Source organism: Colossoma macropomum, unplaced genomic scaffold, assembly GCF_904425465.1.
Source record: "Colossoma macropomum unplaced genomic scaffold, Colossoma_macropomum, whole genome shotgun sequence".
Classification (NCBI taxonomy): domain Eukaryota; kingdom Metazoa; phylum Chordata; class Actinopteri; order Characiformes; family Serrasalmidae; genus Colossoma; species Colossoma macropomum.
Window position 1 is genome coordinate 17,293,514 of NW_023494792.1, and position 144,179 is coordinate 17,437,692.

A 144,179-nucleotide genomic window follows, 5' to 3' on the forward strand; every position below is an offset into this window, starting at 1 on the left:
GCTGACCTTCTATTCTTCAGTTTTACTCAGGCAGGGCAAATCTGTCACCTGCAGTAGAAACTGAATCATGTAACCTGACAGTACAATTCTCTTTATTTACAGTTTGGAATTCCTCAAATGAAAAGTTGTTTGTTGAATCTGATAGTATTTGTTCCTACTTGGTGGCTATAAATAGGAGGGATTTTGTCTTCCACCACTGCCACTGGACACACTACAGCCTGTGGCATGTAGATACTGTATTACTATTATAATTCTATTATTACACAGAGCAACATGTTCAGGGCTATGTTGGCATAGTTTTTCAGAATTACTCTGAAGAGTCCTGAGGAACCAAACAGATTTAAAAAAAAATCTATTAAGGACCCCAAACCCCATTAGAACAAGGCAAAAGATGAATTTCAGAACCATACTGTCATTTAATCTTCATTTTAATTTACTTCATCATGATAATTTATTTTAGAAAGACAAAAAAAGACTAAAATCTTAGAGCTAATATAGTAGATAGATTTTGATTCAGCTATTTACAAATGACAATGTAAACAGTGTGCTTGAAGGGGAATTCTACTGCTTTTCCAAAATAGGGTCACAATGTCTGACAAAAACATATCATTTTATTCACTATCCAAAACCACCAGTGAACCTACACGTTTCCCGAGTTGTTATAAGCAATGTTGATCAGGGTCAAATAGTGCTAAATCTGAAAATAACGTTTTGTTTTTGGACTATTTTGCTTTACAATGTCATTTATATACCTCTCTGCTCTGAATGTATTGTAAACAACTTGTTTTAAAGAAAAACCTTTTCAAAACTATTGTAATGCAATGTCTCAGTGCATCAGGCAGCATATTCATAACCATTTTATGTAATAATTTTCTGCAAAGGTTTGGAGACATTAAACGTGTCAGAATGGAGCATTTCACATTAAACCCTGAATGATTGTTTATATCTTAACTATTTACTTATGCATAAATTCTGAAAGACTGGACTGAATATTTCTTTATGTCTGTATGTTGTTGCATTTATGCTCCCATCTATTCATTTTGAGGGCAAACCTTCCTTCAGATTTACACCAATCTTTTAGAGTCTGTGTTTTATTGTTGTAAAATCTGTACCTTTAAATTACATGAAACTGTAAAAGCATAGTCTTCTACAAATATATATCTCTATCTATATATCTAAAGTTTGTAAGTTATAAGATTCAATATGATCTGCACCTAAATTGCATTTCAATTAAATTTAGTCCCACATTTGCTTTGTCCTCCTGAAACTGACTGACAGGTGAGCTAATTAAGCTGAAATCTCTTCACAGTGACACCCCCCTCCTACAGCTGCTACCTCCATCCAAAAAGCAAAAAGTCATTTGCCTGCTTTGGCAGAGTGGTGCATTTCAGTGCTCTCTTCACAAAAGCAGCATGAGGTAAACATCTCCCGTTCTGCCAGAGGCATTTGACCCTTTTTAATCTCACACCTTGTGAACAAATTCAAATCTCACAGCCCCCTCTGCTGAAGAAATCTCCTCAAGCTGTCACTAAGTAGCACACTAACATGTTTGTTTTTGCGCTCCCAGGGGGCTAGCCCTGTGTGACACACATACAGGAGGTCTAGCTCTTGGTGTTGAAGAACACAGTGCTGTGCAAAAAATCAAAGACCACCCTTCATTTACTTCATTCCCTGTCAAAACAGACATTAAAGGTGAATTCCACTGATTTTCCAATATTTCTGCATCATTAAATGGTTAAGATGTGAACGAAGTCATTCAGAATGGTTTGATGTGAAATGGTGCATTATAGAGAAACTTACTGGCTCAGGGTTTTTTTTTTCAGTGGTAGTGATAGGAAACCTGGGGTTGCCATGTCTACAACACAAATACAGCCATTTTATTTACTATCCAAAACCACCAGTGAACATGCATGTGTCTTCTGAGTTTTTACATGTGATGTTTGTAATGGTATAATAGTAGTATATCTGGAAAAATATGTTTTGTTATGGGGACTATTTTGCCTTATAATGCCTTGCAAGTACCTTTCCACCATGAGTGGATTTTAAAAGATACATTTCAAGCCAAAACCTTTGCTCAAAATGTTGTAGTACAATGTCTCAAGCATCAGGCAGTGTATTCTTAGCAATTTCCTGTCATAACTTTGTGAGGGAGCTTTTAGAGGCATTAAATATGTCAGATGTGATGTTTCTGTCACCATTATGCAGAATGTTTGAAAAATCAGTGCAGTTCCCTTTTGTAAGTGCAAGTGATTTGTGCATTTGACTTTTTCAGAGTCAAAAAACAAAGTTCGGTCTTTGATGTTGGTTGAATTTTCTGCTTCTTACAATCCAAATAATCCCAAACACACTCCGTCATGTTGAGGTCTGGACTCTCGGGTGGTCAGTCCATTTTTCCGAGAACACCAGCAGCTTCTTTGTTGAATTTGCAGATTTTCTTCATTTTTGCCTGTTTCTTTTTTTCAGTAACAGCTTCTTGACAGCTACACATCCTTTCAGACTCACAGTGTTGTGTTGTCTTACCACAGTGGATGGATGGACAGAAACACCTGTGGATGTTTTTTAGATCTGAAGTAAGAGCGGAGCTTGATTTTCACCTCTCTCTCAAAGATAAACGCTTTAAGTTCTGTTTATCTGATGGTGACAGTTTTGGTGGTGAACCAGGTCCTGCACAGTTGTTAGAAGTCTCATTTTCTCTGTATGTTTTATTCATTTTTAAAACATTTTAGAACAGTTTTTTTCACTCATATTTTTCTTTGATTTCTCCTTTCTTACACAAGTGGATTATCTAATATCTAATGGTCAGAAATATCTCTCGTAAAATGAATAACTTGTACTTAATGAGTCTTTTGACAGAAAACAAAATAAATGAAGGGTGGTCAGGGTGTACTGTTTATACATAACACACACACACACACACACACACACACACACACACACAGTGAGAGCTGAGGTAATTCTCTGTGACAGTATTTTGAAATGTAACTCTCACAGGGCTGAACAGCACCAATGCTCTATGCTAGTTGCTGCATGTAAATGCTACTGACCCAAAGGTCACACATTGGAGGTGTCAACCACCACGGTTGCTTTTCAGAGGTTAAACTCTCAGCTCTGGGTGACAATTTGTTTCTCTCCCCTGTTCATCTCACTACACAGAGCAACAGGATTAATTCTGTGCACATAGCTGGACCGTATTGCAGCATGACAATACAGCTAGTTTGGAATAAGCCAAGCAGAAAGTGGGTGGTTAGCAATTTCAAACACAGCATTACTATCAGCTAAGCTTGTTTTAATATCGCATGAACTTATTAATAGTACATCATATGAATTCATTAGGTGATGCTCATGCTGTTGTTCAGGAAAGATATCTATCCTCTGCTAAATCTCAATTACATTGTTCCCATGGTATGTCAAAAACTCACTGAGTATAGAATGCAATTTGAACAGAAACATAGTTGCCATGGCAATACTGCAAAATGATAATTTCAGTTCAAAGGAAGATGAAGATGTTGAAGATCAAGATTTTCTCGGGAATAAAGAAAATCAATCACTGGAGGCAGTTGACTTCACAGCAAGAGGTCAAGTGGATGATCTGAGACGTGTTCACATCAACCGAAGAGAGATGAAAAAACGACTGATCTATGTGTAGATTTCATTATTTTTAGTCTTTGATGTTATAGTTTTCCCTCTCATAAAGGTCATAGGCACATTTTTTGTATCCTAATGTAAGAGCTTATATCGGTTGGGCTCTCAGGATTGAGAAAAATGGCTTTGAAAAAGTTAGCAGCTGTGTGTTTATGGAATATGTATTCAGTTTAAAATGATTAAAATGACAAACTGAACAGCTGAGAGAAAAAAAAATACACAAACACTGTTCAGCAAAGGACATTATTAGGATACTCACTGGAGTCATCAAACACTTTCCCAAAGCTATAGAAGTCATTTATCTGCATGATGCAGCCATCATAGATCATACATCTATGAACTCAGTTCTTACAGACACCACTGTTCCATTCTCATTCAGCAGGGGTGGAAAAGGAATTGCACTTCATTAATATACTGATATTTCATTTTGGAACTTTCATTCTGTACTTTACTCAAATATGACTGAAATTAAACATCTACTTAATTACATTTCCAAGAGAAAATAAAACATACGTTTTACTCTTTACATTTTCATTTAGACCTTCAAACTACTCATTACAAATCGCAAAAGCCAATGAGACTTTTCTCCTTTTTTGACACTCAAGTTCCTGATACATTTTGCTGTTATGATGATGATGATGAAGAAGAATTAATTATTATTATTATTATTATTATTACTAATAATTAATATCAGTGTAAAATGAAACTACCATGTGATGGACTGGTGACCTGTCCAGGGTGTTTCCTGCCTTCCGCCCAATGACCACTGGGATAAGCTCCAGATAGTGTGTGTAAATGAAACTGCTCATAATTATATTAAAGCTGCAGTAAGTAAGACGTCTAAGCGTTGGCCCTATCATCAGGAGATTACGTGTTCGTTCCCTGGTGATGTTACAGCTAGCTGTGGCCGGGAGTCCAAGAGAGCACAATTGGCCTCGCTCTCTCTGGGTGGGCAGGATGGCCCCCCTTCTCCCCCCATCACCCAATGCGATACTAGTCAGCGCGGGCGTCTGTCAGCTGACGTAACTGATCTGGCGGTTGGCGCTTTCCTCCGAGCGTGTTCAACTGTTCAAGTGAGCGTAGTCAGAAATTGAATAATAACCTTACAGTTTAAAGGGCCCATATAATGGAAAACTGAATTTTCCTCACTGCTTTAAAGTAAGAGAGTGTGATGAAGTATGTAAACACTGTAAAAGTTTCAAACATCCTGTTCATGCTACAGTCCATAAGGTCCACATATGAAACCTAAAACTGCAAAAACAGCCTGTTTTGAATTCATTGTTTCTGTGATGTCATGAAAACCATGACATGAAGGAGTGTTTCAGTGTTTAATACAAGGCAGGCAACCAGAACAGAGGTCCTTTACCTATATCAGTCTTAAAGGCACAGTAACAGAAACAAGCTGTTTATTTCTAAGTGATAAAACAGGGATGGTGAACGGTCAAGTAAAAATGGGTTATGTCTGTTTTTGAGAGATAAGGCCACATAAATGTTATATGTAGACTTCAAGGGAAATAAAAGACAAGAAGAATGTACATGTAGGCCTTTTAAGAGGTTAATGTCCACCCAATCAAGTAGAGTAGGGTCAGCACATATGGACTTTTTTATTTCAACATAAAATGCAATTCATGTTGATCTCAGATGGTTAATTTTGTTGCATGTTCTATGCAACTACACAGATTTTTGTGAGGAACAGTAAATGCCCAAACAACCAATGTAGAAAATGTTCAAAACAATCCATTGATTTGTTGTGTAAAATTACTGCAAAAGGCTGAAGCTGTGGAGAGCTTTTTAGCAGTCGGACAGAATAGAAAACTATGAAGCGAAGCCACATTTCTCATTAAGAGGAAAGTATTGATCTGCTGTTCAGTATCAGTGAGCAGAGTTTAATGTTGATCAGTGGAGTCAGGACTATATGTGTGTGTATGTGTTTGTGAGGAAATGAGAGAGAGAGAGAGAGAGACTGAAACACTGAGAGAAGGGGGGGGGTGCTATTACAATACTCCAAGCAGCGTGCTTATTCTCAAAGAAAATGGAAACGCTACCGGCGGAAATGAAGGAGCTGAACATTGCCAAGCTGAGTCATAAGGTCTGCAATAATAACGCAGCCTGTGCTGTATCAGTCAACAAAAAAGCTTTTAGAATAGCATTCACAGTGTTTGTATTGGTCTTGCCTAGGTTCTGTGGTTTCTCCTGCAAGGGTTAAAATGGGGCATTTGCTTGAAATTCAAATAAGAAATAAAAAAGCAGCAAGAATGCAGAAAGGTAACTTCTACCTAGAACAATATTCCTCTAGAGGAACGTCTAGAATACAGAGCAAATGAAGGCAGTAAATATATTCATCCACAGTAATATCCTTACTGTCAGCTCCTACTGAGTCTGAATCAAATTCAACTATGTAAAAATTGACCACTGGTGATTTTACTGTGCAAAGATGTGAAAATAATACACACACTGTCCTTCTGAGTTTCTCTGTTCTCATGCATTTTATATCTACAGCTTCCAACAAACTGATAATGTCTTTATCTGGTTTTTAAGATATTTTGAGGTAATAAAAATGCAAGGATAGTTCTTTGCATTTTCATGATATGTCCATTCATAGTGTAGTAGAGATTTCAGTGACTGCATGCATAGGAAGTGCCCTCTTCTCTGTCAGCTCCTCTGACAAAATCAGTAATAATGCTGCAATGATGCCTGCTAGACAGGGCATGCAAAATATCAAAGGAAAGCAAAATAATCTTGATCATGCATTGTATTAGGACGTCTATCAAATATTGCATCACGCTTCAGCATTGCACAAAATATTGTGTGGATACATCATCATCATCATAAAAGCAAATCATATCTATTTACTTACTACAGTTTTTACTGATGTGCATTTATTGGTAACACTTTCTTTTACAGTCCTTGAGGTTTTTCATGCACAAACTCCAAAGTACTGTGTAATTATTTGTTAGATGTAAGAAGATATAAGATTTTTTATAGTAAATATAAAGCAATGATACTTACTGTGCTTTTACTGGATGCATAACACTTCATTTAAACTATATTTGTAGAATGTGCTGTCATTTGACTGCATACATCTGTCTGGTACTTTGTAGTGTTTCCAATTTACCTTATTGCTTCAACTTGTGATGTTATAGTGATTTTTTGTGAGTATGTTTGTATTTACCATATTGTTACTCCTAATATATAAGAGATATTTTACTACGTACTTTATCAGCTTAATAGCCAGTACCTGGTAGTCATTTCATTGTAACATAGTTAGACTGTCTTTGGTACTTATTATCCTTTTACACAAAATAATGACACAGCACTGTGGAGGTTGTACCCTCACTTTAGTCATTTAACATCTAGAACCTGTTGGGCATTTCAGAGTTTGTATCTCACACTTACCTGGTTAATACCTAGAACGTTGGTGACTGTAAAAGAAAGCGTCACCCATTTATTATGATACCTGTTTTAGTAGTTCACACGTATTTGCCATGTATCTATGTATTTGTATCTAAACCATTAGTGTAGTGTTAGAGGATTATCATCAACATGTGTGTCATGACATCAGTATGTGTAATTTTTATGATCATGGTGGATCTCACCTCTAGGACAGAGGAAGGTGCTCCCTGGATAAACCTTTAAGTCATTGCAATCTGGGGCATCAAAAAAGTCTCAATCAATGGCTCATCATATGTCAAATATCCATTTAAGACAGCAATAACAGAGCCAGTGTCTTACAGCAGTACAACAGAAGTGAGTAAACATCATAACAACATTTATGTGCTAAAAGCAGCTGCACACCAGTAAAAGACTGGCATTATTGTTTGTCAGTGCCTTGAAGATTTATCCACGTGCTTCCATTGTGTTATGTATCATAAGACTGAAAATTGGTCCCTGTGCAACGCTGTGCTTGCATTACTGACGTGTTTTATTCAAAGGGTTCGGATAATGCAGAGTGCAACCACCACGGTAGCAGAAGACAGATGTGAAGGATTCTCAAATATTTTCATTTGATTGTCAAAGGAAACATTTTAAAGGAACAAACTGCACACAGAGTCGTTCACTCCATCAGTCAAACTGACAAAAAAGACATTTCGCTTTCCATACAAAACACTAGCTGTAGGAAGTTAACAAGCAAGGCTCCATGCAGTACACTCTTAAAAAAGACAGTTTTTCAAGGGTTCTTTAGTAGGCAATGGTTCTACGTAGAACCATGAGTTCTACGTAGAACCATTTGTTCTACGTAGAACCATTTGTTCTACGTAGAACCATTTTGTGCTTAAATGGTTCTTTGAATGGTGAAATAGGTCTTTAAACTGATGGAGAATGTGTTCTATATTGCACCCAAAAGGGCTCTGCTATTGTTACAATGTGAAACTTGTAAAAATAGAAGGACCCTTTTTAGTGCTATACAGAAGCATTTTCAAAAAGGTTCTGAAAATAACCATATATAACATTCTCCATCGATCTGAAGAACCATTTTAGCCTGAAATTGTTCTATATAGAACTCATGATTCTAAATAGAACAATTGCCTTTACTAAAAACCCTTGAAGAAGCATCTTTTTTAAGTGTGTATTCGATCCAGTTTTTCTCAGCTCACACATAACTTACTGATTAACATTTACAAGTTTGCTACTTTTATTAGATTTACAGTATGATAATCAGGTCCTATATGAGATCATTCTTCTACTTTAATCCAATCCAGGGTCTTCTTAAGACCACAGGCCTGCTTGAAGCAGTGTTCAAAGTTGCTGGCAAGGCATTCTTTTCTTTCCTCTCTTCAATAAAGGGAAATTCCAAAAGAATTCATTTCTCTGCTACTCCCTTGTAGTTTCAGGCTCATGTCTTTAGGTGTGTGGGGAATGCTGCATGCCCAAGGCGTGCACAATTGTAGAGCGGCATGGGTAATTAGCTATTGTAGTGTAACTGCATTTTAAAACACAAACTGAGGTTCTGCCACTATTGGGAATAGCACTTCTTATTCTTTCCTTTGAACATTAGACATTCACTCAGGAGCATGTTCACCGTTCACCATTTGCATATCACTAGAGGAGATAAACCTCATTTTCCAAAAATGCTTAGCATGGAAAAAAAAGTTTTGCATTGTGGAGTATGACTAATGATCCGAAGCCTGAGCCGTTTTAGGAGGTGAAAGGATGTAAATGAAAGTCACCCTAAAGTAAGCTATCGGTCTCCTTAACCTAGTTTACATGCATGCATATTACTCATTCCCTTAGTCCCTGAAAATCCCAGGACAGGTATGTACTCTGGAGGAAACTACATCCATGAGCACCTGAACAAAGGAACACCTGCATCTCCACTGTTATTAGAGGGGAGCACACGCTTCTGCTCCCTCACATTCAAATGAAAAATGACTCTCGGTGTAGGTAATTGTGTGAGAATAAGGTTAACGAAAATAACACAGTGGGGTCCAAACATCTGAGACCACTGATTAAATGCTTCTATTTTGCATTCCTTTCTCATTTAATACAATGTTTTCATTATAAATGATATCAGATCATCAGTTGGAGTTGAAAAGTAGAATTGTTTAAATATTTACATGAATTTCAGAGTTTCTCAGTATTTGGCATGACCCCCTTTTGCTTTAATGACGGTGTGCAACTGAGCTGGCATGCACTCTTTAAAAAGATGGTTCTTCAAGGATTCTTTAGTAAAGACAGTGGTTCTATACAGAACCATGAACCATAAAAGAATCACTTTCATGCTTAAACGGTTCTTTGCATGGTGAAATTGTTCTGATGGAGAATGTGTTACATGTGGTTCAATATAGAATCTTTTCAGCACCAAAAATGCTGTCATGCTTGTAACAATAGATGAACACTTTTTGGTGCTGTACAGAACCATTTTAAAAAAGATTATATATAGAACCACATACAACACATTCTCCAACAAGAAGAACCATTTCACTATGCAACCCCTTAGGCATGCAAATGGTTCTGTGAGTGTTCATGGTTCTGTATAGACCATTGTAAAGAACTCTGAAGAAGCATTTTTAGGGGGGTGGGCTCAAGTTTGTGCGGAAGCCTCTGATAATTAGATCATGTCCACCTCAGAGTCGTCTGAACGCGTGTTTTAACAGAGAAGAGACTAAAAATAATCTGACCTTTTTGTTCCAAGGCCTTAACAAGGTCAGTGTTACAAATTAGCCGCAGTAGTGACCTAGAAATAGAGCGGGACTTAGAATGTTTCTTCATCATTAAAATGTCATAAGTTTGTTTAACATTTTTAAAGATTTCCAGGTTTAAATGAAAAAAATAGCAGATTTTCAATGTGGTCTCAGACGTTTGGACTCGTATTTTTCATTTCACAACAACTGAACTCTGTACTACCACAGCCGGTCTATGGTTTATCTCTCTACAAGTTCTCTGGTGCTTCTACGCCACTGCACGAAAAAAAAACCCTTGTACTGTTAAAGGAATAATATTTGACTCTCATACTGCTCGCATGGACCACTGAGTGTGCTGATGAAGTAAGAGCCCGTTTTTTGTTTAAACTGAAGGGCTGCAGATTTATATTCTTAACTAGAACTAGGCTGGTCAGCTAGCTAACAGGCTAAAAGACAGCCAACAGCCTAATCAGCACTATTATTAATATCACATGCTTGAATTAAAGTACTTACGGTGTGATTAACTGTAAAACGGCAGTGTAAAATTATAAAAATTGTCAGTTGAATGGATCACGTGCTTCAAATGTTCGTGTTTCAGTCAGTAATACCGTCAAACCCAGGCTGAATCTCAAACGGCTCCGTATCCTCTACATAGTGTGCTAGCTATGAAAGTTTAAATATTCTAGCCTCTGCAACCAAACATTGCGCCATTTATCGAGTATGGATGTGGCTGAGTCCCAAATGACAATTTCTTAGCTGTATTTTACACCGGTGGGGAGCAGGATCCAGTTTTTAAATTCCTACATGGTGCACTATGTAGGGAGCAAGGAGCCATTTGAGATTCAGCCCCAGCACGAGAAGATTGGAGCCGCTGGACTGGTGCAAAATAACCCTACGTTCCCACCGGCAGCGACTTTTCGCCTCTCGTCGCCCAGATCCGCTAATCGCTCATCTGAACTCCAGCGACCATTGGTTGCCATGGTTTCACTTAGCCAAGCACAAATCAGATGCATCCCCGATAGAAATAAAAATTCTGGTGAGAAATCGCTTGTGTGCTTATTTTTATTTAATCCCCGTGTCTGTGCAGTCAGTTTGTGAGGAAAACGCTATTTGGTCTGTGATTACTGTCTATTTGCGACGAACGCACCGCCGCCATTATTCCACCTGTAGTAGGAACAATCGTCTGGGAACCAAAAAGGAGCGTACTGTTTACAGTGGAGATGAAGCGCGTACTACGCTGCTCAATTCTCAATTCCTATTGGTTATCGCCTCATCGCTTCGCTCCTTATTTGCATAAAGTTAAAGGCTGCGTCCCGATTGTGTATTACACACTAATACTATACAGTATATACTGCATACTAATCTTAATAGTATGAGCTCGACAGGTTAGTACACAAAATATTAACATACTGCACCATTCTTACTAACAGGAAGTGACGAACCGTTGCTACGACAACGCACATCATGGCAAGCTAGACTCTGAAGGCTACCTAACAAATTAACGTGCGATCACCAACAAATTTCTTACAGAAACGCTCACAAATGAAAACATTAGTAAGTATAACACATACAGAATATTTTACAAATTTGGGATGAACTCACATTTATACACCATTTTCTGGTCCCGCTACCACCGCAGCTGCTGTCGCGTCGCCGTTCGCCATTTTTTCAGAATGTCCAGACGCGAGAAGCTGCTCCGTTTCCGTTTCTCTTTGGACAGTGTCCGTCATTACTATACTCAAAAACCGACTGGTTCTGAGTATGCATTGTGGATTTTTGAGTAAACTTTGACACTTGTACTACATATATGTAGTATACATTGTATACTACATACTACATACTACATACTCAAACACTAGTTAGTATTAAGTGCGCAATTGGGACGCAGCGAAACTGCTCAACTTTGTCGCGTCAATGACTCCGCCCACTTGGCGTCGCCAACGTTCGCGCCGCCTCCTGTCGCCGGAAATCGCCAGCTCTCATCGAAAATGAACGGCATCGCGTCGCTGCCGGTGTGAATGCACGGTACGATTTTCGGTGGTAATCTGGTGACCAAAGAGTACTTATAAAGCAAAAGTATTTGCATTAAACAGTGCGGAGTTATCTTATGTTCATTCTTATAGAATGACAAACACTTAAGCGGTCCATCGTTGCTTGGCAACAGTACCGTTGTCCGCCGTTTTATAAAAGTAATAAGCCACTTGAGGCTGTGTTACTGTGATTTTATCAAGGGAAGGGTGTCGTTAGGCACGACGCACGACCGTGATGAAATCGCAGTAACCCACGGCCTCTCGTGGCTTATTGACCGAAGCACAGACAACAATTAAATTTAATGCCCATTCTTTTCACAGTTATATTCAGGTATGTCCACAGTGATTGGTTAGTCATGCAAAGAACCATTTTTGCAGTCTTGAGCACAGTCAAAATAGCTAACTCGTCTTGCTAGCTAATGTTAACAATTTAGTTAGCTTGATAAGCTGGTTAGCTAGTTAATGTTAGTTTCGTTAGCTAGCTAAAGCTAGTTAGCTATCTAGTGGTTTGATTTCTTAGTATTAAGTCTAAGCCATCAAAATTATAGCAACTGTCAGTAATTAACTTACCCCTTCAATGGTTACACAACATCAGGCATCCATGACTACATCTGAACTCCTTTATACAGAGGTCTAGAAGGTGAATTAAGGTCCTCATCCCTGCTGAAAAGCAACCACACAGTCTAGTGCTGGTCCGGTGCTGGTTTAGCTGGTCACTCAGCATGGTCATGTTGGTTGACCAGCACAGCAGCATTCGAAATACAACATATGCTGGCTGCTGGTTTTTCTTGCAGGAGTCTTTAACTTCTACACAGGATAAAGTCTTTTTAAAGCCATTTTCTCTCAAATAAGAAGTGAGTCTCATTTGACCTTCAGTAATCTGACAAATCAAAAGCTATGAATATTTCGTAAGACGCTTCACAAAGATCAAAACTCAAGCTCAACAGAGAAAGACAGCAGTAGTGGTGACACTCTGTTTAGCATTCTGAGCAGTAGACGGTCAGTTTGAGATGCTATCCACTTTCACATTACCCTCTCCAATGGGCCCTTCAAAGAGAATTGCTGGATTAGGCCAATTACTCATTTAGTCGAGGTCAACTCTCTTGAAGCAAAGAAATATCAGTTCAGAGATCAGTGATCTGAATTTGATATGAGGAAAAGTGTTCAGCAAGGTTAGTGCTTGAAATGAATACTTGACAAACTATTCCTGATTTTAGGTTCAGATTTATCATGAAAAAATTAATGCCGACTGGATCCATGGTGTCAAAGCTAAACTCTTTAGTGGATGAATAAATCACTAAACAGCATCACATTAAAAAGCATTGCATTGAGAGGTGAACTCAACAGTTTAACAGACAGCTAAAATATTTTGCAAACCCTGAGATAAATAACTCGACCACTGCATGTCTAAAATTCATCTAAATGACACTTTTCACACTGAAACAAAAAATAACAGTCTGGTTTGCTAATTATTGCACTCAGGAATTCTATTAAATAATGCATTGACGAGACGAGTTGTTGGCGCTCTAAACTGAGGTTCTGTGAATAATGAGTTTTAATGATCAATTTAGTCAAGCCCTGGATTATGCAGTTTTTATTAACTTTTTCATATTCTGCCCTGCTGTTCTGACACATAAAACACCAGAGAGTTCCACTAAAGCAGAGTGATTTCTACAGAAACAAAGGTCTTTTGCAAATGGTTAGTCAGAGAAAACACTACATAAAATCTCAGTGAATATTACAAATGTGTTACTGTAGACATGAATGCAGAGTATGTAGTGTCAAATATTGATTTGTGTAGTAATAAGCTGAAAACAATTTCTGCAACATATTTGGTTAACATGACTGCTGTTTAGAATAACACTACTGCTCAAAGTTTGGAATTCTATATATTTATATTATATATTTTATATATTTATATATATTCAATAATACAACCAATTTGGTTGGAGACAAGTATAAGTCTATTACAGATTTCACATAATTTGCAACTAGTAATATTTAACAGCTATAAATAAAACTGAAAAATGTTAGATGTGTCTATAATGAAGAGCTGAAGATGATTCTAAAATGACTGAGAATGCAGTTCAACATGAATTATATAACAAGGAAACAATATCCATAATTAATCATATTTCTTGAGGCAAATAACAAAAAAAGACAAAAAATAAATGTAAATAAATAATTACAGTATATTATCACCTTCACTACTTGTTCACAGAATTCTTGAAATATTGAATAAAACATATAAATATAATTTTTGGGGAATAGTGATCTATAGTAACATTTAATCCTATTGTGTAAGTTATTATTGAATATAAAATAATAAAAAATTGTTAATCTGGCAAGTGATTCTAAACCTTTGAATTGACCAGATATATTCATAAAAAAGTCTGGGGACTAATTATGGATCAGTCATGCAGTAATTGTGCCGTATTTTCACTTTCTGAATGTTTTTGGACATCACCACCAAGCTTCTCAAAAGTACAGCAAATGGGTCCTACTACTGATGTGCATTTTTCCTCCTTTTCTTCAGAAAATATAGGCTTTTTCTCCTAGTTTCATGAAGACATCATCTCTGAGTAGCTGGCAAAATAAAATTACCTCCATCTCAGCACTCACCTCCACTATCTGCACAAGGGAAGCTCATTATTATGGCACTTCAATTACCATATCAAAGATCACAAGCACCATAAATACACAAAAACGACATCAATGGCTACATTATCCAGAGCATCTATGGCTTTGTTACTCTTCCTAATGTCCGGATAAGGCTTTTCACAATGTCATGAAAGTGACCGGCTCTCGGTGTATTAAAGCATCCTCTCAGCACTGCTCTAAAGCCTGCTGCCCTTCTATAGCATAATGGGAGGGCATTGGTAGTTTGCGCTGTCCAAGGAATTTTAAAGGTTATCAACAAAGCCGCAGAACGCAGACAGCGGCCATACACTATGGCATGGTGAGGGAAGGGGCTGGGGGGAGAGCGAGTGCTGCTATCAGTTTGACATTTCTGTCAGTCCTGGTATTTGATTCGGTGGATGGCTCTGACAAATGCCAGCGCTGTCACTGGTTCAGTTTTAATTATACCTGACCGAGTCTTGCGGATATCAGCGCCTGAACTTAATTAGCTGATGTAGAGGCTCCTGCTCACAGATCTTGCTGGCTGAAGTAACCCACACGGCTTTGTGGTCCTATGATGGCATTTTATTGGTGTCTGCATACATGTGAATTAAGTAATGAACCAGGGAGGCGGGTGGCATCGAGTTGGTGAACCTGATTTTCATTGTTATGCTAACGGAGTCAAAAGCCAGGACGCAAGTTTGAGAGGACATTTAGGAGATGAGATATGGATGGGACTCATTAACCTCTCCATAAACCGTAAAGAATCCCCTCTTGCCTGGAATTCGTTCTAAAAAAAAAGCTAGAAACCTTCAATGGAATTGGCTATTTTGAAAAGCAATGCATTCAAAATTAAATAGATGCTAAATCAGAATATTTGTACAAAATTCCAAGTACACAAAGTGGAAAATGTGTGGAAAGGCAGGTAGTCCAAGTCTGCTGTGAGACGAGGCCGCTGGAATCACTGAGTGCGTATGTTAATGGAGCAAAAAATGATTGGAGTGTGAAACAATTGCCCACTGTTTTGTTTGATTAAGGATCATTTAACATGCTGATGAGAAAGTGACCTAAAAGGGCGCCGTACTAAAGAGGATTCATAATTATAAATCAGCGTATTTATAATACATTTCCTACTGTGGTACTGGGAAAGATACTGTTCAACCAATGAATCTGGTTCATCAGAATCGCAGATGGAAATAAGAGTCTGCATATTATTGATTTGTTTTTATAGAAAAAAACAACAATTTATTTCAGTGTCAAAGTATCACAATGACCACACATTCACCTGGCCAGGAAAGCCTACTACATATTACTTGAAATAGGACAACTAACATTTAGTCAGTACAATTACAGAAATTTACAGGTGAAATCTACAGTTTCTTACTGCAAAGGAAATTTAAAAAGGCTCATGATCTTTGTAAGGTAGCCAGAAATGAAGGTGGATTAAACGAAACAAAAAGACCTTTTGACAAAATGACAGTAAGAGTGCTGTGCTGCCTGATATTCTGCTTACCCCTGAAAATGTGTAACTATCAAGTTTAACAGCCATGAACCAACAGCGCTAGGTAGCATTTTGAGAAATCATGTTGACATACAGTATTAAGTATGCATACCCAGATTCCAGGATCTTGTCATGTGATTTGGGACCCATCTCATCAAACCACAAATGGAGAAGGCAGGCTTGGGCAGGTACTGATTTAGAATACTTTTAAGCTGAGACTTTGTGGAAAGGCTCATTGTTGATGAGGGTAATACTGAATTTAATATATTTGGCAACATGTCTGAACACAGCATCACATATTTCTCAATGCACTAATGTAAATGTAATTCTGTATTATAACAAATACAGTTATGTGGGGAAACTGATCCTAGATCAGCACTGCTAGTCTGTGGTGACTGGTAGATAAAGGCTCTTGAGTTAGGCAGTGCCATTGCATTCCACCTGCACTCCACTTCATTTTCACCCCATTTATTTCTTATTCACCTGTTCAAATGTCTTATAGCAGGGGATCCCAATCCTGGTCCTGGAGACCCCACGCTATGCACACTTCTGTGTTTTCCCTACTCTACACACCTTACCTAGCCCATGAGGAGCTTGTTAAACAGTTTTTCATTTGAATCAGGTGTTCTAGATAAGACAAAGCACAGAAATGTACATCATGTAGGGTCACAGGCAGATAGGAGAACTGACATTTTCTGTGACTTATAAATAATAGCATTAACATGTTAACAGCTTTAACAATGATAAATGGAGTTATAGCACTGACTGGCCCAATGAAGGCACACTGTAACACACTAATAGTGTTTATATAGTAATTGTAGACATGTAGACATACTGAGACATATTTTGGCATTTTCAATGTTGTCCTCCAGTGACAACATTTCCCAAACCATAATTTTGACCCCCTTCCTAACCTTATAAACTTTACCTTGTGCCTCTCATTCTCAGCCCTTGGGTTAGAACAGTGCTTCCTCTGCTCTAATACATCTGATTCAACTGATCAGCAAATAATCAGGCCCTTGATAAATTCAATCAGCAGCCTTAGAGCAAGGGAAACACTGCAGTTCAAGGGTTCACCTGGACCGAAAATGAGGAACACTGCCCCCACAGAAAATCAACCAAATGCCTAATGGTGCAGCTTCATCACTGAAATGCACAGAGAAAAATATTTGTCCATAAGCTGTTTGCCATAGGCCTGATTGCTGCCCCAGGCCTGTTGCTGGTGATTGTGTTGTAACTAGATTGGTCAGACTTTTTTTTTTTTCCCCTCCTTGGAAAAAATCACACAAAAATCTTACAGTGTCTAAGATTGAGGCGGCAAAGTTTTCCACAGTCATGGCATGAGTTATGAAACTGAATTTCCTTTCAAGAACCAACCAAGTGAAAAATGAAACCAGTAACGAGATTAAAATTAAAAGCAAATAATTACATGGTGATTTACATTCAGATTAACAGAAACTCGAACATGAACAGGATGCGTAACTGAGGCAAGGATGCAGTGAAGAACAGAACTTACAGGGAAAGAAAAGAAAAAAATATAAGCAGCTTTCAACATAAATTAGCGCTTTGGAATTGTTGCACTGAAGAGTTTCTCACTGAGGGTGACATGAAAAACTGTCTTCAAAAACTGTGGACAAAAAATTATTCCCATTAAAAATGTGATGAATCTGTTGATAAACTGCTTACAAAATGTTTATTAATAACAAAGTGAGAAAAATACTCTTCTTTTCCCTTTCATAAAAATCGCCACATTGAACGAGGCAAAAGTAGATCATACCACATGGGGTAGAGTTTGAGTCTGAGTTGAGTGGCTCTCTATACAGTTGTAACAGAAAGGAAGGCGTTGTGAACTTTGGCCCCTTCTGGCGCTTTCGCTCCATGTGTCATCAGCTCCTGGATGGTCATCCAGTTGTCCAGAATCTTTTTGTTGCGCTTCTTCATCATCTTGCGGTGGCTGAGCTCAATGATACTGACCTCTTTGCGGCCCTCCCCGCTGCTCTGCGGGCTCTCCTTCAGGCTGTCCAACCGGCAGCGCTGCATGAGTTCCCGTCGTCGCCGCTGCTCTTTGGCCCTCAGCAGCTGCTGCTTGCGCTCTTCCTTGCTCCAGTATCGGCCCATCTTCATCTCACTCATGGCATCGTCGTCTGTTGTCATCCCACCGCTGCGCTCCTCCTTGATTTTGAGTGCCCGCTCTCTCAGCAGCCTATCCCGTACTGGCCGCTTGGTGATATAGCGCGTCCCGTCACTCCGCACCTTCACCTTCCACTCCATCTTGGGCTCTGAAGGCCGGGAGGCCTGCGGGCCACCCGCTGCCAGCAGGCTGAGCTGGCTCTGGCCGTACTCCACTGCTGAACGCTGCTGGACCAACTGCATGTAGCTCTGGTAATGCCTGGCATGGGCTGGAACATCCGCTTGCTGGTGACGGTGGGAGAGGTAGGGGATCCTTGAGCCTAGTGCCTTGTCTTTCTTTGGGGAGCTTTCGTCCTCTGCTGGGGGGGTCTGCTCTGACTCTGAGGGATTACTATGATCGGGACTTCCACTAGGAGCCCTCCTCACAGCAGGACACGGGGGTGAGCCCCGTCCCGCAATCAGACTGCTCAGACTGCTCTTCAGGTTCTTCTGATTGGTGAGGCTGACCATCCTCTGTAGCGAATGCTCTGGAGAGCGGTCCATAGCCAGTGGTGTACTGCGGGAGCTCTCTGCTGTATTGTAAGCACTTGAACTGTCCTTGTCTGACTTCTCTGGATGCTCATTGATATTAGCCAGCTTGCCTCCCTGCTGCTGTCCACGTCCACGACGAGGACTCCACTGCAGCTGCTCTTTGGCTGGCACCGGCTGCCGCTGGTCTTTCTTCCGTAGCTGGTGTGCCTGCATGATGCTCTGGCACTCCAGCTCGATGCTACGCAGCTCCTCATTGAGGAGGCGCAGCTCCCGCTCCACCCCGCCACTTTGCTCCGTCAGACTACACTCGATGGTGCTGCTGCGGCTGTAGAACAAATCGTACTCGCCACTGTTACGGATCTGGCATTTCAGCTCCAAAAGTTGCTGGTAGCGGTCACCTTCGGATTCCTCCCCCACCAGTCCCTCCCCAGAACATCTAGCCAGCCCCGGGGACTCACTTCTCTGGCCCACTGCCTCCCGCCGCTGCCGCAAACACTGGGACAGCCTCTTCTGGATCTGGGCCAGAACGTTGTGGTCGGAGGTGTCAGAACAGTGGCGCTGGGCTCCAGCAGCACGTGTCCTCTCTTGACTGAAGGAGCAGGAAGCACTACCAGCCATGATATCCTCTGGCTCTGTCTTCCTGGCCTAATGACAGTAAGACATTTTTGAAGTCAGAGATGCAACTTCTTTTTTTTTTTTTTCATAAAATAAGGCATTTTCATTAAAAAAAAGAATCAGTAACACATTATTTTCATGGTACACTGTTGATTTGTTTTAGGTGCTCATTGAAGAAATTTACTTTTCCATAACTCTAAACCTAGCAGTCACTCTAACCCTAGCCTTAACCTCAACTTTACCTAGCTCCAGTCTAATCATAACCCTATATCCATGTAATGATGGAAGTGAAGGGGCTTGATGTGGGAGTCTACTGACAGAGAGAGTAAACCACTCAGTTATCAGGATATTTTCAGAATATTCACAGAATATTTTTGAAATTTGAAAATTTTAAAACAAAGAAAACTTACAAGTAAATGAAGAAGAAATATTTAAGATTGTGCACAATTTCTATTCTACTATTCAAATTTAAGCAAATCTGTGACCATGCTGAAACCTTTGAACTGGTCAGAAGTGTATTTATTTATTTTTTTAGTCTTCTCCTTTCCATTGAAATGTGTTAAAATGACTCTCAGCTGGATCTGATCAACTCATCACAGGCTATAAAAAGCATTAAAAAGAGCACTTCAGCTCGACTCACTTCCATGATTGATATTGACACCAAAACCTGTACATTTCCAAATGAACTGCGTTACATATTTTGGAAGACATTCTGTTTGTTTGTCTGCAAAACTGTTTTTTTCAATTTTTTAAGCTCCTATTTCGTTTGTCATCATGTGTTTTACTATGAATTCTGTGCATCCCCACGTGCAAAGTCTGCTGAATCCTGAAGCTGCCTTTCTGGAAATTCACAGAAAGACTGAACTATCCCCCTTATGGCTTAGATAAATGGCAGAGTTAGACAGCCCTACAGCCTCATGGACCTTCTCCATAACACGTTAGATTTACATATATGCAAGTCTGGAGAATGCTGGATATTTAGATTGGGCAGTAGATGCCATGCCAATTCAGAAATTCCATCCGTTCAGAAAGTTTTAAATTCATGTCAAAGTTTCAAAGATCATACTTTTCACTCACTGTTATGCTGACTATGTAATGTGTAATGAAAAAACTTTATCAAATTAGAAAATAATGCAAAGTAGAAGTTTCACTAGTGGTCTCAGACTTTTCGACTCCACTACTGATAATGGACCCTTCCACTACCATAAAGATTTATAAAACCCTACCACTCTTGATAGTTCCAGCAAGGTCTAACCAGAAAATCAGTCACATTGTGTTTGGACATATTGTGGAGTTTCTACACTTAAGTTAAAGTATAGTCACCTGAGATTTCAGACACTTGTACTTTTTCTAAGTGTGAGTGTTCCATGCTTAGACATTCTAAGGACTAGGGGGACTATATTAAAATCAAACCACATTAACTTCAAACAAAACTCTCATTCTAAAGAAATCAACTATACATGCCATGTAGAGTGATACTGCACAACTGTGTATCAGACACATTCACAAATATCCCAAATAATCCCATCTGCAACAAAACCCTCAAGGGTCTGAACTAGCTACTGTTTATGCTCCCATGCAGCACAGTGTTACTAGGACTCACTGCTCTTCTGTTTTCCACCACCCACCTGCTCTTCCTCTTCTCTGGCTGCTCTCTCTATCTCCTCCTCCTCTCTCCTCTGTTCTTCAAGCATCTCCATTTTGAGTTCCTCCAAAAATTCACTGTGCTCATCATCCAGCCAGGCTGCATCATCCAACTGCAGAGAAATACAGAGGCAGAGGAAAGAGAGGGTGAAAGACTGAGAGAGAGGTTGACTGTATTGCATAAACCAAGCATGAGTAACAAACTCAAATGAGCCTTGACTAAGCATGAGTACAGAACTAACCCTGTTAGCTTTAATCAAGAACTGTGGACACTTCTAGATTATGTACAAAATGCTTTGTGTATAGAGTCATCTATGGTCTATGATCATGGGAATTTAGTGATGTACAAGCCTGAACCTCTTACATTTTGCCGTGCACATTAGACTGCTCTACAGCAGGATAATAAACTTTGTGCGAAGCATTTAATGAACCAAGCTCTCGTATCAAATGATCAATACGAAACCTAGTGTCCTGCTGACCCTCTCCTTTAATTTCTTACATCAGCTCTCTGCCGGGCGCTTGTCCATAAAGCATAATCCATATTTATGGTTTCAAATTTACTATCAGAGATGTATTTAATTACATTGAGAGAGAAGAAGGTCCATTAATGGTTGTTTGAGCTCCGCTGCTCTGGCCTGTCATGACCATTCAGCTTGGTCCGACGCTTGAACTGTGCAGTATTAGTATGCTATTAGTTTTTATGGGTGACGGGTGGAAGTCAATTACCCCGGCAGTGTGTGAAAATAAAACACGACTGGGTGAATGTGTTGGTCATCAGCATGAGGAGAGGGCAGGGCACATCCTCTGCCCCAAGCATGTTTACTGGAGGAAATCAAAATGGTCACCTCTATAAATCAAAGCAAATGCCAGGCCTGTTTCTGCTCTGCTGAGTACGGGAGGACAACACCTTCAAGAGTCCTACAGTGCTTTAAGTGGGGCTATTATAGCATGAGATGCTGTGTGTATTCTTGCATTCATCAGTGTAATTTCTCTGTTGGTCTGCAGGGCTACAAATATGTGTGTGTGCATGCAAGAGTGTGTATATGTATTAGTCTCCTTACCTGCATCTCTGGTCTGGCTACGAGCAGTACAATGTTTCTGCAGTCTTCACTAGAGAGCACTGCCACTGCCTCCTCTCTGTCCTGCACATCCTGACCATTTATCTGAGGGAAAAAACACAGCAAACAATGCTTAGTTTCAGTCTAGCCAGAAGCTAAACAAAGCCTATAATGACCTTATGTGTCCAGTAGGGTTGAGCAATATGATGATATTTATCACTATAATGAAAAATTGTACAATAAGCTTTTCTATGCATATTGTGAATATCTTTGCAAAGGCATATTTCATTACAAAGAGAGCTTAATTTGTCTCCTTAATTAGTTTAGCAGGACTTGGTGCAGCACAGTATGTGAAATTCGAATAAAAATCATTGTGTACAGTTAATATTGCACTTTTATCTGTTCCAACTTGACAAACATTTAGTCTCCAGAGTATTTAACACCAAATTTTTTATTTTTTTTTAAGTGATATTTAGGCAAAAAATTTACAAAGTTTCCCCTTACCCTAATTGTAGTAAATCAACCAAGACATTGTTGATATCTGAAGTTTACTTCTCTGGATAAAAGTATCAACAAAATTCAGGCTTTTAGCTTTATTATTTTAGCGTTATTTTTGCAAATCTTTATATATAACAGTGTTACACAGTGTGTGAAACCATTTAAGCAAGTCTATTTGATATTATGTAACAACACAGTTTGAGGCACGTTTGTGATGATTTAGGCAGGCAGTTTACACAATGCTAATTGGTGTGCTACTTCTAAGCTACATTGGCCTCATAGCACCAGTGCAAAACTAAATAAGAAATCAATTTAACAGCTAAAAAGGGATTTTTTAAAATCAAGTTTTACACTGATCAGAAGAAGAACAAGTAAAAGCTTTGTATTCATCAGATATGATGCCAAGCCTGAACATTTTACTGGCTTAATATACCATAGGAAGCACTGAGAGTGGAATTGGCTGATAGACATGCTGGAGAAAAAGGACATTGGTCAACACACTCATTCCAGGTGAACAGTCACTAGCAGTCACTGATATTGAGGCGATAATGTTCCCTCATTGAAGGGAAACGCTCATGTGACAGAGTGTTGATGTGCTGCCGGCTCACATTCAGCCAGCCACACAATTAAGCGGTCCGTGACAGCCAGCGTCCATCTTTTTTGCGATATGAGTAATGATGCCGTCACTGCAAGGATAACAGTAACTGCCCTGCAAACCCGCACCGCACCAATCAGTGACATGCACACACAACCAGGTATACATTTACAAACACACACACAAACACACACACACACACACACACACATCAATAAGCTTGTGCACCCACCCACACAGACTAGCCTGACATACACTCACATGCTAGCCTCGAGGCAATTAAAGAAGCTTGAGCATTTCTATGAATGCCAAAACAAGCCAGGTTGAGAGTGGACAAAGAGAACAGCTTTTGCAGGTGATGTTTACAGGGCCCATATCTTTATTTACATTACATGACTTTACATTATTATTTTATTGTATTTTGAGCTCTGAAACCCACTTATGAATATGAGGTTTGTCTGGTTCTAATTCATTTTTCCATCAGGTTTTCCATCACTTCTCTTTATCCCTTAGACCTAAACAAACTTTTTTTATTACTGCGCCTTATTCCAAAATCAGACAAGGCTGAAACACTCCTCATTACTTCACCTTGAATGGGAGGAATTAAACTGCTGTAAGCTGAATATATTTATGTGTGACATTGTGAAAACAGTGGACTCAAAATACGCTGTTTTTCCAGTTTTTAATGTAGAGATTGGGAAGTGAATAATAACTATTTTACTTCAAAAAAAAGCAAGGAAAATTTGTACTTCTATGATATGGTCCTTTTACAGTTAAGGTTTTGGTATGGAAAGCTTAGCAAGGAAAGGCAGCAGAAGCCAAAACTTGCATTAATTTGTTTTTGTGTGATGTTATATTTGTGTTCCAGAGACCAACACAGTACTGTGTCTGGATTACTGGTGTTTGTTTCACAGTAATCTTACACTTTATTTGAATGCGCCTTTTCTTTACATTGTAAAGGCAACTGGCAGTAGAGTGGTGGATTTCCTCTTCAGATAGCTGGAAGCAGCCTAAAAACAGTTATAGTTACTACTACAACTTAAATAGCTATAACTGCTTGCAATAGCCTCGGTCAGCAAAAATGAGATTAAGAACTGCTTTAGTAAAGGTGTGATTGTAGCCAAAAATACCTAAGCGTGAAGTAGAGTAGCTCTTGAGAGGCTGTAATAGTGCACTTTAAAATGCTCCACAGGGACACATCTGCTTCTCGATGTGACCAGCGCAGCAACACTGCTCCAGGCTAATGATGCCAAGGAGACCCCCTCCCTGCCCTGGAGGGCCCATCAGTGCACACATACATACACACTACACGTACCCCCACAACATGGGTCCGAAGTAATGGTCCTGTGGAGACCCCCTCCCTACTTCGGAGATCCATCAGAGGCTAAAGCACTCTCTCTCTCTCTCCTCCCACTAAACCAGGATGTAAAAGTGTGCACTCCCCCCTGCGGGCTGCCACTGCTGACTCCTGCACTGTAACAGCCAGGAAACACTGAGGGGGGTTACACTCAGGCTTAATGTGCAGCCATTAAAAATGAAAGAGGCCTCTAACTGTGAGACAATGACTGCTCTGCTGGCATAAAGAGCTCCTCATGGGTGTCTAATAAGGCTGGCATGCTGAAAGTTACCTGCAAAATACGGTCCCCTTCCCGGATACGGCCATCTCGCGCTGCGATGCTGTTTGGTCCAATCTAGGGGAAAGCGTGAGACTGCATAATTAAGAATGAAAAGCACGTACAGAGCAGTTTGTAAGTAACTGGACACATTGAAACAATGACTGTCTTTAATTCAAGTGTATTGTCATCTATAGTGCTGTGCAAATGTATTAGGCCCCAAATGCATTGCTTAAAACCATTTTTCTCAGCAGTGAGTGTATTTTTGCTTGTAAAATCGTATATTATGAAAACAAATACAGTAAAAAGTAACAAAAACGTTTTATTAGGGGAAAAAAGCTTATATTATGAGCTAGTTTGAAGAACAATATTTGGTTCCACATATCTCCTGGACGCCTCCAGCTCTCACATAGAATCATTCAATTCCATCAGCAGGACACTTGATTTAACATACTGAAGTACTGATTAGCGAAACCAGGCACTGGACAATAACTACAAATAATAATGGGCATCCTTGAGGAGAGATTAGGAAATGGTTAAATGAACACACTGACATATGTAAAATCACAACTTATTGTATTAATATTATTTGTATTTATTGCAATGAGTTTCTTTCTGAGAAAACAAATGCTTAGTGTCCACATTAACAGCTTTCTAAATCAGACTTTCTCTGATGCCTAAAACGTTTGCAGTACTGTATATTGAGCAAACCTTATAGGAATCAAAGCCTTTTTACAAAGACCAGTCATTTCAGCACTACATAGAACAATGACCCAAAGCATACTAAAGCAACTACAGAATTATCCAGCAAAAAGAGGAATTATTATTCCTTACTGGGAACTCAGTTGCTCAGTTGGAACTCGGTGCACATGTCTTTCAGTGACTGAATGCAAGAAGGTCCTTGAAACAAACAGAAACTAAAAAATGGCTGCATTATAAACCTGGCATATCTGGAAGATACCAGAGTTACTGTTTAAGTGTCACAGACTTCAGGCAGTAAACAAATTACAAACGATTTGCAAGGCAGTTTTATTTAAGATTATGCAATGATGACCCCTGAAATTAGTGGTCTATGTATAAAAGAACTGTGATTATTATATACATATAGATGTAAATGCCCTCAAATGAAAGCTCTACAGTCATTGTTTCAACGGGTAGAACTTTTTTCAGAACTGTTTTTCATTTAGAAATATAACTTTGATTTACACTCACATTTACATTCCCAAGGCAATATTCACACTTTCTGAAATTTCTTGGAAATATAAAAGCATGACTCGCTTGTGATTCACAGGTTTATCAATCTCACGATCCTCTGTGACTAATGATACTAAGTAAAGGGGCAGCGCCATCTTTCAATGGCCAGTCAATTCTTGTCTCACCTCATTTGTTTTACTCTGTAAAATCATAGCACATCTCTAGAGATGACTGACAATTGTAGTCTTCTATCTTCATAACACACTCCAGACCCAACTCTTTAGAATGATGACCTGCCACAGTGTGTGATCATACTGACAGAGACAGCCGCACCAAGAGATGCCACTGATATGTCCTGTTCATCTGTTAAAGCAGTGCTTCCATTACAGCATTCTGTTTTCTTGTCGATTAGATTATCTAGATAACTATCAAAGTCATGTCTTTCATGGGTTGTGACGAAGATTCATCACACAACAAAATTACAGCAACGTGTTACTGCACCGTCCTTACATCCCTATTTTTATATAGTTATGAATGTTATCACTTCATTATTATTATGTTTATTATCGTAGCAACTGAATCATTTGTGAAAGGGCCAATTTCAATGCGAATACACTTTCCTCATAAAATGGATTACAGTGCATTTACTGTGATCCTCCTTCGCAGTTTTACAACTGACAGCAAAGGCAGTACATCAAGAGCAGCGTATAATATGGCAGATAGCACAGGCCACGCATCTGTAGTCTTCAATTTTATGGAGTGAAGATTTTAATAAGCCTGCAACCACTGACTGGCACTGGCATATCTATATTCAGCAGGAGTCTCTTCTGCAAGTACCTTGCGGCTCTGAGGCGACTTCAAATGAATCTAGGAGCATGTTTGGCAGAAAGGAGGAGAGTGGCTTTGGATATGGTGCCAACAAGTGGGAGAAGAACCCCCTCGACCAAATCTGTCTAACATACACACACCATGATTTTTGGAAGCAGTCGTTTTTTGCAGTGCCAGGAGAGAGGTGCGAGTATGTCAGTATTTTGGCTAATACTTGCTGTTCTGAACAATTTAAAGTTATTTACAGGTGCTCAAGGCATATAGGATAGCAAGTAATATATAGCTCACAGATCAGTTTATTTTTTATTTCCCATCAAAATGGCCATTAGGTACAAATTATTCATTTTTGAGCATCAGAGAAAAAAGCAGAAAATGTAAAGTTAAAAGAAAATTACACAGAAGCCTCAACAAATGTCAGATATTTAAATAAAAAGAATTACTATTTAATGTATCCACTCTTTGCTTTTATTACAGCTTCCATACTTTTCAGGAGACTTGCTTTCAGTTTTTCAAATAAATTTGCAGGAATATTTTTAAACACCTCCAAAGTTCAGTCTTAGAGGTTGGTTACATTTTCTGCTTCTCACAATCCACATAATCCCAATCATTCTGAGACCACCAGCAGCTGCTTTGTTTGATTTGCAAATGTTCTTGTTTTTTTATCTGTTTCCTTTTCTCAGTAAGGGCTTCTTCTCAGCTACACATCCTTTCAGAGTTGAGTTGTTCTTCTCACAGTGGATAGATGGACAGAAACACCTGTGGATTTTTTCAGATCTGTAGTAAGAGTGGAGCTTGATTGTCTCCTCTCTCTCAAAGATGAAAGCTTTAAGTGCTGTTTATCTGATGGTGACAGGTTTGGTGGTCTACCAATCACGTGCGGTTGTTAGGAGTCTAGGTTGTTAGGTTTTCTGTATTTCATTAATCATTTCAAATCAAGTCCTGTTTTTTTCCATTTATTTTCCTTTGACTTTCCATTTCCTTTCTGGAATATCTTGTATCTAATCTCCTCTGAAGTATCTCCTGAAAGATTCATTTTTATTTAATGGCCATTTTGACTGGAAATTAAATAAATGAAAAGTAGCCCCTGACCTCTGTACTATATATGGAAAGAAACAATGGACTTAAATGATAGTGAATTACTGGCTACTAGTTGCATCACTAACAGTAATGGTCTACATTATGTTAACAGTAAATTAATATTCCTAAAATCCCAGGCTCATTACATGCTAAGGCTTATAATTTAGTAACTACAGGGACTTCAGTGCAAACTGGCCAAGCTATTCTGAGGTTATAGAAGTGCATAATAAAACATTGGGCCTGCCAGTGGGCCTTGACTATTCAAGGGGTTAAAGGAGAGCTGCACACTGACAACACAGTAAATTGTTCACAAAACTACAGTGATGTATCTGTATGCTGCTGTAGATTTACAATAATCAATTTCTGCATTATTGTATGTGAAACAGGGCCCAAACGAGATATACTGTATACAGATCATAGGTATTATCAAAAAATCCCTGCTAAAGCACCAATATTGATTTGAAGTTGCATATTTCTATGTAACTCATTTCTAAGGGTTTAAATGGTTGTGTGTAAAGAGCAGTATAAGAGCATCTCTTCATCTCTTCACAGAGGACCATTCAAATCCTCAGTGATGTAGACAAGTAAGTAAACAGCTATGTTTGAGGCTGTTCATTTTAATTACAGCAATTATAGGCTGAACTGGTAAACCTGAAGTCTAACATGTTAATATTCTGAACTACTCAATGTATCTGGCCTATGTTTGCTTGTTGGTATAATTTTAGTTCTCACTTGTTGCTGTCACATCCCACATTCAGTTCAATTACAATTTCCTAGTAATTTGCTGGCAATGCTTGCAGTGTACCTAAAACCAGCTTATACTGTGATCAGCGCCAACATAAACTAAAATGTAAACTGTGTCAAAGAGCTGTTTGTCAGTGTTCCTGTCACAATCAGAACAGCATTACTCAAATAAACCTAATGCAACAGCACTCAGGCCTTAAACAAGTGCCCTTAATCAGTGCGTTACACAACCATGTCATTACGTCTTGTCCATATTATTCTTGTGTGCTCTGACTTTTCACGTTGAGGAAACCTTCAATCAAGCCATAATACCATGACAAATAAAACTATCCAAACATGCCTATTAAGCCCAGCACACAGTGTAGGAGCCAGGAGAGAAGTATCAAATTCAAATGTCACTTTTGATTAAGTCATATTTGCACTGGGGTCTTTCTATCTCATTGACATGCAGCCCAAATGCCTCTCTTTCCTGCAGATCATGCTGTATTCTGAGAATGGGTAATTCTAATCATCATGGGCTTGTTATTCTTTGTCTGCAAACAATTTGGCGAGAAAGTCAACATCTCTGAAAGCCTCAAAGAGCAGGAAAAAAAGGGTGGTCTCTTGCTGGTAGTGATATGCAGCAGATCTCCTACATTTTTAATGAACAGCATTAATACATGCGCTTACCAGGGGTTAAAAATAGCAGAGCTGTGTTCGGGTTTATGTAGATATGATGTCAGTCATATACTTTGTATATTGTATTGCCAATATTATGCCCACATTACAGACCAGTTTGTGTCAGGGGCAGAACATGATTACTTAGACAGGGCCTAGCTAACTAAAGAAACTATTTTTATTATGCTATGGTGATGTAGTAAAACTACTGTTAATCAAGAATCACATAAGCTCAAACTGCTTTTGGCAATGAGAAACTGTAGCACACAACACAGTTTTTGTCAAAATACTTCAATCTAGGGCTAGTATCCTGGATGTGGATTAGGTCTATTCTAAATTGTCAATAGTGAAGTCCAGGCTTAGCCTTAATCATGGTCTGGGAAACTGGCCCTTAGAGTATATGGTTAATTGTGTGCTATTAATTTCAAATAATATTTAAATGATATTTATGTAACCAGGTTTAGAGTACCTTTAAGGGCTTGACCACAAATCTGTAATTCTCAGCAGCTGTGGTTATTCCATGTATCTTTAAAATGGCAGCATTCATTTGTGTGTAACTCCTAATGTTGTTTCAGGTAAGTATTGATTGAAATCTGCTTCCTGGGTTTGGGATAACTGAAGGGGTATGCTCAGCATAAAGTTTTATTTATAACGATTATTTGATACTGAATGTCTTTTTAACTGTTTTGTTTGTGTTTAGGTTTGAAGTTTCCCTTCCCACATATGGCTGCAGCATAAACTCCAATGTGCAGGTAATCTTGTGCCAATGTCATTGCAACTATATTGCATCAACTTACATGTATCGTTTGTTTAAAGTGAGTCATTGCACTGCTGCTGTCTTTGTCCTTCTTTTCGTTTCTTTTTTTTTTTCATTAATTAAAAGTTTCTCTTTATCAAAGTTTTGATTACTGTTATGTTGGATTTTTTTTGTTAATGTGTTGTTTTGTTAAATTGTAAGTCATGTTCTGTATTGGCAGCCCAAACCAACTGTTGCTAACCTTTGTTTTAACTTTAGGTACCATCCTGATTTGTAGGTGGAGGCTGGTATGCCTCGGGTGAAATTTGAAGAACTGGAATTTGTGGATTAGCCTGCTTATGTCCCCCCCCCCACTCCTTGCAGCCAGTTTGCCATCCTGTCTTGGCTGGTGCCTTGAGTTTCAGCTATATGTTCAAAGCCATGATTGCCTACAGTGATTACAGACATCTCTTCTCTTACTTTAGTACTAGATGTACAGCTGTTTCTGGATCTAGCTGGCCCATTGCAGTTGTATTATTTTAATTAGTTTAATATTTTCAGTTAAGTGTATAATAAAACTTCTTGCATTTTAATACCGAGGAAACCACGTCTCTGTTCATCTGTCATGTATAATAAATGAACCTGTGTGATACTTAAGCTGTCATTTTATTTTGAGGGTTGCCAACTGAACTCAGGCTAGTTCCTCTGATTCCCACAGTGTCGCAGTCTGAGTTTATTCATAGTGAATGTTTTGGCACAGTGCTAAAAACCTATCTTGGTCACTTAGTCACATTTATTTAGTATGTGTGTGAAAAGTCACTGTTAAGGCTGATCACGTTTTGTTTTTTGTTGTGTGATTGAGCTGGCATTTCCAAACACAAAACTATACTCACCTCTGACACATAGATTGCAATGTCATCCTCATCATCTGTCCTGTAGCACAGAGTGAGGCCAAGCTTCTCCTGACTGTTCAAACGACACAGCTCCACCTCCTACAACATGAAAAGAGTCATAATGTTAGCTGTTGACATTTTGACTGGTTTCTGATAAATAACCTCTCCAAGTTTTGTCGCACTTTTCTAGGACAAATATTTTGTGCAGGGAGTTCTCACTTACAGTCAACACCAAATCACCAAGTAAACAGCCATCTGAAATGATGTATCCATGCATGAAATATTTAATCTGGATTGGGCAAATTACCCATACATCTTAATAAATAAGAGTTTTAACTTCCACTTCCAAGAATATCGGTGCATTAATATGCAGCTTCCTTTTTAATATTAATATATAGTTTGTAAATAAGCTGTACTTATGCTAATAAGCATTCATTTATTCGGTCAGCGATTGCTGAGCTTTAACCACAGAGAAGCTGCGCAGATGAAAAATTCATCGGCTGCTCCACTGTGGAGTTGGTGAGAGAGGGTTCAGCTACAGTTTGTGCCTTGCTAACTAGGATTCTAACTGCAGTTTCATCTTCCTGAAAACAAAACTTCAACAAACCACCACAGACGACTCTCCGACAGAACTCCTTCCAACACAAATGAAACTTAATAGTACACGCAGCATTCACTCTGTGAGGCTTTATTGACCTTGTCAATTGTCTTCATCATGGCGACTGCTCTTAAATTTTAAACCAGACAAAAATCAGAATGAAACAGTGACAATTATGGAAATAGTGTCAGAATAAGTTGTAATTTGTCTTCAAATATCTGTAAATCAAAACCATTCCTTACAAGCTTCACAATGTAAAAGCCACTCACATACTTTACCGGGGCAGAACGAGGACCGAGGTTAGAAACTCTTATTTATTGCAGAGGAAATCATGCTGTAGCCAAAAGCCTCATTACACACAAATATGAAATCATTTAGAAATCATGGAACACAGCTAGAGGCCTGAATATTAACTGGGAAATGTCAACTGAGATGTACATCAAATGCATAACTTTCTGATCAGGGTGGGCAATATGGCAAAAATATAACATCGCAATACTTCACAACATTTTTATGATGCACAATATCACAATATTTTGCTTTCCTTAAGTTTGATAAGTTGAAACAGACAAAAAAGAACCAGCAGTGCCACTTTTAAAACACTACCAAAAACTATGAAGACGAGTTGAATTGAACATTTCAGATACTGTGCTGCACTTTATCCATTTAAACAGGGACTAATCATGCTCTCTATGTAAAGAAACATGCAGGTGGTCAGTATTTTTTAAGCACTGATGTTACGAAAATATGCTTATTGTAACATAATGCCATGTAGTTTATCATGATAATGATAAATGTAATGATACTGCTCATCCCTACTTTCTGAGATACTTACTTGACAGACATCACAGCAGATTCACAGGGAGCAGAGTGAGTATATGAGAATGTTCTGAGCACAAACTGAAATACACCTTTCACTCAACAAACTGTTTCCGCTCTGTCTGGGTAGGCAAAACTCTCATACAGAAACAAACACCAGATTTTATAATCCTCTACAGATAATCAAGCAATTAATCTACTACAGATTTCCACTGATATGGTTACCTGTTCGCAGCATATCTGTCTACTTCATTGGAATGAAAAACCGACTGCAAGTGTGAATAACTGCATGACTTTAACAAAGTTATTCTACATATTTCACATAATATTATCAGTCTCACCTAAAGAGAAAGATGACAGTGAAGATGCATCATTACTGTGAGATTTGATTCAGAGCAAGGTCCTGACTGTCTAATGGCATAACACAGAACAGTAGATGTTTGGCAACAACAAACAGTGTGTGGTGGAACTTGGGTTTCCAGCTGTCCAGTTTTGGACCAACCGTGCCTTTACTATTTTGAAGACCTTGTCGGTCTGGTTTTGCTACTGGAATCTGGAAATCCTAGGCGGGGCCACAACAGACAAAAATCGATATGTGAGGTAAATGTTTGCTCTTGTGTACTGCTGAAAAAAAAGCTGTTTTTTCTAGCAGATCCCCCTCAACTGCTACCCCACTTAAACATAAAATCAGGTACCCATGATACAGAGTATTGTTAAAGTATTATTACTGAATTCTTCACTCTACTATTTCTTTGACATATTGCCAGTGTACTGTCATGCATATTGTATTAGCGTTCTCTACATTCTACTGGGTATTTTGCATGACTGTTTTCTAGTTGGACCACCACTATACAATAACTATATTTGTACTGGTCTCACACAGAAATGGAATCTTCAAACCTAGATACTCGCAATATAAATAAAGTGTATATTTGGCCTGTTCACTAGAACTCCACTTGGTTACCTGCTGCCTTGCCAGTGGTCAGAGCCAAAGAGCGATCAGAGCCAAAATACAAGAAATGATTTAGCCTTTGACATCTGTAGCCTGACTGGTTCCACATGTGTCAGGCATGTCAGGTCTTTGAGTGGAAAAATTGAGAAACACAAAGGAAGGCAGAGGGGAGAAGAGGGCGACAAATGAAGCTACCACAGAGAGCCATCTGGTGCGTGTAGTGCCAGAGGTCACATACACTTCCTCCTTATTCCCTGCCTGTGTTCATCAAACAGTGGCAGCCCAACATAAGCCCACCGGTGCAGAGGCCTGCACAGCTAATTGCCCCCCAGAGCAACATGTGAGGGGGGGAAAGGAGAGGGACGAAAGTGGGGCAACTATAGTGTCAGGCTTTGCGTCTCATTTTTTTGACACACTTGAGCAGACAAGCTCTCAGATCTTTAATTGAGTGCCTCTGTGAGTAGCAGCCTTGGTGAAGTGAGTGAGGTGCAGTCACTGATGCTATCACATCCAATGAAGGGGTGGCTGGGGCTTAGTGCCACATACTGCTACACACTGAGTGATATAACTGAACTGACATATTTTGAATTTTCTATTTTCTTTGAAGCTTTAAAGCACCAATTAAAGCCTTCATAACCTAAATCTGCAGAAACGTCATTATTATTCACAGAAACGCAAGAAAAACATGGAGAATTCAATAAGATAAGGCCCAACACTGACACGAAATAAGACCTAAATAACATTTTTTCAGACATAACATGCAGAGTAATTAGTTAGGCTGTCGAATAAGGAAGTGATTTTATATTAATAGGTTTGGAGGTAAATCACAAGTCTGTCTGTGAAGATAAAAAACACTGCTGGGCTGCGTATTGCAGGTAATGAGAGGAAGCACTTAAAGCGTAAACAGGCATCAGAAGCATCGCTATCAGCAGAAAACACCTGCTGTTCAGCCCCCAGTGGATATTCCTCCAACAATGTGCTTCCTTTGCACAGGTCGGGATGTCAGAATGTATCATTATTCCCTCAGTGAGTCAAATCTGAAAGCATCATCTGATCTCCTTTACAAAGTGTCTTCCCAGGAACGCTTCCGCTGCCTCCTGCTCTCTTTCCCTCTCATTCCATTTTCCAGATGATCTCCAAGGCTCAGGAGAGCGGAGAGATAGCGCAGATGAGAGGAATGCAGGAATGACAGTAAATTAATGAGTGTGATGCAGTGATTAGAGGAGATGACTGCCCACAGCCAGAATGCCCAGTATGCTGTCATAATAACTGTGCATTTGTGCAGCTGTAATAGCAGAAGGACTGAGTAAAGCAGTAGGAAAAGAGAGAGAGGGGGAAAAAAGCAGACAGAAAAGAAAGTGATCCTTCATCTCCGCATCCGGAGCTCTGAAAACCATGGAGTACAGCTACATAACACTGAAAAACATACCACAGTGTATTTATATTGCTATTTTCTGTGACTGTGACATGTCTTACAATATATTTACCATTACCATGCTCAATGCCAAGCGTTGGCTAGAGGGGTATAAAGCCCCCCAGCATTAGGCTGTGGAGCAGTTGGGCTCTGTTCTCTGGAGTGATGGAGCTCCATCCAACACCTCTGGGATGAGCTGGAGTGGAGTTTGTAATCCAGAACTTAACATCTAACATCAGAACCTGACCTCAGTAATGTTCTTCTGGTTGAATACAACCAAATCCTAACAGCAATGTTCCAACATCTAGTGTAAAGCCTTTCCAGAAAAGTAGAGGCTGTTACTGCAAAAAATGTTGGATGAGCAGGAGTCTACAAACATTTGGACCTAGAGTACTGAAAATAATTTGTAAACCTATTTTACTAGGGCAGTAAACATGTATATGTTCAAAAACACTAACATTAGAATGAATACAAACAAGTAATATATTGTATGTTGTATTTTCATGTGTGTGTTACGCTTAAGCATTTGCAAGTTAATCAATCCTTCATTAAATCAAGATATCCAACAATTTGTTAATCACTATCACAATATTAGCCTCTGCAATACTGACATCACAGAAGGCTGCAATTTGTAAAATGAGCACTTTAATATGTTCATTTAGTCCAAAAAAAGCTAATTATTTTGGTCAAACTAATGCAGTCCAATCATATATTACTCATTATTATTATTATTATTATTATTATTCACCAATGTGTTTCAAATATATTGCAAGGCGTATCACAATCGCAATATGTAGCAATATAATCACAATACTAGTATTTTGTCTATTTTGTCAGACACAACTGAGGCTCACATGCATGTAACCAGATTGTCATACTGCAGTAATGATTACCAAACAATACGTTGCCCTTCCATGGACATAATTTAGCTGATGGTAAATCCAAACAACAAAAACAAATAAATAAAAATCTAATGTCAGTTTTTAATATCAAGATCTACCATAAATCCCATAATTTGAAACTTAACATTGTAAGACCATCCCTTCCACCAGCATCTTTACATGACTGTGTTCCAAATTTTTTTATTTTTTTATTTCCAAACAATGAGGCGACAGACTTTAGAAATGAATAAAACACGCCAGCCCAAACAGTCATTTCACACTATTGAAACAGCAGCTAGAATATTTTCCTTGTCTCATGCCAGATTTTCTTAAGACAAGCCAATCTCTTCTAAGTGGGCTCCTCTCTTTGTGCAAAGATATTCCTATTGACATATGGTAAGTGGAGGTACGTTCTACCCTGGAATCTATCCTTCCAAGCATGAAATAAAAAGAACACACACAATGTAATAGGATTAGTTCCCAGAAATGAGCCGTGTAGATCAGCACTTAATATAATATATTTGCTCTGACTTAATGTGAGCAGCAGGAGACACGAGCGGATGTGTAAATCTCTGAAGAGGAGCTGGAACCCATGCTTGGTGGGGCAAAAGCATTCGAACAAATTCAAATGAAACAAGCAGGCTAAAGGTATCATCATATATCACTCAAAGCTCCTAAACAGACTGTCCTCCCTCAAATGGCCTGGAAATAAAGAAATCTCCAAGCTAGTGATGCAATTTGGTGGATCACAACAAAAACTAGCATGTAGAAAAAGAAATTCATCATCTACGGCGTGCTATTCTGTAAGATGACTGATAACATCATCTATCAAAGCTCAACACAAAGATGGAAGAAAAAATTTAACAAGATGAACAGCTCTTGACATTATGATGGACTAGCATGGCTTAACGAGAGTTCTGAAGGTGCCGTTATATGTTTCCAGTGCAGTGACATATATATAATGAGCAAACTCACTCATGGGGCAGAAACAATCAAAATCAGTGGTACAGAAATGCTGTGGTGTGGATTTGGAGTGGTCTCATTCATATGAACATCATTATGATTTATTCTACAATGTATAACACAATAAGAAACATTGTGGTGCTGAATGACATGGACCATGTTATTGTATTTAACCCTTTCATACCGAACATCTAGTCAGCAACATATTCAGAGATTTTGGTGATATCTGGCAATATATGCCTCTAAAGTAGTTATGGCAATTCTGTTCATGTTGGGCATAGTAAAATGGATCAGAATTTACCAAAAGTGATCATAATCAATGTGTACAAGACCATTTTTGGCACTGTGTCTTGACTGATATAGGTAAATGAGCTCTGTTCTGACTGGTTGCCCTGTATTGTGCCTTATTCAAAAAGCACTCCAAACTGAAACTCCAATGCCAATGAGTGGGGCTAAACTGCTGTAGGCTGAGCAGAAAACCCAGAAGCAGTGGCATATTTTGGGCAGATTTGGTCATTTTGGACAGCTACTGAATACAGAATGTAGCCCCCCCCCCTTGGGACCTCATGCACTGATCTGGAACCAGTTTATCCTACGCAGTAGCCTTGAGCTATCCTGCTTAGTAACAGCTTCTTTGCCATATTCAACCAGTCTGATCTTGCAGGCATTCAAACAATTGGCTGACATCTTTAACGGAGAGAATCTTTTATTGCATCAAACCAATCAGAAAACAGAGCAAAGCAATCTAGCCAATCGTGAAGCTGGCCAAAGTTCTGGCTAAACACAGAAATAAACACATGGTCTGAGTATTTGCAGAACCAAACTGGTTGGAGCAGAAAGACCATAACTAACAGAAACCCCAAATGAGGCCATATTAGTAGAAAATGCAACAATGATCTCAGCTCAGCAACCAAGGGCAACAGCGTGCCCCCACCCCCTCCATTTATTTACCAGCCAGTGATCATGCGTCCTAGGTCATGACTGTGACCCATCATCTGTCAGTGTGGACCCATGGGGACAGCCCTGGGGACTCTATTACCAGCCGGGCTGCTCTTATGATTGGGAAAGGTCTATTATGGGGAGTCACGCTGGCTGGATGTCAATTGTTATTAATAAACTTGACAGGACGAAACAGGATGGAGTCTTACCTCATATTCCAACTCATCCGTCCTCTCAGCATCAGCCGGCATGGTGGAGAGGTACTCGCTCCCTTCATAATACTCTTGACCCATGGTGTGCAGAGAATGGCAGCTATGGGCAAAGAGAGAGAGAGCGCGCAATGAAAAAACTGTGCTTTGAATTTATATAACTCAACTGTATCATTCCGTTGCACATGACTCAAATGTGTTTCAAAATGTGAGTGAAATGTGTTATATCAACACAATTCATGTCAAAAGAAAAAAACTGACAAGGAACAACTGTTTTTGTGTAAAATTTTATTCATTCATTTATTCAACTAACCTGAAATTAGCAGCTTATCAAATTAGTAGTTCACAAAAAAGTAGCAGAGAAATTTTGTTGAAAGCTGATTCTGGCTCCCAAGTGGTGACATCTAACGCTGTATTTACATTAGAACGAAACGAAATGCTTACGCCGCTGCTTGTTTGCCACTTTGTGGGTTTGTCACTAAAATGCAAATACGTGAAGGTGCCCAGGCAGAGCTGTAACCTAGTTATAAGCTCTGATGAAATGCAGGTAAGAAAAGATCTAAATATTCTTTCTAAAATGTGAGCTAATGTAAAAATATCCCACTAATTTCTTCCATCAACACCTATTTCAGAGTGTAGCTTTAATAATGTATAATAATAATAATATTGTGATCCAAGATGTTACACAGAGCAGCACGTTTCAACATTCTGACTGGCTGCCGCCCAGCAAAATTTCTTCTGATTTTGAGAAAAGCTTAACTTTTCATTGCTCTCAGCATGCTTCATGCCACTGCCACTCCCACAATCTCTCATGCACAACTGCCACCTGTTTCCACAGAAATGAATGAGATGCAATCGAAAATCACCCCACTTTGCTGTAACGTAAATGTAACGCAAGCACGCTTACTGTCAACACACTGTGAATTTAGTCACCGGCAATGCCACAGCCATCTGTGGTTGGAGGTCCAAGAGAGCAAAGCTGGTCTCACTAAATTGCCCTTCCTCTCCCCATCACACTGCACAATGCCTGTTAGCTGTCCAACAACACTGTGTTACTGTTTTCTTTAAAGAGATGCTGGCTTCAAGTGCTTCAAGAGGAAGCACACACTAGCCTTCAACCTTTCAGCTAGCCAGTTGGTGGAAATGGATACGACTAAACATCCAGCTCCACCATCCAGTTCAAACCATATCATGTTTGTAAGTAGGAGAAATATTTTATTATGATTTAAAATTTTAAATCATATGTAAAGTTATGTGTATAGTTATGTTCTGCAAAAAGAAAAGCAAAATGAGTGAGATGGAGAGATGAGTTGCGAGTGAATGTTGTGACTGAGCAGCTGGAAAAAGGAAGAGGCACGTCACAGCTTCTAATCACAGCCCTTCAACCCCCCCCCACACATGCATAGTGTCTTTGTCCTTTCCTGTGACGGCAATGACAGGTGAATAAAATGTCTGTCATACATTCTCAATGATGATGTCATGAGAGGAATAGGACATTGTCTCTAATTAATTACTATAAAGCCTTCAGTCCATAATGAAACCCCCTCCTCCTTATGCTGTACCCTTGTCCTTGGGGAGAACACACAAACAAGCCCACTTCTATAACACGGGGGATTATTCCAGACAACCAGGAAAAGAAATATGCTCTTCCATATGCTGCTATATGCGGGAATATGTAAATCATAACACACAACATGTACGCAAACAGGACTGTTTTCTATGGAGGGAGAACAAAAAACAATCTATGCAAGTTTTATACATTATAAATAATTTGTTGCTGTGCTGCATTTTAGATGTATAAAAATACAGCAGTGGTACAGCAATGGCATACAGGGTGGACATTTCACTGTATATCACCCACAAGCCACTTTGTATAACCAGCTATCTATTGTAAATGCAAGAATGGTTTATTTTTTGTATCTGCCATGTGGTGTGCACCACTGAGTATATGAATACAGAAAAATTGCACTGTTTTATGATCTGCTCTGAGATACACTCGGACAAAACACATTTTGTTGGATCTATAAAATCTCTATTCTGTCTGAGGCACCTGATGGCACATGAGGAGCCAACAGCAGTGTTGGTTTTATGGGACAGGTTGATTACATTGGGACCCTGCTACAGGATGTAGGAATAAATTTCAACTTAATGTAGGTGTCTATGCTTTTTATTTTATAGGTCAATTTACTTTTAATTACCTTGTAAAGCTCACACTATTGCAGAGGAACACTGAGAGGCTCTGGTTATTACAAGAACATCTTCAACTAAAAGTTTTGTGATCATTAGCCAGTGAGTTCTGAAATGAGGTGATATGACAAAAAGGTTTACAACACTCTATATAAAAGCACTTCTTGTACTTCTTCAATGGTTTATCTAACCACAAGTCTTTTGGGTACAATGTGACTATTAAGAAATTGCGAAATCCAAATCAAAGTACCTACCATAAATGGAATTTGAAAACGAAACAGGAGGCATGTGTGGGTGACAAATTTTAGACAATTCATTATCCAAAGGCCATTGTGCTGTATTAATTACGTCCCCTACATGCAGTCTCTGTCTGCATGTGTGAGAGCTTGTCTCAATTAACTTGGCATTCTGTAAGAAAAGCCCCACACAGCTTGTTTGCCATTTGTCTCTGGGGAAGAAACCTAGATATTCTTTATGCTAAACTTTATCTTGTTCACAGTTTGTGACTCCTTTGAGAGGAACTTGAGAACAAGCACAAGTAAATTAAAAAGAAAAGAAATGAGCGCTCTGGTTTCCTTTGTTGTTTTCCAGGAAACCCCAAGATGCTCTTAAAGTTCATTAAGAATGCAGAGCCTTTATTTAGGAACACATATAGACTGAAGTGTTTCTGGAGGTAAATTACAAAGCCCAGTGCTCATGTTCTAAACTTAACTTAAGGCAAGACTGAAGCTAAACTTTCTACTCCAGCAGAAAACTCAGCAGGCTTGAACAACATGGTAGAGGTCTTCACTCGCGTGGACTCCCGTGGGACCAGCCCACTGCAGTTGAGAGCAGGCCGAAGCATGCATGAAGAAAAATCCCACAAATTAATGAATAGCCTGAATAAAGTAGAACCAGTTCATCAAATTAATTCACCAAATCATAATATATATATATACAGTGGAGGAAATAAGTATTTGATCCCCCACTGATTTTGAAAGTTTGTACTCTGACAAATAATTAAACAGTCTATGATTTTTATGGTAGCTTCATTTTAACAGTGAGAGATGGAATATCAAAAAGAAAATCTAGAAAATTAAATAATATTTAAATAAAAAATAATTTGCATTTCAGTGAGGGAAATAAGTATTTGATCCCCTAAAAAACCATGACTAATGTTGGCTCCCACAGACCACTGACACACCCTAATCTCAGTGAAGTCGTTACCTGCATGAGAGACACCTGTCCCAAAATGTCACCTGTATAAAAGGCCACCTGCCAACAGACTCAGTGACAGTCCAATCTCCACCATGGGCAAGACTAAAGAGCTGTCTAAAGATGTCAGGGACAAAACTGTTGACCTATACAAGGCTGGAATGGGTTACAAAGCCATAAGTAAGAAGCTGGATGAGAAGGTGACAACTGTTGGGGCAATTATTCGGAAGTGGAAGAAGTACAACATTACTGTCAATCGACCTAGGCCTGGAGCTCCATGCAAGATATCACCTTGTGGAGTCTCATTGATCATGAGAAAGGCTAAAAATCAGCCAAGAACTACACGGGAGGAGCTGGTTAATGATCTCACGGCAGCTGGGACCACAGTCTCCAAAAAAACCATTGGTAATACACTGAGACGTAACGGTTTAAAATCCTGCAGTGCACGCCAGGTTCCTCTGCTCAAGAAGGCTCACGTCCAGGCCCGCCTCAAGTTTGCCAATGAACATATTAATGACTCCGAGAGAGACTGGGAGAAGGTGCTGTGGTCAGATGAGACCAAAATTGAGATCTTTGGCCTCAACTCAACTCAGCTTGACGTGTTTGGAGGAAGAAAAATACAGAATATGACCCTAAAAACACCATCCCCACCGTCAAGCATGGTGGTGGAAGTATTATGTTTTGGGGGTGCTTTTCTTCTAAGGGCACAGGCCAACTTCACTGCATCAACGGGAAGATGAACGGGGCCATGTATCGCAAAATCCTGGGTGACAACCTCCTTGCCTCCGCCAGGGCACTGAAAATGGGTCGTGGATGGGTCTTCCAGCAGGACAACGACCCAAAACATACAGCCAAGGAAACAAAGGAGTGGCTCCATAAGAAGCATATCAAGGTCATGGAATGGCCTAGCCAGTCTCCTGACCTCAATCCCATAGAAAATCTATGGAGAGAGCTGAAGCTTCGCGTTTCCAAATGCATGCCTAAAAACCTTAAGGATTTGGAGATGATCTGCAGAGAGGAGTGGGCCAAAATTACTCCTGAAGTGTGTGCAAACCTTATAAAAAACTACAAGAAACGTCTGACTGCTGTGCTTGCCAACAAGGGTTTTGCCACCAAGTATTAAACGATGTTTTACTAGGGGGTCAAATACTTATTTCCTTCAATGAAATTCAAATTAATTTTTATTTCTCATTTCATGTAATTTTCTCAGTTTTTCTTTTGATATTCTAAGTGTCGCTGTTAAAATAAAGCTGGCATAAAATTATGGGAAGTTTCATTTATTTTTTTGTATTATAACTTTTAAAGTCAGTGGGAGATCAAATACTTATTTCCTCCACTGTATATATATATATATATATATAGATATATATAGATATATATATATATATGCACAGCAGTAGGGCATCCCAGGCGAAGCACTGAAACACTGCAGTGTTTAGAGAATAGATCGATGCTGACTTCTATTCGCACAACATACAGCAGAACAAAAAAGCCATAAAAATTGATCAAAATTACACAGAAAATGTGTAAAAACTTAAAAACGCTATATCTGGGGACGAACATGATACAATTTGGACTAAATGTGGGTGTGAATATAGACTTACATTTTTAGTCTATGCACAGTGTGACATACCATCATTCCTTTGGATTACTTTTTGAAATCACCATTTTATATTCAGTGTTAACTTGTGTTACAAACTGACCCACTGATCTAATGTGTTTGGTGTACCTTTTACTTTAATATGAAATTTAAAAGATTTTATACCATAAAACACTACTTTTGGATTTGCTTTACCATGTGTAAAAGTAGGCTACCCTTTTTCTTGGTTTTGAACATGCTGTTACTGTAAGTATTTATAATTTATTTAAATATGACTTGATTGGCTTGGATTCTAATCTCTCAGATTAGAAACATTTGTATTTTGTGGTTTAGACTGGTCCTCCTCAGGGTCAGCTGGTCTTACCTGTCCGAGAGCAGGAAGGGGCAGATGTCTGGCACGGGTGGGCTGCTCGGGCGGAGTTTGGCAAGAGCCATGATGTGCTCGAAGGTGATGTCTGTCTGTGTACACACATCCACCAGCTGAACATCCTGAGATGACCCTTGACCTCGCGGGAGAGGGTTCCGCCGGAGCACCTGGACCACGATGGGATCTTTGGCACTGCGGAAGGCCTCAACTGCTTCCTCATGACTGGCCCTCGATAAGTCCTTCCCATTCACCTGCAGAGGAGGTTAGACATCACAGTCGGTCATTCTTAACAAATGGACCTTTAAAGCCAATGTGGATCAAAAATCATAACACATTTTCCTTCCATACCATCATGTATGTCCAATTAAAACAGTATCAGGGAGTCTCTCTGTCCTAACTGAGCATCTTTACTCAGTAACAGTTGGGGTGATGGGAGTAGGAAGTAAAGTATGTTTAGTATGACCAGGGATGTGAACTAACATGATAAAAAGGTTTACTTTAAAGAAGATCCCTGATAAGACTGTGGGGCTCTGGATGAAATCTTTGCAACAAACATTTATCTCTCGACCATATAACTAATAGAAATTCTATAGTGCTGTACAATGTGTGCAGTGATAATGTTGCTCATATACATAACTGCTAACTGAAATGATCAGATTCTATTTTAGTGCACCAATGAAATCATATTAAATGTTGCATATCTGCACATTCTCCTCATATCCTTTCCAACGTTCTCAGCCATTGCACCATTTAATAGGGCCTATGCTCAATTTGTAAAGAAAAACACATGCCTTCTAGGGTTAGAAAGAATCTTTAACTGCTAGGGAGAGACAGTCCTTCATGGTTCTTAACAGATCCATTTTAAAAGGCTTAACAGACATAAAAATTACTCTCCTTTAAGGATAAGTGGGGGTCATCAAAATCACTCTATCTGCAGCTTTTTTCTGAAGAGCGTGCTTTATTTTTTTCAATACACTTCATCTCATAACACTTCCTAACTTCAGGTTTTGACTTTCAAAACTTACCCTATGCCTCATCATCTTTCAAATCTTCCTGAGAAAAAACAGGGATTAGGATACTTTCTTCATCTTCATAAGAGCCTAGAGGGCTCTGCTGACATAACAGCAGCACTTCATAAGCTTACTAACGGAGCAGTGCCCCAGTTCAACCGCTGTGCAAGGGCAAAAAACAAGTGATTGGTCTAAAACACAATACAACTTACACAATAAAGGGCCTTGGTTTAGCCACTAAGCCATTTAGTGTTTTCCACTCATATTTAGCCCTTAATCTATAATTAAGTGTTATTGGCTGGATCCAATTGGCAGCAATTAAGGCACACACGGGACCTGTGCGCTATTAATGAAAAGCATTTGCTCACCCATTGAGCAGCAACCAAACAAAACTGCAATGTCATTACCTTTTCAAATAATTAACTTCTTAATTCCACAAACAGACTTAATTCTAAGCATCTATCTACAAAATACTCAGTTCTGTCTCATTTAGTTTGTAAATGGAGAAATAGAGATGAATATCAGAGCCCATGCATGAAATGAATGGTCCTTTCTCTCTTAAGGCCATAAAGGTTAGTATTTATGCATACTAATAGCAGGTTACTTTATGCTGTGTCCCCTTGAGGCCAGTCTGTCTTTGGTTAAAATGGGCAATGGCATTCTGCTCTCACAAGAGAACAGTGTCAAAAGTAATGAATAATATCGCTGTTTCTCTTAGTCGCCATGTGGAGTGCTAAATGTGTGTGATGTCCTACAAATAGGTATGATCTAATAAGAAAGAAAGTCATTAAGCCAGTATATAATATCTGCTCCATTTATTATGCATCATTGTAAGCAGATCAAGATGTATTAAATTTTGAAACTTGTCAAAATAAAATAAACATTCAAGTGAAACTTAGCTTATACAAGCATTAATATTAGAGACGTAAAGTGGCAAATTGTGAATATTAGAGCCAGACCCTCAGTTTGGGCCACAGAGTCAAATAGAGTCAATTAGAAGGGAAAAAAACACCTTTGTGATAATGCTAATTGCTGCTAGTGCCCCAATGGAATTCTATTATTATGCTAGCCACTAATAGTTAATAGTTGTAAATGAGTGCTAAAAAGAGCATTGACACAGAGATGAGGCTATCATTAGTGAGGCTACCATTTCATTCACAGTCAGTGATGTATTTAGGACCTCCAGAAGGCCTAGAGTCAGGATTTTAGTGGTTAATTTAGCAGTCAAGTGTTAGACTTTCAGTTCAGCTTTTGAAGTCCTAATCAATGGGAGAGCTAGATTAGTTGTGTCTATCGAGATACCACAGGGAAAATATAATGATTCTGATCCTGACGATGTCTGAAAACAAAAAAAGGATGCAGTGGTGTTCTTGGCAAAATAAAAGGCCTGGAGCTTAACTTACAGAAAATAATCATGTTTAAATGGCATTCGCAAAATTGGTCAGAAAAATTACAACTGGAGAGTTTCCCTAAACTGTTCAGCCCTATGGGCTGATATCAGAAACTGCTGATGCATATATCGGAAGGGGGAATAAAGGGATAAATCAGATCCAATCCTGTCACAAATCTATCTTGAAATACCACATACTCACACTGTGTGACTGTATATAAAATATCTCAAAATAATCAGCCGATGCTCAAGGCTTTCACACTGCCATCAATACTGGAAAAGACAAAGTGGTATTGTGCCATAAAGTGAACAAGGAAATTTTACATTAAGTGGGGCACATTACTGCCTGTAGTCTCAACATTTTATTTCCTTGAAAGACTTTCTTTTTAATGCTGTGTATAATTCACAACTTGATACTGATTAGCTATTGGAACATTCATCCCCACAGCTAAATGAATACTAAAGTAATTACATGCTTTTTCAGAATGCTATAAATTATAAATTAGTGCAGAATATGTTTCAAAAGAAGAGCAGAGCTCAAACAGCAACTCTGCATCGTTTAAAACATGTATCATGATCTTAAGTGGTCAGTATTCTCAGTGAGAGAGTGCTTGGACCCCTCTATTTGCTGACTGAATTGAATATCTTTGCTCTGCACATGGCATATATATGGAGAAGAGGCCTGGTTCATTTAGTCCAGTAATTGGGAGCCAGAGAGAACAATACGGATGAAATACTCCTGTGAATAGGCTTTGAAATAGAAGATAAGAATCTGCTGCTTGAATATGGTCAAGCCAGCACAATTTTCCCCCTCAGCTTTTGAAATACTACTTTTCCCCTAGCATTTCTTATCCATTAGGATTACTACAAAGAAAGAGTTGAGAGAGACAGAAAAAAAAAAAACAGAGAAGAGAGGAGGTGAGCGAGAGAGAAAAATGCTGCACTGTTGAGTTAGAAAAACAACACTTCATTTAGTTGCTTAAGGCAAGTGTAAACAAATGAATAGAGAGTGTAAATGTATTTCATAACCCAATAATAAAACAAAGCACATTTTGCATAAACTACCAGGGCTCTTTTTAAAAATTTAAGCAAGCTGTGCTGATTTCATTTACAACAGGATGTATTCTAGACAATAGGTTATTATTTTAATAATGACAAGCGCTTTTGTACGTAGCTATAACTACTATACTATTGATAAAACTCTACCTCAAATGGGTGAAATTACAGGAAAAGCAAAGGAAACTTCAATGTACGTTAATACAACAAGACTTTATTCCAAGTAAGTAACCTGTCCATGCTCAGCTCATAAAGGCATTTTTCATAGTACCTGTTAGCAGGTTGGCAAGCTTCATAGAACACTGGCAAAAATTCCACTGAACCTGGAGAGAAAAACCTCAGCTTTTTTAATCAAAATATCTACATTTTTATTATATAAGATAGAGATAACGTTAATATTGTATGTGTGGAAGGTTGTGCAATCAAGCTATCATTAGCATGGTGGCAAATGTGTCATAGTTTTGTGTTGTAAAAGATTGTAAAGTTTGTCCAACCCTGCAACAGATGTGGTAAATTACGCATTTGTGGCCAGAGCACACGCAGGTCAACTGTGGACCTTTGCTATAGATCACTGAAGTTGTGAGTCATTCTGTATTTAGCATCATGCCAATATTAGGAACTTCAGCAGTTTTTCCTCTAAGAGAAAAATGAATGTCAGTTTTGCCTGTATCGTGTCCTGGGGTAATCAAGATCCAAAACATTTGCCAAAAGTAAAGAAATGAATTACGAGTCACAACATTACTACATTCGGTACTACAACTGCTGCGGTATTCTGTCACACATGGCGAAAGAGGAAGCGTTATCTCCTGGCAGAGATGGCCGAGATGCCTCGAGACCCTACAAAAGTTATGTGTCACCTCTCTGCTGCCGATAAGCGCTCTCAATAACACTCCCTCTGAAGATGCTGCTCCTCTCACTGAAGTGACCTTTGTGTGAAGCAATGCTGCATTAATCAGCTAGGCAATAAAGTAGGTCATCTCTCCTGAGGGATGCTTACGACAAACATGTGCCAAGAGAAAAAGTGGAATGATCAGTAGCAGACATGGCAGACATCTTTCTGGACCCACTTTCATCTTCCACTCTGCTTTACTCCATGGACCTAATCTGTGTCCCTTTTCTGCTAGTCAGCATTCAAAACCTATTGTTAACACCAGGTGCAAGGCATCCGCTGGGGTTGAGCTTGGAGTCTGGTGCTGTGTGAAAACGCCTCTGTTATGGCTGGGCAGTCCATTCCTGAAGCGGCAGGATTGGAGACAAAGAAGCCGAACTAGATAAATGAGCGCACCTATGGTTTATGACAGGCTGGGAGAAAAATGAACAAATGGTAAGTGCTAGCAATGTCTCTTGCAGCATCTAGCCTGATGGCGGACGTGGCCTTGCTGAAGGAAAAGAAGCCATTTACAGCAGAAAGACGAAAGGAGGACTACTTCCTCATTGTTTACATGAGTGCCAGATGGACCAATTAATCCCATTTGAGCGACTGAATATTAATTCAGGGCATTCTGGGCACCCGCCTGGCCACGACGTTAGTATTCTGCTACCTGCCAGTGGTTTAGCACTAACGGTGTCAGAGCGTGCTCTAATACCACACAGATGTTCAAGGACAAGCAAGGCCATTCACAAGGCCAGCGCATGCAGAGAGTATAATGCTAATACAGGGAGAATTTATAATTTAAAGAGATTAGCATCTTAACTTGGCGAAGAGTAATATGCTTTAAGAGGAAAATGACAGACTTAGAGTGGGCTATGGGACATGAAATCAGCAAAAGGACCATCATTTGGCCCTACCCTATTCTGATTTATATTTACTCCTAATTACAGAGTTATCATTCAATAATAGCAGCCAATCACCATTAAAAACTTTCTTTGATTTTGAGGGAGAGGATATAAAGGAACAAGCTATGTTTTTTTGAATTTTAAAGATGTAACTCTTTCTGAGCAATTCTGATCAAATTAAGCAGTGGTTTTTCCTCCTCCAGCAAAGTTGTCTTTTTTGGAGCTATTTTCAGCAGGAGGCTGATTATATGGTGTTTACACAGATGCTTGTGGCTCCAGAACACTGGCAAACACACAAAGGCTGTCCTTGAGAAACTTCTTAGCATAATCCTTAAACTGGTGACATAATTAGCACTGCACACATGTTGAATATCCAAAGTTAAAATTGCTTCCTCCCTAATGAATCTGGTTCAGTGCCAGTATACTAATTATTCTCACAATGCTTGGGTTTTTTTTATATATATATATAAAGAACAGTTGACATTAAGATGGCAACGGCTTGAGACAGATGAGTGCAATGGCCAAACCAAGATGCATCTGGTAATGTTTGCACACAGACACTCACACGCAGCTGTGGTGGGGAGAGAGCTGTTTTCTCATGCTAAATCTCACAGGACGTCCTTTTCACACTCAGAAAGCCATTGTAAACAAGCTACTGTCAAACTGTGAGTAAACAAAGATCTCTTGACATGTCTTTCTTTAACGCTTTAGTCCAATTTCTCTACAGCTCTCAAAAATCTCTCTCAATCTCTCATCTCTCAAAAGCTGTTGTACAAAAGGAATGCTGATTATAATGTAATTCATCATGACTTTAGGGGATGCCTTCATAGTGAGGCACTTGTTTAGTTAAAAGGCTACCAGTAGCCTGATGTTACAAATTGGCTCATGTCTCAATAATTTAAATGTGTCAAATCATCATTCTTTCATTCTCTTTCATGTGCCACATGATATTTTCATTGTTTCACCTTTATTTAATCATTACCACTGTACAATCATTCTAATCTACATTCAAAAATAAACACAGTAAAAAAGGCTACACAACAATCAAATAATTAACTACATACATACATGCTTTCAACACCACTTCAAAAGATTATAACAGATTTTTTTGTTTGGGGTGCACGCAAATGAAACAAAGAAGCTCAAGAACTTGGGATCTACTGGAGAGTAAAATGGTTAAGCTTACCCAGAAGAAGTGTGCCAACACACCAGTTTGGCAATAGTTTGGTTTCTAACCAAACAAACAGGGAGAACTAGTGAACTTTAACAGTGTTACATGTCATTAGTGCAGAATATAGTTGTTATTATAAATGATCAAAAAGATTAGTAGCTAAACAAGTCAGTAATTATAGGCTAATTATATTACCAATAGGGAAACGTAAACTATAAAGTAATTCTCTGTAACATACATAGTACTTTGTAATGAATTTGGATCATGATGACAGTGTATTGTGATAATTCTGCAGACGATAATCATTTGGCTTAATTCACATTATGGCCTAAGCTTAGCTGCTGATGACCTGTAGACACAACGCCATCTTAAACACAATGTGTTTACACAACTTTTAATATTACACTTAACATAGAGCTTGAACAAAACGACAATTATGTGACAGATACTGTGATTGAAAATTCAGATTGCAGACAGTTTTTCTTCATAGACAGGTTTCTCTTTCTTGTGTTAAAACATGTAATTAACATGCTATATACTTTTACATGTTAACATGCTACATCTACATGTTTTCTATAAAGTCAATGGTTTTTATCACGTGAATAATTTAACACTAATTATAGGTGCCTCATTTCTGCCAAAACCAATAAAGTTGCAGGACCTGAATATCATTTGATATTATTGGTCAACCAATATATTGTTTGGATCCTTCTCTAAGTGCCTAAGTGCTTTTGAAACAGTGACCTATTCACTCACTGTAATAAACAAAATAATACAGATAAAGCTGTGAATCATATGTGCATAACAGAAACAGGTTTTGTACACCTCTGTTCAAAAGCAGAACAATAAAAATCTGGCAGTCAAGGGCACGCCACAGCAGCAGTGCGCAGGATGTAGGTCAGTAGAACCTCTGAGCAGTTTTACCCTGTTTACTACACAACCCCCGATACCCACACCTCAGCTCAGAGCAGGTGAGAGAGGATAGGCTGTGGGACGTCCTTCAAGTGGACTTGCCTCCAGTACAGTCTGCTTTAAACATCACAGCTGCACAGCAAACTCCCTCATACAGCCAGGGGTTGCAGACAGCTGCAGCTAACGGCTCTGAAGAGAAAAGTACTCTGAGATGAATAAGTAATAGGGGTGTAATGCAACTCCACTACCTGCAGGCTATCTGTATCTGTGCACTGTGTAAAGTATCTGTTTCTGCATTTGGATTTGAAGCACATGACGACATTACACACAATCCACGCCCCCCTTCCACACAAACACAGTAGGCAACAAATCTGTAAATAAAAAGCAGGTTGATAGAAATCAGAATCAGTTTCAGAGGAAAAAGAAACAAAACAGCAGTGCACTGTTTATTCGTATCTGTTTGGAATGCATTATCTGTTCATTTTGAGCAGTCCTGGGCGATGTATATCGCTAATTACCGTATACTGGTACTCTGTGATTTTAATACTGATCAGGGAAGAAAAAGTACTACATACTAAAATACAGGTTTTTAGCCTTAGCCACACTGAGAAATAACATTTAACTACAGTGTAACTCTTTTACCTGACATTTTTGAACGATGAATTTAAAATACACAACATCTTAAATAAATAAATGAATAAATAAATACATAAATAAAAAATAAGTAAATAAATAAATAAAATTTCCTTTCTGTAAATCTAGTTTCTGTCTAGTTGATGTTTAGAAACCTGCGATTACACCAAAGACTCCTTTTGTACTGTGATATGCTTAGAAAGATACTGACACTGTTTAGCGCTGTAAAACAACTAAAACAGTTAATGGTGATTAGTCACATTACTTTGCACTATTGTATTTGAACGAGAGGGCTACAGTCTCGGAGTCAAAGCAACATACAATGCATGAGCAGATGGACTTCCGAGTGGAACTAGGGATGGTTCACAAGGGGTCAAAGTAGGAAAATGCTTCAACAGCGTTAAAAAAACTTGTGGTGTCAATGTTAGCTTGTCATTAACATGTTAAATTAGACACAACTAATTCTATTACATATATAATAAATAAGTAAATACAAACAAAGGCATGAAATTGGTACTGCATTACATCAACCTCTTCAGGCAAAAAGGAGCAAGTAACGGTTATGATGAATTTCCCAAGCTTCATCATTATCTTTGTTCCTGCAGTGAACGCGGGAACAATAGATCCACGCACACACACACACACACACACACACACACACACACACACACTGAGGGGGGGAGGTGGCCAGGAGCCCACTTCACATAGCGAGCTGGCCATTGTGCTGAAGACGCCTGCTCTCATTTTCATAGACAGCACCATTTGCTTCTGAAGGTGACTGAATGAATGAACAGCTCTCCAGTCACAAACAATACTCCACACGCTCTACCCTCCTTCATGTTCCAGGAATCAATTTACATTTTCATAAATAAAATCCAGCATTCAGGCGAATGGCACAGGGGCCACTTAACTTGGAAGAGGCATTAAATCCCCCAAAAGGTAATCCTAAGCGCTGTGGAGGGGAGCGTCCAGGAGAGCTGTGCCGTGATCCAGCTGCCATCGCGCCTCCATTCAAGCGGACTGAATGTCTCATTTCAATAATAAGTGTCAGACTAAAATATGACGAGTGGTTTGGTACAGTAAAGATGTTATGAGTACATAAATCACGCAGGGGGGAGAGACGGAGGGACCGCCGTGCCGCTCCAGTGACACGGAACTGCGAAATAAAAACAGTGTGAAGACCACCAGGGAAATCTGACTGTCCCCCTGCATCACAACACCAAACGGCTGAACATCTAGCCTTTCACCCCCACAGCAACATAAAACACACGCAGAGCACAGCCGTGGGCTGTTTTATATATTAATGGAGCCACTCTGTTCAGGGCTCTATGCTCGGACACATTAAATGATTTTCAGCAATTTTCTGACTTGGATAGCTCTGGTGAGCTTGTTCACTGCATTTATGTGCTGCTGGAATGCTGGCCAGAATGTGAAGTATCACATTTTTGAAACATCAGAAATAGGAAACATTAGTGTGTCTTCATCAGCTTATTAATGTAAAACATCCACACAGTTGGACCCTAAAATAGCTGATCAGCCAAGACGTGTTTGGTGTCCCAAAGTTTGTCTCTGTAGTTTTGTGCTGGAGCTACAAGACTAATAAAGTTATAGAAGCTTATAGCTTGCACATGCAAACTACATGTTTAAATCATCACACACCACATGTCTCAAACAGTGTCGTTAAGTAATCAAGTTGTTCAGTAATTGTAAATAGACTTGCTTATGTGGTTTCTGACACTGTATGATGTTCTGTTAGATACAACAACAGACAAAAGCATGCTGTATAGGTAGAAAACTTCAAGCTTGAATTTTGTCTATTTGCCTATTTTACTTATACAATGTCAGAAATAATATAAGCAGGTCAACGAACAGTTATTTGGGATGAGGGCAATTTTTTTGTAAATTAGATTGAGAGAGAGAGAGAGGAGAGAGAGAGAGAGAGAGAGAGAAAGAGCTTAAGAAGGAGAGAGAAAGAGCAGGAGGGATAGAGGGAGAGAGGCAGGGGAGAAAGCAACAGAGAAACAGAAGAGTGAGAAAGACAATGATAAAGGGGCAGATAGAGGGGAGAACAAGAGAGAGTCAAAGAGAGAAGCAGAGAGAAAGTGCAGGAAAGACAGAGAGAAAGACAGAGGGGAGAGAGCAAGACAGAGAACGAGGAAGAACGAGAGAGAGGGGGAAAGGGCAAACGAGTCAGAGAGAATGCGAGAGAGAGACAGAAAGAGAGAGAGACAGACAGAGAGAAATGATTTAAAAGCCCCAATGATTCCCTGCACATTAATTTGCACATCCTCGACCACAAAGTACAGCGCGCAGGAGGCAATTAGGATCATGCCAGCGATATTTACATAGTGCCAGACACACACACGCTCACAACAAAGACGTTTCCTCCGACTGGCTGTCACTCGCCAGCCTGTTCTGCGCTCATTACAGCCAGAGAGAGGGTCACTAGGTGGCACGTCAGCCCACAGATCAGATGTAACAAGCACACGGAGCACCAAAGGTCAGTCCAGACCCCTGGTGGTGGCCCCTGATCTGCCCATTTGAAAGAAATTGGGATCTCAGTAAGGTGTTGGGAGCTGAGAGGAGTGGACACAGAGAATCCTCTGAACGAAAGAGGAGAGACAAAAGCAAAGATACAGACAGAAGTCCAGAAAGACAGAAAGTAAAGCCCTATTTGAGCTGGATTAGTTTTTTTTTGGGAGGTGCTGTATATGAGTAATACAGATGACATCTGTGATTCTAATCCAGTATAAATCTGTCATGTTCATAGTTTTACAAGTCTGTTAAGTAAGAATTCCAGAGTGAATGACAGTTTATAATTTCGAACTCAGAGCTCCTTTGTTAATACTAGTCCTGTTTGAATCTACACTACTGCAGTAATGAATCCTGGTACTAGACATCGGCACCTGTTTTTGGGGGAGCAGGAGACAAGGAGTTCATGGCACTGTTATTTTAACCTCAAATTCAAAACAGGTCTACTGTAATCTGAAACATTTCTAGTGATGGGCTAATTAGAAGGAGTAGGACATTAAACACCTGAAGGTACCTCTCACAGGGCAGAGTGATTTCTGGTGACAACTGTTAAGATGGATGTGCACACTTAACTAGCCTAATGCTTTTAACAGGAACCTGTTTTTTTATTATTCGTTTGGATCCATTTAATGTCCAGACTATGATGTTCCGATCCGAGCTATATGAGGTAATACGGGGAAATTAAACAGATACTTTATCCTGTACTAATCGGTCAGTCAAATTCCTTAGAAATGACCAAACCTACTGTGGATAAACTAATCCGCCTTGTAAACGGTTTAAGAAATATATCTTGAAACTATATATTTTGGAAATGTTGAAAGCATTCCATTCATCAAATACACAGTCGCGCATTAATATTACAGGTTAAAATAAAGTATAAACCTGGAGCAAATTAAAGACATAAAAAACAAATGCAAATGCAAATCAATGCCCTTTCATGCATCAGATTTTTAACCCAGATGAACCAAGGCATGATATTATGCTCAAAAAAATTTATATCAATAAACAAAAGTACAGACACCTGACATTTGTTGAGAATTAAACAAGCAGCTTATGTACTAGGAACAGGGCATGTATTGCCCTAAAAGCAGCACTGCACTTAAAGCAAAGTGCAGGTAATTTATTCTTTATTCACTATTTTTCAGTGTTTGTCTTTGTCTGTCTCTTTTTAAGCACTTATTCTACAATATTAATTTTGGATTTGGAGACTGCTGGAGTGCGTCAGCAGTCGGACAAGAGTCTGACAGGAAAATAGTTCATTCTTCATCTCTCTCTCTCTCTCTCTTGCTCATCAGTTGGGCAAATTAGAGGTTATGGCTTAAAGGTTAACAAAGCCCTAAGCCAGACAGTCTGGCAGTGTGTGCTGCTAACACAATGCACACTGTCTGATTTCCCTTTCAAACTGTCACAGAATGTGGAAGAATAAGTACGTCTATGAGGCCAGTCACCATTCTTCACTATTCCAGAGACGCAAACGCATGTGTTTCTTTATGACAAAGACAACAGTCAAGAACCAAAGAAGACATTTAAAGGCTAACCTTCTGATTAGGAGGTATTTAAATGCACAAGAATTATTTAATCACAATTTCAAGGCTTGTTTAACGGTAACTCTATTACTCTAGTATTTTATATTAGAGATGCATGATATCAGAATCATATCTGAATCGGCCGATATTTGCTAAAAAAAAACAAAAAAAAACTGGCATCAGACAGATGTTTAGATTTGACTGCTAATTTAAACACATTTGATAACATTTAGGTGGTGCTGGGCTGCTGTGCCAACATGTCTGCATTTTTTTGTCATCTTACTGCATTTGTAACCCTCTACAAATATATCTTCCATAATGTTAATCTAGGTAAATTTTTTGCCAATTTCTACCATTTATCAATATTTATGTATCAGCATTGGCAGGTAAGTACATGAAAAATATCGGATATCAAGATCAGCCCACAAATCCCAAATCAGTGCATCCTTATTTTATTTGTATACATATTTGTATTTGCGTTGCAGCTGAACTGGGAGGGAGAGGTGAAACTTGATATCATTGGTTAATTATTCTTTGCTACTTGATGCTGTTTTAACATCTTATAATTTCTTCATGAGCTCTGAAATGGTAATTATACAATAGATAGTTTCAGTTTTAAAATCAGCCTGAGGTACATTTCCTGGCCGCTGTAAAATACTCCATATACACACATATAACTGCACACATTAATCATATTATATATTAATGTACCAAGGTTTCACTATAAAAGCAGTACACCACTCGAGGCTGTGCACTACAATTATTTCACTCTGTTTCACACTGTGAGAAAAGCACAGTAACACAGAACCTCTCATGGCTTATCGGTTTAGAATATCACAAAGACAAACGTGAAAGAAACAAGCTCAGTTAGGCCAGAGTACAGAACAGCTCAGGAAGACTGGAAAACACACATCACAAAATCTGTCCAATCAGTTGTGACTTTTTCTCCATATTACTTCTGTACACATCTTTCAGTTTGATGTCACATGTCAATGCTAAGCAGAATAAGGATGCAGCAATGTATCATTTTCTGCTTTGGTCCAGATGAAGGGACCTGAACTACAGATATAAATTCACCCTTAGGCTGTTTTCACAGCTAGTTTGTTCACACTAGTCTGCACTAGAGTTTGTTTTTTTGTGAAAAAAATCTATAAATTTTTTTTTTAAAAAATCAAGAACTGTTCCGTTTTAAAGTGGTAAAACTAGAACATCCCTCAATTTTTGATTGGTTCAAAGTGACAGACTAAAGTTCAACACAATAATTATTCCCTTAAACAAGCACAAAATGTGTAGTTTTCTTTTAACTGGTTATACAAGAAACCACTATGAAGCTGCTAAGCGAGACTGCTTTAGGCCACCAACCATCATTGGTGCTGATCTACACAACCGAGAAAAGCTGCACTCCTCGCATCTCTCCACAGCCCTCTTATGTATCTGAATAAAGAAATTTGGCTCACACGCTCAGAAATGACTCTGACTGTGCAGAAGTGCTTAGAGTTACACAATAGATATCCCACAGTGACACTGCCCTCAGGCTGCAGACGCGGCTTGGGACATGAACTGCACTTTAACACATCGCACACTAGACACAGGCCGATCTACTGCGACTGACAACTTTGCTGCAATACCAAGGTCACAAAATTACAAATTCTGAGAATGATGATGTCTCATATTGCACTGTCTGCACAAATGGAAAGTAGATCATGTATTTGTTTGAAGAAACCCATCACTCAAAGTGTTACTGGTGCTGTCTGCACTATAAGCCTATGAGGGTGTTTGGTTGTATAAGTATAGCTGGTGCCAGTGGCTACAATTAAACTGCAAACCTTTCCCAAAGTACATTTTGATTTCATGCCATAAATCATTTGCTTTTGCGACCTCAAGGGACAAGGCCCTGGATCTGAAGGAGAGTTGTGCCAGGTCATTTTATACAAATTCTGCCTTATTCAGAGAACAAGACATCAAGAGCATGAGTAAAAGAGAAAGAGTGGATTGCTGCTGGACTAGTTCAAGCAGCAACTCACTGATTCTAAGCCTGAATCTAAAGTAAAACAAAATCAGAGCACTTTATATCATGACTTGTGCCCTAACAGTCCTTCACAAACTCTGTGTCTCACTTCAGGCACTATGTGCCGTATCTTACAGTTCACATTATGGACTTCACTATCTAGTGCCTGGACTTTTAAGAGGTGGTACTGTCTCACATCAAACACAAACATTCTAAATGACAAATTACCATGCAGTACCTCATGATGTAGGCTACAGGTTAGCTAACGTTAATTAGCTGAAGTTTTAACTAAAATGCCCTGTTATTAGGGATGCAGCTGCATAAGAACTGTCTGGTGCTCAATCAACACAGTCACAGTTCAGCTGCATCATAAACTGGGTATACATACATAAAATATGGATGCACTGATATGGGAAATATGGGCTGATGCCTACTGCATATCTGATATTCTTAGTAACTTAAATCTCCTATAAAGATTTAAAAAATGTAAAGTCTTAAAAAAAATTAGCATTATGGGAATATATAACATTTATTTTTGTAGGGTTACAAATGCATTAAAATGAATAAAATGTATACATTTTAGCACAGTTCTGCACTTCTGGAAAACAATTAATAAGTCATCATTGGTTTGAAATTTCACTCAAATCGAAAATTTTATTTCAGGCAATTATCTACTGATATGGGCGGCATGGTGGCGCAGTGGGTAGCGCTGTCGCCTCACAGCAAGAAGGGCCTGGGTTCGATTCCCCGGCATGTTCTCCCCATGTCTGCGTGGGTTTCCTCTGGGTTCTCCGGTTTCCTCACACAGTCCAAAGACATGAAGTCAGGCTAACTGGACATGCTAAATTACCCCTAGGTGTGAGTGAGTGTGTGTGAATGTGTATGTCTGTCTGTCTGCCCTGTGATGGACTAGTGACCTGTCCAGGGTGTATTTTGCCTTCCACCCAATGGCTGCTGGGATAGGCTCTAGCTCCCCCCGCGACCCAGAAGGATAAGCAGCTTCAAAGGTGTGTGTACCTACTGATATCTATATCATCATGCATCCTTACCTATTGTAACTAACATTTTGAAATTCTTAGGAACTGCAAATAGCCAAATTCAGCTAACATGAGGTAAAAAATACAGCTAATCCAGGACATTGTTGTATTTAAAATTTTGAAAATTTCAAACTGTATTGGCCTTGGACGGCTCTTCCACAACGCATGCCGGGCTGTGGCTGTTTAGTTTGAACAGTATGCAACCTTCCATGCTTTTCAATGGCTCTAGTACATCATCAAAGTATTTATGCTACATTCAAATCCTCCTCAGAAGGTCCTAGATTAGATTAGATTAGATTAGATTAGATAATCCTTTATTAATCCCACAACGGGGAAATTTGCGGTGTTATAGCAGCACAGAAGACAGAGCAGCAGGAAATATACAAACAATATATAAAATAGAATAAACAATAAAAGTATAAAGATATATATGAATATGTACAAAGATTACAAGAAAAATATACAAAGTATTATATTTAAATTTAGAAATGTAGAGATGTATGTATTGTAGTGAGTATTGCACAGTGAATAAAATAGCAAATAAATAAACAGTAAATAAATGCAGAAATATTGCACTTGACATAATTGCACATAATGGTGGTAAACATATTGACAGTGATCCGCAGTGAATATACTACGCATGGTGGATTGAGATATTGCAGACAGTAAAGTGCTATGGCAGTGATGTTGAGAGTTTTTGCACATGGAAAGTAATTGTAAACTACTGTCTACTGAGTGCCGTGACTGTTATAGAGTCTGACAGCGGCTGGGAGGAAGGACCTGCGGTATCTCTCCTTCACGCACCACGGGTGCCGCAGCCGGGCACTGAAGGAGCTGCTCAGTGCTGTCAGAGAGCGGTGCATGGGGTGGGAAAGGTTCTTCAGCATGTTTGTTAGCTTAACTACTTCCGACTTCGGAGGATGTAAGGACTATGTGATATGCGTTCAAGTGGTTTTGGTCGGATCTAAGATGGGCGCACTGGGAATAATAATGCCTTTTTGTTTACTTCTTTCTCTCTGTTAGAGAATATGTTTATTTGGAGTTACTGCAAGAAAATAAAGAGTGGAAGATGTGCATTAGATGAGTATGTTTATCTAGCTAAAAATCGTGCTCACATCTGTTTTATCACAAGGATCAGGGTATATTTTTAAAAAACATTTTAGCCTGCAGTGCCTATGTGCAGCTGCTGAATAACTAACACCCAGTTTACAATACTATTAGTTATGAAACAGTTACAGACTATTAGTTATAATTAGTACACAACTTTACCAACAGGTACCACTGCTTTTTTTGCTGACACGCACCAAGTTGGGGCTCATCAAATGATCCAAGTTTTCCACTCATAATTACAAGGCCGTGGTGGCATTCATATGTGCTCATGTCATAAACACAATATTTCCGACACACTCAAAGGCAGCATAACAGCACACTATAATCTATTCCATTAACCAAACATCGCTGTCTAGTGGCCTAAAAGTACTCAAATTCACACAAAGGTAAAATCATAACCATGCCACTCTCAAAACAACCACTCATTTTAGCCTAAGTGAATGTAGCTTAAACCCATAATTAAGCAGAATAAGGAAAGATTTCCAATATGGCAACGACTACACAAGCTTAAAGAAGATGAGTTGAGTAGCTCTCCAGATACTGTTCCTGCAGTTAAATGAGTTGTCAGTAGCAATGATTCTCCTTACGTCATATCTGCACTTGCGCAGAGCTCACCGCATTAAAGCCTTGTCAATTGCAGACAGATTTCAGTGTGCTTGTACGCCACAGAGACCACTCTGACTGCCTGTTAATGAAATCAATTACACAACTCATCACAAAAAGTGGAAGTCATTCTGTGTGCTACTGAGTATGTCATTTTAAACTTAATGAAATGCCTTTCAGCCATGTTCCTCTCAGATGGCAGCCTATGCGGGCGTTTGTCGAGGAAATGAACAATCATTTCATGGAAACAACTGTACCTGCATGCTAATCCCCCAGGTAGCACACCTGCTGCTTTAATATGAATTAAGTAAGTAGTGATTACTTCTTCCATGCCAACGGGCTGGTGTGTGCCGCTCATGGTTATAAATAGGGCATTATAGCTAGATTGAATTAAGCCCGCAGTGAAACTCATGCACGGTTAAGCTTGGCAACATGAATGAATGCAATGATCAAATGAATGAAGAGGCCAAGCTGTCTTTTGAATGCAAAATTCTGGTCAGTATAACAAGCATGTGTGTCTGTGTGTGTGCATGCACATTCATGTGGGATCCCACCCTCCTCCACTGGCAGCCTGGACACTAATAGCTCTAATGAAGGATTGTTTCTCAGAGGGTTCACTGCTTTACTCTCATTCCTGAGACAGCTAGAGGAGCCAGGGCTGCAATCAGCCAACACTTTTCCTTTAATTTACTCTCACAGTCACAGGCTTGATTGACTAATGAATGCATCTCCCAGTAACACACACTGCTCTCGCTGTTATGACCAAATTTATCTTTAAGCACCAGTTTAACAATCAGCACATCCAGTGCACTAGCTGTATTCGCAAGGGCTGTGAATGTAAATGAGGAAACACTTCATGGTAACTCAAGCATGAGGTCAGACATGAAGAGCAAATTCATCAAACAATTGGCTGCAAGACAGCGAAAACTGTGAAAATAAGTCATAGAAATGACTGAAATGACTAATCGTTAAAAATAAAGGTGCCAAGTTTGGTTCTTTGGAGCAATGCCAGAGAAAAAACACTGTTCCTAAAGAACCTTTCAACTGAGCAGTTTCTGGTGTTTTTTATGAGGTTTTTTAAAGAATCATCTACAGAAAGGTTCATTGGAGAACCAAAAGTGATTCTTCTATAGTAGTGGTTCTCAATCCTTGTCCTGGAATACTGTTGCCCTGCATGTTGTAGTGTTCTCCCTACCTTTGATCAAACGATGGGGCCATATCTAATCCAAACACAATTACTGAATGGCTATGCTGTAAGTTATCCTGGAATTTCACCTGGATCACAGCATTCCTGGGATTTATTTGATATATATTGAATGAACATTGATATATATGGACTGAACACTGGGATCAACAAAAATGAACATTACCATTTATAAAATGATCTTCGATGTTTATGATAAGTCCAGGTGGGGCCAGATTCCTCTTTCTTTTTTTTGTCTGTCTGCCTACTGTTCCAGTTTGTTTCCTCTGACTGTGTATAGGTTTATGCCTTATCATCACATACATGCTAAACTCATGCAGAGACATGATTTAACTTTAAAGTAAGTGGACGTTCTTAAGGGGGTCTTTTTCTTCTACATACACAATGTGTATCGTCTGGGCTACTGAGAACAAGTGTAGGGGTTGAGAAACTCAGATATCACAGTGAGAGCTGAAGGATGTTTCACTACAAAGTAGCAGCTGACTAGAAAGTGTAAAGTGAGCGTTTTGATGTCCGAGTCCATACATTATAAAAAAATATAGATTCTGTATCTGCAGTCATGTACAGTCGTTTTCTCTCGAACAGCTCTCTCATTGGCCGCTGCCTGAATTATTCATTCAGTTACGTCGCTAACCATCTCAGTACAGGGCTCATTAAAGTTGAGCTGTAAAAATCAAACATGTTTTAAAATATCGAAGGATCTCCAATCACTTCATAGCTGCACCAGATCATCTGCACCGCCAATGTTGGCTTCTCCACTGGGACAATCGCTTCAGGTTGTGAAATGGTTGTAAAATGGTTGTGAAAATGTGTCAGAAGGGGCAAATCTGTATTAAAATCAGGCTAAAATCATGTAACCAAGACATCATTTGTTTTTCCTATCAAAAAAAATAATGCATCTTGATCTGTCTGTTGCTTTATCCATGCAAAAGAAACAGGCCCATTTTTCTGTGATGACCTGATTTAAGTATTTATCCAAGCTTATTTGCTTGCAAAACCATCCAACGAGTTCGTCCGGTCTATTCTCTTTGCATACTGGTTGCAAGGCTAAACAGCTGCTTTGGCAGCTAGCGTGGCTCATGATGCACACTGATAAACAGGCGCCAGAATTCTATCCACGCTCCTGGGGCGAAAGAAATGATCTTTTTTCTATGTGAGAACGTGCTCTTACTGAGCGGGTTAAATGGGATGAATGATTGGATCAGTGAAACAGTGAACAAAGTCTTCTTTTTTCACTTCCATCTGTGTGCAAACAGGAAAGCGTTAGCGGCCGCCCTGCTAGGCTGAACCATGGAGGTCTGATGGCCTTGTCCTAGCTCTCTCAGCCCCACTAGCAGGTGCTTAATTGGTGGGCCACTCTGCCAAGTGTGTGTGGTGGGGGGGACCTTGTCATTAAACCAAAGGATGTGAACTCAGCACCAGGCAGCACTTCTCCTCTCAGCAAGCTAACACTATTGCTAATATACGTAGAGGTAAATGGACAGAACCTGTGCTTTACGTTGCTTGGTTCTGAAAGCTCCTAAGAAGCAAAAGAGATTAGATCCACTTAGACCACAGCGTTCTTTGGCAAGGATAGCAGCTCCACGTGGAGCCAATGTGAAGACCAAATGGCTTCTACAATTGGAGAGCAGAGGGAGGGAGGAACGTGGAAAGTGGGGGGGTTGAGGTGCATCTGTTCCAAATTCATCTAGTGTTTCATAATTAGATGAGCCCAATTGGTTGGGAGCAAAGCGTCTGTTGTAGTGCGATTTCTCCGATAACAGTTCTACAGGACGGAAGCTTGGCTTGATACCAGCAGTGAAGGCTATTAGCGAACGCAAATGAAAATATCAACCATATTGCATTAGAGAGAAAATCTGTGTTTAAAGAATGCAATGCACAAATTCACAGATACAATAGTGAGACAGATGGGGAGGAGCTGAGTGTAACACTCCTGAACAACATGCTCAGAGATTCTGGGAAGCGAACTGTGTGGTAGAAAATAACTTTGTAAAACTACTCGCCAAGCTTTCTCATCATAGAACATGGAACATAAAAAAAGCTGCCCCAAACTGGCCAGTCAATGACAAAAGTTTTTTTTTTTTGGTAATGTCACTAATACAACAACAATAACAAAACTTGTTTAACTGAACGTTTTAGTGATTTTTCATATGCGTTTTAAACCCTAAAATTAACATGCTTGTGCTTTGCTTTAACATTTAAGGCTGTACTACCACCTAGGGCTTGATCGATATGTCAATAAAAATTTTCCCAATTCAATCTGTTGACAATAAGATTCTACAGATCTCTCATCATTAGCAGGAACCCCACCAATAAAGCACTGATAATGTGGCGCAAAGAAATCACATTCTGAAATATGATGCCATTTTAAACACCGAATGTCATAGATAAGCTCTTGAAATTCCGACAGTGTGAGAGTTCACATTATTTACCTTCTTAAATGTTAAGTTTCATAGTTAAAAGTTCAAACCATTGAAATCTTAGAGAAACTTACAGTCAGAATTACTCATAGTGGTGGGGATAAATTCTAAAGAGTTTAAAGCTTCTAAAAGCTACATCACTTAAAGCTATTACACAAAATGGCTACAAGTACACTGTCTGAAACATTGTTTTATGATTGTTTTAAGATAAAGTTTTGACCTAAAACATTTTTTTACAGCCACTCATGGTAGAGAGGCACACGCAGGATGTTCTGAAGCAAAACAGTACCAAAAGCCTTACCACTTTACCAGATTTACCATCTTATCATTATCAACATTACATTTATAAACTCAGAAGAGACGTGTATGTTCACTGGACATTTTGGATAGTAAATAAAATACAATGTTTCTACTGTATACACTGTGACCCTGGTTCCCTATCACCACTGCAAAGAAATCTGAGACAGCAAGTTTCTCTACAATGCACAATTTCACATCAAACTACTCTGAATTACTTCTCAATGACAGGATTACAGAGACATTTTGACAAAACTTGTGGAATTCCACTTTAAGTTACCAGCTTATTTAGTAGTGGTTTGTTTTATATTTACATGAATTAAATCTTTGCAAGTTTTAGATTTATTCAACAACTGAGAATATTACACAAATGCTTTTGACACTGTTAATCCACAACTTCTGGAGTCTGTTTCATTATTGATCCTATGAAATAACATACACCAAAATTACTGTTTACCTAACATTTTAGCTCCTTAAAATGGGTATTGTATTGGTCACAGAATGTGCCTAACGGTCAGTCTCTACTACCAACAACAAGCAGCAAAATTCCTTCTATGTTCATACTTCCATAACACTGTTACTTTTGACCTGACAGGGTGTGGACAACAAAAAGGACCCTATAATTTATTTTCATTTCATGCACAGCCTGCCTACTATTACAATACATGAAGACTAAACAAGGAAAACCCTCATTTCTATTTCTTCATTTTCAGGGGATATCTATTTCCCCCTTCACCCCTCCAGTTATGTCAGATGTGGAAGAAGGGAGAGAATAAAGGTTCTCCTACGATGCTGTGTGAGCTGAATTGGGAGCTAGGCTGCTGACGGCTGTGCACCATTATCTGGAGGATGGTCAATGTTATGAGGGTTTTTCTGACCCCATAGCATGGTGTAGAGACATACACAGAAGCTACTGGGAGAATTTCAATGTCGGTTAATGACCTGTAGTCCAGAACCTGTGGGATACCCTGGTTTCACGTATCTGGCTCATTGCCAGAACCGATAAACATTCGCCCCGCTGGGAGACGACAGGCAGGGTAAAGCAGTATCTCCATCTCCATCTCTCTCTCTCTCATTGATTAGTGCCAGGTTTCCCCTTTAGCTGTCCCACAGCAGCCTTTAAGGAAAGCACTGTTTCCAAATCAGCAGTTCCAATGTCCTCAGGTGATATCTCTCCCTCGATGTGCACAGACCAGACAATGAAGTCTAGTACATGACCACCCCAGTGCTTTATGCATGTATAGCAGCAGCTTTAAGGGAAATCAGTTTCTCTGAGACTGAAAGTTCAGCTCTCCACTGACATCTAAGACAGCCACAGCCTTTAGCCCAAACTACTGTCTGGTGGATAAAATGTGAGATTTTCACAAAGAATATATGATTACTGTATGTCTGAATAAGTTCTGATTCTTTGAACTATGTCAGATGCACTGGAAAATGGCTCATTCAGGATTGGAATTCAGTCGGACAAGTCCAAAGCACAATATTTATTTCTGGTCCACGTTTATAAATCTGTTTATATTATAATTTCTAAAATCAGTTGACTCAAGAACTCTAAAACTTCAAGAACTTCAGTACTGCTGTCGAACAAAAACGGTTTCCAAAATGGTAACTTTACAGAAGAAGGAAAAATACTCTTAATTTTTAATGTAAGTTAAAGCTACATTATAAATGTGTAATTGCACACAACGTACGGAAGAACATTTTCGAACGATGGTTTAACTTTGGACCCTTTCCAAGAGCGGATGAATATGATGGCTGCGTGTTGAAAGAGTATTTAAAGAGGACTCAGTCTAAACATGGTGAAGGATCTGCCTTTTAGGACACAACATTTTCTACTATTGTCATCAAATCCTCCTCAGTATAATGCTGATTTTGCACAGTACAGCTTTAATGCAGCTAGAAGTAATTTTGGACCATGTGTATTAGTCCATTCGTCACATAACGTACATATGATGTAAAGGGCAGAGAAAAAAAAAGCTTGAATAAAGGTTTGGATATGATCGTAACAAGTTATAAATACTGTTCATACTGAACTCATGTTTTATAACATTATTCAGGACTGATAACATCATTTATTACAGATATTTATAGACAGTGGATCATCATAAAAACATATATTACTGATCTTTATAAGCCATTATTATGTATCATAATTGCATCCTAAATTATTATCATATATACAACCCATTTACTCAGTTTTATGGGTGACTAGAGACAGCCCTGAGTCTGCTCCTGGCATTGCACACTATCGCATCATCGCAGGTTTGACTGACGACTTCTCATAACGTTCCCCTTCACTGAGTGCCATCATAATCCCGAGAGCACTCTCCCCACCACACACACACACACACACACCTCCAAGGGTGATTGACAGATGCGTTTGTTGGAGGGGAGCTGACATGAGTGATGATGCAGTGAGTGTTAACCCTCCGCTGCTACACTGACAGTAATGGACTCCTCCACTTTCTGGCTGCTCTGTAGCTCTGAGATGGTAAAGAAAGTGTCAGAAAGGACAGAATGAGAGGAACCACAACTTAAAACATATTTACGCCGGTGGAGTTCAGACTCCTGCTCATCCCTCCACTCTTCTGGAAAGGCTTTACTCTATATGTTGGAACATTGCCATGAAGATCTGACTGTATTTGGCCACAAGAGGATAGGTGAGGTCAGGTACTCATGTTGGATGATTGGTTCTGGATCACACCTCTCTAACTCTTCCCAAACATACTGGATGGAGTTCCACCACTTCAGAGAACACAGTTCCACTGCTCCACAGGCCAGCACTGAGGGGTTATATACCCTTCTAGCAGATACTTAGCATTGGATATGGTGAACTTGGGCACATGTGCGGCTGCTCCAGAGCGTCCCATTCTATAAACAATGATTTTCTATTGAGATTATACAAGATGTCTGTGCACAACTGAATGCTTGTGTCAGCAATAGGTGCACCTTCAAGTAGCCAAATTCAATATTTAGAAGGGGTGTCTGGATACTTTTGGACACAATACACAAACTTTAAAGTAATTCATTCATTCATTTTTGGGTTTTTTTTGGGTTTTTTTTTACATCATTTAAAAATAACAGCTGCTTTTTGCATTGTGTGAATCTCATCACGACTGGTCCAACAAATTGTCCAGAACTACCCAGAATAAAATCTTGTTACAAAAATAATATTAGAACATTTTTTACTTCTTCTCCAAACTTTCCATTTTGTAAAGATATGATTTTGTTACATTAGTGACAATACAACAGTAGGGGTGGTAAAAAAAAGAGTAACATCACAGTACAATATTTTCACGAAACACAATGTGCCACGACATAACATATTAAGTTGGAACAGACTTAAAGCTAGTACTGCCAAACAAACTATGAACATAATGATTTTTATTCAGTGTTTCACATACTGCACTAAAACTGCATCTACACTGCATAATTTTCTTCTTGATTTTAAAGTTTGATTAGCCCCTTTTGACACATTTTCAGAATTGGAAGTAAATGTTCAACCTGGTGGTATGAGAGAGGAATTGAGTCAAGCTTTAGTTATCTGATCAAGCCCCACATTGATCATAAGCCTTCTGATATATTTTCAGAGATGTTTGATTTTTACAATTTCACTATGTTCACAAGACCTGTAGTGTGAGATTGTCAGCAAGATAACTCCACCTTGGGTAAGATTTTCTGCTTAAAATTAAAAGAAATAGCATTACTGAATCAAGAGGAAAAAAACATGCTAAAACATGACGTGTGCTGCAAGTTGCCCTGTAAAGTCTGAAATAATTATTTAAAAGTTAGCCGTGTCATGCTGGATATTGCAGTTTTTCAGACGACGTCACCCGTCTTTACACATTAACGTCACAAACACAGTCAAGAAGAAGATCCGTCCCGATGTTTATGTCCCTATCCTTTTTTTGACTGAGTTCTCTTTGAATACTCCTTCAACGCACCTTCAATCATCAGATTCCTCCGCTCGGGCAAGAATTCCGAAGCACAACTGACATTACAAATTGTCCTTCCGCACAGTCTTATTTCTTATTTCCACCAGAAAGGTTTTCAAATCTCCAAAACTTACAAAGCGCTGCTTTAAGCCAATGTTGAATAATATAATACATAATTAAAATTGCAGGTTTTGTAACTTGAAAATTCAACTTTTCTTTCAAACTGCGATTTCAATATAAAAATTATTAATTGTACAAAAACTCTCCACAAACTTCATCTTACATTTAAAACATGAACAAAACAAAGGCAACTTCCACACCTCCTTGTGATATCAGAGCTCTCTCTTATATACGCACAAATATAGAAGAGCACATTTGGCTAATAACAGTCCCTCATGTCTAGACTCTTTTGTATAGTGATGCTTTTCAGGCTATGAACGTAAATGGACGGCGCTGCGCTTTTGTCTTGCTGCTTATCATCTCCTGTCTGCGCTCGCCCAGGCGAGATGAGAAACCTCAGAGGTGTGTCAGCCACTCATCAGCCCCTCTGCCTTCCCATCAGCCCCTCTGCCACACTCAGCCTTATCAGGTGGGCTGCAGAGAGTGGCCACTGACCAGCAGACTGACATGCAGAACTGGCCTCTCAGTGGGGGGTCTCTGTGTTGCCCCAAAGCCAGATTTTCTGTGAGTGCTCAATCCCCCCACCAGCAGCACGCCTTACCGAAAGAGGCAGGTGACTCATGCAATCCTCCTTATTGATAACAGATCAAATGAACACCTCCATTCTGACACCTCCATATTTCTCTAAATGTCAGAGCAGATATTGAGGTGGAGATAAGTTGGAGAAGGATAGAGGACGCTCAGTTATTAACAAATGGAGTAGATAAGAGAGAAGACCAGTCTAACACTTTCCCAAAGAGAGATTCACAAATAAAAAAGGCAGTAAAACTGTAAGTCTGACACAGAACAGCAGGCTTTGAATTATCCCGTTGCTCTGTTACCTTGAGCGCCTATTTTTCTCTTTAGGTGGGGAATATAAAGAGCATGATTGTGCATTTGGCCTGTACTTGTGAGGGGTCAGTTCACTTCAATAAAACCTCACACACAAGCCCTGCCTGTGCAAAAATAAACAAACCAGACCATCACTGACTCTAAGCTGCAGTGCTGATCTCAGATTTAATTTTGAGACCAGTAAAAAAATGGAAGGTGTCTGAGCCTAAATGAGCCCACCTACCCTGCTGGCTTGCTTCCACAGGCACGTCAAAGGTCAATGCAGTAAAGGTCTTTTCTTTGTCTTAAAGGGGGCTGGTTAGAAATATTGCTGGAAATATGCAAGGTGTTGTTTACCATTTTCTCATCACAGGAACTTTTAATTTTGGAATTGAATAGAATGGTATCTGATTGGGTCCAACGGCTCCAATCCCTTCTAATCAGATATACTCTGAAGACAGATGAAATCAACAAAAAGTCCAGCCTCTACAGCCACTGAGAGCCCATCCCTAACCTTGTAATGAGTGGTTTCAGCTTCAGTAATGTCAGTCAGGACATTACTTTGCTAGCTTGACAAGCTAATCAGATATAAAATAGATATTAAAGAGAATAAATTCGAACTTTCAGAGACTTGCCAGTGTAATGAAAATAGTTTAACACTCTATTAAACTATTGTTGTTGAATTTAAAAACACAATTATGAATGTATACCCCCATCTACTGCTAAATGAGCTACTGATTTTCTTTTTTGTAAAAGCCCTGTTGGTCCCTTATTTAGAAACGTAATGTTGCAGCAATTCTCAAAAGCAAACCAAATGCTTCTCAACGGCAGCTATTCAGAATGCAAACAGAGAAATTAACAGAGCAGTGTTTTTAATTTCATGTCAGATCTAAATTCTTTCCATCATATCATCTTCAGCACAGCTAAATACAACATTTTTGGCCATATTGCTCCACAGAGTACACTGTGAGTGTCAACTCATGAGACATTAATCTGTCTCATATTTACATTGCACTTGTTCAAACTTCTGTGCATATGAGTTTAAGCTTCATGCATTAACTATTTTGTTACCCTGGATTTAATTTGACTGACCAAAGACATCCAATGCCTTTGCTTATGGTTATTGATTTCCAAACCAGAGGTACCTGCAAGTTGTTTAAATTTCCATCTCTTATTTTAAACAGGTCTTTAGTGGCTGTGATCTGTTACATACTGTACAGAGCTGTTTCTACAGCAGTGGCTGTACAAATCCAGGCAATATTACGTTGTCTGGAATTCATGGCTACTGAAAAACAAGTCTTAAGACTGGTAACTGAATAATATCCCTGCAGTTTAAGAGGTTAAACTTTGGTGCATCAGCTTGAATATAAAATGCAAATAGTTAAAGTGGCAAAACATGAAGGACAAAAACAGACAGTCCTATGAACTTTAAATGCAAAAGCACCCTCTTCAGCTGAGACCTACTGCTAAGCAACAGCTCATGGCCAATTAAATGATTACAGACACTGAGGCTGCATGTGGAAAAGCAAACAGAGCCAAACCATTTAGCAGCAGTCCATCTCTGGGACCCATACTGGGTTCAAAAATGCTTCACGAAAGCAAGCACAGACCTGGGTCCATGAGTCAAACCAACCTACACCCCACTAAGCCATCATCCCTGTAGATAACCCATCATTATAGCATTCAAAGGTTTCTAACAGTCGTTCCCCTCACCTCTCTGGCACAATGCTTTAATTGGAGCAGAGGACATGTGTCCTCTTAACAGGCTAAACAAGGATAATCAAGCGGCTGTCGGCTCCTGCCCAGTGCCAGACGGCTGGCCAGCCCTTGTATGTGATTTCATCAGACTACGCTGTATTCTTTCAGTTTTATTCACTGTTCAAAGCCTGCGGCCCAAGCTGTTGAAGATGTTGTCACCCTAACACACACACACACACACACAGAGCCAGGCATTTCATTACGCTACAAACAATCCCTTCAGTCCGATTTACGCCCAGCCATAAAGGAGGGAGATTGCTGCTTTGAAATGCATAAAGTGTCATTTATGTGGAGGGGTTGCTACAGCTTCTTGCCACTGAATTTAATAATGTGTCTGTGCCAGTGAAATAGAGGAAATATGGTGCAATGTTTCATTTATTGCCCTCTGAAGAGGAGACAAACAATACGGCAACATTGTGAGTAATGCCATGGAGGCTGACTCGCCCTTTGACCGTCAGCTTCTGACAGCCAGCGCAGAAAAACATCTCTCTCTACAGCCACCACTCAACAGTGGTTTTGCCGTGATTGACAACTGTATGAGGATACAAGATCAATAGTTTAGCTCACTTTGACAAATGCTAACAAACCTGCCAATACTGACGTTCATATAACCAAGACCTTGACTAACACAGCACTCTTCTGTTCACACAACACTTCAGCATTTTGTCTGTCTTCATAACTCATGCAATTACACCTATTCACTCTAGGATTAATAAACTGGCAAATAGAGCAGATGATGATACTGACCTAACTCTACATTCTAGATTTCTAGAAACACCGGAGAAAAGAACAAAGACTAAAGACTGTCCTTTTGGAAACCCATCCATTGCACAATGTTTTTAGTGGTCTTCAGAGTTCACAGAGTGAGTGACTCCAAATTGCAGATGTTGATTCCAGAGACTAAGAATGTCTTTTGCTCCTACTTCAGTGAAGCTTCTTAATGAACAGTTGTTCAGATGAATGTTTGTTATGGTTGGCCATGTTATACTTTGTCTTTCTTGTATCCATCATGTTCAATTGGCAGTCACATAAGAGAATGGTTTGGCAAAAAATCTAATTTACACAATTATGCCAGATGTAGTTGATCAGCCAAGACATGTTTGGAGTCCAAATTTTGCTCCTTCAGTTTATCACAAGAGCTACGAGGCTAATGTTGCTGACAAACATCAGAAGCCAAGAGTTACCCAAATCATTTCTGTAAATACATCCCCAAAATCTCTCTCAACCAGCTCAACCCACACCCTGGCCTTCATTAAAGTTGTGCAGACTTGGTGATGCAGTTTAGTATGACTAGTTTGTATGACTTACTGTGAGCTATGAAAATGAAAAACTTCACTGCATAGCTGAACGCTGGTGGCAGCAATTTTAGACAACAGTCATTTAGGTGACTATTTCTTTTCTAAACAAAAGAAGCAAAACTGGACTCCAATTATGTCTTGGCTGATTGACTGGGGAAAGTGGAAAATTGTATACATTTGATTTCTTCATTGACCCATTCTTTTAATAAAGCTATCTGTCTGTCTATAACATTATGTGGTATAATGAGATGAGATGATAGTAAAATATAATGAGATGAAAGTGGAAAACATTAAAGGAAAAGTCTAAGGAGCCTTTCCTCCTCTCTGCAGGGTCAGAATGATTGGTTGTGAATTTGATACATAGCTCTAAAGGTTAGCCATGCTCTTACAGGGATAAGGAATAGGTGATAGCGCTAAAGGTCAATTCATCAGCTTTTGCTTAAATCCTTAACAATGAGATTTGGAGGACTTCACTGACAAAGCTCAGTGAGTTCATATCTGGTCAATAATGCACACAACCTGAAGTCTGTATTCCTGATTAACACACCCTACCGGTACTAAACAAAGGCTGAAGTGTACAGTATATGAACAAGAGACTATACACTTTACCCAAGCTTTATTATTATTCAATAACTATTATGAACTATTCTGTAACTACCACAAAACGGTTGTATAAGCTATGTAGTTACGTGAGTGAGGAACTGAACTGTGTTCTACAAGGGTGTAAGGGATAACTTACACCCTTAAAGTTGACATGTAACATTTCAAAGCATAAATAAATACAATCAACAAGAAAATACTGTAAGATTTGTAGTTACTGCACAGAATATGCACTACCATGTGCCAACCACTTTCAGTCTCGCCCAAAACTCTGCTATTATGCTGAACAATACAGGGGTAATGGAGCAGCTCAGCCTTTACTGGAACAAAAACACTCTACTGCTGGAGAAACTGACCTCTGCTAATCCTCTTACTAGCAAGAGAAGAGATGTGTCTCTTTCAGAACGAGGCAATTAAAGCCAATTCTACATATTCTCTCTCTCTCTCTCTCTCTCACTCTCTCACTTTCTCACTCTCTCACTCTCTCTCTCTCAGAGAGGTATACATACCAGCACAGTAGTTCCCAAACCCACCCCTGAAGTCTTTACTGCACTACACGTTTGGATTTTCTCTCCTCCAACACCTGATTCAACTCATTACTCATGAAAGGCCTGACAATTAGTTTTTTATTTAAATGGAGTGTGCTGGAACACTTTTAAACACAGGAATGACTGGGACTAGAATGAAGTTCTGTAAAGCTGGAAGACATCTGATGCATCATATAAGCTACTGCAAATAGTGTTCAGTGGAGAGGCAGGCTGAACTGCACACTGACTATATTAAAAGTGAAATCCTGATTACATAACCCACTGCAGTGGATGAGCTGCTTGAGGTACAGAGGGACAGCAGACTACCAAATATTACTGCCTTTTCCCCCTCTTGTCCTTTGCTAGTTTCAATCCCTTAATGGTAGTGTAAATGTGTAAATATGAAAAATCTGAAAGAATTGAGAAAGTATTCCCTTACGTTTCTTATAGGTCCTTAGGGCAATAATAATAGCAATAATAACCACTGTTTTTTATATTATGAGCCTCCACCAAACAGTTAAACTGTCTAACAATCTCTATAACATAAGGTTTCCAAACTAGTTACAGCAAAATAATAAAAATACTAATTTAAAGTTAATTTCTTTTAAATAGACTGTATGCAGGTCTAATACAAATCAGCAGCTTTTCAAATCTATTAGACAAGCTATATTTGTACTGACAAGGACATTTTCAGCACAACAAACAGGCCTGCTTACCTGTCTAAAACACACTTAAAAATACCTGAAGACATTTTCTCTATACATGATATCTATAATGATATTTAGTTTTGAGGGCTGATATGTTGGAACAAACGAAAAAGAACCAGTACTGAAACAAAAAACATTATCAAAAACTATAAGTTCAATGGTTTTATTTAATGTTTCATATACTGTGCTGCACTAAATCCAATTAAACAGCACATATTATACTTGTAATGAAACATGCAGTATTTTTGAAGGGCCAATATACTAGAGTGTGGAGAACGGTCATGGAAAAACGAGTTGTTTTTTGACAAATAAATCCACACTAACATCATAACTGCACCTCAGGGAAAAAAATAAAATAAGAAAAACTGAGAATATGGGCTCTTAAAGTACTGATGTCCACAATAACGACATAATATAGCCCATTTATGTGATCCATTTAAAAGATGTAATGGTGGACTATACCACTCAAGTCTTACAAATGCAAGGTAACATGAACCCCCCCTCAGCAAACATGGCAACTGATGGTGTTTAAAATTAAGTGGAGGAGAGAAAACGGAGTGAGATTTGAAGAGGACTTCCAATGTGAGAACTGCAGGTATTACTGCAAAACACCCTCTCCTTTCCAATGCACGTATCTCTCTCTATATTACATATAATACTTTGCTGTAATCTCCAGACTGTGGACATGAGATCAATCAAGTGACACATTCTTCTTTTTCTTCTCCTTTGTTCTCCTGCTATCAATTTTAATGGCTGAGGACCATCACTCAGAAAAATGTAATGGGACAAGAAGATGGATGAGAACATTTGTAGCGCAGAGGCAGGAGATAGCACCAGAGCGCCAAGAGGGGTGACCACGACCAAGAAGGGTGCAGAGGCCTCAGGCCATTCTTCACACACGTGTGCGTGCGCACACACACACACACGCAGAGACATACACGTACACGCAGCGGGGGTGACCCAAGCAGAAAATTCCCCAGAAGTGATGAAAACCATTTGTCAAACATATGCGTTCAGACCTGTCCATGACCACATACTAGACCAAGCATAAACACCAGCACACACAAACACACACAATACTGTGTAAGTCCATCCTGCACTTATTTAATTTCCAGTCAAAACAACCATTAAGTACAAATTGCTCATTTTTCAGCATTATGCAAAAAAACTGAAAACATAAACATATTTAATATACAAATTTTCAGTTCCTAATGTGTCCACACTTTGCCTTTATTACAGCTACGATTCTTGTTTGTTATTCTTACCATTTGCTCATTTTCAAAGAAAACTGCAGAGATATTTTCCCACACTACCTAAACCAATGTTCAGTCCTGAATTGCATTTTCTGCTCTGCACAATCCAAATAATCCCAAGCACATTCAGTGATGTTGAGGTCTGGACTCTGGGGTGGTCAGTCTACTGACCAGCAGCTTCATTTGATCTACAATTTTTTTTTTGTCCGTTTCCTTTTCTCAGTAACAGTTTCTTGACAGCTACACGTCCTTTCAGACTCAGTGTTGAGCTGTCCTCTCACAGCTGAAGGATGGACAGAAACACCTGTGGATTTTTCAGATCTGAAACAAGAGTGGAGCTTCATCTCAACAATTAATGAGCTCCAGTTTTGAAAACTCCAGGTTTTCTCTTATTTCTCTTTGACTTTTTCGTTCTTTATGCAAGTGGATTATCTTATACCCAATCTCCTCAGAAACATCTCCTGAAAACTCATTCAATGGCTGGTTTGTCTGGAATTTTACTAAATGAAGGGTGGTCTCTGACTTAGCACAGTAGTGTACACACACACACACACACACACACTGCTCTATTCCATACCATAACCATCCAAGCTCATCAATCTAGCCTATGACACTGTACACAGCTGTCCTGGAGGGGGCACTCTCTAACACTTTTTTCTGACATTATACAACATTGTGTTTGAATTGAACCTAAAGCAGTCTCCCTATAAAACTCTTCCTTTAAACTATAAGGACAATAACAGTGAACAGTGACAGGTCTAGCTAATGCAAAAACCTGCACAGAACAGTAAGAGAATGTGCACAATGTATAAACATCTCAGCAGCCTATCATAGCATGCTCAGCAGTGTGTATCAGCTCCTCATCCCAGCATCTGCAGTCCTGCTAATTAGCTCAAAAAGACACACACCAGTGAGCTTAAACTCCTCCCAGATGCTGTGCGACATTCACATGTGCTCTACACTGGCAGCTTTCTGTGCATGACAAGCTGAAAGAAAAGAGAGAGGGAACGAAGGAACACAGTCCTTGAAAAGCCATTGAAACTCCTGGTCGCATTGTTTCTCGCTTTGTTTTTGTTAATCTTCCTGTTATATATTACTTATATTTTGCTTTTGCACAGGCCACATGTTTTGTTTTGTCCACCAATTTGTTAAATTCAGCAAATAAACAGTAACTGTACATTACAAATCGCAGAAGTTTGTTCTCTGTAGAGGACATGCAACTTATTTTCACTTACAAAATCAACAAAACGTAATTTGAACAGAGGCACCCACATTTTATTGCGTACACACACACACACGCATACACAAGTGAAATTGGTATATCAAGTAATAAAATGTGCAATTCAGATGGGCCGAGAGTGAGAGTGAGACAGAAAGCGAGAGAGAGAAATAATGAAAGAGAAAGACAGAGACGTGTATGTGGCAGCAGGGCTGTAAACAGGCTGATGGTTCAGGTGATGCTGGTTGTGTCTGTGCAGAAGATGAAGGAGGCACAAAAGTGAGCAGCCAGAAAGACAGAAATACAAGACGCTGTCCAGTGCTGATCTGTCCAGTATCGTATAGTGCTGATCTCAGACCAGCCTTGTATTCACATCTAAACTCCTAAACTGACAGGGGAACTCTATGATGAGTTGTAGAAGAGGCAAAAGGAACAAAAGGTCGGCTTCCAGGAGAGAAGTAGAATCGGTCAGAAAGTTGGAAGCTCTGTCAGCATCTCTGCTCCAGCATCAGACCTACAGACACAGTTTCAGTATGGAGTGCTTGTGCTCCATGAATGCCAGCCAATTATTCACTTCCTCCTGACCCTGAGTTTATACTGACCCTACAGGTGGCCATATGGCCAGTCACCTCAACCGGACAGGAACTAAACTGTGTATTTGTTTAAACACAGTAGAATGGAGGCATTCTGCCAGAACATGGTCCACCGGGAGCCATGAGCTGAAGTCAACTAAGAGTTCATTCTATATTACTGGTAATTTTTATGCTGGTAGACAATGCTACTGCTTTTTTCTATAGCTGATCCTACAAATGCAAAGCTACTTTGGCTAAGCTGGACATGCAAGTCCCATTCAACCTAATGAGAAACAATACTCTAGATATTTATTTCAAATGATATTTATTTTGTTCATAGTAGAAAATCTTGAAGATCTGAAGTTCTTCACAACACAAGTTAAAGAACAGAAAAAGATAGGACTTCAGCTCAATATTTTACTACTTTAAAAAGTATTTTACTACTATAAAAGTTTACTACTGACCAAGACCGCTAACTTTACCAGTGATGTTGAAATATAGCAGTGGTGGACAGCTTTTGCCTTCTTGGACAGATTATTAACAGGAAAGGATCCAGCAGTCAAGAAATACGTCACAGATGAGCACTCAGCAGAACCAGGACGAAGAAGCTTGAAAAGATCTTTGAATGTAATGACGTAACTCTGCAAACAAAGGTCAGAATGGTCCAGACTATGGTCTTTTCTGTGGTTTTTTATGGATGAGAAAGCTGAACAATAAACAAGCAAGACAGGAAAAACACTGACACTTTTGGCGTTGAAGACTTCTGAGAGCATCTTGGACGGGAAACAAAACCGATTCATGACCAAAATCAAGCCACACTTCTCACTCAAAGCCCATATAACCGAACTGAAGCTCTTTTATGTTGGACATATGAAAAGAACCAACTCACTGGAAAACATCTATATGCTTGGAAAAGTTGAAGTTGAAGGTAAGAGAGCAAGATGAAAAACCAGCAACAAGACAGATGGACACGATCAGAGATACCATGAATAAGTCATTAAGAATTCTAAAAGACCCAAAAAGAAGACAAGACATTCTAAAGGAACACTATCCATAAAAAAACAGGAGTCAGAACAGACTTGACGGAACTTAATAATGATAATTCATTCATCTTGGGAATCCCTCAACTATAAACAAAGCTACAAGTTAAACAGGATTTTGCCAATGTAAGGTCAGGTTAACCTTTTGAATTGCCAGGTTTATTCTTCAGCAATCACATGGACTGCAATGCTAACTGGCACAGAGTTATTTTAGGTTATAGAAGGGTGAAATAAAACTTTGGGCCTGCTGGTGGGTCTTGGACATTTAAGGAGTTAATACCCTTCATCACATTCCCCCAGTGCTGTGTGAACCCCTCTCTCTCTCTCTCTCTCTCCTGGTGGTGACAGGATGGAAGCTGCTGATGTGGCAGTGCTCTCCTGCAGAGGATGAAGGACGGCAGCAAGTGTAGGATCATAAGTCGTCTTATCTAACATTACTAGGTCGACACACACCTTCTGCACCAGCACTGCATGCAGGACTGTACACAACATGCTGCCCCTGGCAACCAGAAAACTCAGCTCACTGAGCAGCAGCGCTTTGTAGTCTGAGTTTAGCGCACAGAGAAAAACCCTCAAACGCTCTGCTGCTGGTAACTAATGAGAATGTCTGCACAAAAGGAAACATAAGAGAAAGCAAATATTTCACCATTCAAAGAAGCAAATGTGTTAACTGTGGTGTATCTAGATTCACTGAAAATCAAGCTGCTTCAAATTCTAGCCATGATGGGTGGCGATGTGTCATCTATACTGCTACAGTGATATAGATATCACACAGGGGTACTGAGCAGTACTGAAATACTGAGAGACATTTTGCAGTAATGATAGATAACAAGAACCGATAACTGCAATGTTTGTCATTTACTATGTGAAGCAAATAACAGTTCAAGATACGAACTCAATAAATATTAAGTTTTCTTTCTTAAATCTGGTTAACATTTACAATACTGTTGAAAGTTTCTCTTGGTGTAACTTCAAATTAAGCAGCACTGAACAATACAATCTCATCCAAACAAGCTATGCCAGGTCTGTAAGTCATTCTTTGGGCAGCACTAAGATTCATTAACTTCATTATTGCAGACTAAAATATCATCTGACACCATAAAATGTCATGATTTTGAATTTTATCAGTACTGCCTAGCACTACCCTATAGTCCATTCCAGCTCCAGCTCTGGCCACAGCCGGTCTATAAAAGCTCTCATAGAGCCTATCGCTGTCTGTAATATTGCTGAAATGAAATGCTGTTCAAACGTTAACTTGGAAACCTAAGAGCTACAAGAAGACGTGATCTCTTCACAGGGATCAGTAACTTATATCTCTCAAACAATGCTCAGTTCTCCCCAAGACCCTTAACTCAGACCCAAAGCCACTGGACAATGAAGGCAAGCTGATCTGCCTGTTGTGCATGAAGCAAGATATTTCACATCTAATTAAAGCTGAGGATTGTTTCATAAAAGCGCTAATGAGACTGTGACTCTACCATCGAGAAAGCAGTTGAGGCTAATCCGTTTGAGGGTGTGCGTGTGAGTCTAAGCACACTGTTAGAATTAAAGGTGCCACAAAAGGTTCCCAGAGTGATGCCACAGAAGAAACACTTTTGGCTTCCTAAACCCTTAAAAAGGTTAAGGTTCTTTAATGGCAACAGTGAAACATGAGGTAGAACCATGACAAGTCAGAGAACCATTTTTGTAATAATAATGATACATCTCTGATATAAAGAGACTCTGTGACTAGTTTTGTACAGGAATATAAGCAAAACATTGGAAAGCTAAAAACACTACAGTAATGAAAATAACAGTCATGAACAGGAGAAAAAGAGCCACAGTACTCCTAAGCATATGACGAAACAAATACGTTTTTAATCTGAATTTAAAAAGTTGCATTCGTAATATTTCAATACTGTTCTAGAGTATAGAAGCTATATAAGAAAATTACCTTGCACCAACTGAACTTTAAGTGAGAATAAGCTGCAAGAATGCATAAATGGGTCTTGGAATGGTTAAATTGGTTTCTTTCTGACAGAAAAACTGTCATTTATGCTTCTTTGCAGAACCTTGGGCTCCTTTTTTACTATGAAGAGTGACACAGAATCTTTCTTAACTTTTCAAAAGGCACTGGTGCAGTGAAGGGAAAGATTGAGAATGTTGAGCTCATCAGTTGATAAGACCACCCTGGCCACAAGTGGGAGAGAAGCAAAAAGACCACCCAGTACCAACAGAACAAGTTAAAGAACAGTTTAAGCTCAAAAGCAAGATGATGTTTACTATAAACTTCTCTACAATGCTAACACTATAGGCCAACATAGCAATGATTCCACTGGTGAATGAAAGCATGAAGCTACAATGAAATCATCACTTAATCAAAGAAAACATAAAAAGAACACTAAAAAACAAGAACACAGGACAATTATTCTCTGGTTTTTAGTGACTTCCTTTTCATCAGCACCAGTGATTTGGTATGACTCAAATGCTATTTAAATGTTAATCTGGAAAAGTACACTGGACACAGCAAACATTTAAATGTTCATTTAGGAAATTATATTTTCTGTACTGTCCAGCAATAATAGGACATCACTGAAAAAATCAATTAACGTAAAATCCTTTACACTGTGTGAACATGTGAACAAATGAACCCAAAATGACTTGGAATAAAATCTTGGAAATTAACTTACATTAAAAGTTGGTAACGTTTTTTTCCCCATCTCCAAAGTTATCATTTTGGAGATACGAGGTTCTGTACTGACAGAGACATCATACTAGACTCTTATTAGAATTATTCCAATCCATATGTACACTCTAACCCCAAACTGTCAAAGGAACTGGGTCTCTTCCACTCTGTTGGTTTAGCACAGGTGTTTGGATACCATCTCTGCTATCTCACCAGGGACCTTTTCCTTGGCAAGAAAGAATGATTACACTTCCTCTCTAAAGGAAGATGCACACATCCACACACTGACTCTCTCACATTCTCCTATTTTTCTGTTTGTTTCTCTGTGCTGCTTTCTCACATAGACCATTTCTCTGGCACATCTATTGCTGTTTTTCAAGCTTTTTGTTCTTTTTCCTGACAGTACAATTGAAACTGAAGGAAGAAGTCTCTCTCACAACCTTGCAGTCTACACCCCCCCCCACCAGTCCCATGTGGCTTTGTGGAGCTTTCTCGTCCCGTCCTACCTGCGATATCTCGTAAAGCAGTTTGTAATGTTCCTCTCTCTTCTGCAGGGAGCACAGATTGCAGCCCATCCTCGTCGTCACGGATACGCCAGACCACTTTCTCTTTCTCTCTCCCCAGAAGCGCTCGGGGGGTCAGCATCCAGTCTCTCATCAGTCTGTCCTTAGCACTTCTCCTTTACACCCCTGCATCCTCCTCCTGCTCACACACTTACACACACACGAGCGTGTGTGTGAACACACAGCTCCAGTCAGCAGCGCATGTGCTGGTGTGTGTGGCGCATTCGCAGCAGTAGTAGTAGTAGTAGCAGCAGCGCCAGCCGGAGCAATGTCAGGGTCCCACTTCTCTCCCCCTCTACTCCCTGACACACTCACATGCGCTCTCTCTCTCTCTCACACACCGGTCAAATACACAGACACTCCCCCCTTCTCTCTCGCAGCTTCCGCACACTGCCTGGACCATGAATAATGACGAGGGAGCCTGAGCATATGTATGGAAGGGGGAGTGGCTAAGCGAGTGGGAGGAGCTAGTGTCTCTTGCTCATTAAGGATCAGCCACAGTAAAGACAATGAGGTTTCCTTTGTGTTGGTTTCAGAAGGAAAGGAGGATTCTGTACCAAAAACCATCCAATAAAATACAAATGGAACTCCAACACCAATATCAGAATAAGGGGTGGGCGATATGGCAAAAATAGCATACCGTGACACTTAAAGACATTTTCACAATATATATTTATCAAATATACATATCAAAAACACCATGAATTTTATTCAACCTTTCATATATTATGCTGCACTAAATTAAATTAAACAGGACTAGTTATGCTCTCTTTGTAATGAAACATGCAGTTGGTCAGTGTTCTTAAATACTGATGATATCCACAATATGCTCAGAAAAGCAATTCATCACAATTTTTTTCACAATACCAATAAAATAGTGCAACATCTCTAATAACACTGATATCAGCAGATATTTGCTGAAAACTTAAAATATCAGCATTGAACAGATATTTTCATTTGGCTGACATTTTAAATCCATGTTTGATAATAAAATCGTACTGTGGAAGAGCAGGACGTTTAGGTGACGCTGCACTACTGTGCCAAAATATCTGCATTGACTGCATTTTCAACAGAAATAAATGGCTATGCTTTACAGTATCTACACACATTCTATATTCATCAACACTCTATATAACAATCACAATCATCATTCTGAAACATTCATTAAATATATCTGTTAATGATTAATGAACATACAATGAAAGCAAACTCAGTGATGAATAGTGTAAACATCATGACATGATCATGCATTCATTAAAATACATCTTACTTCTTTTCAGAGAACAAACACAAAGCTAAGCACATGGTATTCACAAGATACACATAGTGCATTCATTACTGTTCCCTTAATTCAGTTCAGAAAACTGAAGTAACAATAAATAAAGTATCTCCATTATTTACTTTTCTACATCAGTTGAGCCCACCAGCTGCCCTCTACACTGTGTGTAACTTTCACAATGGATCAATAAAAATGCTCCCAAAATTGTTTACAGTCAAACTCACAGTCAAAGTAAAGAACGTTTTTGTCTACTCCAGTAAAGTTACCATTTTGGAGATATTTATTTTTCTTCAGACAGCGATGATATGGTGGTTATTATAGACACTTTGAACAATAATTAAATGAATGTAATTTGGATATTTCCTAAGTAGGCGTGCTGTGTATTTAGAAGAGCTGTTGGATTCAATAAATTTTTGGAGTTGACTCGGATTCCAAGTGACAGGAATCGTTGGAGTCAAATCCACAGAATAAAAACAGAGAGAAAGACACCTAGCAACTATAAAGAGAACAATATTAATTGTATTTGACCTTAGAAAGGAAATCTGTAGAGCTAATCAAGCTAAAATAACTTAGCTGACCAATAGGGGCTAAACAGTACCTGGTTCTCCTCTGGCAACTCTTTCAGGTGGGTAGATGTTGTGGCTTTGGCAATGCTGTTTGATTGTAAGCCAATTTTTCATTGCAAATGTTGCGTTTTACTTCACTTCATTTTACATCTCCACTTTAGATAAAGTTAAATACAGCTGTACTGCTAATGTGTGAGCAGGAAGGATGTGTTTTTTAGACAGTCTATGTGGACAGTGACAGCAGAATATTGAACATCTCTGTAAGGAATCGAGTCCAGCTTTGCCTAGAATCGAGGAATCAATTGTTCTCGGGATCGACTCCCCACTCTAGTGTTTATTATCCTTTTCATACCCTAAATAGATTTTAATTTATTTATGAAGAGATCATGCACTATCACTGAGTGAGTTTCAAACCACTATATTACATGCTCTTTACTCATTAATCAATGTATTTAATGTATTAATATGATAATGCAATTGTAATAGGGTGATACTTTACTGTTCATAAATATGCCAGTGCTTTGTGTACATGTAAGGTGTCTATTATATTTTATAATTCTCCATAAAGCTAATCCAGATGGATCTAATCCCAACTTAATAAACATTTATGTATTGATATGAGCATCAGTAGATATGTACATGGAAAACATCAGATATTGCATCAGCCCACATTTCCCATATCAGTGTGTCCCTAATAATAACAGCAAATTTCACCCTATTTCCCAATAAAATCGTTTTTATTTACACCACAGAGCTGGAAAGACTTCATTCAGAAGAAGCCCTCAGGGGATGAAAAACAAGTCTGGTGTATGCATTCTTATTTTGTTTGATGGATGAGATGGTTAGATAAGGGGAGGGAAAAAAAATCATGGCAGAGAATTGATTGGATACACTTTATAAAAATAAAAAAAAAAAGGCACAAACTAGGTCAACCTGCTATATCTTCAACCCTTCACAACCTGCCTTGAGCCACAGACTCATGATTATGAGCATGAAAAGCAGTTGTTTTATATGCAGCAGTATCTCACACTATAACAGCGGCAGCAGCCAGAAAACTTGCTGAGGCAAACATAAAGCGAACCAAGAAAGCGCCCGAAAGATTTTTATCTCCAAACAGCGCTGATATTTTCACAATGGAGTCTTGAAAATAGCTACAGAGACTGATAATTACTTTAACATATCTTGGCCATCTCAGACTGCACCAGGTACAGCTCTCTAGAACCCACATCTACAGCACACAAGTGATAAGAGCACAAATAAACGCAGATTCTGGATGCCACACATGCGCTGCAGACATTGCAGGTGTCGTCATAACAGCATCTCCAGAAACAAGTCAGCAATCAGGGATGAGGAGGTTCATGGTGGACTGATAATAGCAGACACATCTCTCTGACTGAGATAATTACAACACAATAGAGCCACGGTGGGGTACAAATCCAGAAGTGGGGAAGGAATGGTAACGAGCTGTAATTGTTAACAAATTGGCCGAGTCAGGATCCACACACTCACACACACACTCACACACACACACACACACACACACACACACACATCTATACACACAACCAGAGGTAAGGCTAAATGAGCTCCATCAATTGGCTATCAGGCTGTTCCCTCTGGGAGAAAATAATCTAATTTACTGGGCTTTAATATTGCCCCACAGCCTGGGGCCAGGCCAGAAGAGACCCTACCAACCTACCTACAACGGCAGTAATACAAGAACAATTACATGCATAACAAAAAGTCTTAGGTCACATAAGAAAACAAAATTTAAAATCTTTCATCTGGACAGTAGGTGTTTTTTTTCTTGGAAAAACACTAACATTAGAATAAATATAAATGAACTTAAAGAAAAGGAAATGTTCTGATGTGTGTTAGCTTAACTATTTCTGAACCTCTCCTCAGCGCAATGCAGTATTTATAGTTACAATCTTATACCTGGTTGAGTTAATCAATACTTCATTAAGTTAAATCAGGTGTGCTTCTCATGGAAATTTAACAAATGCATACAACAGCTGGACTGTGAGAAGTCAGGACCCAAGCCTGCATTCTTATATTACACATGTTCTACTGCAATAATGCTTATTTCTATTTATTGTAAGGCTAAAGTGTTATAACAAAGAAACACACTTACTGCCAAGATAAATAGTTTCAAAATGTGGATATTGTACTTTATGTTTTACCCTGAGGACCTGTTATGATATTTGTATACTAAATGCATAATTTATTTTTACCCATATAAGACAATATTCCAACCTCTCTTCATCCCTTAGAATTTGTGTCACTGTGTTCTTAAGAGTGATATATGCAAATGACCTCTGTTCTGATTGGCTGCCCTGTGTTATGCTTTGTTCAAAAAGCAGTCCAGGCTCAAACACTATAACCTCAATGTCAGTGGGTGGGGCTAAACTGCTGTAGGTTGAACACAAATATAAGTAAACATGCTGTTTTTTGTGACATCACAAAAAAACAGTAAATTAAAAACAGGCTGTTTTTGCAGCTCAATTTTCATTTTAACCTTCACTTGCTTGACACCTCAAGCTCTTTATTATTTATTATAATCATCATAAGCTGAAAGATTAACCACCAACATGCTTTGGAGGTGACAGTGGAATCAGTTAATTACATTTTGATTAACAGATCAGTTTGGTGAGAAAGAAACATTATCAAATATTCATGTGAACTGCTGTTAGCTTAGTGCTAACATAGTACTAGAACCCCATAGGGCACATTAACATTTAAGTCCTGACCTGAAGGCCTAGCTCTAACAGCCACACTTCACCACAGAGTTAATACCATGGTAAACTCATTTTTACACAGTATGGGTCCATAAACAACACTAATTAAGATTTTTGGATTGTACTGTATCTGTAACATATCAGCTAGTTCTGACACATGTCTAGTACTCCTGCTTACTACAGCGTGTCAGGTATGTGGTACGAATGACATATAAACACAAACAAGCAATTCAACAGAGCATCTACAAAAGACACACACCATGTAGAGAACACACACACACACAGAAACCCCTCCAGATTCTTTGCCCCGAAGAAGCACGGAACCAGAGAACAGCCTTTTTGCAGTTGCCAGGCAATACTAGATCCATGAAGTGCTATCCACTAAAGTGTCAATTTTACATCAAAGGGGCTTGTTGTGAGAGGAGAGAGTACAGAGAGCAGGGGAATGATATTGCATTTCAAGGGCTGCATGCGGCATCCATGAACCAGGATTCAATTTCGGGCTTTAGCAGAAACTACTGCAGGGAGCTCAGAGCATCAGCATGAAAACAGCACCTCAATCAACATGTTTGTTTGTATTACTCATACTAGTCACCTCATGATCGATAGCAGCCATAAGATCCAGCACCGATCTCTATTTGACGTTTTAGCTTTGTGCCATATTAACGGACCTAGAACACATATGGCCTTTATAATTACTGCTGCATTGTTACACTGGTTTTAAAACAGCAATTTGAACAAAAATCTAATTTACATGATGTTCCCCTAACCCTGAATGAAGTCGATAAGCCAAGACATGGCTGTTCTGCAATGGAGCTGCAAGGCTAATGTAGCTGTGGAAGGCACAGCCAGTTTAGCATCACGCAAAGCGCATGTCTAAATTATCTTACACAATTGCGTATAAAAATGGACAAAAGTACAGATGACTTATACCATTTTTCAGTTATTTATTGTACTTTTGTCCATTTTTACAGATAACACCATGTCACAGTGTTGGAGACTTCAGCAAGCCTGTCTGAAATTTCTTAACAGCTTGACGTTGAATGAGAAAAGCGTGAGATTATTGCGACTTTCTGTTTCCATGATTCTGAACTGGTGGCTCTACTTGTTAGTAACAACAGCCTTAATAGCTGCAGTGCAAACCCAAAGAAACCTCAGATGCCCAAGCATGTATAGACTGATTACATTTGAGCTAAACAAAAATAGTGCAAATTAAATTTTTGGCTGAACCACCACTTGAAACTAGTAGTAAGACAGTGCACAAGAAAAAAAGGACCTTCTGCCTTACTTTCATGGAGAGCAATACTGTGCCTGCATATGGTGATTCAAGCTGTTCTCCATTTTTTCTATCCACTTCCGGATGTTTCTGCAACACTAATGTTTGGTTTCTTCCTGCTCTCCCCCTGTTTTTCTACTTCACCCAGGGAACATCCATCACATGCTAGTCCAGTACTTGCCTGAGTGGAAAAGAAGGTTCTCTGCTCTCCTTTCATGGCCCTCCCACTGAGCAGGCATGGAGAAGCCATCCGTCCTCACACCGAGGGTTCTATTAGTTGATTTTCTCCACTGTGTCTTCTTTGAAAACTACAGTTCACATGTGCCTCAGGGCAGACAGTCATTCTGTGTGAAATCCAAACACAATGTATCAAAGGTAGACCACTGGTCCAACAGTATGACTGCTTTCACCCACCTAAAGGAAAAAAGTTGGCTACAACTCACCAATTTGACAACCTACAGTGCAACACAGCTCAAAGCGGAGATGTGCAAAGGTAATCGAGTATTCGGTTAAATATTCCAGCTGCCAGTATTGAAAAACTGAAATCTACCACACTACATCACAGAAAGTCAGAGGGAAAATCTACAGCCCAACAATTTAGTGAAAAGCTGTCAAGTTTTAACAGATGTAAATTGTGAGCTCGGCTTGTATTAAGTATGTATACTGTACTTTGCTACTATGAATCAGTATTATATTATATTAACTTGAGCGTGATGTCGCGGATGCTTTGTTCAGGACGTAACTGAGAAGTCTGAGGTAGTGCGGCTGTAACTAGGTTAACTACTCTAGCTGGCATTAACAAGTGAAAAGACTTCTGTTCTCAATGTTACCTCAACAAACTAAAATGTTAGCACATAATCCACTGAAGAGGTAAAAATGTGTAGAGGAGATGAGTCCTACCACATCAGTTATCTCTCGTGTTAGAGTTAGGTCATTAGATTAAACACAGCCTCAAGTGCAGTGACCAAAAGATTCCCTGGGGTATTCCTAAATAAGTAGTCATCTTCTTAAATAAGTAGTTATGTTTTTCTTAAATAAGTAGTCATGATTTCAAACATATACCTGTTTACTTACATTTTTGCTTGCGCTACTGCTTTCTAAACCCTGGTCACACTAGTTTACTGTCTTTGTCTATCATGATGTGCTAATATCAGGCAAAAAGTCTTTTTTTACTGAGTAAACCAAATATTCATTTATCAACTCTTTATTAATGCTTACGTATACTTCAATATCATTAGTCAGAATTACCGACTGTAATAGTGTTCAACATAGCATGGGACTGAAGAAACAGACTACTTTTAGTGACGATTGTTATGTCACTAAAAACAATTGTGATATATGAAGTGTACAGACAGGCTCTGTATATGAGTGTATTGACTGTTTTAGTTATACTGCACTAGGTCCAATTAAACAACACTAATTAAACTCTCTTGGGATTTTCAGCATCAGCAAGATGCAAAGTGGCTTTCAGGAGGCTCCATGCTCCCGATAAGAAGAGAACAGTTACTGTTGCTGTTGTTGTGATGTTGTATTAGCAAAGTAGTTGTTTATTTGTGTAATTGTGGCCAAGAAGAGGGGGGTTACACTGTGTTGAGTATGTCTATCCTTCTCGTATGTCACATCCTCCCGCATTACTCCCTTCCCCTGTTATGTGTTGGGATAGTGCTCTGTTGAAATGCCTGTACAAAATAAATGCACTTGCCTGTGCGTGCAATGTTTTCTGTGTCTCCTTCTATGCACACACTACATCATATCACACTTTTAATTGAAACACTGCAAATATTACTGTATCGTCAAACCAATAAAGTATGTACACACACACACACACACCTCAGTTGAGTAATACAGCTCACATTGATAATAAAAGATTAATGAGATTCTATCTCTCCAGCTCACATACAGTATAACGTACCATATGTAGAACAAACAAGACTGTATCACTAACCCAGTTATTTCTGATCATGTGGGTCCCTTTGAAGTAACTCAAAGTCAGCCGTGTATATGACACCAAACCAGGTCACGCCATGTCTGATGCTCATGTGAAGTTACACTTCCAGTAAAATTCCTTTTACTGAAAAGAACAAAGACATCGGCTGTAAACATTTTTGGCAAAAGTGTTGCTGAGATTGTTTATATTTATGCCGCTCGGTGTCTGGTCGTTTGCTTCAGTCATGGGCCTCCAACACAGGACTACGGCATCACATCATCAATGAACTGCTGCAACAGCACACACGGTCCCATCCTGAGATCTTAGAGCGCTGTATGCTTCCAAAACAAAGAGCAAAACTGAAGCCGTCCGCAAAAATCCACAAGCATACTCCTGTGCTTCGGCATGACCTATAAACTTCACAAGCTCACCAGATTCCTGCATCATCTGACTGGTCCCTGTTTAGGATGAAACAAAGCTAACATCAGAGGAAAACTGGTGTTCTAGGTTTCTTCTCCGCATTTCCCTTCCGTATTTCTGACATGCTTCGCCCGTCCCGTGTTTGTGTCAGCTAAATCAGCAAGGTGTGGGGCAAATAACAAAGAAAGAAGGGAATAAACCTTCCATTGTCTTTTGAAACAGAGTGGCATGGTGTCTATCTCTAGCATGGATAGACATGGAGCCAGCAGGTAGTAACACTTTTTCATGTCTATCACTTTTAATCATTGTGAAGAGTGAGAAACTCTTCAAATTGTCCCAGACAGACAGACACATAAACATACTCACACAGACTAGACACCTGCTGTTTGCCACTTCAAGTCAAGCACAGAATCGAAGCAGCAGGAGATCCAACAGGCTCTTAAAACAGACACACACACACGGACAGAACCACCGGTTTACCGCTGTGGGTGCTAATGGCTAATAGCTAACAATGATCAATGAATCAACCTCTGACTGGGTTACACCAAGCGACACAAATTGCACACCAGCATCACTTGCTGAGAGCTGAAAGTAAGGCGAAAAACAAAGAGAGGTGAAAACTGACAGCAGAGAAGGCCAGCAAAATGCTATCATTTAGTCATATTCGCTAACATAATTCTTATAACCAACACACTACATAATGGTCTAGGTGCAGTTTCCACAGAATACTTTACAAAATCCAGTTTTCGTACTGCCCTCACCATCTCACTTTCAAATTAGCTAAAGGCTACGGAAAAATGCTACAAAGAACAGGTCTAATATTCAAAAAAACAGCAAATTATAGACATTGATTACTTTGTTTTCAATGTATTACAGTCAGGCTGAAGCCCAGCTATTCAGGCCCTGCATTATGTTCTAGAGGCCTCAACTGTAGCTCTGTTGTTCAAATAGAGCTTTTATGAGTTACGCACACACTGAGGGTACAATGATTGAGAACTATTATTTATGGATGTGCAGAAGTACTTGAATACTTAAGGTGCCAGAATTCAAATACTAAAATCCCTTTTCAGGTACCGTTTCAGCACTGGAAGGAGGAAATATACGGTTAGCCAATTCAATGAAATGCCACTTGCATGTTTTAACAAGACTGTAAAATGTTATGTTTTGCTTGTATTTGTAAGTATGGATATTTCACTGTGCTACTCCAAAGCATGAGTCCCTTAACTTGAGCCTGATGCCAAGAATGTGTTGCTAGAGATGTTACTGGAAAAGCAGATGTAGCGTGGCTTTATTGCTAACTGGACTAACTTCTCTTGCTGATAAGCGAGGTCCAGAAACAGTGGAATTATATTTCTCTGACATGCATAAGATGACGAGTCCTCATCAGCATTATGCTGTACCAGTTAGCTATAGTATTAGCTACTGTCTGAAGAGGCAACGTTACTACCAATTTCACTACCAACGTTCCTACCAATTTCCCTGAGCCTTTTCTGAATACTAAACCATGCTTTCAAATGCACTTGAATATCCAAATTAATCATAACGCATGACTGTTTTATCATTTTATTTACCACCATCAAGGTTTTAGTCTTAGTTCATTCTAGTTAGTTGCTTTCATTCATTTTATCATATTTTATTTGGCAAGTTTACCGCCCATCTGAACATGAGGTGGACCACCCTAGAAGCAGCCTGGCAGGTACTACGCTCAGCTGGTGCAGCCTGTCCTCCTGAATCTGCTTCTAGAGATATTCTTACATGAATTCTAAAACTTATTATGCTTGTTATGGTAGTCACAGTCTCTAGTCCATGCCTCTAGTGACATATTTACAAAAATCTTGCAGTGGAAACTTGAGGTGGTCTATTGAATTATAAAAGTATCTCTCTTTCCATTTCTTTCTGAGGATAAGCTTGGGTCTGAAACTTGTATTGGGATGGCCTGCATCAATGATTTATGTAGCTCCTGTATAGCAAAACTGACCATACAGATGTTCTATACTAAAAGTAGCATGCAGCACAGCCTCAACATTTTCCTATGTGAGGACAATGTAAGTTGCAACATAAAGTAATGCAGTTGTAGCTGGACTAGAAAACCTCAACACTAAGCTTTATGCCAGAGGCTTCTGAGGGCTGTTAGCTGTAACGAGTGCACCAAAAGTTCTACCTTTGAAGCAGGAAATTAAGAGCAAGAACGTATGAGAGAAAGACATGAGCATTTGAACTAAGAATTCAGTATGCTCTCTTTGTTATATGAGTACCTGGCAAAGCAGGTAAGTGTAGAACAGGCATCTTAATAAGAGTGCAACTTGCCCTTGTTCTCATCCACCTCACTCTAGCACTTTTGTGTTTCTCCTAAGATGACATTTACTTGCCAGTTCTTCTTATCATTCATCTCCTAGACATCCAGTACTGCTCACCATGCATTATTAAACAAACAAGTATCATCTAAAGCACTATGGACCTCTCTGGGAAACTTTATAGAAGAGTGGAATCTCTCTAAAGCTAGCCATCTGTAAAACATTCCACAGGGTTGCAATCTAAAGTGAAATTTTCTGGCACCCACAGAGCATCAGTATAAGAACACACATTATTTATGAATGAAATACAACCTGGTACTGCCAAAGTAAAGTGTACAGTACTAATGGGGTGAGCATGATGCCTACATTAATGTCAGTGTTGCTAATGTATCTTCAAATGATCACTGACTGATGAGAAGGTCTTCCATCCACGGAGTGGTCACAAGAAAGCCATGTGAATATCACTCTCTCAGACACCAAATCATAACCCAGGGTCCAGCCCAGGAGAACCCAGAAGAGAACAGAGTACAAAACATCAAATGATGTAGTAAAATGCTATCACCAAGATTGGTAGGCTAAGTAGATATTCACTGGCTTGGATGTATAACTGGGTCTTTATTTAAGTCCTGCCTCCCTGAGTCACCGTTGCTGAGTCCATCAAATTATCAGTTCAGGCCTCTTAGCATCCGCAAAATTTGTGCTTAGTGATGAGAAATCAGTTCTTCAACTCTGATGCGTCTGAGAGTCACAGTAGACGCGCTCAACTGAAATGCTAAAGTCTACTCTTCGATTCAGACGACTGTTTTCATCGTAATTGGCTTAAGGACATTTTGAAGGAGGCATGTGTAATACAGGAAAGTGTTTGAGGAGCATGAGTTAGTTCAATTACCATCCTTTATAAAATGCCAATGCTGAAGTTGACTTTTTATTCACATTTGCTGTTCTACCTTAAACGGTGTATCAGTTATATTCTGGCACCTGTTTTCTGCTTTAAGCTTTAGGCTTTGCTTTGCTTTAAGCTTTCAGCTATAGCTGCTTTTCTCACATCTCCAGCAGGATACTTTTCTGCAAAAGTAGAATAGTTTCTTGTAAAATGCCCCTCAATGTTAGATTTCTTTATGAGGCTGAAGTCATCTTTTCATACACCAGCTTCTTGTTTGAATTTTGGTGCCTGAGGCACCAGATTGCAACTTTTTAGTGTTGACAGTTTCTTGTTGCAGATTAAAACGCATCAGGAAACCAGCTAGAGCGCTTATAAATGCAGGTAAGTCTGTTCGTCTCAAAAGTATTAATATCCATCTTAAATCTTTCTCTTTGCCTTCTCGTTAGATACTAGCATCCACAAAATTTGTGCGTAGTGATGGGAAGTCGATTATTTGACTCTGACGTGTCTAACATTCATGGTAGACTCCCCATCAATCACTCAGAGTCGAAATGCTTGGAGTCAACTCTTTGATTCCGTCGACTGTGCAGCTTAAGGGACATTTTGACGGAGGCATGTATAATACAGGTAAGAGTTTGAATAGCATGAGTTAGTTTAATTGCTATCCTTCACAAAAGGCCAATGCTGAAGTTCACTGCTTATTCAAAGAAGAAGCCAATTTAAGCTTTTGTGAAAGAACAGAAGACATCATCTAACTACTCTGGAATTAAAACTTCAAATGTGGTTAACTGGTTATCACTATGATCTGTTAGCTCTGAAAATATTTTATTATTCAGAAATAAATGGGCTTTACAAGCTGTTCCATGGGGATACATACATTTTAAAAATGACAAAGAATGTGGGCTATTCAAAGAAAACAAACAAGTGTTCTGGAAACAGTGTTTACCATATAAATCAGGGAAAATGTTTAGTCACTTAATGTTAAAACAGAATGTTTTTCTGTGTTATAAGGAAGAGGCTTTAGTGACGGAAACTGCCCCTTCAGATGAACTGTTGCTAAAGTCAGATAAAAATTTATCTTAGAGCCAGCATATGTCTGTCTGTTAATACTTCTGATGCTAAGCAGTAAATGAGGTCTTCCATATAGATTAATGCAAAACATTTTCAGCTTCAGTAATGAAATTAATACATCAGCCTTCAGAACATGAGGATAGCTTGTAAGGCATTATACTTACTCAGTAACACCTTTTAACCTATCCTAATACTTCTGTATTTACTGCCACTGCCTAATCCTGCAGGTTTGTTTTGAGAAGTTCTACCAGTTTTCCTTTGCTTGATGAAGGAAGCACCGTTTAGAGATGACTGGCTGAGAGGTTTGTCAATCATTATTTTGCAAACAGTCAACTTAACTAACAAGAAGTCTCCAGACTGTTGCAAGGATTAGCTCAGTTAAACATGTGATTTAAGATGCTTTGTGCCAGTCAGTCAAGCAACCTTAAGGATGCCAATATCTACACAGGTCAATATGCTTGCTTACTTTGTTCTATGTTTGAGACTTGATGGCTAAAGGGTAGAGCATATCACTGAGACAAAAGTCAGTGTAACAGGGGATTTAGGCTGACATTACAAAGTGTCGCCTTTGTCTTGCCTCGGGAACCTGCATAACATCGGCGAAACCCTTTCACCATTATTTCGAACGACTACAAAAAAGAAGTTTGTTATATGATTTATACAGCTTTATAAAACTCTCTTTAAAAGCATAAACCAAGGAATTCCAGACGCAACTGAGCTCATCAGAAGGGGGTTGTCTCCTCTTGTTATGTCAACATCTGAGCAGCAAAACCCAGACTGGCTGCATTATACATGCTGGATGTCAGAAATTTGCAGTGACACATAAAACGACACCGCACAGCATTTTTACGGAGGGAATCCTGTCATGTTCTCATGTATTTAGCAGGAGAAGACATTGAAAATTAATGCTCACTAGATACTTTGCATACATTTTCATCATACTGAAAATTCTCTCTAACTCCATTGTGAATTAGAAAACTCAACTGTGTCAGTTGCCTAAACTTGCCAAGTAGGTTAGATATACTTTTACTAATTTAGCAAAATAATACTCATTACATGCTTAAATCTGCTTTGAACTGAAAACACATTTTCTGTATTTCTTGGCGGGGAGATGAGGATTTTCACCAAATTTTTTTACCCAATTTAGCTATGTCAAAATCCACCCATGAGCTAGGTCTCCTCCCTGTCACATCAGAGCTTTATTATACTGTAAAAGAAGATTATTTTAATTTTACCTAAAAATGTAATTCTGCCGTGGAGCTGCAACAGGTCAGAAAAAGAGCCACATGTTCTTGACCCCTGGCTTAGACATTTGTGCCACTCGGGAGCCCAGGACCTAAACTTTCTAAACATGTTTAGATATAGACATACAGGTGGAAACAAACCTTCATACTGTTGAAGCATGATGATGCAGTCATATCAGTTTTGCTGCAGGACTTGTGCCCAGCAAAAGAGTTAAGGTGAACTTCAGAAAGACATGAGAGAGCAAAGCCGTTGTAGAATAGGCACATCATTGATTTCACGCTCCTAACCCTCCTGCTGCTAGAGTAACAGTCAATAGAGTCAATTAAGTCCAGATAGAAAAAGACTGTTGAGCCTCTCCTAAAGAGAGATAACAGATCTATAGGACAATCTGTAGAGAGGGCTTGAAAGGGTACAGCATATATGGCAGTCTATTGAGAGTTATGCTGATACTAGCAATACACTAATAGACTCATAAACCTTCCCTGTCCTACACAAGGCCTTTTAGGCAATGTCATTTATGTTTACAGGGTGAGAAGGGCATGATGCTTTTTAAGCAATGGCTATGTCACACTGTCGATGTATTGCTGTCTTCAGTGTTACTGAATCAAACTGCTGGAAGCAACATACTTCAGAGCAATCCCACTCTGGCCCAATAACATGTAACTCTCAGCCAAAGCATATTTAGATGGCATTTATTTATTTACTTGCTTTCCATTCTTCTCAATTTACTCAACTTAGTACAATGCAATCAATTATTCATTAGGTTTTTGAGTCATTGTTTAGTCATTGTTTGCGAGATTCAAAAGCAATATTCTTGCTAAAAGAGCAAGTAAATAATAAATGAACAGTAAATGACAAAAAGTAGCTTATATGATGGAGATTAAACTGTCTCTGGTTTCAAATATAATGTAATGTAAGGTGTAATGAAGAATCTGACAGAAACAGTAACTTCTATAACCTACTGGGCAGAAAACCAAATCTTTGTATTAATAGCTGCTCCAAATTACACAGATGAGCCGAAACTGGGTTGATGACATTGGCCAGAATTTCTCAAATTAAAAACACCATGAAAATGAATCAGGCTGATGACTTTTAGCAAATTTAGTCACTTCAGTTTCATTAAAAAAGCTCAGTAACAGTAATGTGAAATAGTAATGTGGAAAAACCGTATGTGTGTCAACCAGCTCTTGCCCAGAGGGGAGTTTCCTTGGTTTAATTTTCGGGATACAAAAACTCCAAGAAGCAAAAAAGCATGACCATCAGCTCGATAGCTCTTCAGATTGGTTTCAGCAGCAGGTGCATTTCTCATGACCTCCAGGGTGAAACAATTTTGCAGGCCTGTTTTGCAGCCAGCCAGGCAGGATTGACTCATAAAAGTTATATGTTCATGGAGGCCATTCCATAAAACTTTGACACGTACATTTGTTTCTCAAACGATGCATTTACAATCAGCATTTACAGACGACAGCTAGTCTAGAAGCACAACAGCAAGAGTCTACTCTTAATTTTTAGATGTCACTACTCAAGGAAACTCACTTTTATCCTTGAACGAGGCCTAATTTCCGCAGGAATGTTGTTCAGTGGCAAAAATTCTCAAACACAACAGCAAAAACTGATTCCGGCACTGGCAATTTGTGTTAATGCCAGGCTATGCTGAGCAGCTGCTCTCCTCCAGGTCCTGTTTGTGTACTCTATAATTTGAGCCACGGTGGAATACTTCATCATGCTCCTCGCGGTGCAGAGCGGAGCGGCACAGACGCCACTCGTTTCCTCTGTGCTGTTGTTTGCTGCGCTCTGAACCAATAGGTAGGACACAGCCTCTGACATGCCTCGGGATAAGCTAGAAATCTTCAAGTCCGAAAATCCTGTTCAGAAAGCAAAGCAGTCGGATCTGTCTAATAACACCACCAGCAGATTAGCCTTCGTTTTGCTTTTGCAGCAGGGCAGATAAGTTAGGTATTATGACCAGGCCCAGCAGGCACAAATCTTATTTTCAGCTTTAGTGATAAGGGAGCAAAACAAGTGATTTTATTTTTAAATCATTACTGCAGTGCATGTATCATATTGGTATTAATACTGAAACAGAGTTTCATAAATGTACCTTTTTTCTTGATACAAAAGGAAGCACACTGTGGTGCTGCTGTACCATCAGAAAATGCCGAGTTCAATCTCCGGTGATGCTACAGCCATCGGTAGCTGGGTGTCCAAGAGAGCACAATTGGCCTCACTTTGGGTGGGTAGGATAGCCCTCCCTCTCCCCCCATGACTCGGCGCGATGCTAGCCAGTGCAGGCGTCTGTTATCTGACATTACAGAACCGGTGGTTGGCGCTTTCCTCCAAGCGCACTGAGCTGTCCGATGATGACGTGTTAGCAGCAGTTTGAAAAGATGCGGTGGCTGGCTTCACAGGACTAGGAAGAAGCTTTTGTTAGCCTTTACCCTCCTAGCGTTGGTGGTGCTGTTGTGATTGGGTGAGTCCTAACTAGTGGGTGGAATTGGATGTGACTAAAATTGGGGTGAAACTGAAAAAAAAAAAGATACTGTGAGGAAATCAAATAAACCTGAGGCACAAGCTTGCTTACTGAAAAAACAATCAGTAGAAAAAAGATTTAGCAGCACATAGAGGAACACATCTAAAATCATGGTTTATTATTCAAGTACAGTCACTGGAAATCAGGTTTTGGTTTGAGATGAGTAAAGGAGGCTGCCTCTTCACATGAGCTAAGCTAAAACTACAACTGCTAGTTACAACAACATGGAATGCTGAGGAGGACACAAGGTATTTTCTTCTCAGTGGGCGATATGCAAATGTATTAGCTTTTCACAGAAATATCTTTTTACATCAGAGTACAAAAAGGAGGCAGGAGATAGAGGAGAGATAAAAGAGAGACGAGAGTTAAGATGCAGAAGAAAAATGAGTGTCAGTTAGCAAATCTGAGCACAATATGTAACTTTACTGAGATCTCTGCTCAAACTGAAGAGGAGATGTGAGATTACTGGGCTCTTTTGCTCAGAAGAAACATCTGAGCAGCAAGAGAATTAAGTTAAATTCTCCTTTATCTTTGCTGATAATGTCACTGTTGTCTAGAAGAAACTACAAAGATATTAAGGAGACCTCTTTTTGATTTTTCATTCCTCTGGGGTGTCTCTCCCTTCTTAGTCAGACTCTTAACAATGCAGTCTTGGCAACATGCAATACATCCCTTCATTCTCTTCCTTGGTTTTCTCATTTGTCGTCTTTTGTAAACCACTGCCAAGGAACTAGGCATCTGGGTGTGTCCTACGAAAGTGATATGGTAGGCTGGCAAGGCAGACATTGAAAAAGTATATATATATTAATTTTAATCATTTAAACCCTATATTTCATTGGAATTAGTACAAATACAACATATCAAATATTGAAACTAAGAAATTTTATTGTTTTTTCAAAAATATTTGCCCATTTTCAATTTGATGCCAACACCACATTCCAAAAAATTGGGAGGGGCAACAATACACAACTTTAACAGCATTATGCTAAAAAACAAAAAACCTGGTGATTGACTGAAAATAGGTCAGTAACATGATTGGGTATAAAAAAGCATCCCAGAGAGGCTGAGTCTTTCAGAAGTAAAGATGAGGAGGGGTTCACCACTCTGTGAAAGACTGCATAGGCAAATATTGCAACAATTCAGGAATAACGTTTCTCGACATAAAATAGCAAAGAACTTTTGCTTTTCATCATCTACAGAACATAATGCCATTAGAAGTTTCAGAGAATCTGGAGAAATCTCTGCATGCAAGGGACAAGACCAAAAACCAGTATCGGCTAGCCATGATCTCTGGGCCCTCAGACAGCACTGCATTAAAAACAGACATGATTCTGCAGTGGAAATCACTGCATGGGCTCAGAAACACTTCTGAAAACCACTGTCTGTGAAAACTGTTCATCACTGCATCTACAAATGCATCACTGCATCTACAAATGCAAGTTAAAACTAAAACACAAAGAAGAAACCATATATAAACAGGATTCGGAAATGCTGCCACCTTCTCTGGGCCCGAGTTCATTTAAAATGGACCGAGGGGAAGTGGAAAAGTGTCCTGTGGTCTGACAAATCAACATTTGAAATTCTTTTTGGAAATCATGGATGCTGTGTCCTCCAGGCTAAAGACGACTCAGCTTGTATCATATACCTGCCTGCAGTCCAGACCTGTCACCCACTGATAACATTTGGTGCATTATGAAACGAAAAATGCAACAAAGGTACCCTCTGAACTAGGGCTGGGCGATAAAATGATAGCGATAATTATTGCGATATAACTTTTCCTTGATAGAGCGATAAGACATGTTCGATAAATTTTCGATATAATACACCACTCTCACACCTCCACGTTCAGCGAAAGCCTTGGTGGCATTTTCTACTGCAAGGAAAGTGACACTACTCTGCTTCGTTAGGAGAGGGCACACTTCCGAGTTTTTCGACATGATTAGAGAGGGAGGGGGCAAAAAGTAAAAAAAGGGTTGCCAAATATCCTTTAGCAACAGCTGAAACGTGGAGTTATGAGTGGAGTGATCGGCGATCTGGTCTCCTGTGATCAAGTGTGAGTGACGAGATAAGTGGTGTAGCTAACTGTACTGTCCTACAGTGAACTCACCTCTTTCCTGACATCCTAACAAGCTTTAGCAGCGTTAAATCACGTCTGCTACTCACAACTACAGCGCTGTTACAGCACTCAGAAAGTCATATTTAAGTATTAGTGCATTCCCAAGCAACGAAAGTGAAAGAAAGAAGTGGGTTCATGCAACTTACAGTCCTGATTTAAACGAAAGTAAACTGAGGAAGCTGTGAGGCGTTGGAGAGCGGGAGAGCACTAACGTTATCTTTCCAGGCTAGCTGTTTTTAGGAGCTGGCTAACTTGAAGCAGCGCTCCGTCACTCCACAACACGGAAAATTGATGTTACTGTAGATCAAACACGACACAAAAGCACCGCTTTCAGTTTAAACGTACCTAAAAGGAGGACTCTGTTTGTCTGGTGTTGATATTTTGCGGTTCACCACTTAAATTGCTACGATAGTATAGAGAAACCCAGACGTCGCCAGCTGGTGTCTGAATACTGTGATATGCTCTGACATGGATGTGGTAGGAGTGACGGCAGTAAGGTGGTATGATCCATCACTGACCTACCGAACCAGCTAATGTTTGCTGTTCGTATTAAGTTGACGTTGTTGAGAAACTTAACAGTTTAGCACTGTTGTTGGCCACTTGTTTAGCATTTGTAGCAATCTTTTCTTTCTTAAATTATGACTATTACAAAAACTGCTGCCGTGCTTTTCCAGCTGATAAAAACTGCTCACCAGAAAGTTTCTCCCACTCTCCCATGACAGATTTGTGAAATGTTCCACTGTTTGGTGAGTGTTTGTCATGTTCTGAGCATAAAGGATGGTTTAAAACAGCAAAAATCAGCCATCAAACTTAAAAGAAATAATGATTTGACAATATTTATCGATATTGAATGATATGAATTTTATTTATAGTGATAACATTTTTGGCCACATCGCCCAACTCTACTCTGAACTGTTGAGCAGCCGAAATCCTATATCAAATAAGTTTGGGAAAACATTTCACTTTCAAAACTACAGCAGTTCCCAAATGCTTAGAGAGTGCTGTTGAAAGAAGAGATGATGCAGCACAGTGGTAAACATGCCACTGTCCCAACTTTTTTGGAATGTGTATTTTTCAGAAAACAATAAAATTTCTCAGTTTCAACATTTGATTTGTTGTCTTTGTACTATTTTCAATTAAATATAGGGTTTAAATAATCTGCAGATCATTGTGCAAAATGTAAATAAAAACAAAATGCAATGTCCCAGCTTTTTTGGAAATGGGGTTTTATATATATATATATATATATATATATATATATATTATATACACACACATGTACATTCATAAATTGTGATATCAAGAAGTTCAGCAGACCTTCCTGTATAAGGAAGATGATCTCAGCCACATGAGTAAAATTATGGTAGAACCAAGTTTTCATTTGTAGCCCTTGACACAAAACACAGAAACACATAAAACCACTGCTGGTGCCCTTCGCCCACACACTCTATCCTCTTCTACACAATCCCCAGAGAAACCCACTGATTTCCCAGTTATTAGAAACACCAAACTATTGAACATCAGATGATAGAGTGTAGGGGTTCACATGTACTTCTCCCAAATGGGCTTGCTGGGCTCTGTCGCTGTAGCAACCCCACTGTTTGACAAAGTATATGACAGAGCACCCTCTTCTGCAGAGTCTTATCTACAAACATAAAAAAGAAAAAAAAAAAAAGAGTTGCATGGCATCTACTCACGGACCCATGGTTAATGGCACTGCAGGAAAGTCTGCTTGCTCGACAGAAACTGAGAAAATGGCCTCCCTACAAACTCCAAGAGAAGTTATATGAAGCTCACAACTGCATGACATAATGAGGTAGGCAGTGTGTGTCCTTATGAAAAATAGGACAGGAAATTGGATCCTCTTTTATTTAGCAATGCTAGATAATCAAACTAAACATTGCACTGTGGTCATAATAATGTAAGGTTGCATTATTCAGCCAAGCTAGTTTCCATAAGAAAAAAGTATGCTTCAAGAATGTAAGCTTCAAGATGAGACAACCACTGAGATAATGTAATAGGCATAAAATGATTATCACATTGTCATTCACAACAGCCTTTCCATAAAAACAAAGACAAATCATATTCAGCATTAGCGTGAATGAAAATCATGAACCGCAATGTCGATGTCTATGAAAAGATGGCTAAAGCTAGACATGCATAGCTGTGAAAAAGTCAGAGACCATCTTTCGTGTTTTGTCAAAACAGCCATTAAGTACAAATTCATCATATTTCATGAGATATTTCTGAGGAGATCAGACATAAGACAAAAAAAAAACAAGTTTCCAAAACTAGAGTTTAAAAAAAATGATAGTTTAAATAGAGAAACTGGGACTCCTAACAACTGTGCAAGCCCTGACCAACCACCAAAACTGTCACTATCAGATAAACAGTACTTAAAGCTTTCATTGAGAGACAGAAGAAAAATCGAGCTCCGCCTGACTCACTGTGAGAAGACACAGTACTGCAAGTCTGAAAGGATGTGTAGCTGTCAGGATGTTACTGAGAAAAGAAAATACACAACACAGAAGATCATTTTTCTAGCATACTGTAACTGGATATCTGAGATATCCAGAAAAGAACAGTTTTATGGACAGAAGTCTAAACTTGTAATTTTAATTACTTAAATCAGGAGATGCAGAAAATGCAACTTAGGGGCAAGGGGTATGAAATGCAATTGACCAGTTAGCCCTTAGCCCTCCGTTTTGAGCGTTCATGGCTAGTGGTAGGGTGTCCCGACTTTTGTTGAGATAGAGGGGTAGGGCAAAGATGGCTGTGCAAGCAACCAATCATACATACATACATACACACATCATCTAAACCGCTTATCCTTCTGGGTCACGGTGGGGTGCTGGAGCCTATCCCAGCTGTCACTGGGCGGAAGGCAGGATACACCCTGGACAGGTTGCCAGTCCATCGCAGGGCAGACAGCCAGACACACACATTCACACACTCACTCACACCTAGGGGCAATTTAGCATGTCCAATCAGCCTGACTGCATGTCTTTGGACTGTGGGAGGAAACCGGAGTACCCAGAGGAAACCCACGCAGACACGGGGAGAACATGCAAACTCCACACAGAAATGACCCTGGTTGCCCGGCCAGGAATCGAACCCAGGCCCTTCTTGCTGTGAGGAGACAGCGCTACCCACTGCGCCACTGCGCCGCCCAGCAACCAAACAAACCCACAAAAATTATGATGACTATTGTATTATCTTAATGTCGTTTCAATATATTATGGTCCTTTTCTTCATAGCAAACATAAAACAATCAATCACTAGTTGTACGCTTATTTCTCAGTTGCTAGGTAGCTAAATTTCCCGAGGCACCAGAATGTAACTGCTGCACCATTTAAGTGTGGAACGGGAAAATTCGAACAAGAAGCTAACAAATAGCTGACTTCAGCTTCATATCACAGAAGAATTATGGGTGGGTGATAAATAACTTTTTATTTGAAGCCTGTCCCATTTCGCAGGGTAGGATTTCAACCACCTACCCCTTGTAACTCAGTTCCAAGGGGCAAAATGACACTTGAAAACAAGAGGTGGGGTTAAACATAAGAAATGGGATTGAGTCTTAGACTGAACTGCGGGGGTATGGAAAAATCTCTGCAGATTTCTTTGAGAAACTGTAAGCACATCTCCTGAAAAGAACTGAAGCTGTGATAAAGTGTGGACACAGTAAATACTGAAAGAGCTCATCGTATTTTCAGTTGTTGAGGCCTTTGTGTAATTTTCTGTTAATTATGTTTTTGCCGTTTTTCTTGAGGCTGAAACTTAAATAATGTCTACCTAATGGTCGTTTTGAGTGGAAGTTAAACAAATAAAGAGTGGCCTCTGGCTTTTTCATGGCAGCGTACACAATAAGATATTATTAGTTAAGCTTGAATAGTATTGTAAGTTGAAATGTTATCTGATTCCTACACAACAGTCCAAGATCTCTCATAATTTGGGCTGGATCTTTGTCTTGGAACAAGATCCTGGCAAAGGCAACCCACTTTCAGACTTTTCCCATGGTTAGGGATAAACAGCATGACAAGCTGTGCTACACCACACACGCACACACACGCACACACGCACACACACTCACACACTCACACACTCTGACACAATGGATTGAGGTCAATACAGGTCACTGTGTTCCCCACCATTTGGCTGTTATGGTCTTGGTCAGGATGGCTATTTTGTAACACAAAGTTAATCCAGTGGATATGAATTAGGGCTCTTGATGAAAGGCCTTCTGGGAATGGTTTCCAGCCCAGAGAACAAGGCAGATTACACCAATGGAGGGCAACATTCACAAATCAGTCGACTGTAGTAAATGCATGGGCAACACTATCAGTCAGCCACGGCTGGCTTACAATCCCAGACACAGCAAGTCCTACAGCAATCCTGCATGAGTCCAGCAGTTTCTGTCCACAACTTCTGCATCTACTGGAGTAACAATACACACATTTTACAATGTAGTACATACTGTTTTTTTCCACCATCATATGATACATTTTCAATGCAGATGGAAAAAACAAATGGCTAACTATTTAGCTCAAAGCAGCCTAACTATTTGTTTAAAATAGTCCACAATGCAGCACAGGGCTTTTTCCCCCCTAGTTCCATGTCTGTCTCCTCTAAAAAAAGAAAAACTATGGAATATTTTTAATAGAGCAATGGTAACTACTGCAATTTGTGTCTGTACATGTGAAATCACAGATATTTTCAAAGCACAAAAGTTGGGATTCACTGATCATGATTTCTTACTGGCCGATTCCCATCTCCCCGGTTGTGCGTCTTTATACAAAATCTAGCTGTATTTTATTTTATGCAACCACATGCTGTACTGTCTTGCAGTATGGATATCATAACATCCCTATAATCTATGAAATTATCAGTAAGCACCGCTAACTGACACTTTCATGCTCCTTGTATATTAACGTTGCCTAAATGGTGTTTGTGTACTGAAAATGCATTTGTACTGTAGCCATTGCTACCAGCTATCAAGCAACCAGGCTGCTGATGAAGGTTTGACATTTTTGCGGATGGAAAACCAGTTCTGCTATTTCTCCTCCGTCGAATAAGATAACACTCAGGAGGCAAATTACTGTCTTCAGACTTTCCATCATTTTGAGATATGATATGCAGAGCCTTACTATGATCATGTGTGCATAATGACAAAAAACAACAGAGAGAGTGCCGCATCACTATCAGAGTAGCGCTGATTGTGAGTGCGACTTGTTCTAATTTTATATTGATTCCATGCAGCACAAGCCAGATGGTTGGGAGGTGAGCTTTCAGAGTTGATTTCCTTCATGATTGGCATCATTCGGAAGCCTTTCGTTCTTTGAAACATGCTCAATCAGGATAACTTGGCAGATGTAAAAGTACATCCAAAGAAAGATAAATGACTTCTCCACATTATAACCTAACAGTCTCAAACATTCACCCTTTATTAATAGTTTACCTGCATTTCCGTGTTTTGTACCATACAATTTACATAAAATAATACTGCACACAAATGTTCACATGTCGATTTAATACTAATTCACTCTTAAAGCTTTAAATTCATCACCACTGGTTGCAATCATCTTCATGCAGACACACAATGAAGGCCCAAAATTAGTTTCCTCACCAGTTTATGAGCTCTGCATTTATAATTCTGTCGCACACTACCACCATACACACACTTTAATACAGTTCTGTGCCACTGCATTCCGTTTGCATTGGCACTGTCTGAACTACATTATAATTTCAATGAGATGGATGCTGGCCTAATACGAATAGAAAGTGTATTGTTTACAATGCAATGCTCACTGCATAAATACGGACCACCTTTATAAAGTACTCTACAGCCAGAATTTTGTTAATGTAAAAGATTAAGCTTCATATACATCAAATATAATAGCTGAATATGCACACAGAATACAAATGCACTCCATTATAATTGAGCTCTCATGGGTTTGTATGTAGAGGTAAAAAGACAGTCATGCCACAGAAGTTCTGTAACTAACTACTTTTGTAGGATGTGACACTTGGATACTAAAGTGAGCTTCTGAGTCTGTGAAACATGAAAAGTCAACAAAAGAAGTCCAAGACAGAAATGAGTCAAATCTCAAAACAAACGGCATTCACAATCCTACAGGGGCAAAGCACATAAAAAAAGAAGCAAGCATAGAGTCCAAAAACTCAGTTAGTTCAACGACAGAGGGCATAAGAGCAAAGAGCCGACATGAATTAATGCCCTCTGGGAATTCCTACATGGAAAGTCGGGAAGGTGTCCTCAACTCTGAGCTCAGAGTATGACGTCAAATCAACACTGCTGTTCACATTGTCAACAGTGATAAGTCTACAATACTGACCATAAAGTTCAGAGTTCAGAGAAGAATATATTATGAACTGTAAAGTATCACTAACTTCAAGTGGCTTCAAGTTGTCCCCCTGACTTTGTCGCTCAATAGTTAAAAAATGACACAGTTCCAAGGTGGCACTTTCCACTTTTTTTTCCCCCCTCATCAATTGAAAACACCTGCTATTCTTTACGTTGCATCAACATTTATTGATGCATCGATCGACAGAAATGGACATAAATTACTTGGAATAACTAAACAATTTTTCTTCTTTTCCTATAAAGTTTCCATTTTTGAGACACAAGGTTATCTATTGGTATTAATGAAAAAAGTTGTAAAATCTTATAATTCAATATGCAATGTGGCTTTTGCACTACATTACATTTTTGATATGGAATAAGGGTGCAGTGATGCACAAAATTTTAAGTTCAATACGATTTTTATTTTGCGACAAATGTCTACTGAGCTCTAATTATATTCTGCACAGATAAATAAAAGTTCTTCAAGAGAACTTTCTCAATGCCTCAAGCGACAAATTTCCAACAACAACATCACGACCCCAAGAATTTATGACTTTATGAATATGAACAGAAAAAGCCCAGACATTTGACTGTGGGTGGGTCCATAGTATAAACTCTGGCTGGGTGCACCCAGATGCCTAGTTTTGATCAAACACAGTGGTTTTCACAAGAAGATGGCAAATGAAGGATGCTTGAAAGAGATCGATGCAGTTTTACATTTCAAAACACTGTTTTAAATTCAACTATCTGCTACGTTCACTCTTATTATATAACGCAGTACATATCCAATCCTAGCATATTCAATGTACTAATGTTTAAACATACTGCATTTGTTTCAAAACAGCGGTTCTGTGCTGGGAGAGGCAAAAACCAAATAAAAAAATAAACATCCGCATACAAAAGGCTTGTGCAAAATAAATCCCAGAGCAAAGAAATTCTCGGGCACACCGTCTTAAAAAAAGTATAAAAAGCCTTTATTAAAACATGGCAATATGTATAAAGTGTGCCAACATGTTGTGGCCTTCTCAGGCCTTCATCAGGACACAGAACAATGGCATGTCAATAGAAAACACCTGAGAACACCCATATATATACACAAGCATCTGTCACCTGTTGGTCAGGAAGAAAAGGGGGAGAAGGGAGAAACAAAAGAAAAAAAAAGAAAAAAATTTCAAAGGAAAAGAGAGAAATCAACATCCTCATTCAAGCCAGGATACTCCATAGCTTTAAGAGTATAAATCCAAAATGTCTTCCTCTGAAGCAATTGCCTTAATCTATTACCTCCTCTAATGGACTTTGGAATAACCTCAATGGCCATTGCTCGCAATGAGCTGGGGCTTGGATGTTTAGCTGCCTTATATTGCATGGCCATAGGATAGTTAGGGTTCTGGGTAACAGTAGCATTCTTATGTTCAGATAATCTATTTCTAAACCTCCTTTTCGTACAACCAATATAAAAAAACAACCACATTCACATTCAAGTCTGCATACTACAAAAGTAGTGTTACAATTAGCAAATGAATTAAGTTTGGATGATTTACCAGAAAACAAATCCACAAACTAATCATCTCTAATCATACTGGAGCAATGATTGCATTCACCACATCTAAAACTGCCTTTGGGTCTATGCAGCCATGTGTCCTTCCTTGTGTTTCCAAGATGGCTGTGCACCGACTTATCTTTAAAAATAGGGGCCCTTCTAAAACCAACAGAACAATGGTCAGGGAACACTGTATGTAGAAGAGGGTCACTTTGCACTCAATTCCAATTTCAATAAATAATGCTTTTAATGCAGCCAGTCTGTCTACTACACCGCATCATAAAATGGACTTGAGAATGTCTCTGACATTGTACCACTCTCTGAAATGATCCACTCCTATCCACACTTTTAGCTTTTCAATATGCCTTATGCAAAATGTCTGATTTATAACCCCTATGCTTAAATCTGGAATACATGATACTAGATTGTTTATCAAAATCACACTGTGTCACAGATCCTCCTCAACTGCAAGAACTGCCCAAAGGAATATTATTAATCACGCCTGGAGGGTGAAAACTGTCTGCTCTAAGTATAGTGTTGCGATCAGAGCTCTTCCTATAAATTTAATTGTGAAGTTCCCCATTCATATCCTTAGTGATCTATAAATCAAGAAATGAAATCTCTGATTTATTACACTCCAGACTCAATTTGATGTTGGGATTTCAGGTACCCCTGAAAAATAAAGTCATCAGTGTACCTACCATAAAACAATGTTATCTCAAAAAACATTCAGAGAACTATGGACAAATTTTTCTTCCCAATATCCTAGAAATAAACATGCATAGCTGTACCCTTAATCTGCTGAAAGAGTTGATCCTGAAATAAAAACACATTATTATGCAAAGTCCACTGTGTTAACTGCAGAATAAAAATGTTGGGGGCATCAATCCTTCCTCCCTAGAATGAAGATAATGTCTCAGGGCCTCAATGCCTTCACTATGGTCTATATTACTGTGAAGTAGGGGTGCAACGATTATTCGACTTAGTCGACTAAAATCGACGACCAAATTAGTTGGCAACTAATTTAATAGTCGATTAGTTGGTGATGGAGCATCTGAAGAGGAAGCTCGGCGGCTCACTGAATGAAGAAGATTCATCTCTGTAAGATACGCAAAACCGCAAACTAGCACACTAAACAGTGTGTAAAAATAGCGCACATACCATTAGAACTGCACTCATTAGTGTAGTGTGTGAAGTACAGAAGTGTGTGGTTTGGGATGCGGTGATAGCTGTGCTAGCGAGCTGGTTAGCTAATGTTGATGTTAAAAGCTGTCCTACCTCATGTTATGAGCTGAGTTGTAACATTTTCTATTTCGAAATACATTTTCTCTGGAATCGTTAATGGAGTTGGAACAGAGAAGCAAAGTAACTATTACTCACAGCAACCCTGTTCACATTCAGATGATAACGTTTACAGATTTTAAACACTGCATCGTCTTATTGTCGAGGCCACCGGTGCGGTCAAATTCGGCGAACACAGGAGAGCGTTTGCAAACAGTTTTCTGTTTTCCGCTAACATTGACCACCACTCGCTAACAGTTTAAGGAGATAGTTCTCTGTGAACACACAGGGCAGCTGGACAAAGGGTTACTGTTGAAATTAAGCGTTTACACAAAACCGTTCAAATTTAACTGTTCATAGACAAGTTTGCCACAAACATTCGCCACTTTCCCATTCACTCCATCAGAGCGCGTCACCTCTGCAGCGGGAATCTCAGGAGTGTAGACAGACAGCAGAATGCACAAATTACAGACTGCACTGTTTAAATCAGTTTTCCTTTAATCAAGTACATAAAAATCATTCTAAATTTAAATTTTAGTTTTGTTATATTTATATGTTATTGCTGCTACTTTGCATAGTGAATTCTTGAATGTTATTCATCTTTGTCTTCATTGTTAGCAAATACATAAAACAACCTCAAGCTAAATTTAATGCTAATAGCTACATAAGAGTTGTTTGGTAATGTAGTTATTCATAATCCGAATAATCAATTATTCGTTTCAGTAATCGTTAGATTATTCGACTGTCAAATTAGTCGTTTGTTGCAGCCCTACTGTAAAGTGCCTCTACATCCATCGTAACAAGAAAAGCATCTTCCACATACATACTACATTTGTTTGTTCAAAATTTGTGCAACTAAGAGTTGTACTCACTCAGACACACACAAAAACAGAAACTTCTGTTTTCACCTTCACAAACAACACTATACAGTTCACCCTTTCCCCTCAGCACACTGTCATAAGGCTGTAGTTAGCCCACTGCTTCCTGCGTTCTCCTTCAGGTTTCCCCGCCAACCTTTTGCCCTCAATGAGATTTAGTGATGGTCATTTTGGCACCTAATTGCAGCGCCAGTCTCCCAGAGGTCAGCCGTGTCATGAGCGAGAGCAGGCAACAGCGGGGGTCTGAGGAAAACGCATCTTATCACTCATAAAATGTGTCAACATCCAGATATAGAACACAGGAGGGATACTAAGGTCACCTCTATGGCTAGAACCCAGAGAAGGATTTGCACTGCAGACTTCATCATATTTATTGCCCACTATCAGCTGTATCTTCATGAGAAATGTATTGCACTTAGATAAGGTCAGAGTGACCACAGGTCTCTGCAGATACAGAGAGCAGTTCCACATCATTCTTTAAGAAAAAAAAATACATTTCAGCTGCTGCTGCTAACTTGCTGTAGATGTATATGGAGCAATCCATAAATACTTGGACACTTATATAATTTCTGGAGTTCCAGTTCTGTACACTAGCACCTTACATTTGAAATGAAAAATCTATCAATTTAAAATGCGTACTGTCAAGAATGTGTTGTTGCAAACAATTATGTAACATGCCATTTATATATGAAGTCTGAAACTGGTGTCTCTTAATATAAGCAGAGATATTTCAATGTCAAGAAAATCAGAGACATAGACAACTCTAAAGGGACACTCCAGCCAAAATGAAAAGTTCAACTAATCAGTGAATCGTGCCTTTGGCACCTCAGTAGTCTCTAAAGAAAGATTTTCCAGTTTAAAAACTAGGGAAACCCTTCTGATGAGGCATCTTGAAGGCTAATCGAACCTTTGAAAAACTACAAACGCTTTGGGGTGGATTTTAATGCACGAGCTGTTAACAGTTTTTTCTCGTTAGCTAATGCAGAAGGAAGGGAGAAATCTAATGTTACAGCTAGAAAACCAAATATTTTATTACAACTGTATAACTGTAGTAACATTCTTCAAACCACCATTATAACAGATAATGAATTACTCAGGTGATAGAAATGACAAAGAAAGAATGATGAGAAGGACAACAAGCTAAAACCTAAGTTAGCAAGGTAGCTACCTAGACATCTAGACACCTTATCTTTAAGCTCGTTTTCTCTGGCAGAAAGGGTACAACTGTCTCTTTTGTCCATTTTGTGCAGAATATTGATAGAATCATGGTTTTCTTTATCATCTGCTTTGTTGAATATGCCAGCTTTTAATTATCTAGTCTAGTAGCCCTCTGGTTCAAACAGCTGCACATCTCTAAAGGTACCATTTTTTCTTGTGATATATTAACATCATTTATAACAGCCTCTAACCATGTTACCCAGCACACAAGCCAACTGCTCTGGCTTTAGTGTTTGTCTCTTACTATTTTCCATGTCTGGGTGTACTGCACTCCACAAAACCTCAGGTAACAGTTACATTAATATTAGCTTGGTCGTATTTATTAGGCTATAGTTCAGTGGCTGGGAGGCTAGGCCAGCAGTTAAAATTGGTTGAACACCAGAGATTACCGTGGTTTTATTACACACTTGCATAATGCATGCTGGGCAGTGCAGCCAGAGAACACTTATGAATGCGAACATGTAAAAATAAAATGTAAAAATGAAAAACCTACTTGTTTAATCAAGATAATTAATTTTGCTATTAAATAAAATGTGCAGATCTGGAGGTTCATAGACAGAGTATTCTGGTAAATTGAGAATGTCTGTGCCGTCATACCGCCATGCTCACATCCTCGTTCAGGTTTGCTGATGGAGTAGAGGGGCACTGATTTCTCAGTCAGTCCTCTCTGCTACCTTCCAGTTTTCTTTTTTTATTAGGCTGTAATACCTAGGCCTGCCAGTTTCTACTTGCATTCTGTTAACACTATATAGTGTCTAGTTACCCCAAATAGAACTGTCTGCATGTTTCTTTGAACTAAAGTTGTTTAGCCAGTCAAAACAACTGCCCATCCTGTCCGGTCTGATGCTCTCCCACGACCTGCCCCGATTGGGTGTGCTTTGCTAGGCTGAACTACTGTCCACCCTGTCTGGTCCGATTCTGTTGCTTCATCTGCCTTCATAAGGTGTCCCTGCCCGCCGGATCAGTTCGACCAACATAGAGCCTTCTGCATGTCCATTCACTTTCCTGGTGAGCAGAAAACTTCACCTGCATTCCCAACTCACCCTTCTGATGATACTGGTGCCTACACAGACTCAAATTAGAACTACTCAATCATAGACACTGTTCACCTGCCTCACACTATACTGAGTTCTTCACATATTCATACTAACGTATAGCCATGATAGGCTTCTAAAGGTAGTCACTGGTGTTCATCAACATAGCCCACATTTTCACTGTGATATGCTTCTAACAGGAGTCACTGGTTTTAGATCCACTATTACTAATTTGTTATTCTGATAAGCTTCTAACGATCATTGGTTATCACTGCTTCATCCAAACAGGCTCTTTTCTTTTTTTCTATACTTACGATTGCATATTGATTATCAAATTTTCACTCGTTGTAGCTGTCCAGTGTCAACAGAGGATGGGTTCCTCTTTTAGTTTTGATACCTCTCAAGGTTTCTTGCTCTTGGGGAGTTTTTCCCTGACATGGTCGCCTTTGGCTTTGGGACCTATATTGTCTACATATAAATGCTGTAACAATAAAAAAAATCTGGCAAATTGCACCAGGTGTCATTATAAAATGTTGCCATTGGTTGGGAAGATTTCACATAAGTACCAATCACGGTGAAGGTGAAGAAGCTTCCTAAAGTTCTCATGGGCAATATTATTAAACAGCACTCAAACAATGTGCTCTGGTAGACAAAACTAAAACAGAACTCAGAACAGGCAATAATTCAGTTTGTCAAGTTTGGAAAAAGAAGGGTTGAGTACACGATCTCGAGAACACCAAACCCACCGTGAAGTATGGAAGTGGGAGCATCATGACGTGGGGCTGTGAAGTGATGTAAAAGTGAAGGTGCTTGTGTAGCACAGGCAATCTGACTTGAACCTCACTGAAATTTATGGAGGACTTTTGAAACTGCAAATCCAACAGACGAACCCTTGTGACCTTGGGGAACTGAACATATGAAGTCTGTAAAGAGGAACAACCCAAAATTCTTACTGTAAATATCTTTAAGCTGTAACTATCAACAAAGGCTTTGAAAAAAACTTAATGTAATTAATCTGTGGTGTCTGAATACTTGTTTGTCCATCAAATAAGTTTAAATCTTTGTTATGTTTCGTTTATAAATATGACAAACTTTTAATTGATATTTATATATGTAAAGTCATAATGTGTGTAAATTTGAAATTGATGTACGCACGGGAAGTATATTAACTAACAAAAACATACGTTTCTGAATAAGTAACTCATCTAACTGTAGATGTAAATACACTTGAACCAATGACTGAAATTCTTCACTTTAACCTCATTTCAAATTCCAATGTGCTAAAGTGAGTCAAAACAACAAACTGTGTCAGGATCCAATTACTTATGGGCTGCACTGCATGGCTGTGCAATAAATCATTTTTTATGATTAATAAATCTTATTTTGTGAGAGTTATCTGTAGCTGTATGACAGATTTATCTTTAAGATGGATGGTAACGACATAGCAAACAAGTGGATTAGAACTTATTCAAAGAATCACCATCATTAATATCACTTACGTACTGAATGTGTCTTCAGCTGCGGATGAGAATTGAGAGGGTTCATCACTGATGCTGTCCTCGCTATTTATGTATGCAGAGGCAGAAACAAGGAAAAGGGGTAAAGAGAAAGAGAGCCACTCCTTACTGCCTACTATATTTTTACAAACGACTTTCTATTAAACCCAGAATCTAAAAACATGCACATACTCGAATGCACACAAATGTGTGTCTCCCTCTCCCAACAGTAGTAGATGGAGGCTCAGCCTGTGCCTCCCTCAAATTTATCATTGCCACAGAGATTTCCATCTATCTAATTAGGTCCAATTTACTAATCACTCAGAGCTCTCTCCTCTCAGCCATATGGCCTACACTCCGGCACAAGGACAAAAGCTCATTAACTCAGCCCTCGGTTCATTATTCCTACAGAAAGAGAAGGAATTCCTAAGGTCAGCTTACAGTGTCAATATTCCCCCATTTACTCTACATATAGGTGGCACTGCCATCACAAGTGAAAGGATAATGTAAATATTAACAGTAATACTGAAAACATTACACAATGTTAACTGTTTTGTTCTCCAGTGTGCTCGCTTTTCCTCATTTCTGTGTATAAGCAGTGCAGAAGCAACGTCTGGATTTATCTGCAGCTGTATCGGTACAGTATCAGTACCATAATACAACACTGACTTATTACAATACTATAGTAGCTTACTAAGAATATCATTTAAAGGACAGTTTAGAGCTACACACATTCATGAATAACAGATTTAGAGTGAGGACTGTGTGCATCCTCTTATCTCCATGATCAGTCTACACAAAGCCTGCTCTCTTTAAACCAAGCACTGTAGAGCAGAACTGGAGAATTGTTACATAAATCAAAGTTTGCTGTGAGCACAAAGCTGTAACCTGTAAAATGAGAGAGGGAAACTATTTCAGGTTCCATTTTACAACAGCAGGAGGATGAAATCAATACACTAAAGCAAGGAGGATTTCCGAGAGGGGGTGAGGGAGAGAGAGGAGGAGAGGGAGAGAGAAGAACAGAAACAAAGGAATAGACACAAGGACAGAGAGAGAGAGAGACAAAGACAACAGAAAGAGAGCGACAAAGACAAAAACAGAGAGAGAGAAACAAAGACAAGGACAAAAAATGGAGCGAGAGAAGGACAGAGAGAGAGAGAGAGAATGACAAAACAGAGATAAAGAGAGAGAGAGAGAGAAAAAGTGAGCGAGAGGGGGAGAGAAAAAGTGAGAGAGAGGGGGAGAGAGAGAAAGAGAAAAAGAGAGAGGGAGAGAGAGAAAACAAGACAAGGACAGAGTGAGAGAGAGAAAGAGGGGAGAGAGAGATAGATGGGACAGAGAGAGGAGAGAAAGGGGACACAGAAAGAGAGAAAAAAGACAGACAGAGAGAGAGAGGGACAAACGACAACGCAAGGGAGACAGAGGTGATCCAAAGTGTGTGTGTGGGGGGGGTTATAAATTTGTTGGTAAAGCTGGCTGTGCGTCAGCATGTTTACAGGAGAAGAGGGAGGTAACGAGGGCGATATTGCAAAAATGTAAAATCTTGATTATTTTCAAATTTATTAACGATTCTCGATTCAGATTTTTTTTTGGTTCTTGCATAATGTCATTGGAAAAAGACAATCTCTTTTTTGCACTTTAATTTAATAAACTGCAGAAGCGCAAAAATAGTAACAGCACCACCTATAATTATTAAATTGCACAAATAGTGCTACTTTTAAATATCCTTTCAAGATACTCAAACTATGCAAGCACAACAAAATTTGTAACAAAAAAAACACAAAGTTCTTTACAGGTTTCTTGAAAGGAACACAAGCCTGTCTACTGTTTCAGGCTTGAGAGACGCCCTCTGACAGGTAAAGGCCTCAGCAGACTTCTTGCGGACACGATGTTCACCTGGCTTCAGCGAACCATGTGCCGTAATTGCAGAGAAAACGAACAACCGCAGACGTCGCGCGGAGGCTCTGATTGGTCGTAAAAAAAAAAGAGGCGCGCCATGAAACAAAGACGGACAACTTTGAGGAGCTTCAGCTTCGGCAGACACACGAATATTCCACCGTGAAACGCGCATTTGTTAAATAAACAATGAATACTTCCTAAATGTAAGATTCTAAGTCTGTTATTTGGTAATACTAACTAGTACTGAGCACCAAACCATACAGGTTATCTTACATTTAGGTTCACAAGAGGACGAGGCTGAAGTTGGCTTTCTATTCACCAGCTTCGTTCGAATTCTCCCGTTCCACCTTAAATGGTGGCGGTATTCTGAACTCAAACGTCGCCGTAGTTAGAACAGTGAAACAATCGTTTTCCAGCCGTGACGAAATTATAAAATGTCAAAGCGTCACGTGGCGCGTCCGTGACAGGCAACACGAACCCGCAGAAAGTACGCGATCTTATAGGCTCGTGAAAGCGCTTTCGGCTTCGCACAACCCTCGAGAATTTCGCAAGTGCAGAGGTCTTAACAACGCGCCCAGCCGCACCGAAAACTCGCTCATTTTCATCGCGTTGTTTCACTGACTGCTCCCACTCCGCTGGGTGTTTGTGTCGTAAGTGCTGAACAGATTCGTCGTACTGCTAAATTTGGCTGCAGCTGTCTTTGGACACAACTTACACTTTACATGAATTTGTTCAACATCTGACTTTTCAAATCCGAACCAGCTCCGTACCAATGAACTGATGTTTCCACCTTTCTTTGGTACGAGCTCGCTCCCCTGCGAAGCGCCGCGCGCCTCCATCTTGGAGTGTTTGTGTGTGTGGTTTTTTTTTTCCTACCGCGCGCGGCTGAGGTCAGCGCAGTGACCTGTGAGAGGCGGCGTTTTTTATTTAAGATGCGTTTTTCATACGTCTTGAAAATTTGAATAGTTTTTGTTGGTATTTTAATTAAAGTACAAGCAATGTACAAACTCGACTGTCACAATTCTAACATCGTGTGAAAGCCGAATTAATCGTGAAAATCGGCACTACTGTCCAGGGCTGATGTGTCCAATGCTGATCTCAGACCAGTCTCAAATTCACATCTAAGCTACTGAACTGAAAGCAGAGCTCTTTGGCGAGTTGGAGAAGAGAATGAGGAGAAAAAACTGAGAATCTAGCTGGTGGTTCACAATGGCCACTATGCCAATGCTCTGCTGTTCTGCTTCATTATTACTCCCCACCAGGTAGCCTACCACACTATTTACTGCTCATCTACAACGTTTATAAATATGGACTAACTACGTCCGTCACCCTCAGTTGTACTAGAAAAAATTCCAATTATTTTGCTCATTAATCAAATATTCAGTGTTTATAAAAAAGGTTCAAGTAGTAAAAGTTAACAAGGTATAGTAGTTTTCAAAAATTCCAAAATACACTAAATGTTCAAAAGTGGATACATGCGGAGTCAATGTTTCTTCTGGAATCCAGGATATTTATAAGGAGTTTTCTCCCCATTTGCTGCGTTAACAGCCTCTACTCTTCTGGAAAGGCTTTACACTAGATATTGGAACATTGCTGTAAGGATTTGGTTGCAGCCACAAGAGCATTAGTGAGGTCAGGTTCTGATGTTGGATGATTAGCTCTGGAACACAAACTTCATTCCAGCTCATCCCAAAGGTGTTGGATGGAGCTCAAGCACTTCAGAAAACACAGTTTCACTGCTCCACAGCCCAGTGCTGGCAGGCTTTATACCAGGAGTTCCCAAACTTTTTCATGCCAGGACCCACACGTAGAGGAGACCCACCAAATATTAAGAAAGTATTCCTGTTCTTTCAATCAACAAGCACAATAGTATGCCATAATAAAATAAAGAAACATGCACTCTACACTGTTACATACTTCGTGAGACTGTGGAATGAAAAAAATAATAGCAACACTTGGTAACATTTATTCTGTGTTTAGACATAACCTATTAAGCTCTTGCCTTAAGCATAAGCATATTAATAAATTCAATTAATATTCAGTTGGAGAAGTTGCCAGCTAACTTAATAAGTCAATGACCATTGCTTTTTACATAACGGTCACTGGAGCTTCACCAGTTGTGAGTAAGAAATGAAAGTATTTTGTATGTTTCTAGTTGTACGTATCTTGCAAGCAGCAAAAATAGCTTTGAGGGGGGCGACTACCCATACCTTGGTGTGCACAGCAGATAGAAGAGGCCACAATGACCGGAGTGCTTTGGAAGCAGGTCTGGTTTCTGCCTCAGATCTAAAATACGCTTCATTTTGCTGTGCAGTTGTCAAAAACAAAAACAACAAAATAAACAAGTAAATAAATAAATAAATGCATTGATCCAGTTTCCCCAAGCACCCACTTGACCTCACAATGCAACCCACCAGTGGGTTATGACCCACAGTTTGAAAACCACTGCTTTATAAACCTCTAGCCAATGCTTGGCATTGAGAATGGTGACCTATGGCTCATGCATAGCTGGTCCAGAGCCTCCCATTCTATTGGCAACACTTTTATATGGAGATTACACAAGCAATTGAAATTGAAAGTGTGCTGAGTCGCATGCCTGTGTCAGCAATGTGAGCACCTTAAAGTAGCTGAATAGATTTATTTAAAGAGGTGCCTGGATACTGGGCATTCAGTGTAATTCACTGGAAAACAGGTGTTTAAAATAACTTCATTTACACTATGTGACAAAAATGCAGGTAAATGTGTGAACACCAGGTTCTGTTTTTTACTGGAAGAGAGACCAGTATGAGAATATAAAATATCATGCAAATTGCAGATTCATCAAGAAGGTAAGTTTTATTTATTTTTTTTTATATGAAGTCATCTAGTTTAACTGGATAACTGTGTTACTGAAATCTTACTGCACAGCCTCTGTAAGGTTTAACATCTTTACAGTATCTTTCCCTCCTTCAAGCCCATCAGCTGCGAGTCTCACGCGTTAAGGAAAGCAGGTAACTGATAAGGTGAGCAGTAATGAAACGCTTATGCTCGGCTAGTCATGAACATCCATAACACAGCGAACCTCTGTAGGTGTAAATGTGTTTGTGGGGTCACAGAAGGGTTGCCTTGGTCATTTCTCAGTCACTGTCTGACAAATGGAGCAGAACTCTCCCAACAGCTGGCCTCTTCTCTGTGCTAATCCCAGGCTCCATTGCCTCTGCCAATCACTGCTGCTGTAATAGCAGTGTGTGTGTGTGCACTCCATTTATGCTGATCTAAGACTGCCTTTCTTTGGCCAAAATCCCAACTGTAAGATGCAGAAATCTTAAACTGAAGTCCATTTATCAACACCACTGTTTTACAAGACGCCACCATTCGTAGATGACCAGCCATTTCCAACCCTGTCAGCCTAGCATTCAATTCTATTATATTAAAGAATCAAATTAAAGAGCAAAGAAAAACCCTGTACTGCATGTGCTCTACTTTAGAGGAAGTCACTGTGAGGTTTGAACATGTTTTTTTACAGCAACAGATCAGCACTGAGAATAGGCTTGAAAAATCTCTTAAAAGTGCATTTTTTTATGCAGACCTTCTAGTGACAGGTTAAATCCTTTTAGCAATCTATTATAAACAGCTGCAAGAAATACAATGCTGAGAGCATCACTAAATAACTGAATAACAAAATGAAGGCTTCTTGTGGTTATAGATGTGGAACACAAAGCTTCTACACCACTGATATATTATCACTCCTGTGCTGCTTTGGTCCTTCAGCCTGCAAAGAACCCACAGGAACTATTCAGGAGACAAAACAGTTTGTCATGTTTAAATGAAGCTCCAAAACCCATCAAGAAGCCTTCTGTGAAAAGTGGTATGCATTACATGGCAGTCAGTGAAAGCAGAACACACAGCACATCCTTATCTCTTCAAATCAGTCTGTACGGGAGCCATCACAAGCCCTCTGTGTATGATCCATCCCTTAAATAGACTAGCAGACGCTCCTTTAGGCCAGCACACGCGTTCTCTCTGGACGCTGATCATGCTGTAGTGCAGAGAATGAAATGATCATTAACTCTCACTCCCTGTATATGCTCAGGATTGAGTGGCTTAATATGGCTTCAGCTCAGCAGCCAGAGAATATTACAGTCTAGGTTTTATTTCACTAAGAGTAGTTTAAGACATGTCCATCAAACAGAAAAACAGCCAAAAGCAGCAAGACTGCTAACAGTGGCTTCATATCGCAGATCCAGGGTTTTACAAGGATACTGACTACAGGTTTGCTCACTTTTGTTTTGTCATTTGGATATGGAAGCTTCATTTAATGGGACATTTCCTCATCTATTAATTAAATTCAGCACCCGTCATGCTTGACATATTACGAATGTTCCATGTCAAACATGTCCTCTGGTCTCAAAGAAATGAATACAGTTAAAATACAAAGAAAAACTATGCCTATAATGTCTCTTACACCAGCGGGTATAATATATTCAACATAGAGTACCACAGAAACCCTCACGAAAGATTAAACTGCAAATTATACTAAAAGAACACAGTTCTACCAAACAAATACACATATACACAGATTCATACGCATAATGGTGGGCAACATGACAATACATTATCATAATTACAGCACAATGCTTTTCTGAGACTTGGTTTTCTTAAAGTACTAAGACACGAAACAACTGCATGTCTCATTAAAGAAGCCATTTGGATCAATTATAGAGCGTCAGTGTATAGTAACTGCAGAGTAACAAGTAGCCATTTGGATGACCGTCCATTGTCTTACTTTACATATATATATATATATATATATATATACATATATATATATACATATATATGTATATATATATATATATCAACATTGAATAATAACAATAATACTGAATCACTGCATACACTTTTAGCAAAAAAATAGCTCTATAAAGCACTGAAGTCAGAGTTCTCTGACTCTTAACAGTGGACCATTTTTGGTGCTATATACAACTATTTTTAAAAGGGGTCTTTAAAGAATCACATACAACAGCTTTTCTGTCATACAGAAGACTGATATGACCAGGCAAAGAACCATTTCTGTATTCTAATGTTTCTTTGAGTGTTCATGGTTCTATAGAATCACTTCTTTTACTGAAGAACCCTGAAAGTGTTTTTCGAGCTTTTTTCTTTTGCTGTAATGTGGTGCTTGATGTTGGCCTGTATGTTGTGTTTCAACCTGTTCATGATATTGTGTTTCATAAAAATGTATCATTAGGTCTTAATCATCATTATGTGCTATAATTATTAGCACCCTTGGAAGAGATGGGTAAAAATAAAAGTCATGAAAAAATGTCTTCATGGTTCATTAGCTCAATACCACACTGATGATATGAAAGAAAACTAACTTTTAATGGACGTAAATGTAATTAAGACCTCAGTGAAAACTCTTAAAATGTTAGTAAACAACCATGTGCCACAAAAAGAATTTTCAGCAACTCTTGAGTGGTCACCCATAACTCCGTTTCACTGGGGTATAAATATGAGGTGACAGAGGCCAAATATATAGAACAATAAGAGGTTTAAACAGTTAGAGCTGAAGTGAACCTGCCTGGAACAGGATGCAAGTGTATTCTGTCTCCATGCACAGTGAAGAGGATGGTTGAAGATGGTAACATTTTTGGGTCCCCAAAACTACAATTAGATGCCACTTTCATGCAAACAAACTCTTTTGGATTTTTTCAACCATGCAAGGGGTTATTTGATTTTTCATGGCTTTATAAAGAACCATTTTCTTTACTAAAGAACCCTTCTTTTAAAGAACCATCTTTAACAGTGTACTAAATGTGGGGGTACCAATAATGTGACACATGGTTGTGTTAGAAAGTTTGTTGTGTTAAACAAAATTTACCACAGTTAATGGTTAGATCTCTATCAGTATGAGATTAAGTTGATTACAAAACATTATGACTTTTTAATCCCTCTCTACAAAGGGTGCCAATAATTATGGTGCTGACTATATTTTTGTTATCTTGCCCACCCACACAAACACACATCCAGACCCCTGGATCACTTGCTCTCCAAATTCATTCTACTGCATCTTCAGGTTATATTTAGATGCAGCCATATAGTATCTCTGATAATGTGATTTCATAAACTACAATTTCACTGAATTTCTCACTGTCCCTTATAAAGATGGATTGTTCTGTCAATAGCCAATGGACAGCTTCCATTAGAGCACAGCATTGTACATTGTGTATGACTTTCTACACCCTGAATAGAAATGCTATTTAATGCCTTTCCTAGATAATCTATGGGCACTGGTCGTGACCATTAGCCTGTTAACAGCTCTAAAAGCAGGATTTATCTCTCTAAATTAGGCCAGGTATAACAGGACTGTATTATGGATCATAAAGTTTAAGTCAATATGGGGCAGAACAGGCTGCAGGAAGAGATAAGCACCTGAACCTCCTCTCTTTAAATACTATTTACAAAGTATTCTACAGCTTCATTTTTTACACTTTTTTTCCCTCAACATTTAACCCATTTTCTATTTTTTACATTTCAAAAGTGAAAATGACTAAGTGGTACATCTTTATCACTTCTACAAGTGAAAAGGTATTGAAAATTAGTCATTTTGCAAAAAAAAGATCAGAGTGACTAAGTGGATAAGATGTTTTTTCATCCTGAATAAGCTTATTTTACAGCACTAACTTGTATATAGATGATCCAGCTTATTCCACTAATGCTCAGTAAATGAGCTGCTGCATTTCAGAAAACAATTTATATTTTGTCAATTAATTATCATTTTTTTGTCCTTCACTAAAATAACACAGCAGAGCAATTTGATTATCTTTATAATCACCACATCACAAATGCACTGTGAAAAATCATTTCTTGAAATCAGCCTAATCTGCAGTGCTGTTCAGCAGGCCTTCTACAATCATTTAAGCTGCCAAACCAAGCTTATATACACTGTCTGGGGAAATGCACTGTATAATTTCATAGACTGTGGTGATTATAAACATACAGGCCTAACGTCATACTGATTTTTGACTACTAAAGCTTGATTTGTGAGCAAAGATACTCACCAACTGCAACCTAGCTGGCTTGCCAACCCATACTATGCTATAAAAGATAAAGGACCCAAACTTTAAGGCCATCTTTACACAGCAGGTAAAAGTGGCCCAAATCCAATCTTTTGCTTCATATGTGACACAGATGTGTGTCATCTTTGTGGCAGTGTGAACAGCAAAAAAGACATTTAATCTGACATTTTCAATTCCAATTTGAGACACTTTCATATGTGGTACTGAAATCCAATCCGTATCCAATCTGCGGCAATGCGACTGATCGAAATTCATTCAATCCAACTCGACATTCATCATCATTTCATGCTGCTGAGACCTCAAACATTTAGGCTGATGTTTCTGTACCAAAAAATTAGAAGATACTTATCCAAAACACCTCCGTGTTCGAAGGGATTTTGAAAGAAATGACCGAACACGGCCGTAGGAGAGTAAGGCTGCAGCGTCAAGGAAAACTCTGAAAGCAGACTATGATTTAAAGAATCCGAGGACACGAACCAAAGAAGTGACCATGCACTTCTTACGGTGAGCTCGAACACATTTTGGATGATGAGCCCAGCTGTCAGTCAATGAAGCTTCATGATCGCTTCTGTGGTGCTGGCAAAGATGAAACTGAAAGCTCCGGGAGTGACTGGCATTCGCTGGAAGTCATGATTATTTACCTCTGGATAGGTGTGCCTGGTGAAGCAACGTGAAGCAACATGAAGCACTGTTTTTTGCACATAGGGGTCAGTTTAGGAGTGTGACCTGTTCAGACTAATGTCGCAAAAAAAAATTCGGATTTGGTGAGAAAATCAAATTTGGGCCGTAGCCTAAGATATCCATCGCAAAAAACAAGCCGGTTTGTAATGCAGTGCCGTCTGAGAAAACAAAGGTCATAAGCAGTCATTTGTGGTTTTTGGCCTTGCCTTTCATGCACAGAGATCTTTTTCCAGATTTGCTGACTCTTTTGACTGTAGGCACCAAGGCAGGTAAAAGACCTAAAACCTTTGCAAACGCTTGAAGAATATTGTTCTTAAACAGCTGGACATGGATGAGCCTTGATCCACCATTGCTTATAAAGGACTAGGCCTTTCTTGGATGACGTGTTACAGGCAATTTCAGAATGAGCATATTCTTACAAAAATACACTTAAGTTGATAAAGTAAAGCATTACCTTGTTGTCTTCATTTACATACAGATCAATTTCTTCTTTTTTTTGCATTTTACCTACTGTCTCAACTGTGTTAAAAGTTAATAATAAATGGGCCAAACTGGTCCAAAATTACTTCAAATAAAATCTCTTAGTGATAGGTGGTATTTGAAAAATGTACTGCTGTGTTGTATGTTATTTTATTCAGTATTGTGTGTGTTATATCATGCATGTGATGTGATCATACCTAGACCATTCTGTTCTGCCTATTTTTGTCTATCCCTACATGGTCATGCCTGTCATACCTGTCACTTGTCATGCATAGGCTAGGCCTAATCTTGGCATCGGTCCAGCCTATACAATTGTGACCATACACTGTTTAACAGGCTGGCTAAATGTCTGGTACCTGCATGCAAGAAATAAAAATTCAACTCTCCAAACATAAGGGTGCTCCCTGGTTTGGTGGGCTTGGATTCTTCATCTTGATAAAATACCATGATATTTACCTACTGTATTATGGTATCTGATACTACTTAAATGAACTCATGCTTCCTGTGTTGTTACTCTTTTCTAAAACCATGTCTTACAAAACTGAAGCAGCTGAAAGAGTTTTGTTCTGTTCTGCTTCACTAAAAATGACATTAAATAGAACCTTACACAGTATCATTAGCTAGACAGAAAACACATTCCTGGAAAAGAAGCTTACTATTAATCAATGTTTTTATATTTTTAAACCATTCTTTTAAAGCAATATGATGCACATATTAAATACACTGCAGTTAATCATAAAGTCCTGAATATCATGACAACGTAACACAAACAAAATTAAAAACTAACAAAAGTAACAAGGACATTGTAATTTTATGGGTATCTGTCAACTACATCTCTAAAAGTACTCTATCATGGCATGTCCATATCACAGTATACAGATATAGATGACATACCTCCCAGCACTAATAAATTTGCAAGTAGTTAAAATAGATCAGTGTTGCTACTTGGTGGGATACAGCACACATGCTTCAGCAATCCAAAAAATAATGTCCAGTCTCACCTGATTATCCAACAACAGCATGGAATAAATGAGCATTAATAAAAGGGCCACAGAAAGAGCTGCTGGTCCAAGTATAACTTTATCCTACTCCTCTTACATCTCCTAAAACCTTCATTGAAACACACTCACGCACAGTCAGTCCCACAGTAGCCATTTGCTCATTGGCCTATCACTGGGGCGAGGTTTGGCAGTAATTGCCTATTTCACACATGTAAGGGCTGAACTAGCAGGGGCTAAAGGCCAGGCAACCAGACTGTCATCGAGTAACGCTACAGTCATCCATCAATTATTATAAGGCACTGCGAGACACGAGTGCGTCTCAGAACAGGCACTTTGTCAAGGCCTCCCATCTCAGCCAATAGTTAATCCATTACTTGTGTGTATGTGTGCGCATGTGAGAGCGGGGGGTTGGTGACTCTCTCCAGCAACAAGACACACGCCCCAAAAGGTTTCGCCAACACCTCCGCAAATTCAGACTACGGACACAAAAAGGCTCTTGTTTGTGTTGGTGTGCGTGTTTATTTGTGCATATGTTAAAGGACGGGTCTTCACCTTCACAGATGTCCATTAGCCACAAACCCATGCTCTCTTTATTTCCGTCCTTTGACTGAGGCAGAGCAGGAACAGCACACAGTCATTGTGCAGCCGTTGTTTTTGGATGAGATTTCTGCATGCAGTAAGCCAGTCTGGCAGGGCTCTAAAACAGAGACATAAACCCAGCCTTGTGTGTTGGGCACACATGAAAGGCCTCATCTGCCATGGGTTAGCCAACTGCATATCTAGACCTATTATTGGTTCCCACTGTTTGGATACAGGCTGCAATTCAGTTGCTATGATGAATAATTCACTGATTATCTGCACAATGAGGCAAAATCATACAGACTAATAATGATGTTTTTCTTCATCCGTTTTCATCCGTTTTTCAACACATTGTCTAACAACTTTTAGTACACCAGTAGATCGTTTTTTTCTTCTTTTTTTTTAAGATTAGATAGATTTTTTCTACCCACTGGTACAATGCATCAATACAATATAGAAGCTGCCATTATACAAGTTACTCATTGCAAAAACAAAAGTATGTTGTAATTTTATATTATTTGTCACTCTTAACTCACTGAAACAAGCAGAAAAAATTCTGTTAAAATTCTACACTTTCGATCCATACCACTTGTGTTTGAACATAAGAGAGAACATAAGTTTCCAATCTTAAATTCTGCAAAGAAAATTTACCATGCGTTGTCATTTGTTGACACTGACACAAAAGTCAGAAGGGAGTTGCTTGTGTGCTATGTAAATGTCACTACATTATAATTATTACATAAATACATTATAATTATTACATACTTCACAACAACTGAAGTATATACTATGTATAACAAATTACAAATATATACATATACATATATACACTATATAGACAAAAGTATTGGGACACCCCTTCTAATAATTGAACTCAGGTTTTTTAGCCACACCCATTGCTCACAGGAGGATAAAATTAAGTACATAGCCTCCCAATAGACAAACACTGGCAGTAAAATTGGCCGTACTGACGAGCACAGTCACTTTAAACATGGCCCTGTCATAAGATGTCTAAATTGCCTCTGGAAGCAACATCAGCCAAAGAACTGTGCATCAGGAGCTTCAAGAAACTAACTTTTTTTTTAAATATATGCCCATTTTGAATTCAACAAAAAATAGATACAACTGTGTAATGCTTAAAAAAACACCTGGTGGAACATCTCACAACTAATTAGGTTAATTGGTTACAGGTCAGTAACATGACTGTGTATAAAAAGTCTTTCAGAAGATGGAGAGGGGTTCACCACTCTGTGAAAGACTGTGCAGGCAAATAGTACAACAACTCAAGAATAACGTTTCTCAACATGAATTGGCAAAGAACATGGGGATTCTATCATCTGTAGTACATAACATCATTAAAAGAGTCAGAGAATCTGGAGAAATCTGTGCATGCAAGGGACAAGGCCAAAACCAATATTGGCTAGCCATAATTCTTGGGCCCTCAGGTGGCACTGCAATGAATCAGACACAATTCAGAAATATTAACTGCTGCACCAATAAAGATGGAATGGGAGAATTTGAACAGAAAGCTGGCGAATAGAAAACCAACTTCAGTCACCTACACTTCTTGCACAGGCGCGTTTCAACAAAGTGGTCAGTCAGCCAGTGAGTGAAAATGCAGTGCAAAGTCATGCAGTGCAAAGTTTTCTCCTAAATTTCTTCCAAATTTAATCACAGGGACCACTTCCAGTGATCTACAAACACAAATATGTCTAACACATATGGCAGTCAAACAAAACAGTGAAGACAAAATACAAGAAATAAAATAAATCTAAACGCCTTGACAGGCAGAAACAAACATGGAGGATAGAGTGATCATCAAACTGAAGTAATGGAACTCTCGGCTGGTGAACAGTATTATTAGATTGTCTTCTCCATGCGAAGATGTCTTCAAATTTGGTCAAAATAAGGCAACTTTGAAGACAGCTGCCTTCTGAATTGCATAGCCTTTGGCTCTGGAGTGCACAAATGCTGCCTAAAAATACTGCCTACTTAGGCAGCTGCCTCCCAAATGGACTGCACCTACAGTTTCAGGGTGGGCATTATCAATGACTACACTGGGAGGAAAAATAAATGGGTCCTCGATCAAATCAAGCCTCTGAAGCTCTTTTATTTTGGACATATTCTAAGAAGAACCAATTAACTGGAAAAGACCATTAGGCTTGGAAGAGCTGAAGGTAAAAGAGGAAGATGACCAGGAAGAAGATGTATGGAGACATTTAGAGGAACCATGAACTAGCCCTTGAGAACCCCGAAGACCCAAACAGAGGACAGAACATTCTGGAGAAACACTATTCAAATGATCACCAGGAGTTAGAATCGACATGATGACTTAATAATAATAATAATAATAATAATAATAATGAAAAAATGGGAGGGGGAATTGAGTAAAAATTCACCAAAAGGAGGCAACCATATTCATTGAGGGTTTTTTTTAATAAGCTCAACTTTAACATTTTTGTTGACCTAACCCAAGATGCAATACTCAAAGCAATAATGTGAGAAGTTTTGAAAAAAAAAAACCTATGTTGCCTTTTTATTTTTTTTTTACTGTGTAGAAACCTGCACATATTTGTGATGTGTATTCTTAGATGTGTAGATCATTCTAAAGAGACTGAGAAAGCTGTATTGCATCATGAATATTATAATGACATTATTATATAAAACTCAATAATTAAATTATTGGACCCAGATAATTACAGCATGTTATTTAGCATTTTACAGCTCATTGTGTTCCCAAAATACATGAATATCACATAAACTATTAAAAAATATATTGTTTATAAAACGTTTTATAGCGCATACCAACATTGCATTGCCCTGACCACTGTGTTTAGCTAGCATGGCAAGAGAAAATGAAAACGAAATGAAAACGAGGGTCTTTGCCACCTGTCTCACAGCGAAGAGATGGATGGGATGTTTAATGAATTATGCTACTTCAGTAAGCACCAGAATAACTCCCTTTAACTGCTAAACAGGCCAGCTCTCATACATGCGCACCTGCACACACACACACACACACCACACACCACACACCACACACACACACACACACACACACCACACACACACACACACACCTCACCAATGATTATGCATGCAGAGGGGATTCCATGCCAATTAGCAAAGGAAATCTGCAAATTCTGATTCCTGATAAGAGAAATTAGATTCAAATTAATCACCAGAGTACTGCAAACTCAGGAGAGACACTTGATGGTTGAGAGTGATTATGCAGTTTAGTGGATACTGATGACTAGATACACCCATGAAAAACACACAAACGGATGGATTTCTCTTTCATACACATCAAAACCACATGAATACAGACCCCACACCTCACAAAAACCTATAGTACACTATTATAACTAGGGATGCACAATATCTGAATCATTTAACTATCAGCAGATATTTGCTTTATGAAAAATCAACAGCATCAGACAGATGTTTACATTTGGTTTCAAACTGATACTTGATGTTTTTATTGGACTTCAGAAGAGCAGAATGTTCAGGCAATGCTGGGCTATTGTGCTAAAATATTTGAATTTTGTTTGCTGCATTTGTAACTCCTAAAGAAATAAATGCTGTATTTCTCCATAATGCGAATTCAGGCAGCTGTAGTTTCTACATCTTACAAATGTTTATGGATCATCACTGGTATTAGCAGATATGAAAAATATGTAGTATCGATGCTCCACTTAGAATGTGATTACATAAGCACACATTTATTTACATAGTGAGCAATGAATTCTGTTTACATTTGATTTTTCTGTATCAACAGACCCCCCCCATGTAAATAGGTAAACAGGTATGGAATTTGACACAACAAGACACAAAACAACTTTATCAAATCAGAATAATAAAATCTCTCATCTTCTTACCAATATAGATGTGGTACAGATTTAAAACATTTGAATCTGCATTTTCAGCAGAATTTGTCTGCTGTTTTAAAGAAGTAGAAATAATTAATTCATTAAATTATATCATGCCCTTGTTATTATCTGTGACAACTCGGGATGTCCTGATTCAATCTAGTGGAGAATGGCATACTGTAATGGACCAGGTATTGGCTATATTAAGCCTGATCCTCTACTGAACCTCTTTTTTTGCATTCTATTTAAAGTACTTTCGTAGAGGTGGCATTCAGAATATTATCTATGATCTGTGGTAGTGAGGCACATTTTCAGGTGCTAACAAAGCAGTTCAAATGTCTGCAATGTGGAACTATTTTAAAGAGGAAAATGAAAACTAACTACAACTGAAATCTGCAGTGCCAGTGTTTTGACTGTGTGTAAGCGAATCACCTTTTACACCTCAAGTCATTGTTTCTGGTGCAAGTCATGACTGGTTTAAAAGTATTTTGGGAAACATTCTGCTTTACCAGCAGATGTAAACCTAGCATTAACAGTATCAGTGCATTCAGAAACAAACGGCTACTGCACACATTTTAGAGCAGTATGAAATCATGTATTTCACACTATGAAATCAGTTTTTCAGTAACTTAAAAAAGAAAAAGAAAATCATGTGTATATAATTGGCATAACATTTTACAGCAGAATTCTGAAGCGACTGGTCATCAGGTCATCAGGGAGGGCAGTGACATCACATCAGTCTAGAATGTCACATTATGCACACAGCGTTAAATGAAAGCCTGGTAAATCTTACCTAAATGATGTGGTTATATTATATGCTGCATCTAATCTATACTGGCTGATACTCAAAATGAATATACTTGGATCAGATTGGATGACAAAAAACCTGGATCACATTGGGACATCCCTAGGAATAACTGACCAAGGGTTAAAGGTGCAGTTTATATTTACATTGTGAGCACTCATTAAGCAGCATATTCAACTCCATCTCTTGAAGATGGATTACTGCTCTCTTAACTTGTGTTGTCAATTATTTCTCCCAATTTTAATCTTAAATGAAAATGAAGATTTGGGTGAAGAGGTTTAACATTTAGCCCCATATGTCTCTCTATATTTGCTCTGCGGTAAAGTACAGTTTGTAGAGTAATGAAGCAGTTAATGCACTGTGTTAACAGCTACAAGGCATGAAGGGCAATGCTAAGGCTAGTTGTACATTCACACATAGACCCAAGAGGACTCACTTTGCTAGCTACAGAAATAGGCACGTTTTTTGCATTTTTATTACCTGCTGTATATGTCTTGTACATGCTGAGAATGGTTTGAACAGCGGGGTATGTTTGTCAGTACTAGCCTATACTAGCCTACACTATGATGTGAGTCCAAATGCTACAATGGCTACATGTAAACCATTTTAAGACAAATTATTTGTCTCTGAAACAGGTCATTCAGTGGTGACAAAGTGAAATGATACTACTCCATGGAGATATTCATGTCTTTTCTTAGTGTATATTCCTTACACTGAACAGCATGTGATCCCAGACCAGCCACAATTAAAGCTACATTGTCAGTTCAATTATTCAGCAGTCATTTCCCGGAGTGATGTAAAATCCTTAGGCTTTATTCATTTATTAACACATTTAGGGCCACTACACACCATAGAGAGCCCAGGACATATCCTGAAGCACCACAGGGTTCAATAAGCGAATCTGACATGCCATTGTGGTGACAAAATAAATTTCAATTACGGCTGTGTGGAATTGGATTTTGCTGCCGCATTAGGGACTAGAGAAGTGCTGAAAGCCCTCAAAGCCATCTCTCCTGATGTGAGGTCTGGTCACAAGGTTGCCTCGTTACACCACGATTCTGCACTAATGGTCTTATGAAATCAATAACTCACCCAGAACAGATATGGTTTCCCAGTTCACAGCCATGGGAGGATGGGATTAATATAGATGATTGCAGGCTTTGGATATTTTGGGCCAATTTGCTCCCACCTGGTGAGCGTCCATGTTGATTGGGTCTGGAGTGACCATATAAGAACCCTGTTGTGTGTCTTTGATCAATAAGCCACAAAAGCAGTGGGTGGACACTATAAATATCTTTTGTAGACTTGATACTAATCTTCTGACACATGGACAACCCATTCTAGTTATGCTCCTGTTGGGAAAATCATATTCTCTTTCTGTATCAATCTCCTGTATGAAGCTATAAAAAGAGACTGAAAACATGTTTAGTAGAACCATGAAAAGCTCTTGGGCAAAGCCCAGTGCCCTAAATCACATGCTGTGGCATAAGCCAGTTGGGCCAATTTAGAGAAAATACTCATTTTTCTTTGTAGTACATTCGTACAGCTAGCTATCTATATTTAACTAATGACCAAGAAAATGTGAATAGATCATTTTAACTGGAATGTATTGATCAGTTTATATGGAATTATAGGGGACCCTCTTTACAACAGCAACTCATTTACTGCTGCATTCAGTGTTAAAATATTCGGCTACTTTCTCTTTTGTAACTGTTGCAGCAACAGTAAACAAACAGCATCGCTACTGAAGTGAGTGCTCAAATAGTGAGGCTACGGTACATGTGTCAGTCAGACAGTTAAGGACACTGGGTAATGCTGGGCAGAAAGAATATATATAGTACCTTTTAAAAGTATCTGTTAAATATCTTGAATTCACCAGCTTATTACATTCTCAGGGTATAGGAATGAGGAATGGAAGCCTGGACCTGCCAAGCAATATGTATCCACTGCACACAGAACAAATGTCTCCCTCCACTCCCTTTAGCAGTGCCTCACTGCTTGAGATTTGTATTTGTCTACACTACAAACCTGTAAATAACAAAATCATGGCTTTCAAATAAATTCTCTTCAGTCAAGTAGGCAACTCTCAACTTTGTTCTAATAAAAACCTCTTAAAATAAAATGGAGAAAAAGAAGCTGACTTCAGCTTCAAGAGTTGAAAGGCATGATCTGTTTGTGCTGCACAGGTGGGTAACATTAACCTGTTTTTGTTGTGCCACAGAATCAGTAGGTCAGTATTTTGTTGTTCCGTTTGCTAAGGTTTGCGGTTAGCTTCACAGTAGCAATTGTAGTGACAGTTTGCTAAACCACAACCTAGCTAACGTTAGTTTCATTACGTGCTCTGGTGTTGTTCATTCTAACGTTGTATCATGGCTTTTGCCAAGGGTTTTATGGCCACCAAGATCTAAAAGTGTTGTGTGCCTTGACAATGCGTGTCCAGAGTTTCTGAAAGAGCACTGAAGGGAGGGGTGCATTTGCTTTGCTGTTGAGAATCACTTCTGCACCTTTAAATGTGGCATCCGGTCCTGCCCTCAATCAGTGTCTGCTATTGGCCAACTGCACTGAAAGGACAATTATCAACCTGTATCAGCCCCAAAAACAGTGATCGGTCCATCTCTAAACATTAGTTCCAATTTCGTCATCCTACACACTACGTAATGTACATGATACTGCAAAACCCACAATGAAATTAGTGCAAGACTGTGTATAACTACCTCTAAGTTACCTAAAATTGAAATTTCCAGTAATTTCAAGGACCTTTATGGTAATTCTCCACATGCTAGATTGTTCTGCATGCTTCGTGCTCTGAATCAGGTCTGACCCTGAAGGTGAAAAGGACTTTACATGCAGGAGAGGCTGTAAACGCCTCAAATGGCACATTCAACATTAATGAAGAGATGAAACCTTTACAGGACACACTCACACTTTCATGCGCTCCCACTCAGAGCACAGGTGACATTTCACTCATCCAACCTTACATTCGGACCAATACTGCACATTTAGCAACTGAGCAAGCACAGTGAAAGCGAGGGAGACAGAGAAAACGCCTGTGTGTGTGTGCATGAGTGTGCATATATATGTGTGTGTATGTATCGTTATGTATCTAATTACTTCTTGAAGCTCTGCTGTCTGCAACTGCAAAATTCGTTCATTTAACTTGGGAAGTCATACTGAAAAGCAATATATCACTATTGGATTGGCATCAATCTTATGGCACAAGCTTTTCAGGGTTTATTGCTCATCAATGGATTTTTTTGGGGGTCAGTTAACTCCGGTGATACAGCAGACAATAGAGGAGGCTCTTTAAATGTCAGGTTGGAGAAGCTGTAAATGTCTTTTCCAAAGATGATTTACTGGAGTAATGACTAAAAAATAAAGTTAAAACAGACCATTTGGATTAAGCTGTATTGATCAGGCTATATGAGCAAACTGTTACAAAAGCATAGAGGAGTAGCAAAAAAACAGTCTGTACCACGGTTAGCTGGACTGTCATAGTAGGGTGTGGGTTACTGACTACACATTACATAATTAGAAACAATGTTTATTATATAGTCTGAAAAGCATAATGTGATCTTAAAAACAGTAACAGTGATAAAATATTGACAGTTTTCATTTTTGCAAGTGACTATATGTATGTGGATATTAAACCAGCTACCCTGTTCATACCTGGTATTAAGATTTGTCTCGCGTGTGTCTCCAGTTTCTGCTTGGGATCGTATTGTATGACTGCAGGAAGGGTACCACCAGGGCTTAATCTGAGCTAGAACAAATCGAATCTGGATTTCACTCACGTACTAAATACATTCAAGTGATAATATATATATATATATATATATATATATATATATATATATATATATATATATATATACATATATATATATATATATATATAAATATAAATTTTTTATATTTTATATTTTTTTCATATATATATATATATATATATATACACATATATTTTTTTTTTTTCTTCCTACAAATAATATAGCATATTTAACATCAAATCATAACTAAATAGTTGTGATCTGAAAAGCAGCATGATGCGTTACACAGTGCCATGACATGCCTGCAATTTCACTTTCAGCTCTTGTTTTGGCTCGTGGTGACCACTGTAATAAAAACAACCCCACAATACTGTTGTGATTGTTCAACCCCTTAAAGAGTGTAACAACACTGGGAAATACCACTGTTTTATGAGCAGCTCAACGAGGTAGTACTTTAACCACAACTACAATGCTTCTCCTGTGCATCAACCTCAGAACAGGAAAAAAAAATAATTTAGACACATAAAACTTGGAAATGATATAGAAGAAAACTCACTTTACAAAATGAGGTAATGTCCAGCATAACATTAATAATGACTGCTATTTTTTCTCAATTATTTTGGTATTTATGCCATTAGATTTAATGAGCCATGCTCAGTGTTGGACAACTGTTTGTAGTTACTAGTTATGTAATGTTATATGGTGTGCTTATTCTGTGTTTCATGCTCAAGTGGAGTTTTTTTTTTTTTTTAATGAGCTAATTTGTTGTGTTTGTTTCACTTGTTATTAACATTTTAACTGGGTGGGCCAATTTAGCTTTGGAAAACCCACATATGTGAGGAGGCTTGTTAGTTGTAACAATCACCATAATGTAGAAAGCTCACACTGAAGTTTTTTTTTTTTTGTGGGACCTTTCTCCACACCATCGACCTGCTGTGATACAAATGTCCTGTGAGTCTTTGTTCGTGTAAATGTATGGGCTGTTACTAACATTTAGCATGTTGAAGGATGCATGTGTGCACGGCATATCTAATTCTAATAATTAGAACTATTCCCTATATACCCAGTGCACGAACAGCTTAAGCTGCTTTCACAGTAAACACTGCATGCGCCCTCCGATTAAACTAACGTTTCAGGTAGTGAAAGGAACTAACAGACACGCCTACTGACATTGACGGACATTGCACAATAGTTTCAAACATCTGAACTTTATATGATGATGTGTGTCTGCCACAGCGGACTCCACTTTCTGGGTCTGTAACGCACATTCCATTGAATACAATGTGTCTGAAAACGCAGTATTGAATTTGCCACATTCAGCTTGAAAGCAGCTTTACACAGAACCAGACGAGACCTCGACGCTTTTAAATCACTCCCTGTATTCCACTTAATTTGCCCCCCCACTCAACTGGAATATTTAGAGGTTCTTGATATTCCCATTACCTAATGAGCCTTCATTTTCATAATTTTCTAAATGGCCAATGCTGAACACCACTCCGCATAACATTTTAACTTGCTGCACGTTCATAACGACAGTGGAGGTTGAGAGCTCTCAATTGAAAGTACTTCAACAGTGCAGAGAGGGAAATATGAATTTATGAGAGCATTTTCTGCAAATTAGAGCAACAGGACTACAGAGACAAAACAAATGTTGCATTATTGAAAATATAGCTTGAGTATTTGTATTAAATCACTAAATGTGACACCTGTGTACTATGTTTTATCTGCATATTAGTGTTTCATCTTCTATGGAAACGAATGCTAATGCAATGCTTATATTATTCAGGGATTTACACAGTGCTAATTTACTTTACTGCATACTGCATCTACAATTTTCAAATATCCATCCTCAAAATCTCCAATTGCTTCTATAAGCCCAGCCAGTTTGACAGAGTGAATGCCTGCAGTGACTGGGCTGCGTACTGCATGTTAAAATGATTTTTTGGCCACATAGGCTATGACTGTGTACATGTGAGACGGAAACAGAGCGAGAAAGCAAGAGAGAGAGCAAAAGAGAGCGAGAGCTCCCCTCAGACAGTACATGTATGGAATGCATGCAGCAACCCCTAACAGCTGGTTTTGATAAGAGCAGCGAATAGCTTCATTCGTCTGGGCAGTAGGGTAATGGCAGGGTCAAGATGGTGCTGGGAGGGGCAGAGTTACTTTATATTAGCCTCTGCAACCACTCTTCAAACTGAATATGAGCATCTGATCTTGAGATAAGACTCTTCACATGGACAGTCTCTTCTTTGTGTGTAAATGCAGGCGGTCAGACCCCAACGTTTAAAGCAATACTGTACTTTGTGTCAAAGCTCTATCGTAGCTATACCATAAAAGGGTAGAATAAACTCTCATAAGACATGTCTTTCAAGAAGCTTAGACTGAGTTCTCTTTGAATACTCTTTCAAAGTGCTTGCAAACATCAGATTCATCTGCTTGTGGAGGGGATCCGAAGCACAATCGACATTATGAAATTTTTTGTGTGTGCGCAGTTACACATTTCCACCAGAGAGGTCTCCAAATCCCCTAAACTTACATAGTGTAGCTTTAAAATGTTCATATGCGGTTCCTTTTGGGCAGAGATTTGTTGACAGATATGAGTCACTTACAAACAAAAAATATGAAACCACCAAGACAACAAGAAAGAATAGATCTGAACAAAAATCAATAGAACTGAGCAATAGGTTTGGTATGTCAATGTATTACAAGATCACGTTGCTTAATATACTGTGGATATATATAGTATGCCAGAAAACATGAGCTAATGTTTGCCTTTCATGTGCGCTCCTTTAATCTTAGAATGTCATTGGAGGCAACAAATGTCTCATCAGTATCAGCTGATATTCTGAATTGTGACATTGTGCCATCAAGCAGAGATTATCATCTAAAACTGTAATTCATGTTGCTAAATTTGTGATACAATGGTGATACAATGGTTTGAATGGTACTACAATGCAGAAATGAATGTCGCCAAGAGGTGTTTATCTGGTCTCCTTGAGTTTACTGAAATCCTCCAAATATGTATTTTGCAAGGCAAGGCATTCTCTTGTGAGAGCATTTCAGAACTTTTGTACTAAACACATAATGTGTAGAGGAGGTTGACCTGATTAGGTACAAGGAACTGGATGATGACTGTCTACTGGCTGCTTATTCAGCCTTGTGTACAGTTAAGACAAAAAGATCGTCTACAGCTACAACTAGAGTAATATTCCTGTAAGCATGATATGAGTCGTTTATCGGAAGATGTGAAAACTACTTACTTGCCATCTTCATACTCTGCTAATAATTTTCAAGCACAATCAATGCTTGTTGATTGGCACACCTATAAAGATCACCCAATCATGTTCTAACCTTCTTAAAGTTTTTACTGTTTAAACAAATCAATTTTGAGTTCCCTACTATCATTTTGCCCATTCTTATCAGCTACATATGCACAGTAGTCCAGCAAGTGAGACTACTGATTATTCTGGGTGAAGATGATGCCAGGAAACTACTGCTGCCATCAGGCACAACAGACTTCAGAGATGATTGTCTTCAGATGATCAAGACTAGCTTTACACTGCAGGGAAGCATAAGGCTTCAATACCAAGATGCTGGTTTTTAGAAATGAGGTCATAAACTTGTCACTGGCCTCAGTCATCCAATGGTCCACCGAAAAGGACACAAGGAAGCAAGTTTAGCTAAAGGCTGTGGTTTCCCAATTGCTCATATCTCTTACAGTGGTAAGATTTAACTCCAGAAGGAGAATGCGGAGTACAATTCAAATGGAACTTGCTTGAGCCCCTCACTCAAACTGAAGTTTTACATTATTAAACGACGGGCAAGAAGCAAAACTGCAGAATTCAAAAGCAGATGGCGGGCTCTCTTCATAGTAAAAGAGACGCTTAGTTTTACCAGGGTTCTTTTAACTAACAAAGGTGTCTGCAATGACTAAACAGGTTTGGGTGGGCATGAATTACATGTAAAGTCTTCTGTTGTTCATTTTTTTTCCTTCTATTATTTTAGATTATTTTAATGTTGCTTTGATGAGACGTACCTACTGTCAAAACTATTCACGCAAACAAGCAGGAAGACTCTGGATGTGCAGACTCACTGAACTTCAGAACATTATTTCTCACTAATTCAGCAAATAGATGATTAGCACCGCAAGACATTAAGTATGTTACTCCCAACACATTCAATATGTGTTGTGTATGGACAAACAATGTTCTCTCTCTAGGGGGCTGATTTTAGTACATACCTCTTTGTAGGCTCTGGGTTAGGGGGAATACATTAAATCTCTGGGGTCCTTGGGTCACTATCTGGGGTCAGGGGTCATGGAGTCCTAAACAGATACAACTCATCCTTCATCTACATCCTTTCACCCTAACACCAGGCTAGTTTTAATCAGGGAACGGGGGTGCAACTTGATGCACTATATTAGGCGGATGGGGAAAAGATTACTGATTATACACAGTTTATTCACAACTATCTTTATTTATTAGACATATAAAATCTTGCTGCTTATTTTAGGGCTGCTTTTCCAAATATAGATTAGGGCAAATCCTAGACTGAAATGATCTTTAAATAGATGCTGTTACACACCAAATGCCACACAAATAAACAACACGAAAAAGCAAAATCAAAATTATACACAATGAATGCAGAATTTTGCCATTTTACTCATGTAAGAAATAAATAAATAAATAAAGAACACAAAAAGATGGACAGAAGGTTTTCAAGTAACAAAAATACATACGTTGCTCCTCACAAAAACAGGCAAATGGTGACAATGAGCAGGGTACTCTCCATTTTACAACAAGGAGAACAAGAGGAAAATGGAGAGTTTCATTGCATCATTCAGGAACTTCCTTTTTTAATGCACTTTTACACACAATCTCGAATGTCCGTAACAAACTAATTCTTTTGACATTTGTTGAAAAGTTCTAGTTCTAGGGACACTCCGAATAAACCACACAAACATTGCGCTCGGGTGAAGGCCTCAGAAGGAAATTCCACTATTTTTTTTCAAATTTTTTGCATAATTTTGTTGTTGAGAGAATCACAAATGTCAAACAGGCACATGGCCCACATAGCTAAAATTTCTGAACCTTAAGAGGCTGACTAGATGGCTCTTGGATACATACCATCAGTTTTCGACTACTACAGCCTTCATCCAGTATTAATCCTGTTAACCTCTGCTTGGTTAACAGTCATGTCTTGAAGCAATCTGACCAAGGCTAGTCTGTTTAATAGCCTTGTCTACTACCGATCTTATTAACCTCTGACTGATAAATAGGTGTTTTTGACCCCTACAAGGAAGCCGTATAACAACACCACAGCGCCATTATAAAAGAAATTAATTTGACCCTGTTGGCCGAGCCATGAACTCTACGACCCACTAAATACACCTCCCCGCATATACAACTGCTGCATCTCTTTCTTTCTTATGAATGTGCATCTGTCAGAATGTGTAACTGAACTGATTTCTGTATCTTTGTGTGCCTAGTAGAATTCAGAAATGGATCCACGAGTGAGAGCACTCACTCACAGTGTTGAAAGAAAAAAAATAAAAAATTGTGAACCACTGTGTATTGCAAACTACTGCATAACTGAGGACAAATTCCTTATATATGCAAACATCCTTGGCCAAAAAGGCTCGATTCTAAAACCTTGTAGATGCTTACAAATGTGTTTTTCATAACTTTCTGATGCGCCAATCTTTCAAACACTAATGAGGCTGCCCAGAAATTTGCTGTGACAGACCTTGAATATATTTTACCTCATTGTCATTTTAAAAGATTCATTGTCACATGTCCAAGCCACGGCTATATGAGAAAGCAAATGAAAATGAGCAAGCTGCGAGGTCTCTGCACACTCTCTCTGCCACTTTGCTAAAGGCTGAATAAATTTCAAGGCAGGACTGTCACATCTAAGGTGAAGGATCACATCACATGTCAGCAGAAAAGCAGATGCCTGCAGACGCCAAACGCATGTGCCCGCATTTTTCACATACAGCGGCATTTGAACAAAACGCAGGCTGTAACGTAGATAATAAAAGGTCAAAGGTTTTACTATCCAAAACCGATCTAGAGCTGATCACTGATTACAAACCACAGCCCAACAGCCCTGAAGACTGCTAAAGATAGATGCAGCCTTATTAGAATCAAAAAGATAGAGGGGGCAGGAGAGGGCTGAGAGGGAGGGGAAGACACTCACTGAAAGCGCAAGAGGGCATTAAAAAGCCATTTGTCATGGGCAGACAGGGAAATAGTGCCTGCTAGCTGCAGTAGCATTGATGTATCGCTAGGTTTCTTTCAATGCATAGTCAGTGATTCTAGTTCCCCTGGAGCAGAAAGCCCACTAACCTCCTCCAGGACCACCAGCCCCATTTAAATGAGGACTATGAGTAGAGCTGCATAATTAATCGTATTAAAATTAAAATTGTGTTCGAGCAATGTGTCAATGCAATTTGAATGAAGACCAGTGTCGACTGTGGAGTGTTTGCATTCAAACAACCAGTGCAGTTTATGATATCCTGCTGCTGTGGGCTTATTGGTATAGTTATTTGGTATAGATTTGTTAATTTAATTTGTAGCGTTATATGATTAACTGACTCAATGATTGTGATTTATATTTTGTTTATATTTTTGTAATTCTAAACATCTTGTAAATTTCTTTTGATCACTGAACTGCTATTATGTACACTTTGCAAACATGCTAAGCAATAAATATACAGTTGTATACATGCAAATGTTTGGTCAACTCTGGAAGAAAAAAATCTTTTGTTGATTTTCAAAGCAAAAATAAGTTAACACATGCTCTACAGAGGATGTGCACTATAATGCATTTTTACTGTTTATCTGCTGAATTTAATATACTGGGGGAAAAACAATTCTGGCCTTTGCAAAAGTTACGGCACATTTTATATTGTTTTTCTTTTTTCAATATGTTAAATTCAACAAATAAATAGAAATCTGCAGTCAACTCAGCCCTGCACTTCATGCTACAGCATCTCAACAGACCTGGAACCTAAAGTTCTGTTTGTGGACTTCAGCTCAGCATTCATCACCTTAGTGCCAGAGCTACTGCAAGTCAAGCTGTCCAAGCTGCCTATGCCAGATCCCATCTGCTGGTGGATTATGGACTTCCTGACAAACAGGAGACAGCAGGTGCGGCTAAGAAAACACGTCAGACTCCCAGACCCTCTATACTAGTGTATCACAAGGTTGTGTGCTCTCACCCCTTCTCTTCAGTCTTTATACCAAAGACTGTGTCTTTAAGGAACCAGCTGTGAAGATCCTAAAGTTTGCAAATGACATCACTGTGGTAGGCCTCATAGCCAACTGGGATGAGTCTGCCTACAGAAAGGAAGTCGAGCAGCTGGTCTCCTGGTGCAGCAGCAACCACCTGCTGCTCAACACACAAAAGACTGTAGAGATGGTGATGGATTCCAGGCACAATCTTCCCTCCCTACCCTGCTCAACAGCAATGGCTCTGTGGTTTCCACTGTGGAGTCACTAAAGTTCCTGGATGCACCATATCTAAAGACCTGAAGTGTGAGAGGAACACGCTCTCCATAGCCAAGAGAGCACAACAGAGAATGTTCTTCCCGAGACAGCTGAAGAAATTCAACCTGACACAGAGCCTGATCCAGTTCTACACAGCAATTATCGAGCCCATCTTCACATCATCCATAACCATCTGGTTTAGTTCCTCCACTTCACAAGAACGAGACAAACTCCAGCGCATAATTACGACAGCAGAGAGGATCATGGGATGTAGTCTGCCAATGCTTCAGGACACTGACAACAGCACAGTGATGAAGTGCACTGGCAAAATAACAGCTGACCCCTCTCATCCTGGACATCACCTCTTCCAGCCACTTCTCTCTGGCAGAAGATTCAGGGCCATCAAAACCAGCACAACCAGACATGCTAACAGCTTTTTCCCCAGAGCTGTATAACTCATTAACCACAGTGGACACCTCTCACTTTAAACTTAAACTAAACCATCAAACCTCCTTACTGTGTTACAGTAACTCCTCTGAAACAATGCTTATTTGCACAACTGTACAGGTGTTAAATATGTTAAACACATGCAGATATTCAAAACATCTCTCTAGCTCCTATCCATGGCTCTTTATTGTTCTTTTTTATTTTTATTTTCCCTTGTAAACAGATTGTTCATATGCTTCATATGTTACATGTGCACTCACCAAGACAAATTCCCTGTATGTGTAACATACTTGCCGAAATAAAGTGATTCTGATTCTGAATTGTTGGTTCAAAGTCAGAGTTGAAAACAGGGCTGTGACAGCATGGAGTTTCTCTTACTGTGAAAAAGCAATGTATCCCTGCGATTTGGTGGTTTACCACCAATCCTGTGCCCCCAAATTTGTATTAGGGCTGTCAAGTGATTAAAACACGTACTCGTGACTAATAGCATGACTGTGTAGTTAATCGCAATTAATTTTAATCTGTTGAAATTTTACCTTAATGAAAGATTTAGGATTTTTAGTTTTATTAAGAAGAGCAGACACAATATGCTACAGACAAATTTCTTTAACCTCAGCATGATGTCTCTATGTTTTCAAGATGCTCAAAGCATGTGAATGTAGTTTATACTGCCCATCAATATAATGGGCTGTAGCCCGAGATAGCTAGGATTCCCTAGTGATATCCACGAGTCCCCAGTGACCAAGACCATCTCTGTTAGCTCCAACTCTGTAACTAGTTTTGCCCTCTCTGCTTGTGTATTCTAGTGACAACTGTGGCTCTTGAGGGCAATTCATAAGAGTCGTTGGACGCAATCCGTATTATGTCACATAAACCTTCGTCCTCTGCTATGTAAATCAGCCTGCATGCTGTGGCTATTCATTTAGCAACTGCTAATTTGCTGAAGGCTGACAAGTTTTCCACCAAACACTGTCGAGTGTCGTCTGTCGCATACTACTAGGGCAAACGCTGTTGGTGTTAGATGTATGCTTGGCTCGATATCATAGGCTGGATGTACTTTACTGAAAAATAAAGTCTAACAGTAACTACACGCAGCCTTAGTTTTATCCAGTGAGCCGTCTGGCAAAGTTTTGAAATAGTACTTCCCATTTAAGAGGCCTTTCTCCATCACTCATTTAAAGAGCGACTTCTAATACGATCTGATTCATTTGAAGGCGAAAATGGTGCACATTCGATTTGCAGCTTGAGCTACAGGTGAGGTAAGGTCAAAAAGAACCCGTGTTAACAGGCCTAATTTTTTTTTGGCTGTGTTTAAGTGAGATCGCATTAATGCGTTATTGTCCCGTTAACTTCGACAGCCTTAACATATACACACACATACACAAACACACTCCTGCGCATTTTTTCTCATTTAATCAACAATTGTGCAGGTCCTAACTATTGGCAGAATTAACGAGGAGGTGTTCAAGTCTCACAAACCCCAGAACAGCAGCCTGGGGCTGGGATATGGAGTCTGTGGGGCTGACATTTGCTTTAGCTAATTTGGGTAATGCATGCTAACAAAAGGAGGGGCCTGGTTCTCAGTATTAATTCACCATCCATCATGAACTTAACAGTCCTCCAGCATCAAATGGGAATATTCTAAATCCAGCCCTGCTGTCTGTGCATACAGCTGCACACTGTCAGCACTCAGTGTGTCTGTGTAGGGAAAATTGCATGTGTGTACATTTGCATATGTGGGTGGGCAGATGAGTATTTACTGCATGCTTCAATTTCTTTATAGGCCAGTGAATAAATATTCCAAATGTGTCCTTTTAACATTCACATCTCTTACGGTGAAGTCACAGAAGCATAGAGGACAGTACAGACCACATAGAAGCAGATCACGTAAGGAGATTTTCGAGGGTAAGGAAATTCATTAGCAGGTTTCTGCTGGTGTTGGGGATTAGCAATCCCTTTATGCAGAGATGTAATTGAATAGCGCATGCATCTCATTTTGTTCACACACAAATGTGATTTGCAACGCTTCCTGTGGCTCCTGCTTAGCAGAGTTAAGCCATAATTAGATTTTATGCAGCACAAAAAAATCATGTCACTTTTAATAAGAAAGGATATCTTAAAATATTTACACTGTGGTGGGGTCTAAATGCTGTGAAAAGCAGATGCATGTTCTACACGGTCATCTGAAATTAAATGCAGTGTCAAACTATAAATATGGGCAATTCATAGACATTTTACGATTCTGTATAAATATTAAGTGTGGCTTAAACAGCCTCAATCATTAGTCATTAACACTGTAGTGCATTAAACTGACCACAGACATGCCAAGAAAGAATGCAACTGTTGATAAAGATATTATTCTTTATGTCTATAAACAGTATGTGAAACATTTGCTACAGTGTGCTTTTTTCGCCTTTTTTAAATGTTTGCCCAATTATCTGGCCAATTATAGCTGTCAGCAATTCCCACATGCTGGGACAGCACCAACCAATCTAGAAACATGAAAGCGCCAACTGACCAATTCTACGTCCTAATAGATGACAACAACAATTGGTCAACAGTGCTGTAATATGCTATTCCTACATTTTGGACTCCTGGACTGCTGTGGCATTACTGAGAATCGAACATCAGACCAAACCACAGAACACAACCTGTTTAATCACAGCCTCATTCAGGAGCCCCACTGGTCCAGGGTTGTATGATATTGACATAAAATTGTGAAGCTCAGTAAGACTGCTGGATATCACAATGACAATTTGAGAAGCAATACATAGCCAAGCCTTAGATTTGATGCTATGCAAGACTTTTGTTTTTGTATGTGCAAAAAAAAAAATTCTAACCTTTAAGTGAATAGCAAATTATAGCAATACAAAAGCATCACTCACTGTTGTGCAAAGTAAAAAAACAAAAACTAACAACATGTCAATGCCAGTACACCAGGCCATAATGAGGCAGAAAAATCAGAATAAGTCAATCAGAGATTCAGCCAAATCATTAGGTGGGTCAAAATAAATTTTTGGTACACAGTTAAGAAACAAAAATGCACTGATGACCTTAGAAACAGTAAACAACCTGAAAGACCATGAAAGACGACGGTGGATGGTTGAAGAATTGAACTGTTGAACTGATGAATAAAGAAAGGCTAGAGAGAAAAGAGTACTGCATGGCCACTGGAACTGGTACAGTTGTCTTAGTGTGGACATGAGCAGACAGATGAGTCCTGAAGAGTACAGAAGCACTCAAAAGTAGGTTGGGAAGGGGTCTAAGCGGTCACTGGCTATGATTACA

At 39.1% G+C, this 144,179-nt stretch overlaps 1 protein-coding gene across 2 annotated transcripts; it reads right to left on the reverse strand.

Annotated features, from left to right (window-relative positions):
* Nucleotides 1–16,661: 16,661 nt before the first annotated feature.
* On the reverse strand, nucleotides 16,662–81,018 carry LOC118811811 (PDZ domain-containing RING finger protein 4-like). Of its 2 annotated transcripts, none has more exons than XM_036576308.1 (8): nucleotides 80,606–81,018; nucleotides 42,848–43,101; nucleotides 37,503–37,605; nucleotides 30,728–30,826; nucleotides 24,614–24,676; nucleotides 21,896–21,997; nucleotides 20,819–20,947; nucleotides 16,662–19,220 (listed from the first exon to the last, which is right to left on the reverse strand). In XM_036576308.1, exons 1-8 carry the CDS (start codon nucleotides 80,672–80,674, stop codon nucleotides 17,730–17,732), a joined length of 2,310 nt encoding a protein of 769 aa, XP_036432201.1. In that variant the 5' UTR covers nucleotides 80,675–81,018; the 3' UTR covers nucleotides 16,662–17,729. The 2 variants fall into 2 exon arrangements, with proteins under 2 accessions (XP_036432201.1, XP_036432202.1); XM_036576309.1 differs by having other exon boundaries at nucleotides 16,662–19,182; nucleotides 20,784–20,947.
* Nucleotides 81,019–144,179: the final 63,161 nt, after the last annotated feature.

Coding starts and splice junctions, on each gene's coding strand:
- LOC118811811 (XM_036576308.1), bottom strand. CDS start 80,674: ATGGGCTGCAATCTGTGCTCCCTGCAGAAGAGAGAGGAACATTACAAA. Junction 43,102..80,605: donor TGCTTTACGAGATATCGCAG/GTAGGACGGGAC, acceptor CCTCCTCTGCAG/GTGAATGGGAAGGACTTATC. Junction 37,606..42,847: donor CCCTTCCTGCTCTCGGACAG/GTAAGACCAGCT, acceptor CTTTGCCCATAG/CTGCCATTCTCTGCACACCA.